Raw genomic sequence first — 144,179 nt, forward strand, 5'->3', positions numbered from 1 at the left:
TAGAGGAATGTGTTCTTGAAACAATCTGGACTGAATATGATTGAACCTCACTAAGGCTTCTATATAAACTTTAGATTCTGGTCATTGGTTATGGAGACCTATTCATCTTGCAGATGCCCAATGTGTTTATTAAAATTACCATCTACCAACCTGTAGTGGTCTGCCTCTTTATTTGGTCTCTGCTTGCCTTATGTGTATGGGGGCCAGTTTTGAATTTCACTCTGGGAACTCTGTAGGTTGTGAACCAACATTTACTGAGATTTCTCCTCTCTTGATATTTCTCTGAGATTTCTCATTTCCCTTGATATCTATTGTTCCCCTTAGGTCATTTAACATATTTACAAAATCAAGTTTAAAGTCTTTGTATGCTAATTTTCACATCTGATTCATTTGCTTTTTGTCTTAATTATGGGCCACATTCTTTTGGGGGTTTTTTTGCATGTCTGAAAATTTGTGTTGTATATTAGATACTGTGTTTCATTGTAGAAATGCTGGAATCTATTATTTTTCTCCAGAAAATGTTGGGGTTTTTTCTGGAAGGAAGTTAAATTACTGGATGATTATTTAGAATCTATGGAGGGTTAGTGTTATGCTTTGCAAGGGTGGGTGGGTAGAAAATCCCTGAGGTTTACCAAATTCCCTAATTTAAAAGGACTCAAACTCCAACCTCTGTCTTCTCTGCTTCGAGAAGCATCTAAAATTTCTATCCATTTGCCATCCTTTCAGCTCTTACTTTCTAATGGATTTCTTGGCATCTCCCCCATGCATACATGGTTCAGAAGTCAGCCAAGGACTTGAAGAGAGTTCATCTTCATATGTTTAGTCTCCCTTTCCATAAACTCCTCCTTTGCAGGAGGTTCCTCTAAATTTTCAGTCACTCTGGCATTCTCAAACTCCATCCTCTCATTTGTCAAACCAGCAGAATTCTGGCTTTCAGTTTAGGTATAGATATTCTATATCATGCAGGTGGCATGTGACTTGTGTTTTTAAAAAATTATATAAATGTGGATTTCACCCAGTGTGTATGACTGTCCTCTTTTAAGGATTAAATTCTAAGTTCTGCCTGCTTCTGGCCATTTTTCAATACCTTCTAATCATATATACACAAATACATGTGTGCACACATGTGTGTGTATTATAATTCCTATCTTGGAAGACTCAGTCCAGTTTTCTGCAGTTACTGGGATTGGAATTCCATCCTTGGCATTCATTTTCAAGTCATCACTCTGAATTACAGCAACAGCCTCTAGTTCCCAAGGGCCTTTAACTCTTCTTTGACTCACAATTTTGCTCTGTTAAAATATATTCTCCCTGCAGCAGCCAGTTATTTTATTAGAAGCCCAGTATTAATCATGCCACTCTCCTTAACATCTTTGTATGGCTTCTCAATACACCCAGAATCAATCCAGAATTCTAAGTATCGTCTTTAATAACTTACACAGCTGCCCTCTGTCCACCATTTCTACTCCAACTTACCTGCTCTATTTGTCCATTGGGTTCTGGTAACACCCCAAATGTTTAAGCTTACTAAACAATAACCCTGCTCAAGAATTGCAGATATCCTGGGATGCCCTGGTGGCTCAGTGGGTTAAAGCCTCTGCCTTCAGCTCAGGTCATGATTTCAGGGTCCTGGGATCGAGCCCCACACCGGCTCTCTGCTCAGCAGGGAGCCTGCTTCCTCCTCTCTCTCTGCTTGCCTCTCTGCCTACTTGTGATCTCTGTCTGTCAAATAAATAAATAAAATCTTTAAAAAAAAAAGAATTTTAGATATGCTGTGTCCACGGCTAAACCAGTCTTTTCTACTCCCTATATCGGTCACCTGACTTACCTTCAGGTTGTCATCTAAATATCACTTCCACAAAGATGGTAGGGCTGATTCCACAGATTGTATTAGTCAAGTACTACATTATAAATGGTGAAACCCTAATACCCTTCTACTTCTGGGCTTAGAGAAAACTGGCAATCCAGTTTCAATAATCTATAAGTCGAAAGCAGGCGACTGGGGGGATTTCTTTCTTGGGGTGACCATCCCTAGAGGAAAGCCGGAACAGATCCCTTTATGACTAGTGTTCTGCAGTAAAACTGCCTGGCTGGATTATGCTATAGAGAAACCCACGAGTCAATATTCCAGTCTGTGTACATGCAGAGAAGGCTTCCTCTCACCTACTTGTGTCTCACTCTGAAATGTGAGCAGACAGTTAGGGACCACCAGACTGTTGAGGGAAGGGCCCAGGATGAAAGACAGAGGACAGCAACACATCCTGCAAAAAGAAACTTTCAGAAAACAGAAATTTTAGATTAAAAAGCAAAACAAACAAACAAACAAAAAACCTTTTTAAAAGTCTATCATTAATGCCCTCATAGAACTAAGCTTTGCTCCTGTAAAAGGACAAAACAGGAAATTTTAACTGAGGCACCAAGATATGATGAGCACTAGATATTAAAATTAGTTAAGAGACAACATCCAGTAAAACTTAAACATTTCGAAGTGATGTGGTGGAAATTTAGACAACTCTAAATCTCATGCAGAGAGTATAAATGGGTTAGCTGTAGAAATGGAGAAAGGATTTAGGAGAAAGGTTTTTGTGGGGAGAGCTCCTGGGATGCTGTGAGCCAAGGTGGGGTGCACAGGGTCTTCAGAAGGAGCACTCAGAGAACTCGATGTGTGCCCCAGAGTTAGGAGGGCCATGTGGACTGGTGACTGCCTCCTGCCCAGGAACTCTGAAGGGCAAGAGCACACTGGCAGGTCGCTTTGGTGGTAGCAAGGAGAGGTGCTCCTTCCTGCTTTGGGGTTAGCATGCATAAAGATGCATTCCTGCATTCTGTGGGCAGATGTGGCCACATATTAGAGAGAACAAGCTGGGAGGTATCTTGGATCCTTTTCCAAAACTGTCACCTACCTGGAAAAACAGGCCTCAGCAAAGAAGTTAGAGATGGACCGCTAGACTCCTGGGGGCTGATTGCTCTATTCAAGAGGGTGACTACTCAAATCTGGTATATTAGTCTAAGCCAAGAGAGAACCACACCGAGGAGTTTGGTTTCCAAAGAATTCTATAAATATATTCCACATCTACCAAAATAAAGTCATCATAGGACAGAAACAATAGTATAATGATTGCCCAAATGCATAGAGAAAACAGCCAAGGTGTTGATGGAATTAATGTTGACATGGTTCTTACCTTTCTTCCCTTTCATAAAAGTTTCTCCAAAGGATGATTCAAGTTCTCTGTGTTACTTTATCAGAAAAGATGGGAGACTAAACATTTACCTAGCACTAACGATATTCTAGGCACTTTCTGGGAACTTCATCTTAACTCATTTGATTTTTTCCAACAACCCTATTATATAGGTAACATTATTACTGTCCTTTTACATATGGATTTGAAGCCTAGAAAAGGTTAAGGATTACTAAAATCATGTAACCACTAAGTGGTATAGCCAGGGCATCAGTGCCTCAGTCTGGTTCCAGAGTCTGTGCTTTTAATCAGTATATTTTATGGTTAGTTCACTCGTTCCAGATGGAAAGATTATTTCCTGGCACACATCCTTGATTATAACACATACTAATAATATTCTGACATGTTTTCTCTTTCATTTAAAACCACGTTGTAAGGGAATAGGTGTCTATTGTTTACAGCTGTCTTGCTATTCATGATCTTTCTTCAGAAATAGAAGCAAAAAGAATCTACACTACTCCAAGTCTATTGCTGTCATGGGATTAGTCTCTGGGGTCCAACTACTTCACACTGAAACAAGGCAATAAGTAGCTTGTTACTTTGATCAAAAATTTCTTAGTTGAGACAATATTTACGTTATTGCATCATAACTTAGAGTTAAGTTTGAAAGAGTCTATGTTTTAGACATGCAAGTTACATTAAAAATAAGCCTGGCTTAAGAAGCTAATAAAAGAAAATCAATTTTCTCCCTGGAGAACACTATTTTTTGAATATAGTTTGTTTTCAGTCTAAGTAGTTGCCAATATTCTCAACTATATTCTCACAATTTAGGTCATTCAACACAAAGCTAACAGACCTCAGGAAAAAAGTGAAACATTTTCCATCCCAGTTGTTTCTAAAAGGCAAGACTGTTAACATCATAACTGAGATTTTTCAGGTCTCTCAGGATATGGCACACGTCTGGGTAATGGGAAAGGTCTAGATTTCCTGATCACCGTAACTAATTTTCATTTATTCACTTATTCAACAAATATTTATTGTGCTGTTACTGTGTGGTGGGCATAGACACTAGCAATCCAAAACTGAATAAGATAAATATGGTCTCTGCCCTCATGGGGTCTGCAATTGAGTGGATTTCTCAGGATTATCTACATCTACCTATCCCATGTACCATTTGTAAATGGGAAAAAAAGTAGACAATCAGGTGACCTCTGGATGAGGACTTAAGGGGATTTCCTCTAAAAAAAAAAAAAAGGCATTAGGGGCTTATGGTGCAAAGTTTAAACACTGAGATATTTATTTTACTTTCTCTTTGGACTCTTATTTTTTTTATAGCACTATTTTTTGTAAGCTGTCTCCTTTACATTCATAAATAAAAAAACTTACTTCCTTTAACCACATTTTCAGTGAGCATGTTTCTGTTCATTTTCAGTTACTCCACATAGGGTGCCTCCTTTTCCCAAAGCAGAAACAGAAGCAGGGAGTAGATGGGCTGAAGCAGTGTGCTGTCAAGGTAGTAGCATGTAACAACTGGGTGGTTTGGAAACAGCAACTACCTTGAGCTTCCTAGGCTAAGTCAAAATAGGCTCATGTCTATGAGATACTTGGTGAGAAGTTTCTTGGCCCTGATCTCATTTTAGTCAGGCCTAAAATAGACCTCATCCTAATTCTCATTGCCTTCCCCAACAGTACAATGTTAAAATAACAAAAGGAAAATATTGGCAACTTATGAAATCTTTAGTAGCAAAATGGAATGTAGCAACTAAGTTAAATAGGGTTCTATATTACCTAATGCTCTTCATAAACTCCCCCTGAGGGGTACTCAGCGGTTAGCAGCCTCCAGAGGAGATGCACTTGCCAAGGAACTGGGTGAGATGCCAAGGGCACTGGCATCAGACCAACTCTTGACTTCCTTCAACGATGGGCACTTCCCAGGCCTTACTCTCTCACCAGACCAATGTTGGGGATGCCCTTTCTTCTCAGGCTCTGAATTTCACAATTCTTAAAATTATGTCTTACCTTGTTTACTTTTCCACCTTATTTTACCTTTTATTGTTTCAGATCCCCTTCATTTCTCCTCGTTTTTCTCTTGTTTCAGGATGTCCTGGACCAATGTATTTTTTTTTTCCATGTGGAACCTGCTGGGAGTAAAATCAACAAGGATCTCTCATCTATACTTAATTTTCCTCACAGCAGGTGCTGTGATACAGCAGCAATTCTAGACAGAAATGTGGTAAGGCTTTTGTTGCTGCTGCCTTGCTAGTTACCAGAAAATCAATAAATGATTAGAGCACCTAACAGAGTGAATAATTCCAGGAGCATTAAAATGATGATGGAGGAAATCACTTAAAATTCATACATGTACTGGTTCTTTGGCTGTCAAGAGTCCAAATTAACATGCATAGTAACCAACCAGTTTCTTAATATACTGTTTAAAAGAGTTTTAAGGTTGATTTTTTTGTTCCATGCTTTGCAAAGAGGAAAACAATTTAGAATTTGTGGCCCTCAATATAATCGGATAAAAATAAAGAAATTCAGTAAGAGTTCATTTGTCCAGTATTTGTTCAGGTAAATAAATTTTTTGGATAGCTAATGTTTACTCTTTGTAACATAAAAACTTTAAAATTTATAATCACTTCAACTTCAACAAAAGCTTTCAAAATTCCTATGCACAATTCCTTCCTTCTTGAAATCTGAATATTAAATAGAATTTCCTATTTTTCTTGATGCAAGAATCGTAGTTACTCATTTGCCCCTGCTCTAAATATGCCTTTCGTTGTAACTGGTTTTTATAGCTTCCATCTTCCCACGCCTGGCAGAAAATGCCACAACCTCACAAAATGAATACAGCTCAAATTTTCAAGTCCACATTTAGGCACTCAACACTGATCATCAGTCCTTCTCTTGTTAATCTTCCTGGCCTCCCTACAAAATCTTAAACTGTTACTCATGACCTTGAGCTTTCAATTCCACTACTCATTCTCACCTCCTTCGGTCTTCCTATTACATTGAGGAAACTGAACCCCTCACCAGTCATGATCTTGTTCCTGTTTAATTCATATTTCAACCTCAGCTTCCCTTCTTCAAGGGATGAATGGCCCTCTTCCTTCAACCTCTGTTCTCTATTCTTCTGGTGTGTTTGGGATTTCTGTCAACTATTTGCCCTGATTCTTTCCATCTAAATTTGGTTTTGATATTGTCTTAGAAGCATACTTTAAGTCTGTTCCATCTTAATGAAGAATGAAACAAAGCAAAACAAAAACTCCCACGAATGCTGTACCAAATTTCAAATTCTATTGTTGTTCACACCATTTCTCACTCATGATGGCTTGTTTCTTAGATGTTTTATAATTCTGAATTTTGAGCTCTGGTAGTCTAAAGCTATGGAAATAATAATAGGATTGGAGTTAAATGTGGACTTTTCTGGACAGCGATTGTATTTGTTTCTGCCAGATACCCATGACCACATTATTCTAATTCCTAGGATTGGGATTATATAAATCTGAATAACAATTCCACAAGAGGTCAGTGTTGTGTTTAGGAATTCTTAAGAAATTCTTTCTTTTTGCCCTAGCCAGAACCAGACCCAAGGATGAACAAGCGACCTTGTCATGTATCTTTGCTGATGGGAATATTTTCTTTTCTAGCTTAACTTTTTACTGAGAAAATATTCCTTTGAGGGAACTATTGGAATCATTTTGCGTAGGTACAAGGTTATTGAGCCATGAGAATACAAGCCTCTTTGCATCAGAAAATACCTTCATGCAGCCACAAATCGTGTTGTCTTACCACATCAGATTCCTCCTTTTTCTTTATTTATGGACAATGAGGAATTCCCTTATAAATTTTAAAAAGTTTTTGAATTATGTCCAGCACATTTTGTAGTAGGAGATCGAGCCCTCCATAGTGCTAGGAGCAAAAATTCTCAGGTTTCTCAACAGTAAGATTGAAGTCCTGTCTATCAAGATAATGTCAGACTGAATCATTGTGATTATAGGGAGCTCCAAAATACAAAGTTTTCTAGATCTACAAAACAAAACGTTTATAATTTATCTTGTTAGAAAAAAGAATCAGTCCAAATTTCCTCACTTTATATTAACCAAACAGATAAAAACAAAAATTGACCTTGCAACCAACTATGGGAATTATATTTAACACGATTTCTATTTCAAAGAGATGAGGGAAATTTAACCTTAAACATTTAGGCAAACTGCCTAAGGTCACACAACTATTAAGAAATAAATCTAGGGGTATCTGGGTGGCTCAGTCGGTTAGGCATCTGACTCTTGGTTTTGGAACAGTTTGTGATCTCTTGGGTTGTGAGAAGGAGCACCAGGCCAGGCTCCACACTCAGCAGGGAATCTGCTTGAGATTCTCTCCCTCTGCTCCTCCCCCACTCATATGCGTGTTCTCTCTCCCTTTCTCTCTAAAATAAATAATTAAATATTTTTTTAAAAAAAGAAAGAAATCTAGGATGCAAACACAGAACTCTCTTTTTTAAAAGCCCACAATAAACAACAGATTATATCCTCCAAAACTTCTAACAGTGTAGTTATTGAGCAGCCACTATAAAATAACTATATTCGAATAAAAATAAAAGATAAAAGTCATTTATGCATCACAAGCCTCATAAACAACATTCTGTAGCCTGCCTGTGTATGTGTAGGTCTGAGTGGTCATAAGTGACAGGGCAAATCACAGGAACCTCCATCCATGTAATACTGAGACAGAGGCTAGACACCCAGTTGAAGTTGCAAAGGAAAGAATTGAAAGATAAGAGAGAAGCCAGAAAACTCTTTAATGTGCTAGAATTGTACACTATGGTAACTAACCATCAGAGTAAGAGTGAAATAAAAGATATTTGCATTCATTCATTCACACATTTTTTTTCCCAAGGATTATTATTGGGCACTTATATTTATCTAGACCTAGTGACATGGTATTAATGAAAATAAAGTTTTTGCTCTCATAGTTCTGAGTTCAGAAGTCTGAAATGAAGTGCATGGGATAAGAATAAGGATGTCAGCAGGTCTGGTTCCTTCTGGGGCCTCCAGGGGGAATTCTATGCCTTGCCCTTCAGGCTTTCAGAGGCTGCTGGCATGGCTTCATTCCACTCAGCCCTCTCTCACTGCTCTTGCAATCCTTTTATAAGGACGCCTGTGATTACATCAGGCCCACCCAGATAATCAAGGATAATCTTCCCATCTCAATAGCATTAACTTAATTACAACTGCCAAGTTCCTTTGTCATGTAAGGTAATGCCAGTTCTGAGGACTAAGATGTGCACATTCTTAAGGGGGACATTATCCATCCTACTATAATATACATGCATTTCTATTGGATTTTACCTTGGAGTACAATTATTAATGTATAAAATATTCATTATGTTCAGCATTAGTACAAAAGCCAATCAGTCTACTAATCAGTCTACTAATCAGTCTACTAATCAGTCTAAATTGTTGTATCTACCTATACTTCCACCAGCTGTGTTTCACATACACACCAATACTTGGTACCATCGGTCTTAGTTTTAGCTATTCTAGTGGATGTATATTGTTTTATCATTACCTTAGTTTTCATTTCATGTCATTAGCAATCTCCTAATAACTAATGAGGTAGAGCAGATTAACCCATTTCAAATGTTTAATTGTAATTTAAATACTCTCTTTTGTAAAGTACTTATTAAATCTTTTGCTCGTTTTCCTGTTGGGTTGTAGTATTTTTCTTACTGATTTGTAGAAGTCCTTTATATTTCTTGCATACAAATTCTGTGTCAGATGTATGTGTTGAAACTATTTTCTACCACCCTGTGTCTTCAATATCTATTGTTATCCTTGATGAAAGTTTTTGATTTTAATGTACTTCAATTTGTTATGGTTTTCCTTTTAGTTAGTATTTTGGGGGAATGTATAAGGAATTTTTTCCTACTCCAAAGATGAAAAAAATGTTTCTTTATGGTTTCTCTTACAAACCAACATTTTCAAAATATTTCCCTAGCTGCTTTGTGGGCAGTAGTCTTAAACTGTATCAATTATATCAATTAGGAGATTGTTAATATAGACTCTTAGTCTCAGAATTCGCCTGGATTTGCTTTTTAGATTTTGCTGAATTTCTTGCTACCATTTTCACATGATAGACATTAAAATGCAGGAAGTAGCAATACAAAAATGGTATTCTTCCCAGATTTATCAGCTCCTTCAAATGAGAGCTTTCCCCAAAGCTTCACCCAGAGACAACTGTAACACCTCCTCAACCACTTCACTTGCAAGAAAGGTAAGGAATTGTCATTTTTTAGTTCACTACTATGTCACTTCAGTATAATAGGGTACAATTTTTAACAGAAGAGGAGAGAATGGATCATTGGGAGGTACTTAGCAATATTTACTGAGAGGATAAGAGTAGAAGCAGGATGATCAGGTAGCAACTGTTCCCATCACCCACTTGAAGAGGACTAGAATGATGGTGGGGGGTGTTGTAAAAGTGGTCAGATTCTGCAACCATTTTGAAGATCAAATTGGATTTACTGATGGACAAATAAAGACTATGATAGTTTCACTACTGATGGCTATTTTCTGAGAGTATTTCTAATGGATCTATCTCATAATGAAGGGATTTGAACCAAGAAAGAAGGAGTAGAAGGAAGATGAAACTCAGGGGGGGGGGGAATGTTATGTCTTTGACTAATTTGGAGAATAAGATAATGGAATAAACTTTAAAAATTACATAGGTGGAAAAAATTAAAGTTTTCTAAGATCCTTCTATTATTCAAGAGGGGAGCAGATAAAGGCTATTAGAGAAGAGGAGGGAGAAAATTACATGGCCAGGGATAAAGAAGAGAGGAAAGTGTCTTTCAGAAAGACAAACTATTAGGTACAAATATTCAGAGCTCTACAGGAATCCTGCAGATTTTGAGAGGGACAACAATGTGGCATGTGGCTGGATCCCAGCCTTCATTAAGGGTGTGGAGGAAAATTCGGATATAGCTGGAGCAGCAAATTGGGGATAGAACGTATAGGGTTATTTCAGGAAATTTTTAGGAGTCTGTACTTCATTGTTTTGACCAATGCAGAGCCATTAAGTATTTTTAAAAGCATGTATGGCATGAACCATGCTTTTAAAAATAAATATGTTATAGAAATGTAAACTGAAATTGGCAAAACCAGTAAGTGACTACTGTAATAATCTAATATATAATGTGACAATATCTCACCTCAAGGCACTATGCTATATGAATGTGTGAGTATAAAAATGAATGACATTGACCTTAAAGCCAGGAAACTCATAAGACAGGTTGCTGGTGTTTGAAAAGAGAATTGAAACAGGTGAAGCATGTCAGAGTTTAGAGGCAAAGAATCTTTGGCGTTCGAGAAGTGCTAGAAGATGTCCCTGGTGGTTGGTTTTTTATACCTTTTAACCACTCCCTAACATGTGCGGGCACACATGAACAGACACACGCACATATATACAGTGTCCCTTTCCATTGTCCGGCTGTGTGCTATTGAGCAAATGCCATGAGGAAGAAAAACCACTTTGGGTTTAGAACATGATTTCATGCTGTATGCTTAGAGAATTTCATATTTGTTGTTTAAGAAAGCAACACATCAAATTTCTGAAACCTAGCTAAACAAATAATTAGTAATACTTTAAGGACTTCATGGGGTGCTTGGGTGGCTCAGTGAGTTAAAGCCTCTGCCTTCGGCTCAGGTCACGATCCCAGAGTCCTGGGATCGAGCCCCGCATCGGGCTCTCTGCTCAGCAGGGAGCTTGCTTCTTCCCTCTCTCTCAGGCTGCCTCTCTGCCTGCTTGTGATCTCTCTCTCTCTCTCTGTCAAATAAATAAATAAATAAAATATTTTAAAAAATACTTTAAGGACTTCTAAACACATTTCTTTTTTGATGTTGTTGTTTTTAAGATTGTATTTATTTCTTTGAGAGAGAGAGTGATCACGAGGAGGCAGAGGGGCAGGTGGAAAGGGAGAAGCAGGCATGATTCCATGAACCTGGGGTCATGACCTGAGCTGTAGGTAGACGTTTAACTGACTGAGATACCCAGGCGCCCCAACATATTGCTTTCTCTACCAAATTACTCAAAAGAAAGCCATCGTAGACAGAAGTGAAATGTGTGAAGCCTCCACATCATAGAAGTGAAATGTGTGGCTTTTCATAGTGTAGCTATAGGGTTGAATTTCAATTCTGTCTCTAGTGTTGGAATCGAGGTCTCAAGTAAAACTAGGTACCGAGTCTTCTTTCTTTCATATCGCTATCAATTCTAGTGCATATCATTTGCTTGAAAGATGAATGTTTCATATTGCAAAGAACACAGATGTGCCTTTCTTTCTCAGCCATAATGATGAACAACTCCAGTAAGCAACTATTTTGTGAATTGGTTTTTATGGGATGCCAACTCATACTGCAAAACTAATTCATCCTTCTGCTAACAACAAACATTCACCCAAATTTCCCCCACCCACCTGACAGAATAAGTATGATAACACATACAAGATTTTAGATAAACAATGTATTTATCAAGTTCTGAAGCAGTATTCAATCATAGCAATTTTATAGATTTTCATGAGGAAAATCCATTAGACTTTGCTATATTACAGTATATCACAATCTAGAACATTGTACTGTTATAGAATTTCAAAGAAGCAATCTTGTTATGAATGTGGTTTGACCTCAGGAAAAGCTACTGGAAATTTCTAAATTTACTTAGGAGTTGGGTATTTCATTACTGACCCTTTGTTTACTGTCTGATTTCTTAAAAATTTATAACGAATACTTCATGAAGTAATATAAGAGGTTTTGCTCTTTGTTGGTAAAAGGTTGGCATAATTTTTTTAAAATCTCAATCTTTCTATTATATTTGGACTTCAGTCTGAACCTCTGGGGTCTCTACCAAATAAAAAAAATCAGATAAATTTGTGAGGCATTAGTACTTGCAAAATGAATAGTCTTAATTATGTCGACTACTTCACCCTTCCAAGATAATTAGTGTATAAACAACCCTACTTTTGTACTTCATGTCTAAAAGGAAGAAATTTCCCTTGTGATATCCAATCTTAGCCCATCTTTATTGGTTTTCTATGACTGCTATAAGAAATGACCACAAACTTGGTGGCTTCAAATACCAGAAATACATTCTCTCCTTTCCTCATCCTGCTTCCGGTGGCTACAGGCTTTCTTCAGCTCAAGGCTACATCACATTCCCTTCTCCCTTTCTGTGTGCCTCACCCTTAAAAGGACACACATGATTATGGTAAGGGCCTACTCAAGTAATCCAAGATAAACTTGTCCTCTTAAGAAACCTAACATTATCACATATTTTGTCATATAAAGTAATATTCATAGGTGCTCTTGGTGGCTCAATTGGTTAAGACTGACTCTTGTTTTTGGCTCAGGTCATGATCTCAGAGTCATGGTCTGATCCCTAAGCTCAGTGGGGAGGCTGCTTGAGATTCTCTCCCTCTGCCCCTCCCCACACAGGTGGGCACACACTCTCTCTCTTTCTTTTAAATGAATAAATAAATCTTTTAAAAAAATAAAATAAAGTGGGGCGCCTGGGTGGCTCAGTGGGTTAAGCCTCTGCCTTCGGCTCAGGTCATGATCCCAGAGTCCTGGGATCGAGCCCCGCATCGGGCTCTCTGCTCACCAGGGAGCCTGCTTCCCCCCTCTCTCTCTCTGCCTGCCTCTCTGCCTACTTGTGATCTCTCTCTGTCAAATAAATAAATAAAAATCTTAAAAAATAAAAATAAAAAAATAAAGTAATATTCATCAATTCCAGGAAATGGACCTGGATATCTTTTGGTGCTATTTTTCAAAAGACCACACACCAACTATCTGTGATTTTATCTCATACTTTTCTGCATGTCTGGAATTTTCTCCCCTTGATTCCCACCCTTCTGCTGCCTCCTCCCTTTCTCTCATCTTTGATTATTTCCTCTTTAATAGTTGCTTTCCCTCGTCATATATCCATGTTGTGTTAGTTTACTAGGGCTGCTATAACAAAATACCACAGATTGGGTGGATTAAAAAACAGAAATTTATTTTTCCACAATTCCAGAAGCCAGAAATCTGAGATCAAGGTGGGGGCAGGCTTGGTTTCTGAGGCCTCTCTCCTTGGCTTGTAGATGGTTGTCTTCTCTCTCTCTCCTCACATGATTTTCCCTCTGTACATTTCTGTGTCCAAATTTCCTTCTTTAGGAGGACTCCAGTCATATTGGATTAAGGCCCACCCTAATGACCTCATTGTACCCTGATTACATCCTTAAAGACCCTATCTCCAAAAACAGTCACATTCTGAGGTGCTGGTTTTAGGACTTCCACATATAAATTTGGAGAAAACATAATTCACTCCATGACACAGATCATTCTTTCCGATTCTGGAAAAAAACAAGAACAGAAAACCCTCCATCTAAAGAAATACTCCCTCAAAGTATCAATTGTATCAAATATTTACTTCCCATCAAATAATCTGTATTTCTCCACATTTCTTGGCCCTCTTGCTATAAGGTGTAACCTTGGGACTAATTTTGGGGAAGCTGTACCACAGCTCTAATGGACCAATAGAGGCTTATACTATGAAATATGGACATAAAAAATAAAAGTAATTTCATTTTAGGGTCACCGTCTTCTAAGACCTACAACAAATGAATGATAATGCTAGTTTCACAGAAAGCATTGTCTGTGATACTCTCAGCTCCATTTTGTTCTCATGTCCTCGGCTTTCATCGATGGAGGCTATAATAAATAGCTTCACAAAATCCACTGTGATGTTTACTGTAGGAAAACTATTTACTGTAGCACATCTCCAAAAACCTTTGCTTCCCCTGAGGGTCTCTCTTCAATTTTGGCCAATGATAATCCTGTAATTGACATATTTGCTTTTGTTTTGCTTAAAAGCTGTATTTCGGGTGCAAGTCATACAACTAAAATGTAAGCTCACATGAAGGTAACAACCAATGAAGGTCATTCATGCATCCCCTATGCCCAGTATAGGTGTTTAATAAGTATGTATTAAATAAATGAATGAGCCAACTTTATAGAGCTATATGGCCTTACCTGCAGTATTTTTCCCCAGATCTTGACTTTCTATGTTTACTTGTATGTGGGGTGGGGGAGTAATACTTTCTCTAAATTATTAATGTAAGTATTGTAAAAGTTATGAAAATCTCTTTAATAAACATTTTGTTGAATGGATTATCTCAGTTGATTATGATTGTTTCCACAGATCTGATACTTTTAAATGATGAAATGCCAAGAATAGCCCTAGCAAGAGACTTCACATATTCATTCTACCTCAGGTCAGCAGTCATCACAGAAGGGGTTGAAGCATCAGTTCTGAAAGGGTCAGTCGGGGACAACTGGTGTCCCTACAATCTTTCAGGGGGTCTCTGAGGTGAAAACTATTTTCAAAATGATATTAGGTCATTATTTGTCTTTTTCACACTTATTTTTTCCTGAGTATATAGTGGAGTTTTCCAGAGACTACATGATATGGGGTATCATAACAAATTAAGAAGCTTCTATTAAGCTTCAGAATGAAGGACACCATCTGAATATACCCAAACACCAAACATTTATAGTCATGTAACCAAAGTTTAAAGTTGTCCTGATTTCCAGAAGTTCTGACTCTGACCTTAAACAAAATGTATGCTTTCTTCATATCAGCATGACTTTATAGCTTCCTAGCCAGTCAAGGAAGCAGATAGGCAAACAAATCAGTATATAGAGTGCTACTACCCTAAAAGGAATGTGAGTTTCTTGTAACAGTCACAACAGAAAACAATACACTCCCTCGTTCATGCTTTAGAAACTGAGCTGTAACCACTGAAAGCCATACTTACACCACTTTTAGTTTTGAAGTCTCCCTGCTTATGAATAGTTTGTTTCTTCTCAATAAAATACTCATATCAAATAAAGTTCTCTGAATTTTCTTTTAATAAGCCAAATGTTAAAAAGATTTGAAAAAACATAAAACAATGCCACTCCTCTCACTAAATTTTTTGTTCTACAGATCAATTTAAAAAAAAAATAATATTTATGTTGTCATATTACTATAGTCATTTTCAATAACTAGTTTAGTTCTGCTTTAAGTTTGACACAGGAAATATTAATAGTTATAACCCATATACAAAAGCTTTTTGAGAGATCCTCAGACTATTTAAGACAACAAAAGTTTCCTGAGACTGAACAGTGAGAACAACTAGAGAAAGAATGAACTCTGTCTTTTAAGAAGCTCCTTCCTCTCTGCTGTGGTAAAACAAAACTAAAAGCAAATGTGTCCCCTTTCACTACTTTGCATCCTTAGTCCCAGGAAACACCTATGATATCACAATAAGCACCACTGTGAGATACAAAAAACTGCTCAGTAGAATAAGAGGAACCTGAGTGACAGCCACACAATTTATAGATTTTCAGATAGAACTCCAAAGTATGTTTTCTCTTTTTGTTTCCATCCAACATTTACTCTAAGTCCAAACCAGAATTATCTTTTCGCCTGTCTCCTGAGAAATTGGGATCTATATCTGATTCTCCTGGTGCAACTCCCCACTCAGAGAGGTATCGACAAAATCCATGGGTGATCTTTATATTTCTGATGCCACTGCCCAGAGGTCTTTTTACATTAGGATATTTCTCAGAGGTACGGCCTTGCTCTAGAATGGGGAATATATTTCATAGCAAGTGCCAAGTCTGATATATTGTTAGCAGTTGGCTGGAATATTGTTTGAGAAAGATTCTCGGGCATTTCCAGGCTTAGCAAGACAAATGCCATAATTGATTAGTGGTCTACTGTGGGTACTAAAAGGAAGAGTGTGAGCTTATGTGCTGTGTATTTGCTGACCAAATGAAGTCAATTGGAATTGCTATGTTCAAACAGATGTAAGCAAGATATTAAGTGTTTAATCCATGTAAAAATTACATGGGAATGTAGTTACTATGATGAATAACAGTTATCAGCAGCGATAATATCTCTCATAGACAAACTCAACCTGCTTAAAATATGAACACAGATTTTAAGATTCAAAGAAACAAATTAACTTGAGAGAAAATAAGAATTACCTTAAAGATTTGTAGTAATCATAGACTGTGCATCTATATATCTGAAGACATTTTTACCTCGCACATGAACTAAGATAAATGCCAACGACCCTTGATTTTTGGCACTTTTAGGAGCTTGACCAGAACTTACTTTCAGAGACAATCTCCTCAGAATGGAATTTAAAAAGGTGACTATTAGGGATGCCAGCTGTGGCTCTTAACAACTTCCAGATGTTGTCACTGCTGCTGCTATAATGTGGGATCTGTTACAAGTCCTCAATTTCTTTGTAACATACCGTCTTGGTGTAATTAATGATTAATACAAGGAGGAAGAGGAAGAAGAGGAGGAGAAAATCAAGAGAGAAGGAACAAGAGATAAAGAAGAAAGACACCCGACAGAGAAAGACAAATCCTCTGTGATCTCACTTAAATGTGGAATCTAAAATAAAACAAACCCATAGATATAGAGATCAGATAGATCAGATAGATAGAGATTAGATAGTCGGTTGCCAGGGTGAGGTGTGGGAGGTGGGCGAAGTAGGTGAAAGTGGTCAAACGTACGAAGAAGAAGAAGAAGAAGAAGAAGAAGAAGAAGAAGAAGAAGAAGAAGAAGAAGAAGAAGAAGAAGAAGAAGAAGAAGAAGAAGAAGAAGAAGAAGAAAGACACTCTAGTCATTCCCGGAGATTTGAGCCAGTGTGACTTTTTCCTTGTTCGGCAGGAAACCCAGATACTATACATTTGTTTAGAATGTGTCCCTATGACTATTAACTCTATGTACCATTCTAGACAACACTGCCTTAGCGGTGACCCAAACTGCCCATATATTCCTTTACATCCCATTTGGTTGATAAAATAGAAGAATTTCAGTTCCTTTGAGAGCAACGCCCAAGCACTGACAAGAACACTAACTTGTTCCTTTGCGCGTTTGCCTTTGTCATTTTGCCTGGCAGTTATATTATGCAAAAATGCACACAGGAAAGCAAGTGATGCCTGGAGCTAATAAGTCTGACTCTAAATACAGCATTGTGAAGAAATTTGTTGGGGGTGGGTACAAATCCACAAAAGACTAATATAGAATTTGTTCCCTTGGAAACAAATGAATACTTCATGTTTTGGGAATAAATATACATATTTGCAGAAGAATTTTCACAAAATATGGCTCTAAAATGAAATGACAATAGAGTCACAACAGTAGTGAGGAGTAAGGGGGGCATAAATACATAGTTAATTTTATACTTTATATAAAGTATTCACATGCATTTGACTCCATAGTTCAGGCTATAAAGATTATGTTCCAATGATAAAATGATGTGGACCAGAAGGAACACCTGTTATTGCTTTACTGATAAAGATGAAAGGTCACAATGAGCAGAAATTTGCTCTCTCACTCCCCCCAAACAGAACCTATAAATATAAAAAAAACAAAATTTAAACCTCATTTTGGAATGAGGAGAAAAAGAAAAACATAGAAAGGCAAAAGATATTCTAAAATAAGTTAGCAAATAGATGGCTTTTTGTAGGATTTTGATAAAGAAAACAGTGATTATGATAAAACAGCATGAGTTCTTTAAGTCTTGAAAAATTTGCTCCCTCTAAGACTGATAATTCTGAATTCTGGAATTCCATAAAAGTTTTATTTTTTAGTCCATAAAAGCTGTCATTCCATGACTTTCCCCATAGACAAAAGTAGAAATATGATATTTAAGACAATCACACTAAAAGATACATGTTTTTTGTTTTTGTTTTTGTTTTTTTTATTTGACAGAGAGAGATCACAAGTAGACGGAGAGGCAGGCAGAGAGAGAGAGAGAGGGAAGCAGGCTTCTTGCTGAGCAGAGAGCCCGATGTGGGACTCGATCCCAGGACCCTGAGATCATGACCTGAGCCGAAGGCAGCGGCTTAACCAACTGAGCCACCCAGGCGCCCCTAAAAGATACATGTTAACTCTACTTTATAAAATAAATGAATCAGACTTTTAGATGTCCCTAAAGTCCCCTCTAGCTCTAAAATTTTTTGAATCTAGGATCCTAACATACCAGTGACATCAGTTTATCACAATATATATCCTTATTTCTCGCTTAATCAATTTTATTATTAACTTAAATAAAAGCTTAATTATATTTTTAAAAATATATAAATGACAAGTGATGTCAGAAAGAACAAAGTTGAATGATATTTAATTTTTGAAATAATCTCAATTGGTTAGAACAGTTTGTTCTTCTTGGTATTCTCAAGGCATACCACAAAGCCTGGCAGATAGTCATCCTCAAATACTATTTGTTGAAATAATGGACAAAGGAATGAATGTATCTATCCATCAATCAATGCTAACAAGGTGAAATTAAGTTTTTTAGGTACAGAGTTGACTAGACCTAGTTTGATAGCAATTTAGATGAAGATCAGTCCGATATAGTGCATTACCAGCTCCATTTAAGCCAAGAGTCCAATTAATAGAAATATAAAATCTAGGGAAATTAATCTCACTGTTATCTGCTCTAGTCAGACTACGTACAAAATACTACATTCCTCTGGGCATCACTTTCTGAAGGTGATATTGGCAAACTACAGTTCCATAAGAGAGGGTGGCCAGGATATCTAGAGGTCTGGAACTTGAGTCAGGAGACATAATCAAAGGATCTGAGATGCTTAACTTGAAGAACAGAAACAGGAGGGACATGTTGAATATCTGGAGGGTTGTCATGAGAAAGATATATTAGTCACTCTGTGGACCCAAGGAAAGAATGTGGAAGCTACAAAGAAAGAGATCTTGCTTTAGTATAAGGAAGGAATTTCAAACTGCTAGATCTGTCCCAAAATGGATTAACATACTTTGCAAAAAAGGGAATACTTCATCACTTTAAATGGTCAAGCAAAAAGTACATGATCTGCCAGGGCCTTGCAGAGAAACTATTACTGTGGGTGGATATTAGCATGAGTGATCTGAAGAGCCTTTCCTGCCCTATAATGCTGCTATTCTTTGATTCCTGAGTGATTGCTGCCTACTTCTTCAACATTTTCATAATCTCTCTCTTCACTGACTTATCTTCCATTCATGCAACATCTGATCAGGTCTCTTTGCTCTTGCTCCAGTTATTTTGCTCATGAGGTATCCTACATTTGCTCATGAGGTATCCTACATTTGCTCATGAGGTATCCTACAATCTGACTTCCATTGCTATCATAGCAGGAAAAAAATCCCCTCTTAAAAATCATAACCTCTTTGCTCTACTAGCTAATGGGCTTGCATCTATTTTCATTATTTTTGACTCTGTAGAGGTATTAACTCTTCCATCCCCTATACCTTCTTGTTTCCTTTATTGCTAGTTCTTCAGTTTCATCTTTTTTCTGACCTTTTTGCTTTTCTTCCACCCATAAATCATAGTGGTTTCCTAAGGCATTAATGCTTTTTATGTATAAGATTTTAGTGCCCTTTTTGATGGTAGTATTAACGTAATTGTTAAGTCCCTGACTACAATAAGATAATATCAGTGACATAATTAACACAATGTCTTTGTAATTTCTCTGCAATGACTTGTTTGACAATATACACTTTGCAGTTGTTTCGGTTTATTTTTCTAGTTGGGGTAGAGAAAGCACTTCAAATTTTATTATATACTAGTAAATGGGGGGAAATGCTTCAAATTTTATTAAAAGAAAAGTTTATCTTGGAGGAACTTTATAGTATCACATCTTATATTATCAAAGAAACCATCAATCCACATTATGTTAGAATGTTTTATTAGTCTTCGAATTTAAAATGAATCTGAGGACAGTGTCACAATCATGGACCTACTGTAGCTGAAAAGACCACGAGTCCCTCCCACATAATACATGTCAAAATTTTACTTACGTTTGTAGACACAAGCTGTTAGAAAGGTTTTTGTTTGTTTGTTTGTTTGTTTGTTTGTTTTTAGAGAACTGAAGCTCTGTTTTCTTTTATTTTTTTTAAGATTTTTATTTATTTATTTGACAGACAGAGATCACAAGTAGGCAGAGAGGCAGGCAGAGAGAGAAGGAGGGGAAGCAGGCTCCTTGCTGAGTAGAGAGCCTGATGCGGGGCTCGATTCCAGGACCCTGAAATCATGACCTGAGCCGAAGGCAGAAGCTTAACCCACTGAGCCACCCAGGTGCCCCTGAAGCTCTATTTTCTAAATCTACATGAAGTTTGTTCTTGAAAGGAATCTCTCATTTCTTATTCAGCAGCCACTTGTACCGTTTACCATTACCCTATTCATACATTAGATCACTTAAAGCTCCTCTACTCTGTACCACAATGTTAGCCAACTTGGAAATGGTCCCCACTCAAATTCTTATTCCCCCTTCAAATAACTGGTACTGCTGCAGTTAAGGTATATATGGCTGCCAAGTTCAGATCGTTGTTTTGAGTCTTAGGATCTCAGAGTAAACAAACATGTGCATTTATCAAAGTTCGAAGTCAGAGTTGTCCCACAGAACTTCCAGTGAAGTTCTGGTGAAGTTCAGTGACAGTATAGAAAATGGTTTTCTATACTGTTCCGTAAGATAACTATGAGCCACATATGACTATTACACATTTGAAAGGTAGCTATTGTGACTGAGTAACTAGCTTTTAAATTTTATTTAATATTTTAAACACTATTTTTGAGGGCAATTTTAGGTTCATAGAAAAATTAAAAGGAAGGTATAGAGATTTCCCATATAATCTCCATACCCACACATGTATAGCCTTTCCATTATCAAAATCCCCCACCAGAGAGGAACATTTCTTACAACTTATGAACTTACATTAAGATATCATAATCACTCAAAGTTCATTGTTTACATCACAACTCATTCTTGGTGTCCTACATCCTACTGGTGTGAACACACATATAGTAACACATGTCCATCATTATAATACCATACAGAGTATTTTCCCTGCCCTAAAAATCCTCAGTGCTCTGCCTGTTCATTCCTCCACCCTCCCCAACCCCTGGCAAGCACTGGTCTTTCTACTGTCTCCATAATTTTGCTTTTTCCGTAACGTCATACAGGTGGAATCATACAGTATGTAGCCTTTTCAGATTGGCTTCTTTCACTTAGTTGCCTGCATTTAAGGTTCCTCCACGTCTTTTCAGGACTTGATAGCTCATTTCATTTTTGTGCCAATATTACTTTGTCTGGATATATCACAGTTCATTTATCCATTCACCTACTGAAGGAAATCTTAGCTGCTTCCAAGTTTTGGCAATTATGAATAAAGATGCCTTCAATATCTGTGTGTAGGTTTTTGCATAGACATAAGTTTTCAACTCATTTGGGTAAATACTAGAGGTGTGCAATTGCTGGATTATATAGTAAGAGTATTTTTAGTTTTGTAAGAAAGCACCAAACTGTCTTTCAAAGTGGCTGTACCATTTTGCATTCCCACCTGCCACAAATGAGAGTTCCTACTGCTTCACGTCCTCATCAGCATTTGCATTGTCAGTATTCTGGATTTTGGTCAATCTGATAGCTGTGTGATGGTATCTTATTTGTTTGCATTTCTTTGATGACATGATGCAGAACATCTCTTTATATGTTGTTTTGCTATCTGTATACCTTTTTTTGGTGAGGTGTCTCTTAAGGTCTTTGGCCCATTTTTAAATTGGGTTCCTTGCTTTCTTACTGTTGAGTTTTAGGACTTCATACCTTTTGATAACAGTCTTTTATCAGATATATCTTTTGCAACTATTTCCTCCCAGTTATCTTATCTTCTATTCTCTTTACTTTGACTTTTGAAGAGCAGTTTTTAATTTTAATCAAGTCCAGCTTATCCATTCTTGCTTTCATGTGTTGTACCTCTGGTATTGTATCTAAACAGTCATTGATATACCCAAAGTCATCTAAATTTTCTCTAGTTATCTTCTAGGGGCTTTATCATTGCGTTTTACATTTAGATCTGTGATCCAAATTTAGTTTTTATGAAGGCTGTAACTTGTGCATCTAGATTCCTTTGTGTGTCTGTGGATGTCCAATTATTCTAGCAACATTTGTTGAAAAAAGTATATTTTCTCCATTGTATTGCCTTTTTTCCTTTGTCAAAGATCAGTTGACTATATTTATGTGGGTCTAGTTCTGGTCCCTCTATTTTGTTTCATTGATGTATTTTCCTGTTCTTTCACCAATACCACATTATCTTGATTAGGTTATCTTCATAGTAAGTCTTAAAGTCGGGTACTGCCAGTCCTCCAACTTTTTGCTCTCCTTCAACATTGTATTGGCTATTCTGATTATTATTTATATAAACTTTACAATAAGTCTGTTGATATCCACCAATTAATTTGGGGGGGATTTTGATTGGGATTGCATTGAATCATAGATCAGAGGAAAACTAACATTTTGACAATATGAGATTCCCCCCCCTTGGTTTTCCTATCCATGAACATGGAATACCTTCCCATTTATTTAGTTCTTCTTTGATTTCACTCATCAAAGTTTGTAGTTTTTCTCATATAGATCTTGTAGCTATTTTGCTAAATTTATGCCTAAGTATTTCATTTTGGTGGTGCTAATGTAGTCTACATTGTGTTTTCAATTTCAAATTCTACTTGTTCATTGTTGGTATCATTTTATTTAATTTTAATTAAAATTTAAATAGCTTCATCTTGCTAGTGGCTAGCATTTTAGTCTAGTCTCTAGAAAATATAATCATAAATTATTCCTTTTTTAGAAATTATTGCCTCCTAAGAATAAATGTAAATGAGGTTGCCTGAGTGAGTCAGTTGGTTAATTGTCTGCCTTCAGCTTAGATCATGAACCTGGAGTCCTGGGACTGAGCCCCATATCAGGCTCCCTGATCATCAGAGAGTCTACTTCTCCCTCTTCCTCTGCCCCTCCCCCCACTCCAGCTCTCTCTTGCTCACTCTCTCAGATAAATAAAATCTTTTTTTTTCAGATAAATAAAATCTTTTAAAAAAGAGAATAAATGTTATTATTAAACCAAAGTAAAATGCTGCACCAAAACATTTACACTGGTTTGTTTATTAAATATATATGAAATATATCAGGCACTATGTACCAGTTGTCATACTAATGCTATGGAACATTGAGGAGTTCAAACTATTTAGAAATGTAGTAAGTAAAAATGAAATGCAGTTTTGCTTGCTATTATAGATACCCGAATAAAGAATTGTGGAGACACTGCATACAAAATAACTGTACAAATTTAAAAAGGTTTCATTAAAGAATTTTATTTTAAAAAAGAATTTTATTTAATTTCATTAAAGAGATTTATTTTATTTAATCTGGAACATCATGGAAAAATAAGTTACAAAATAAATGGGAGTATGGTGCAGTGAGGAATAGAACAGGCATTCCAGAACGATATGGAGTCCTGAAAGGGTTTGGTGTGTCTAGGCCAGTACTTCACATGTGGTGTGATGCTGCCAAAAAGTAGAATCCAGGCTCATGGAGACTTATATGGTAAGGAAGAAGTTTGAATGCCAAGTGGTCACATGATACACTATATCTCCCTACTGCATTATAGTGTATACTGAGTATGTTTTTTAAAAATTTGCTTTATTAGTTTTACAGGTTGTTTATGGCAAAATCATGTCTGCCTTACCAACCAAGGTATTCCATGGTATCTGATAGAGAATCAGTAAGTCTTTGTTATATGAAAGAATGTTTCTGGTTGTTCTGAAGCTTGATACTCTTTGGAACCACACCACTCACTCTCTTCCAAGTTACCTTCTTGACATCTGCTGTTCCACCTTTTGGTTGGCAATCACATGGCCAGATGGTGTGGCTATTTGGCGGCAGTACTTAGTAACAGGTTTCGTGACTGTGTTCTCTGCATTTTAAATAAAGATGGGAACTCTACTGGACAAGTACCTTTGTGGCATTGGATATGAGTCACCCCGAATAAGATACTGAGATTGGAAAAAAACTGTAACAATCCCCCTTCACCAACTCTATAGGGCATGCAGTTAAAAGGAATGACAATTTTTTTCTTTTAAAGTGAAGACTTTGGTATAAAAGTAAAAGGAGACAAGAAATTTACTCCAGATTAAATAACTTTTACTGGTATCTATGCAGGGGAAAGCAAAATAAACATGTCCTTTGCCTTCTCATTTCATCCATAACTGTATATACGTATCATCGTATGTTTCTATTTCTTCATTGCTTGATGGAGCCAACCTTCCCCAGAGAAGAAATAGGAAAAAGTAACATTCTAAATCCAGAATGAGATTAAAGCAATTCCCAGCCTTTATGGTACCCGAATTAGTCACCTTTGTGCAAAAAAAAAAAAAAAATTGCGTACCTACCTTCAGTAAAAAGCTAAAACCTGTAGCTACACAACACGGAGAACGCCCCGCCCGTGCGAGGTGGGCGGGGCTGCGGCTCTTCCGGCACGCCCCTGCCTGCGCGGACCGCGCGCGCTCGGTATCTGCGTCGGGGGAGGAGCCTCTTGTCCCTCCGCGCGGCCTATTCCGCTTCGGCTCCCGCTACCTTTAGGCTGACGTGTCGGCAGTTCTTCGGCGGCTCGGCGAGTGGGGCTGTGATGGCGGACGCCTGGGAAGAGATCAGGCGGTTGGCGGCTGACTTCCAGCGGGCGCAGTTCGCCGAGGCCACACAGAGGTGCCGACCCTCCCTCTCCGTTGCGGAGTCCACAATAGCCCCTGGCAGCCACGCCGAGATCTGAGGCCGGGGATCCCTGGCTCTGGACCCCGCACCTTCCCACCCTGTGTCACCATTTCTGCCTTCTCCTATCTCCCATAGCCTGGATTGCAGTTCCAAGTATACTCGGCGGTGAAGCCCGAAAGCTTCTACGCCCCGAACCCCCGAGCCATGCCCAAGCCAGGAGCTGGCGCGCCCCGCCCTCTCGATGGCCGAGGCTGGTGACTTCTAGCTGTTTTAAGAGTGTCCCTCTGAGCCTTATTTACCCGTCAAGTCCCTATGGCATCATGGCCTATTGTACATTACCTGACCTAGAATAAGCCGGAGAGGAGAGGCTAAGGCCAAAATACAGTACTTATCGAATGTTATGTTGACTCTTTTGAAACATTTTGCCTTTTTGTGCGTCAGAAGAGTTGTGCTAGGCCAGACCCATGGTCCCATCTGTCATTTTTAAGGACTCCTTGGACACTGGCATTTCTTGCAAACCCACTAACCTTGGGGGGATGTGTTCTGGGCACCCTAACTCTGCTTTTTATGTTACAGAACACATACACAGTGTTAACAGAATGCTATCTATCTGTGGCCTGTCTCTCACCTTTGATGTTTTTGTGCCTTCTGGGGCTTGAAGACCTTAAATCCTTTAATACGGTATTTTGTAGCACTGAGAGCAAACTAGGGCAGATACTTAAGTGCTTGGATAACAGTTGCCATCATGGTTTTCCTAGGCCATATCCTGCCTACGGACCAATAATAGTAGAGAAACAATCACACAGTTAATTTAAAAGAAAATTCTGGTTTGGTTTTTTTTATTGACCTTAAACTGTAAATTGAAGTTAAAAGAGCAGGATTTTTTCCTATCTAAATTATATGTCCTCACTTTTCTATTCAGATTTGAAGAGTAGAAGCAGGTCCAGAGGAGGGAGCAAACTTGAAATTCTGTGATAGAATGGTTTGTACCAATTAGGTACATGATTTAAGTTTATGTAAACCTGCTTGCTCCCAAGAATTGTTGTTGTTGTTTTTTTTTAACTTACTGAATCAGTATGGTTATTACTAATAAGAGATACAGATTTTGTAATATAGACCTAGTGACTATTCATCCAAACTTTTTTTTTTAAAAAGCCCGTTTTCGGGGCGCCTGGGTGGCTCAGTGGGTTGAAAAGCCCGTTTTCATGCATTGTTAAGCACAAATGTTTCGAGTGTATTTTAAAACTTCTTGTGTCTCTCAGGTTGTCAGAGCGGAACTGCATTGAGATTGTGAATAAATTGATTGCTCAAAAACAGCTAGAAGTAGTTCACACACTTGATGGGAAGGAATATATTACACCAGCTCAAATTAGTAAAGAAATGAGAGACGAGCTACATGTCCGAGGTGGTAAGTAATTCCTTATTTTTCTCCTCTGGTTATTTGGAAGGGAAAAAACAACTTAAAACATAGATAATAAATTATTTGGAGGGTATAGGACCACCCAATTATATTATTATTATTATAATATTATTTTTAGGAGTTATATTTCCTATAGGTGCATTAATCAACTGTTTCTATTCACAGTTCATGAGTTTATTGCATGACTCAAGGGAGGTTACTTAGCTATCTATTATCAGGTGGTAATTATGAAAGGAGAACAGAGATTTTAAAGGATTATAGATTGTTGAAACATGGGACTACCACACTCTTTAAAAACTTACCTTTATGTATTTGTAAATTAGCAAGCAGTATGGTGTAGTATGGTGCTATACCTATTGTAGGAAACACTATTACAAGCATATGAAGTTTTTGTCTTTTTAAAATCTGAACAAACTACTGAGCTAATTTGAATACTATTTGATTAAAATGGAAGCAACTATGAAAACAACTCTTCAGTAGATGTTATCAGATATACCCTTGGTGCTGATTCATCTTCCAGCATAATACTAATAAAATATTAGCTATAATTTGGAATACTTAACAGATTTTCTTTTGCCAATAGGTGGAAATGTACTCATTCCAAAAATTTTTTAAAAGTTCCTCTGGGGCGCCTGGGTGGCTCAGTGGGTTAGGCCGCTGCCTTCGGCTCAGGTCGTGGTCTCAGGGTCCTGGGATCGAGTCCCGCATCGGGCTCTCTGCAAAGCTGGGAGCCTGCTTCCCTCTCTCTCTCTCTCTCTCTCTCTCTGCCTGCCTACTTGTGATCTCTCTCTGTCAAATAAATAAAAATCTTTAAAAAAAAAAAAAGTTCCTCTGAATTTAGTTGTATCCCTTTGGTCATGAGATAAATTGTGATAGGAGGTAAATCTTAAGTCTGTAGGTCTGGCTAACTTGTGTATCAGTTGATGTTTGTTACTGGCCTGATGTGACAGATAAAACTTCAAAAATAAATTATTGCCTGTGCCTTCAGCCATAAATAATTATTCAGCTAATGGTTTATATTTGAAAACATTAATTATTGTGGCTTTATGTCCTTTGTAGAAGGAGGACTTCGACTGCCCATAATGTAAATCTGTCGACATTTACAGTTTTTGGCTTGCATGTACTTACATGTAAATATGACATTAATAGATGTCTTTTCTTTAAAGGTCGAGTGAACATTGTTGATCTGCAACAGGTAAATTTTAAATTTATAAAATTTTTTCCTCTCTCAAGTTTTTGATAGTGTGACTTAAATATTCATTAATACTGGTATCGTATTTGTATAATGTTTGTGAAGAAATAGTTTTAGAGTCCTCAGTAATAAATTTAATCAATTTAATAAGCTCTAATATATTAAATGATTTAATAAATTCTTCTTTCTGGGACGCCTGGGTGGCTCAGTGGGTTAAAGCCTCTGCTTTCGGCTCAGGTCATGATCCTAGGGTCCTGGGATCGAGCCCCACATCAGGCTCTCTGCTCTGCTGAGAGCCTGCTTCCTCCTCTCTCTCCCTGCCTGCCTCTCTTGTCTACTTGTGATCTCTGTCGGTCAAATAAATAAATAAAGTCCTTAGAAAAATAAATAAATAAAAAATAAATTCTTCTTTCTCAGTCACTTGCTTATTCTTTACCAGATAAACTCATAGTTGTCATTTTATGTAGTCACAAAGTTAATGCAATTTGGAGAGGAAAATAATTTTCATGTTCACATGCTTTTAGTATATGAAAGGAGTAGAAAAATATTTTTAAAAGTAGAAGATATTTCTAGAAAATATAAGTGTGCATGTCATTAGCAAGGTACACTATATACAAGAGGCTGGAAAATCTTGTGTAAGTGGTGCCTGTTGTATGAAAATATAGCTTCTTTTTTTTTTTTTTTTAAGATTTTATTTATTTATTTGACAGAGAGAGATCACAAGCAGGCAGAGAGGCAGGTAGAGAGAGGGGAGGAAGCAGGCTCCCTGCTGAGCAGAGAGCCCGATGTGGGGCTCGATCCCAGGACCCTGAGATCATGACCTGAGCTGAAGGCAGTGGCTTAACCCACTGAGCCACCCAGGCACCCATGAAAATATAGCTTCTTAATGCAAACTTTACTAGCAAGTAAAAATGTGTTGTTCAGAAATGAAAGTTAGTAAGCAATAAGCTTCTAATTTTTTATTTGAATGAGACTTTTTCACAATATTTCAAATTAATTTGAAATTCATCTAAGAGAAAGTTTTTAAGAAGATAGTTCTAATAGTAACTGTATTTATAGTTCTAATATGTAATATTATAGTTCTAATATGTAACAAACTCAAGAAACAATATGAACTTATCACTAATAGAATTTTATTTATTTTCCAGGTAATTAATGTGGATCTGACTCATATTGAAAGTAGAATTGGTGACATTGTAAAATCAGAAAAACATGTTCAGTTAGTGTTGGGACAACTGATAGATGAGTAAGTACAGTATTTAAGAGCACTTTTTTGTATTTCTTTATTTTTTTTCATGTTTACAGTTAGAACAGTTTAGTGTTTAAATTTAAAAATTATTTAGTGTTTAAATTTAGAACAGTTGTGACCAGTTTGGCATTTTGTTTAGAACTCTCATAGTGCTGATTTTCATTATTAGGGTCATTGTACTTAATAAATGCTTGATTGTATGGAGTACTTGGAAATAATAAAAAGTTGGATTTTTTTTCCTGTTATCTTAAAGCAGCACAAAACATAACTTTTATGATCTTTCCTATACGATCTTAATCCTGAAAGCAAAACATTCTTCCAAAAATATTAATGAAAAATGACTGAAGGAATTTACATTGTATTTACATTGTTTAAAAAAAAAATGCCAGCACTTATCATTTGATTGACCTTACATATTTACATGGATAAGAAAAAAATAATCTTGAGAATATGAGTCACGAATCAAGTTTACCTAAACATACCCTATTCACTATTTTGTTGGCATATTTTATTGCACAGAAATTAGACATAAAAGAGGAAAATCATTACTTTTTGTTTTGTTTTGTTTTGTTTTTTTAACTATTAGGAACTATTTGGATCGGTTAGCAGAAGAGGTAAATGATAAATTACAAGAAAGTGGTCAGGTCACCATATCAGAGCTGTGTAAAACCTATGATCTTCCTGGAAACTTTCTGACACAGGTATTTTTTCTTAATAATATAATATCTTTTCAGATAAATAAAGAATTTTAATTGGAAGAAAAAAACGAGATTTTTGTATCATTACTTGATTTTTTGCAAGTATTTGACTGTTGCTGTTGTAGCAGTTTATTTGGGGGATATTTCTGAACATTTATGGCTCTGATGAGATCATTTAGAAATGATTATTTCTTTGTTCTTAAAGCGTTTGGTATTTTAGAATTACAGACATTTATTTTGTACAATGGAAAGTGCATGGGCTTTGGAGTTAAACAGACTTTGATTTGAATTCGTTTATGCCACTGTTTAGTTATTTAGTGTTTATTATTTCAACTCTTTGGTGCTTCAATTTACATATCTTTGAAATGAGAATAATTAGCTTTTTCATAGACTTAGTAAGGTTATACACATGGTGTATCTAGTGAGATGTCTGGAACAATGGAGGTACTCAATAAATGATGATTTTGTTTTGTATTTACTGGAATAAATAAGAGAAAAGCCAAATCTCTTCTTAGGTATATATCACTTCAAGAAAATTCACCTTACAAAATTATACAAACCATAATTGCATGAGACTAATTTATAATACAAACAGATTTACTCACCCATTTTTTGAAAGAATGATTTCCTATTATGGCATCTAAAATACCACTTGAATACAGACCTATTTTATATAGCATTTCAAGAGCCTAAGTTTTATTTTAAGTGAGCAAATATATTTTAATAACAGAATGTCAAAAATTTATTTTTAAAACACGTTTTAGGAGTATCAGAACAGACCCAAATGATTTCTTAGGAAACTGCACTGTTGACACATTCTGGAAATGTGTATGTGTTCTTAATATTTTTCAGTTCTAGTTTTTCTATCACAGGCAGTATTCTAAAAGCTCATTAAGAAATTGTTGAAATGCATTTTTCTATATCAGAAAAGTAAAAGCTACTCTCCTGAGTAGTGCTAACTCATCTTGGGATGTGAAATATGTCCAGACTTATTTCAGATGTACCTGACCCCAGCCCTAGTCCTAGAAATATTCTCGGGATTACCAGGGAATCATGTTATCTGCTAGTATAGATCTCTGGGCACAGATAAACTTGTTAATATTTGCATCAGAGAAGAGAACTTTTTAGGTCTTAATGTTTGCATAGGTTTCAGAATCTTGGAATTAAATTTATTTTACTCAGTGTTCAAAGCTCCAGATAGGGTCTTCTTGAAGACCCATGTATATATGTTGGCTGCCTTTATGTTTCAGGCTGCCTATATCTAGAAAATTGTTTAAGCAGTCACTTTTATTTTACATTAGAAATAGCCCTTCTTGGGACACCTGGGTGGCCCAGTGGGTTAAGCCGCTGCCTTCAGCTCAGGTCATGATCCCAGGGTCCTGGGATAGAGTTCTGCAATGGGATCCTTGCTTGGCAGGGAGCCTGCTTCTCCCTCTCTGCCTCTGCCTGCTTGTACGCTCGCATGCTCGCTCTCTGTTCTCCGATAAATAAATTTTTAAAAAATCTTTAAAAAAGGGGCGCCTGGGTGGCTCAGTGGGTTAAGCCTCTGCTTTCAGCTCAGGTCATGATCTCAGGGTCCTGGGGTGGAGCCCCACATCAGGCTCTCTGCTCAGCAGGGAGCCTGCTTCCCCCTCTCTGCCTGCCTCTCTGCCTACTTGTGCTCTCTATCAAATGAATAAATAAAAATCTTTAAAAAATAAAATAAAAAAATAAAAAATATCTTAAAAAAAAATAGCCCTTCTTAGCAAGTAGCAAAGCCTTTTAAGATACTAGCTATTTGACTCACTGAATTCTCGATTTTGCCCTGACATAAAGTTTCCTAGATCCTAAATCTTCATTTTAGCTTATAGAGCCTCTGAATTTGTGTTTGTTGAAATTTTCAATCGTATGGGTAATACAACATCAACTAGCCGCATGACTTTATTATAAAGACTATACAATTATATATGTATAATTTTGTTCTTTCAAATTAATAAAAATTTGCATCTTTACCCCCAGGCACTAACTCAGCGACTAGGTAGAATTATTAATGGACACATTGATCTTGATAACAGAGGAGTAATATTTACTGAAGCTTTCGTAGCTCGACATAAAGCACGCATCCGTGGACTTTTCAGTGCCATTACCCGGTAAGCCTATTTCATTTTTTTTAAGCCTGTTTTAAAATAGGTATATTTTTACATATCTTTGACCACGGTTTGCTTTTTTTTTTTCCCCTATGAGCTTTTTCTGTTTTCTTTCTTTTTTTTTGCTTTTTAATTAAAATCTCATTCAGGACCCTAATTTTTTAGACATACAGAAGGATTGGTTCCTTCTGTGAAACGGGAGTGGGAATTCCAGAGCCCTAGAATGTAGCCAGACTCTATCCAACCCACATCTCCTTCCACTCCCCATGTTAATCAACCTCATAACCCCAGATGTGGGTCTACAGAACAACTAGAGGGGTATATGAAGTCATCCTGGGATCATGGAAGGAGCATGCTGTTTAAAGTCAGAAGTCCTCAGGCCCTAGCTCTATCATATAGTAACCATGTGAGCTGCAGCAGATAAGTCAGTTACCTAACTCCTTTGAACCTCAGAGGGGACTAGATGATTTCAGACTAAATGCCATCCTACAGTTCTAATGAATAACAATGTTCATTTCAAAATCACTTGAACTTTTCTAAAATAAGAATTTCTGAAAATGGGGGTGCCTGGGCAGCTTAGTTGGTTAAGCGTCTGCCTTCAGCTCAGATCATGATCCCCAAATCCCAGCATCAAGCCCCACTTTGGGTACCCTGCTCAGCAGGGGTCTGCTTCTCCCTCTGCCCTTTACCCCACTCATGCCCTCTCTCTCGCTCTTGCTCTCTCTCAAATAAATAAAATCTTCAAAAAAAAAAAAAAAAGGAATTTCTGAAATATGTGGACCCTGAGTGACTCTCCAATATGGAGGACATTCTCAATTATGTCCGCTCTCTTGTGTCATTAACTATCTCAGTGGCTTTTGGTCCAAATTTCTCCCATTTTAAAACAATCAAACCTCTCTCAACCCCATATTCCACTCTGTCTGCCACCTTGTTTGTCCCTTTCCTTAAAAGTAAACCATCTCAAGAGTTGATGTCTTCTTACCTCGCCCATCTGGCTTTTACCAGGTTACAAAGTAATGACGTCAATATCATGAACTTTAATGGATACTTTCTGACATTGTTTTCCTTGACTTAGCAGCATTTGACTTCAGTTAAGTCTTCTTAAAATGGTCCTCTCCTGTTTGTTTTTGTTTTTGTTTTTAACATAACATTTTACTGCTTTCTTCTTACCTCCTTTGGTTGTACCTTATAAGTCACCTTTTCTGGGTATTTCTCCTTTCCTAGCCTTTAAAGTTTTGTTTCAGGCCATCTTTTATTCTTAGTGTGGCACTGTCTTCCTAGGTGACTTTACCTTGCTTTTAAATTTCAGACTCATATTACCCACACAGATCTCTACTGACATGTTTTATAAGTCCCTCTAATTCAGCATATTTAAACATATTTAAAATAACTCATTATCCCTGAGCCCCACCCTACCTCACCTGAATTTATTCTTCCACTTGTGTTTCCATTTTAGTAGTAAATGTTATTAATCCAGTTGGTTTTGCCACAGTCCTGGGAGTCATCCTTTACACCATTCTTTGTTTCACTTCCCCCTTTTCCAGAACAGAAAGGCTTTTGAATTCTGTGTTCTAAAGATTTATGTAATCTTTACTTATGTGACATGACCATTCCTCCTACTTCAGTCCATATTTTAGCTGGACTATTGTAGTAGCTTTCTAACCAGTCTCACTTCCTCTACTCTTACTACCTTCTGGGACATTGTTCTTTTGTCCTTCAGCAAATCAAAAGCATTTATTGAGCACCCAATATATGCAAGGCACTGATACAAAAGACTAGGTTAGAGAAGAAAGTTTGCAAGTTAGTGCAACCATTTTCTTTTTTCCTTTTTTTTTTTTTTTAAATCATCTCACAATTACAGGAAAATTGCAAGAGAACCTTTTTTTTTCTGTCCATTTGAGAGGAAGTTCCTTCCTAACATAGTATCCCATCACCACAGATACATTAGTCTGTGTCCTACAGACAGGGGCATTGTCCTATATAACCACATAACTATAATACAAACATCAGAATATTGACATTGATATATTCCTGCCATCTCTAGTTCTCAGAGCTCATTCACATTTTACCAGTTTTCCAATAATGTCCTCTACTGTAAAAGGACCCAGTTCAGAATCATATATTGCATTTAATTGTCATGTCTCCTTAGGCACCTTCAGTCTGGAACACTTAAACATGGTCTTTTTTTTTACTTTCATAACCTTTACACTTTTGTTAATACCATAGGCCAGTTATTTTATAAAATGCTCAATTTTGCTTGTCTGCTATTTTTTTCATGCTGATGTTCAGGTTATGCATTTTTTTAATTTATTTATTTTTTATTCTTTATAAACATATAATATATTTTTTCCCCAGGAGTACAGGTCTGTGAATCGCCAGGTTTACACACTTCACAGCACTCACCATTGCACATACCCTCCCCAATATCCATAACCCCACCCCCCTCTCCCAACCCCCCCTCCCCGCATCAACCCTCAGTTTGTTTTGTGAGATTAAGAGTCACTTATGGTTTGTCTCCCTCCCAATTCCATCTTGTTTCATTTACTCTTCTCCTACCCCCTTAACCCCCCATGTTGCATCTCCTCTCCCTCATATCAGGGAGATCATATGATAGTTGTCTTTCTCCGATTGACTTATTTCGCTAAGCATGATACCCTCCAGTTCCATCCACGTCGTCGCAAATGGCAAGATTTCATTTCTTTTGATGGCTGCATAGTATTCCATTGTGTATATATACCACATCTTCTTTATCCATTCGTCTGTAGATGGACATCTAGGTTCTTTCCATAGTTTGGCTATTGTAGACATTGCTGCTATAAACATTCAGGTGCACGTGCCCCTTTGGATCACTACGTTTGTATCTTTAGGGTAAATACCCAGTAGTGCAATTGCTGGGTCGTAGGGTAGTTCTATTTTCAACATTTTGAGGAACCTCCATGCTGTTTTCCAGAGTGGTTGCACCAGCTTGCATTCCCACCAACAGTGTAGGAGGGTTCCCCTTTCTCTGCATCCTCGCCAGCATCTGTTATTTCCTGACTTGTTAATTTTAGCCATTCTGACTGGTGTGAGGTGATATCTCATTGTGGTTTTGATTTGTATTTCCCTGATGCCAAGTGATGTGGAGCACTTTTTCATGTGTCTGTTGGCCATCTGGATGTCTTCTTTGCAGAAATGTCTGTTCATGTCTTCTGCCCATTTCTTGATTGGATTATTTGTTCTTTGGGTGTTGGGTTTGCTAAGTTCTTTATAGATTTTGGACACTAGCCCTTTATGTGATATGTCGTTTGCAAATATCTTCTCCCATTCTGTCAGTTGTCTTTTGGTTTTTTTAACTGTTTCCTTTGCTGTGTAAAAGCTTTTGATCTTGATAAAATCCCAATAGTTCATTTTTGCCCTTGCTTCCCTTGCCTTTGGTGATGTTCCTAGGAAGATGTTGCTGCGGCTGAGGTCGAAGAGGTTGCTGCCTGTGTTCTCCTCAAGGATTTCGATGGATTCTTTTCTCACATTGAGGTCCTTCATCCATTTTGAGTCTATTTTCGTGTGTGGTGTAAGGAAATGATCCAATTTCATTTTTCTGCACGTGGCTGTCCACTTTTCCCAACACCATTTATTGAAGAGGCTGTCTTTTTTTCATTGGACATTCTTTCCTGCTTTGTCGAAGATTAGTTGACCATAGAGTTGAGGGTCTATTTCTGGGCTCTCTATTCTGTTCCATTGATCTGTGTGTCTGTTTTTGTGCCAGTACCATGCTGTCTTGATGATGACAGCTTTGTAATAGAGCTTGAAGTCCGGAATTTTGATGCCAGCAACTTTGGCTTTCTTTTTCAATATTCCTTTGGCTACTCGAGGTCTTTTCTGGTTCCATATAAGTTTTAGGATTATTTTCTCCATTTCTTTGAAAAAGATGGATGGTATTTTGATAGGAATTGCATTAAATGTGTAGATTGCTGTAGGTAGCTAGACATTTTCACAATATTTATTCTTCCAATCCAGGAGCATGGAACATTTTTCCATTTCTTTGTGTCTTCCTCAATTTATTTCATGAGTACTTTATACTTTTCTGAGTACAGATTCTTAGCCTCTTTAGTTAGGTTTATTCCTAGGTATCTTATAGTTTTGGGTGCAATTGTAAATGGGATTGACTCCTTAATTCAGGTTATGCATCTTTGACAGGGATGTAACCAAAGTAATTCTGTGTTCTTGTTATTGAATCCTAGCAGGGAGTAGACAGTTTAGATTTTTCTAGTTACTGATGGTATGCAGTATAACTTCTTAGTAAGGAGATATCTATTAGACTTGCCATAAAGCTACTTGTTTTTCCTTTATAATTAAGTATTTGTGGGGAGGGCAGTTTGAGATTTTATAAGTTATGCTGGTTTTTTTTTTAATCAAACTTTCAGTTTATTCATTTGTTTAAATCAGTATGGACTCATGGCTCCCTATTTTATCCATTGGATTAAAATCTATTACCATTATTTAGATACTTTTAAATTGGTTCTGATTTAGCTATTGGCCCACCCTTCATGCTGACTTCTGTGTCCTTTTAATATTACCCCATCATTCTTGGAACACATCTCTTCTTTCTGGTTAAAACAAGAAGTTGTAAGCTCAGCTCATAATTTTATTGCCCCAAACCTAGAATCAGCCATTTCCTTAAGGAACTCTGCCTGGTTCTTCTTAGTTGAGTATACTATTTAGAAACCAAGATCTGGACGCTTAAATTGCTTATTGCTATTTGGTTGTCGCCTCTTCCAAGCCCCCTCAGCAGAAAAGTTAGGGGATACACAGACACATTAGTATACACCCCTCTATTTACCTATATTTTTGTATTTTTTATCGAAAACCATGAGTTCACACTGATAATTCCAGTTCCCTTCCAAGCACCCAGTTTTGTCCTAGTTTTCTCCTTTTCCATATTTGCAGCTCCCTTCTCTGGCCCTGAGAAACCTACTTCCCATTATCCTTAATATACACTTGGCCCTTGAACAACAGAGAGGTTAGGGTCACCAACCCCCACACTGCAGTTGAAAATCTGGGAATAACTTTTGACTCCCCCAAAACTTAACTACTAACAGCCTCCTGTTTACCAGAAGTCTTACCAGTGACAAATAGTTGAATAATGCATCTTTTGTATATTATATGAATTATATACCTTATTCTTACAATAAAGTAAGCTAGAGAAAAGGAAATAATAAGAATATAAGAAAGATGGGGCACCTGGGTGGCTCAGTCAGTTAAACGTCTGCTGGGGTCATGATCCTGGGGTCTTGGGGTCTAGTCCCATGTCATGGGGCTCCCTCCTCAGCAGGGAGTCTGCTTCTCCCTTTCCCTCTGCCCATCCCCCCCACTCGTGCTCACTCACTCTGTCTCTCAAATAAATAAATAAAATCTTACAAAAAAAAAAAAAAACAAGAATGTCATAAGAAAAAGAAAATACATTTTCAGTGCTGTACTATATGTGTATTTTAAAAATCTACATATAGGGACGCCTGAATAGCACTGTTGGTTTTAAGCATCTGAACTCTTGGTTTCTGCTCAGGTCATGATCTCAGGGTCATGAGATCGAGCCCGGCACCAGGCTCCATGCTCAGTCAGGTTGGACTTTCTTTCCCTCTGCCCCTCTCATGTACTCTCTTACTTTCTGTCTTTCTCTCAAATGAATAAATAAATCTTAAAAAAAAAAAAAAATCTACATATAAAGTAGACCCATGCAGTTCAAATCCACATTTTTCAAGGGTCAGCTAAATTTCCTTATTTGAGTGATTCCCCTCTATGTAACTGATACCCCATTGCTGCTGCAGCTGTCATTCCGTGTGGACACCCTCCTTTGTCCACATAAGCTCCGACAGCCTGTGCCCTCCTGACACAAGAAACTGGTATCAGTAGTTGTTTCTGGAGTACCGGGTAGCTGAGTGATGAGAATATAGGGGGATTCAGTTTTGTACCTTTTTTGTACTGTGTGTGTTTATTACTTGATCAAAAAATAAGAACAAAATATAATTTCCTATTGACAGATTTTTTTTTCTTTGACTAATTATTGTGGTGAGCATAGTTACCATCAGGTTTGGCAAATAATATTTTTTCTGACTCACAGTAGCCTTGAAGAGGTATTATTAAAGCATGGGGGCGAAACAAATTCTGAGCCTCAAAAGATTTTGCTAGGCTGTGTGGCTTCCAGATAGTTTCATTTAATGTACCATATCATCATATTTGTCTCTTAAATATAAGGAGCCCCCAACCCCCTCCACTTTTCTGGTCTAACTTTAGAGAAATCACCTTCATCTCTGGTTTTAAAAGGGTTTATATCATTGTTATAGGTAGCCAGAAAGAAGAACAGGAAATACTTAAAACAGGGACATATATAGGTATACTAAACTACACTGTATTCCAAATTGAAATAAAAATTCAACAGCCAAGTTTTATTGTACAAAAAAAGCTAGAAATTTTGTGCAATTCAATTACATGTTTACTGAAAATCCACAATAAGTTATACACGCAGAAATTTTAAGATAAAGTCCTTCAAGGAGCCCTCCACATTTTTGTAGGGATGTGTTCAGATAGAAGGGAACAGAAAACAAAACACAAAACATGAGAAGGTTGTAATAATTATAATATAAGCAGAGAACAAACTTCAAGCACCTAAATAGACCTGATTGGTTTGGGGGCTCTAGATAATTTAGCTGAAACAGTAGGATAAATTAACTTAGTAAAAAATAAATAATCTGCATGAAAATTTGGTAAAAATAATAATTTAGCCAAAATGCCCAAGCATAGGGGTTTTAAATATCAATTCATATTCAGACAAATGTTTCTGCCCTCCCAAGTTTGTTAGAGAGAAAATTCATAACATCTTCAGTAATCAATTGAGTACTTGGAATAACTTAAAAATCTCTTAGTTATATGCATAAAAATAAAAACATAGACTATAAACCTAAACCAGAAAACAAGCATAACTGGCTTAAAATGAATAGGGGAAAAAAAAAATAGTCATAAAAAGAAAGTCTGTGTTGTTTTCTTTATAATTTCCCTTATTTAAAAAAAAAAAAAAAAGGTAATTAGGGCACCTGCGTGGCTCAGTGGTTTAAAGCCTCTGCCTTCAGCTCAGGTCATGATCTCAGGGTCCTGGGATCGAGCCCCACATCGGGCTCTCTGTTCAACAGGGAGTCTGTTTCCTCCTCCCTCTCTACCTGCCTCTCTGCCTACTTGTGATCTCTGTCAAATAAATAAATAAAATCTTTAAAAAAAAAAAAAGATAATTATTATAAAAGAAAAGCATTCGCAGGGATCTACCCCCCAAAATGAAGAAATATGTCCACACAAAGGCACGAAAAAACAATGTTTGTAGCAGCATTATTCATAATAGCCCCAAACTGGAAACAATCCAAATGTCCATCATCCAATGGATGAATAAACAAAATATGGTATCTCCATACAGGAAATGCTATTCAGCAATAAAAAGGAGTGAATACTGATTTAGGCTTCATCATGCATGAACCTCAAAATGATGCTAAGTGAAAAAAGCCAGACATAAGAGACCATATATTGATTCCATTTCTATCAAATTTCTAGAAGGGCAAGTATGTAGAGGCAGAAAGCAGATCAGTGGTTCTCTAGGACTAGGGGTAGAGCAAGAATTAACTATAAACATCTGTGCAGGAATTATTTGGGTGATGGAAATATTCTAGACTTGAGAGCTATAGTGATGATTCCTCAACTTCATAAATTTATTAAGATGCTTGAATTGTATGTAAATTATGCCTCATTAAAGCTGGAGTTTTTGTTTTGTTTTGTTTTGTTTTTTTAAAGCAGTCATTACAGAAAATAGTGATAAACAAAAAGGAGCATTTTAAGTGGCTCCCTTCCAGTCATCCACCTGATCTGGGAGAATTTCATTCCAGATTCCTTTCAGTACATATATAATTTCACTTTTCTTCAAAAACAGAATCAGATAACATTCACCTGGCTATTCCTAGGTGGAGAAAGAGCCTCCCAGAGAGAAAGACTGGAATAAAGAAAAACATAAAATAAAAGCTGATCAGATATCACTAAATCTGAGGTGGGAATTTGGTGAGAAAGTAAATTGATCCTGGATTGTGAATACAAATCAATTCCCCTGGAATTTCAGTAGTGTAATTCTGATTAATGTTGTAAAATCTGGTGTTATTTTTGCCTTCATTTTTCTTTTAAATTAATTGGTGTTTTTCATAAAAACTAGTTATCCTAGTTATTTTTATAATTCATAAATATGTGTAACTCTAGAATGACTAAGGTCTTTTTCTTTCTTTCCATAAAGGCCTACAGCATTAAATTCTCTCATTTCAAAATATGGATTTCAAGAGCAGCTGCTTTACTGTGAGTTTGCTTTAAATTATATGTCACTTAATTAACTGCTAAATAGACTATTAAAGTGAAACATAACTAATTTTTCACGTTTTGACTTATTTTAACCTTCAAACTTACATAACTAAAATATTTCTCATTGAAAACCTTCTCTATATCAATTTTCATGTATGTATATGTTATATCCACCAAACATTTAGTGTTGGCTACCCCAAAGGAATAGAATGAAAAACAAACTCTGTGTGTGTGTGTGTGTGTGTGTGTGTGTGTGTGTGTGTAAAATACTGCTATGCATATATATTTATAGAAAGATATTTAAAATTGTAGGATTAAGAATAATTTTCACTTTGTTTCTTACAGATTCTTGCTACATTTTCTAACATGAAAGTAAATAGTGTTTGTCTAAAAAAATTTTACAGAGGTGCTAGGCTGGCTCAGTCAGTGGAGCATGCGACTCTTGATTTCAGGGTCATGAGTTCAAGCCCCACATTGGGCATAGAGCTTACTTAATTAATAAGTAAGTAAATAAAATATTTTAAGAAATAAAAACATTTTACAAAGAAGATACCAGTAAAAATATGTTCTTAGCATTTAAACAACATTGTAATATCTCCAGAATAGTCTTGATTCATTACCTATATTATGTGTGTGTTTGTGAAGCTGTTACCAGGTTTTGAGGGTTTTTTTAAACCTCTTGGTGGAAATAAAAAACAATGACTTAATCTTTTGGCTCAGATATCTGTGCAAATAGAAGAATTAAAATGAAGGATAGAAAAGAAATTCATGTTTAAAACCAGAAGTTAGTTTTAATTCTCTATATTTTTCAGAATGTGGAGTTAAATTTTTTGTTTAATAAATTTAAAAATAAAAATGTGGCATATGGGGCGTCTTGATGGCTCAGTGGGTTAAAGCCTCTGCCTTCAGCTTAGGTCATGATCCCAAGGTCATGGGATCAAGCCCTGAATCAGGCTCTCTGCTTAGCAAGGAGTCTGTTTCCCTTCTTCTCTCTGCCTGCCTTTCTGCCTGCTTGTGATCTCTGTCTGTCAAATAAATAAATAAAATCTTTAGAAAAAAAAAATGTGACATATATTGGAATTACGAATTGGCAATTGGTGGGATTTCATGTAGTTTTTCAAGTAATAATTGATAACTTGATAACTTTTAATTTAGCACGGATTTGTGCTGTACAGTCATGAAATTTATTTGTTGCAATCTGTTGAAAAATCTAGACTTTTCTAATGTATCCTAATTTACTCAGCACCAAAATCGTGTAACTCATATAAGCTAATTTTTATTTCTGGTAAAGGCTGATTTTCATGAACATTTCTTTGCCAGTCATGTATTGACTGTGCTTTTTAATTTGCTTAGAAATAACTCCTTCCTATCTGCTTTTGTCTTTTTCTCAGGGTATTTTGGTAATGAAATGAAATGAAACAATGAAATGTTTGAATGTTTATGTTTAGTTAAATGTTATGGTTTAGTTAAATGAATGTTTAGTTGAATGTTATGGTTTAAATAAAAAAGCGTGTATTTTATGTTAATGGCAGTATTATCCAGGTCTCAGACTGGCATTAGCCTTTTGACGATGATGAGGGTGATTAATGATGATGATGTGTGGTGGTGGTGATATTTAGTTAAAATTTACTGCGTGCTTATCATACGCCAGCTACTATTCCAAGCACTTTACTTGAATATGACAATTCTTGGAGACACTTGCTATTATCTCTGTTTCATGGCTGAGAAAATGGAAGCATAAGTAAAATGACTTGCCCAGTTTTTGTCAGGGAGTAGGTGACAGAGTTGAGATTTGTACTTAAAGGGTGTCCAAATCTAGATCCATCCTCTTAACCTAAGCATTATACTTCTCTTACATGTGTTGCAATTTAAACCGTAGAAATGTAATGACATAAAAAGAAAAAAGTAGAAATATAATAACAAAAATTTTCATGGCTTGGGGTGTCTGGGTGGCTCAGTAGTTGACCATCTGCCTCTGGCTTGGGTCATGATCCCACGGTCCTGGGATCGAGCTTCACATTGGGCTCCCTGCTTGGTGGGAAGCCTGCTTCTCCCTCTCCCTCTGCTTGTGTTCCCTCTCTCACTGAGTCTCTCTCTGTCAAATTAATTAATTAATTAATTAAATCTTTTTTAAAAATTTAAAAATTTTTTTTTCATGGCTTTATTTCACACAGTTGATTCTAATGTGATCCAGGTGTCTTAAATGTTCTAAATATGAGAAAAATGAATTTGGAAACACTTAGTGATTGCATATTATCTATTCTCAAAGTGTTCAGTCATCCACTTTCAAACATATAAATAATGGCATTTTTCCCCCCAAATTGCTCTTAACTAAAAAATTCAATGTTAGGGGCTCCTGGGTGGCTCAGTGGGTTAAGCCTCTGCCTTCCGCTCAGCTCATGATCTCAGGGTCCTGGGATCGAGCCCCGCATCGGGCTCTCTGCTCAGCAGGGAACCTGCTTCCCCTCCCTCTCTCTCTGCCTGCCTCTTTGCCTACTTGTGATCTCTGTCTGTCAAATAAATAAATAAAATCTTTGAAAAAAAATTCAATGTTAATATTAACCAGTTTGAGTTACAAGTTCAGTACTTTTAGCTAATTGCCAGAATTTCCCAAATTTGCGACCTGAATATTCTCATAAATGGCAGGAAAGTTTTGTCTAAAATATAAAGTCTTCATTTATGCAATTAAATTTTAAAATTGCTTTTTTAAAGGAGAATAACTAAATTGTGAAATAGTATTTTACTCTCTGACATTTATACCTGCTCTGATTTATTTGTATTTGGTTTTGTTTTAAGCTGTGCTTGAGGAACTTGTTAATAGTGGACGTTTACGAGGCACTGTGGTTGGTGGGAGACAGGATAAGGCGGTGTTTGTCCCTGACATTTACTCCAGAACACAAAGTACTTGGGTGGATTCCTTTCTCAGACAGAATGGCTATCTAGGTAACTATTTCTTCTTGTCTTTGAAACTAAAATTTCTTTCTTATATTGCACACGTTCTTAGAAAGTACTTTATTAGTCCTGGGAGTACACACATGCTCTGCTATTGACAAAAGATTATAATGGTTCTCTGTGAATGTAAAAGTAGCCGAATTGCAGATTTTTGTTGGTTTTGGAACTGAGTTTAATTTCATAGTTACTGACCAGTTGTAATATGGGAAGGCCAAAACTGGTATTGATTGTTACCAGTGTTCCAGTGATGTGATATATTACAATTTCAAGTATATTTTAAGTCACAGAAAATAATCTTATTTATTATATCTTATATTTTATGAAGTTGCCCAATTATTCAGATACATAATCTTAGAAATACTTTATTGGCTATCAGCTTTACAGTGTGCATTTTTATTAGTCACTCACTTCTTCACAAACGCTGAAGCTATTCTCCTTTTTCTGAGGTTCTGTCATTTGGGTAAAGTAGATTGACTGAACTTAATCATTAAAACAATTAGCATATGTATATTACATATAATATTCATATACATTATGTATGTACATGTAGCTCACTTAGTTTGATCAGTTTCATAACCCAAGTCAAATCATGTAAGAAATCAGTTGCTTTCTCAGTAATAAACGTGTAAGATACTAATGGTTCAAACAATTTAAATCTATACTAGAATACTGGGTTTCACTTAATGTTTTCTTCACTTTCTGTTATGTACCTTTCAGTTTCTTCAACCATGGACTTGGATTAGAACTTTGTTATAATCAGTTTTCTTAAATAGATTATTTGGGGGCAGAGAGTACAATAGATACCTCCAGTAACCTTAATGGCTGTAAATTTAAGTCTTTTTGTTTTTTGTTTTTTTTTTACTTTTGTTTATATGCTAAGTCTAGTTTAAATTAAACTAGGGAATTACTTTGTCTTAAGTTGTCTGATACCTTTAGTTAACTGTAATAAGCAAAATAAATTCTACTTTTTGTTTCTGTAAATTATTACATTCTCCTTCACCCCCATTTCTACTTTTTTGATCTGTAGTTCTCATGTTTCCCTTTGACCCCTCAATTGGAGAGGGTGTGACATAGCTGGGATTGAGGAATTATTTGAACTAATTTTTCTACAGCTATGTTTAGTAATAAAAATTTGGAAGTGCATTCACAAAGAATAGATATTGGTAGAACTTATTTTTTCTAGGATTTCTAAAAGATGGGAATGATTGACAATTTTGTTCTAATGGATTCTATTCCATTTCTATTTGTGATGTATTTCTAGAATTTGATGCTTTGTCCAGACTTGGAATCCCAGATGCTGTGAGCTACATAAAGAAAAGATATAAGACAACACAACTCTTGTTTTTGAAAGCAGCTTGTGTTGGTCAAGGTCTTGTGGATCAGGTGGAAGCATCAGTAGAGGAAGCCATCAGCTCTGGAACATGGGTTGATATTGAGGTATGTTTTATCTTCTTCTTGTTAATTTTTCTTTAAACCAATGGTAACTGATACTCACTAGTATGTGGTCATTTTAATAGTTAGGATACATAAAGATAGTCTTGGCTTTGTAGCCAAATTCTAGCAGACATTGTTATGGCAAAAACAATCTTAATTATGCTTAAAGACTTTTAGCTTTTGAGGTAGAATGACCTTTTAGATATGGATAGTCAACATCCAGAATTCCGTAAATCTCAAAACAAGTAAGCAAACAATATAATACTCCTAACAGTCTTGCCATTGATACTGATGTGATTTCTCAAAATCTTATCTAAGTATTTACAATCTTATCCAAGTTTATTGGCATTAGCCACTGTATAGTATTTGTGTATCCTTTATCCATTCATTAATCTCTGCTCATGTACTACCATGACCTGCTTTAGCCCTGTTAGTGTTTTTACTTCAATGTTCAGTACTGACCTGTCTTTATTATGCCAAAGAGAAAAGTACAGGTGAAGAGAAAGAAACAAGAGGCCATCCCATTATTACTAGGCAGGGCCCAGATTGTCTTTATAAAGTAAAAAATTACTTTTTGGATACGCAAGTTTCCAGAGGTTCCAGATTTTGGTGTTCCATTCATTCATTTAACAAATTTTAAGTACCGTCTGTGTGCAAGGAACCATTTTACTTGCTAGGAATGTGGTGCCCACACAAGTTTCCTAGGTGGAGATAGTTAATGAAAACAGTAATTTCAGATAGTCCAAGGAGCTAAGAAATCTGTTTTGTAGGTAAAGTTGTCAGGACTTGATGATGGATTGTTTATGGGTTTATGAGAGGAACTGAGTATGACATATAGGTTTGGGGCCTGATAACTGCATGGAGAACAGTACCATTAATTGAGATGGGGGAACAATGGAGAAAGGTGGATGGGAACTAGGTGTTGGTGGGTAGGCGGCTGCAATCAGTGTCGTTCTGGACATGTGGAATTTGAGATGCCTGTTAGGCACAAGAGCAGAGATGTTAGGGAGACAGAGGGCATATGACTCCAGAACTCAGAATGATAATGAAAGCAGAAATACAGTTTGGGAGGTTATCAGCATAGAGATGGTTCTGAAGGCGATTAGACTTAATGAAATCACCTAGGGAGGGCATATATGTAACAAATGGTTTATCTGTATGTTATTATAATTATACTTGTTTTCACTTTGTTTCTGCTTCTAGCCTCTGTTACCCAGTTCTTTATCAGTTGAAGATGCCGCCATGTTGCTTCAGCAGGTGATGAGAGCATTCAGCAAGCAGGCTTCAGCTGTAGTTTTTAGTGACACTGTTGTAGTCAGTGAAAAATTCATAAATAACTGCACAGAACTCTTCAGTGAACTGATGCACCAGAAAGCTGAAAAGGTAAGCCAGATTTCCTTTCTCCTACTAATCTTAATAGGATTTTCACATTAGAATCATCTGACATTTTTTGAAAAATGGAGTAAGCAGCATACACCCGAAAGTGAACACTGTGTTTCATGCATCACTTCCTTTTAATGCATCGTTCCTTTTTATTTCTTCTGGATTTGTTTTTCCTCTTCTTCACTCCCATCAGGACATACAAGTTAGAACTTAGGGAGCTGATTATATAATTTTATATTTTTATAAAATTTATAAATTTATAATTATGATTATTACATTTATAATTTTATAACATATAATAATTTTATAAATTGAAATCCTATAAATGAAATTATACATTTCACAGTTAAGTTTCCTAAGGGTATTGGTCCAACATTGAAATCCACAAAAATTATATCTGTGGATTATATGTACAAGTATACAGTATAGCTATCAATCACTATACTATTTATTTGCTAAATCAGGTAGAGCCTTATTAATTTTACCTATTTGGGATGCACAAATGGAATAACTTACTGAGGAAAGAAATTGTTGATACTATCAAAAATTGATTAGTTCCTGAGAGCAAGTGCTATCATAATTTCTAGAAGCAGGGGTCCGGTCAGGTCTGCTTTAATGACTGTTCAATTCATGTTTCTAGTTAGCAGCCCCATCTACTTATAAAGCCTGCTCACGATAGGCAGAACAAGCCTATTTATCTTACACTGTTAATAAGTCCATGAGAGCTTATTAAGTATGTAAATAATTTGTATTCATCTCTATTCCTTTTAAACTCTTTAATAGTTTAAAAAAGAGAGATAATTTTCTGTCTTGCCTACAAAGCAGCAGAGTAAAAGTACATAAGATTGTTACCAATACACCTGAGTTCCATTCTCACCTTGTTTACTGTTCGACTTTGGACAAGTAGACCTCCAGTTTCCACATCTTCAAAGGAAGGATGATGATGCCTCTTTTCTCCTTTCTAAAGATAAATTTAAATAAAGAAGAGATGTATACCAAAAGTGTAGCACATATTATCTCCCAAGTCACTAAATGGCTACATTATTTTTATTTGCACTAAGATAAAAACGTGGTCATCAGTTTTCATTCTTTGTGCTCCTCCTTCCAACTACAAAAATAACTTTTTGAGGGGAAAAAAAAAAAAGGTGATTCTGCTGTTTGAACTGTCAACATTCTAAACCTTTTTCTTTAGGAAACCAAAAGGGAAACACCCATTTTTAACATGAAAATGTACTTTTGTCATTGCAGATTTAGAACCCTGTCCCATGCTGAAAAAAAAGTTTCTGAACATGGAAATAGGTCATTAGTCTTAACATAAATTTTTAAAAAGCAGAGATCAGGAATGAGTCTGGAGGAAAAAACAAATTATATGATTAAGTGTACAACTCATCCTACATGCTCGTTCTGTTAGGTTGGAGGATAGAGATTTTGTAATATCAGGTACCCAAGTGGCACTGGACTTGGGAGCCTCAAAGAGAAAAAGAGCAAGGTCACCCAGTAAGCAGTGGTAAAGAAGCCAAATCAGCTGAAAGAGGATTGCGTTTGCTGTATGATCAGTTTTTCAGGGACCAGATAGGATTTTTTATTTTTTGATCACAGATTCAAAAAGTCAAGAACAGCAAGGGAGGAGACTGATCTTTGGCAAGGAGAAAGAGTCTCAGAGTGGCAACTGTTGGACCAGGCTCTATAGTTCTTCTTAGCAATGAGATCAAACAAGAATAATTAGGATGAATAATAATAATTGAGTATGTAACTAACTATTTTATGTTTTCTGTAATGCCATATATTTTTGCTTACCAAGAAAAGCATGTTTTATTTCAGGAAATGAAAAATAATCCTGTTCATTTAATCACTGAAGAAGACCTGAAACAGGTCTCCATTTTAGAAAGTATTAATACAAGTAAAAAGGATAAAAAAGATGAACGAAGGAGAAAAGCAACAGGTAATAAGTTATTATTAACCGAGAAGATTCAAAGATGAGTTTCATTTATTTATTGCAGTGAACTCTACATTTATTATACCCTTTTATTTGGTTGATTTATTTTTAATTGCTAATATTAGCCAAATCATTTGCTAATGAATTAAGTTTTGATTATGATAATGGAAATATTAGTGATTACTTATTCTTTTTAATTTTTTGTGAGAACTAAGTTAATTTCATGACCCGGCCCATGTCCCATTGTTTGCCCCCTCACTGTCTATGTTCCGGACCAGTAGCCTTTCCCCCCCCCCCCAAATTTGGCAAGTTTGTGGTTACCTGAAAGCCTTTTCAGTAGCTACTCCCTCTACCTGAATGTTCTCTCTCAAACTTCAGGTAACAGATTTCTTGTCATTCAGAGCTCAACTTTAAATGTCAGTTCCTCATAGAGGCCTCCCTCACCACCTGGAATTGTAGACACAATCATTCTCCATATGTTATCTTCCAGTCTTTTTGTATTGCTTTTATCACTGTCTTGTGTTTTATTGTTGGGAAACCTTGTACATCTTGTTTATTGTTTCCTGGTTCCTAGTTCTTAGAGCACCTGTTGGTGTATTTTAGGTGTTCTATAAATATTTATTAAATTATTGAATTTCCCAAGGACATCTCATTTCTTTCCTTTCTTTTCTTTTTTTTTTTTTTTTTTCTTTTTGGTAATTAAGAGTCACTGGAAATTATTTGAGGTAGCACTGGTATACTAATAACTTGCATTTGGAAATTAATTTGTTTTCCATACTTTCTATAGTAGGAACAGTTTTATTAGTGCTCTATCAGGGTTAAAGAAACTAGATATTCAACATGTTTCATTAATACAGCTGTACTGGATATGTGTTATAAAAACTTCATTTTTTTTTAGATTTTATTTATTTGTTTGACAGAGAGAGAGATCACAAGTAGGCAGAGAGGCAGGCAGAGAGAGAAGAGGAAGCAGGCTCCCTGCTGAGCAGAGAGCCTGATGCGGGGCTCGATCCCAGGACCCCGAGATTATGATCTGAGCTGAAGGCAGAGGCTTAACCCACTGAGCCACCCAAGCACCCCCAAAACTTCATTTTTATTTGTTGTGGAAATTCACTCCTATATCTCTGAGATTGCTTCTTTCCTCTTCAAACACATTTTTCTACAAAATCTTTCGATTTTGATACTTTGAAATTTCTATTTTTCTGGGAAGACTACTCCAATAAATCATAGTACTGTTCACAGCCACACATATTTTATCATATGATTTGAAGATATCTTATAAATTCACCTTAATCAGTTGGTTGCACTTATGTCAGAATAGCTAGTCTGTTTTATTTCCTTCTAAAAGTTCAGAGTCATCTGGTCATCATCTCAATTATAGTACTATCATATTGTAATAGTTAGTATAGTATAGTGCATGGAATAATGTCAAATATAAATGTCTTCCCTATAAGAAATTTATTGCCATAGGTCTGCTTTTGAAAACTGTGTTTTTCTATCATAAAAGCAAGGGAAAATAAATTAATAGAACTTAAAATTATAGGACGTGATAAAATTTAAAGGAATTGTACTTAAAATTTAGAAAAAGATCTGTATTATATGTCATTTTACTTTATTGAAAAATGAGTCTTTTATGACGAAGTGTATTATTATTTTTCATGTTTCAATCCCATTTCTAGATAAGTATTCTATTTTGTTAAATAGATACTTTAAATGTAAATATGTAATAGCAGAGAAATACCTCAATAACATTACTTTTATATACAGTGTTTTAGTTTGTCTCATAATGTGTATTTTTTTAGTCTTTAGCCAATAGGTGATTGATAACTATATTTCTCTACTCATCTAATTTAATATTTGTGGTAAGCGTTTATTGAGCACCTTTTAATGTGTCAAGCATTGCTTTAACCCCAAGGATACAAATATTAGTGAGACATGCTCCCTGCTCTCAAAAATTCATTATCTCATAGGGTGGTGGGAGACTAGGGATGTTTCCTGTAAACAAGAATAATAATCTTTCAACCAGAAAGACAAAACTGAGGGTAATTAAACTTGTGAAGTACTGTAATGGGATATTAATGAAGCTGTAGTAACAAAGATGGCAAATGAGGGCACATTTCTTTTGGGGAAGGGAGAAGAACCAGTAAAGGAATGGGTTTGGCCAAGGAAAAGTCAGACAAAACTATAGAAAAAAGTATCTTTAGAGAAGGAAGAAGAGACTGGAAGAGATTGCCTTTAGAGCTGGTAAGCTATCTAAGTGAGTTGCTCAAATTCAAGAGATTTCACATTTTATTAATTTTTTATTGACCAAATTATAAAACTTCCATTATAATTAAAAAAAAACCTCCCACCTTAAATAGCAGCTAAAAGTTTAATTATTTGGCTTTTATTGTTCTGCTGTAAAGTTAAATATGACAACGTAGTGTCATCGTTTTCTACTAACTAATACCGTTTTCCACCAGAGGGCAGTGGAAGTGTGAGAGGAGGTGGTGGCAGCAATGCCAGAGAGTACAAAATCAAAAAAGTCAAGAAGAAAGGAAGGAAAGAAGAGGATAGTGATGATGAGTCATCTCACACTGGTATGTAGCTTTATTTTACTCCTCTTTTGTATGTGTGTGATTTTGTAAACAATTTTCTTAAGATGTATATTATTAGATGTATATACTAATGCAAGAAGACCTTGCTTTGCCCAGTGAGTGGACACGAATTTCAGATACCACAGCTTAGTTGCTGACCCCAGCCCCCCAACAGCACGGTTCATATTTTAGTTACCAGGGTGTATTAACAGTGAGTAATTGCATAAAGTACAGATATAGCTGCTGGCTCCTCAGTCCATTGATCAGCACATAAATAATACATGTGCATCATGGGCTATGACAGTCACATCACTTATTTCAAAGTCTGATCACTGTGCGTCTCTTCTTCACTTTATGCACAGACAACAAACCATGTAGTTATGTTGCCTCCCTGTCTCCCAGTGATGAATCCATATGACATTTTGCAAAATGGATAATCAAAAGGGAATTGGCCAACAAAGATGAAAATGCAGCCAAAGAATGAAAAGTGATAACACTAGAAATAAAATATGAATCATGAATAAATGGTGTTCAAGAAGAACTAGCTGACTCTGGGAATGTTGGGATTGCCACTGTTCAGGAAACTAGGTATGCAGCCACAGGAGCTCAGCAAAGGCACACTTACTGATGTAAATGGAGGAAGTGGTTGTGACAGAAAGAATGAAAATGTCTTAGAGGATGTGAAGTTGGCAGAAAACTTCATATTAAAGGAATTCTCAGAGATGTTTCACAACATTGAAAGGGGAAAGGATAAAATGCTGTGAGCTGATCCAGAGTTAAGAAAGGAGTATGACATCTTCCCAAGGCATAGAAAAGATGCTTGCTCTGTATTGTAAGTTATAGCCTTAGAAGAAGGCAAGCTCTGTTCAGACTATTTTTGATAAGTTTTTCACGAAGAAATAAAATACTTGTTGCCCAGTGTTTCTGATAAGCAAAATACAGTATACTAAATTATAAGTATTGGTTTTCTTTTTCATTTCCCTCTACATTTATAACCACCAGTAAGAACTCTTAATGTTTTCAGACATTTTTTTTTTAATTTTTTTATTTTTTTCAGCATAACAGTATTCATTATTTTTGCACCACACCCAGTGCTCCATGCAATCCGTGCCCTCTACAATACCCACCACCTGGTGCCCCCAACCTCCCACCCCCCACCCCTTCAAAATTCTCAGATCGTTTTTCAGAGTCCATAGTCTCTCATGGTTCACCTCCCCTTCCAATTTCCCTCAACTCCCTTCTCCTCTCCATCTCCCCTTGTCCTCCATGCTATTTGTTATGCTCCACAAATAAGTGAAACCATATGATAATTGACTCTCTCTGCTTGACTTATTTCACTCAGCATAATCTCTTCCAGTCCCGTCCATGTTGCTACAAAACTTGGGGATTCATCCTTTCTTTCTTTCTTTTTTTTTTTTTTTTTTTTTTACAGCTTTATAAACATATATTTTTATCCCCAGGGGTACAGGTCTGCGAATCGCCAGGTTTACACACTTCACAGCACTCACCATAGCACATACCCTCCCCAATATCCATAACCCCACCCCCTCTCCCAACCCCCTCCCCCCATCAACCCTCAGTTTGTTTTGTGAGATTAAGAGTCACTTATGGTTTGTCTCCCTCCCAATCCCATCTTGTTTCATTTACTCTTCTCCTACCCCCTCGACCCCCCATGTTGCATCTCCTCTCCCTCATATCAGGGAGATCATATGATAGTTGTCTTTCTCCGATTGACTTATTTCGCTAAGCATGATACCCTCTAGTTCCATCCACGTAGTTGCAAATGGCAAGATTTCATTTCTTTTGATGGCTGCATAGTATTCCATTGTGTATATATACCACATCTTCTTTATCCATTCGTCTGTAGATGGACATCTAGGTTCTTTCCATAGTTTGGCTATTGTAGACATTGCTGCTATAAACATTCGGGTGCATGTGCCCCTTCGGATCACTATGTTTGTATCTTTAGGGTAAATACCCAGCAGTGCAATTGCAGGGTCATAGGGTAGTTCTATTTTCAACATTTTGAGGAACCTCCATGCTGTTTTCCAGAGTGGTTGCACCAGCTTGCATTCCCACCAACAGTGTAGGAGGGTTCCCCTTTCTCCGCATCCTCGCCAGCATCTGTCATTTCCTGACTTGTTAATTTTAGCCATTCTGACTGGTGTGAGGTGATATCTCATGGTGGTTTTGATTTGTATTTCCCTGATGCCGAGTGATATGGAGCACTTTTTCATGTGTCTGTTGGCCATCTGGATGTCTTCTTTGCAGAAATGTCTGTTCATGTCTTCTGCCCATTTCTTGATTGGATTATTTGTTCTTTGGGTGTTGACTTTGCTAAGTTCTTTATAGATTTTGGACACTAGCCCTTTATCTGATATGTCATTTGCAAATATCTTCTCCCATTCTGTCAGTTGTCTTTTGGTTTTGTTAACTGTTTCCTTTGCTATGCAAAAGCTTTTGATCTTGATAAAAACCCAAAAGTTCATTTTTGCCCTTGCTTCCCTTGCCTTTGGTGATGTTCCTAGGAAGATGTTGCTGCGGCTGAGGTCGAAGAGGTTGCTGCCTGTGTTCTCCTCGAGGATTTTGATGGATTCCTTTCTCACATTGAGATCCTTCATCCATTTTGAGTCTATTTTCGTGTGTGGTGTAAGGAAATGATCCAATTTCATTTTTCTGCATGTGGCTGTCCAATTTTCCCAACACCATTTATTGAAGAGGCTGTCTTTTTTCCAGTGGACATTCTTTCCTGCTTTGTCGAAGATGAGTTGACCATAGAGTTGAGGGTCCATTTCTGGGCTCTCTATTCTGTTCCATTGATCTATATGTCTGTTTTTGTGCCAGTACCATGCTGTCTTGATGATGACAGCTTTGTAATAGAGCTTGAAGTCCGGAATTGTGATGCCACCAACTTTGGCTTTCTTTTTCAATATTCCTTTGGCTATTCGAGGTCTTTTCTGGTTCCATATAAATTGTAGGATTATTTGTTCCATTTCTTTGAAAAAAATGGATGGTACTTTGATAGGAATTGCATTAAATGTGTAGATTGCTTTAGGTAGCATAGACATTTTCACAATATTTATTCTTCCAATCCAGGAGCATGGAACATTTTTCCATTTCTTTGTGTCTTCCTCAATTTCTTTCATGAGTACTTTATAGTTTTCTGGGTATAGATTCTTAGTCTCTTTGGTTAGGTTTATTCCTAGGTATCTTATAGTTTTGGGCGCAATTGTAAATGGGATGGACTCCTTAATTTCTCTTTCTTCTGTCTTGTTGTTGGTGTAGAGAAATGCAACTGATTTCTGTGCATTGATTTTATATCCTGACACTTTACTGAATTCCTGTACAAGTTCTAGCAGTTTTGGAGTGGAGTCTTTTGGGTTTTCCACATATAGTAGACATTTTTTAAAAATACCCATACAATCATAAGTTTTCCCATTGTTTGATGAGAAGACCTTGCACAGTTTTAGCTTACACAGTCATTTTTATGCTTTCCCACTGCCCTACAAAACAAATTACAATATTTTATTAAAAAAATGGATTTCTGCATATTCAAGTAGGAAACATTGATTTTATGCTAATTGGTTGATTGCTTCTAACAGGAGAATTAAGTATATCCATCTTCCTTTTTGGAGACTCGTTAGCGTTTGGCACAGTTAAGTTAGCAAGGGATATGTTAGTTTTTCTAAGTAAAATTATGATTCTTTTATGTTTGTTTTTTAAATAAATTTACTTAACAAAACCAAAAAAAGAAAAAAACTTGAAGTGATGATAATTTGAAATTTCTTATTTTACCTCTTCTACAGAGCTCGTTATGTATGGGCTAGCGCTGGAAGGTATAGGTATCAGGTGACATGGCTTCAGCAATTAATGTGCTACTACTCATGATAGCATCATTGCTTAAGAGCTATCTTTAAAATACTCTAAGATAGGTAAAAATAGCTACTGTTCTCAACATGTATAAAACAATATTAATTAAAACTTTCTTCATACTAGTCCTGTTTTATTTTAAATAGTATTAAGACTGTCCTCTGTGGGTTTTAATTTTTCATTGATAAATGAATTTTTCTATTCCTCAGATGTACAAGGGGTGGGAGAAAAGGGGCATTTCATAAAATACTTCTCTAATATCTGTAGCCGTAAGTAATTGTTAAATGAGGCATGTGATACTCCTTTTATGCACAAATTATGGAGAGGGGATATAAAGGTAGTAAAACCATTCTACCTAAAAAGATATAATTTCAGTGCCTTTGAAAGGGGGTTGTGTTATAATCTCTGAAATGGAGGATATAATTAGGTTCTCAGCTAAAATACAGCATCAATTCAGTGTGAAAGATTACTAGATGGAAATATAATTTAATAACTTGTAAAATGCATGCAGGAAACAAACAGAGAAAGCAGAAACTATGTGATGTGAAAGATCAGGAATGGAGGATAGCAGATCTCAAAAAGAAAGGATAGTGGATCTGTTCTAGCATGTCCATCTGTTCTAAAGCTGTGATGGCAACTTACTTAGATCTTGACACATAGCGAAGAGTGATTTTTGAGCTAGTTTTTATTTTATTTATTTTACTATTTTTTATTTCTATGTCTAAGTTTTTACAATAACTAAATTTAGCTGGAAATAATCACTTTTATATTTTTACAATATTAATAATAGAAATATTGTTAGCTTTCTTTGCAACCCATGCTTATCTAAGTTGGTGAGAAGGCATGACAATTCCACACTTAACAATTATTTCCATTATAGTAGCTGCATACAAATTTTCCCTGGCATAGAATTATTTTTTTTTTAAGATTGTATATATTTATTTGACAGACAGAGATCACAAGTAGGCAGAGAGGTAAGCAGAGAGAGAGGAAGGGAAGCAGGCTCCCTGCTAAGCAGAGAGCCTGATGCGGGGCTGGATCCCAGAACCCTGGGATCATGACCTGAGCTGAAGGCAGAGGCTTTAACCCACTGAGCCACCCAGGCGTGGTGTACAAAAATACAAAGAATTATTTTTGTAAGAAGAAAAATAAATGAGTGTAAAACTATGATATTTCTTCATCTTTGCCTTTCCCAAAGGACAATTTTTAGCTTAATTCTATTGGAGTTGAGTTCATATGATTATAAAGACTTTTCCTGAAGATCTTCTACAAATTGTAAGGATGATTTGAGTTTTAGTAACTATTCATTTTTATAAAGAAGGAAATTCTGCTCGGTATACATTGTTCAACAAAGAGAAATTATCTTTTTCTTAAAAGATTTTTTTTCCATCCAGTTGATTGTTTTGATTTGCCACGATTTGCATCATCCGAGTTAGATCGGGGAAAATCATCTTTATTATTTTTTGATTGACATTAAAACAGTCATTAAATAAAGTTAGGGGAAAAAAATTTTTAAAGTTAGAAAATTATTACTCATAAGAAATGCCACTGTTTTTAAAATTGTTTTCATTGGGTACTGCTGTCACTGGCAATGTAGGAGTCTTTATGGTAGGCAGTGAATGAATTACCATCTTAGTAAATATATTAATGAACCTTGTTTGCTTTTAGGTTGCTTTATGTTTTGTTCTTTTTCCTATTGCGCATTTCTACTATAGGAAAGAAGAAGCCAGAGATCACTTTTATGTTCCAGGATGAAATTGAAGATGTTTTGAGAAAACACATACAAGATGCCCCTGAGGAATTTATTTCTGAACTTGCTGAGTACTTAATAAAGTAAGTATAAAAACATATTTTTTTCTGTTTTATGATAGAAATTCAATGAGTTATTAAATAAAATTTTGACTCAACATCATGGAAAATATAGATTTTAGGTCTTTACTTTTCAAAGCTTAGAATTTAATCCAGCCACCAAATTCCAGATTTTTGTTTGCCTATAGGGGCTGTTCAGTTTAACAAACATGTAAGTGCTTTGGATGAGGCAGTGTGGAAAATAAAAGGCAAGAGTGTAGAGGCATCCTCGGTCATTGATGTTTCCGTCCTAGTTGGGAGAAAAACACCACCAGTCACTGGCTGCTCTCTGACATAGCATGAAAAGTAACAACTAAAAGAAAAGACCTTTATCTATCTAGACTTGACAGAGAGTACACAGTACACTTTTAGGAAGAAATAAAGTAACAAACTGTGTTCAGAGAACAAATTTAGACAGCACTAGCTTAAAATTGAGCCAAGCTAAATTTATTTTTATACAGAAGTAAAAGAAATTGTGTCTAACTTGACCATTACTAGCTAACATGATTTTCCCTTCAAGTTAGTTCCAGTGTATAAGCATTGATAAATGCAATCCAGGAGCCCAGTGCCTCTAACTTTGAATTTAGAAATACAGCTTTTGTAATTTTTTTTTTCTTTTCACTGAATATTTTTGATGCATGAATACAGTACATAATCATATTTTTCGTATGTAAAAAGATAGTTACTACTAACCATTTGCCATTACTTAAAATAATCTATTCTGAAGTTGTTGAGCATAAAAAGTTTTTTTAAAAAGTTTTGAATATATTATCTCTTAGAATTTTAGAAATTGAGAATTTATTATTCCTGTGTGTGGGGAGCAGATTTATGTCCTATTCTCCAAATTAACTTTTAAAAACTACTTTGGACTGAATTTGAGTTAAAGCTTTTGTTACTGCTATTCTTGCTGTCTTTAGTGCAATAATTTTGAGTATTTTAAAACTGAGAAAAATAATGCATTTAAGTTATTTAAGTCAGGATTAGAGGACAAATTCTTGTGAATTATACTCCAAATTAATCTTATTTGTTTAGAAAATCTAGAGGTATTTTCTTAAGACTTATTTCCATAGAAGCAAAATTTCTTATATGCATAAACCCAGTACGTTTTAATAAATAAATATATTTATCTTGTGCACAGACCTCTTAATAAAACTTATCTTGAGGTGGTACGTTCAGTGTTCATGTCTTCAACTTCTTCTGCCTCTGGAACTGGTAGAAAGCGTACCATCAAGGACTTGCAAGAAGAGGTTTCAAACCTATACAATAATATTCGGCTATTTGAAAAAGGGTTGAAGTTCTTTACAGGTATACTTAATATTGTTGTTTCATTGATTTTCATAATTGTTCCTGGACATTCATTTTAATAAAGCACCTTCATTTTCCAGATGATACACAAGCTGCTCTTACAAAGCACTTGCTGAAGACAGTATGTACTGATATCACTAACCTCATTTTCAACTTCTTGGCTTCGGATTTAATGATGGCAGTAGACGATCCTGCAGCCATTACAAGTGAAGTATGATAGTGATTTTCTTGTATTCTTGATGCATTATGTTTTGAAATAAAAGTATATTTTATTTTCTCACATAAGAAATAGTCTAAAGGAAAGTAAAATAAAGGAAAGGGTTTTTGAGAAAAAAAATCAGGTTTTTATTTTAAATTGGTGATATAACCAGTCTGTTGAAAATAATGCTAATTACTTTGGAATCAACACTTATTTTTTTCCTACTTTTTGTTATGTCACATCCATTTTTCTGGCTGAGTTGCCGATCCCTTGACTGTTTTCTGGCCAGATTCCATAATTTCTCAGTCATTTCTGAGAAGTGACACCATCTCATTTCAATATTTAGATGAACTGCAGTTTTTTGTTAAAATGCTAATCTCAAACTAAAGTCAAAGTTCATTTCTTCCTCTCTCAAAATATAAGGTAGTGCTATGGCTCCCAGTTGCTTAGAGAAGGTAGGGTGTGATCTGTCCCTATGACTCCTCCTCCTCCTCTTCTCTATCTCTATAGATCCACTTAAAGTTGGAGATTTAAGAAAAATGAAGGAGGCAAAAGTGTTTCATAGGAGTGACTGCATATCATTGGTTATCATCTAGGTCCAATTCTGTGGCCTTATGTATCTCTTGCCCCACAAGGTGGTGTAGGTTGTTTTGAGGCTGTTTTTTAGCATGTGACTCCCTCTTTAGCAAGGACCTTCCCCTAAACCTTCAAACAGAGACACATTTATTTCTCCGTCCTACCCCAGCACAGTACTGTACCCCTTCCCCTTCAGCCTGAGCAGTGACTCTCCAACTGCCTGGACAATTCCATATATCCTGCCTCTGTGCCAACCTCTGCTGTGGGAAACACATGGGGTCCTGTCCCATGCCCTTCGGGGGCTACAGAAGAACTGGTGTGGCATGTGACAGGGAATCAGTAGGTTTCCCTCATCTTCCAAGATTCACTGTAACTTTCAGTCAACCCATTCCCCTAGGCCTCCACCAGAAATTTCACACTTCATAGGGCCATCAGACTCTGGTCAAGAATGCCATCATATTTCACAAGATACATTTATGTGGAGAGGGATGCTGAAAAGATTCCTCCCACCATAGAGTGTAACAGCCAGTCAGCCCTGGAGCAAGTTCTCTAGTTTATAGGCATTCTGGAACTTGGGAGTGGGAACCCCCTCATCTGGCATTAGGGAAGAATATTCTTCCCACTCCAATGGAAAATGGAGGGAGTAGCCTCTTAACCCCAAATTCTCTTTTCCCCAAAAGATGAGTGCTTTTCTCTCTCTCCCTCCCCTCCCCATCTTTCTCTTCCACTTCTGGGCCAAAAGGGAGGAGTAGGGCTATACCTAGCTTGATTGGCTGACTGGCTTTTGGCTAGCTCTCCAATTTTAGAATGTTTTTGTCCCTAGTTTGAAAGCTGAAGTTCACAAACAAGGATAAATTCCATTCCGCATTCTATTATAGTAATTCTATTATAGTAATAAATAAATATGCTTTGTTTTCTTTTGTTTGATCTTCTATCTACTGCATGTCAAAGTCACAATCCCAAGAGAACTTTTTTCCCTTTATAGGTAAGGAAAAAAATTTTAAGTAAATTATCAGAAGAAACCAAAGTAGCTCTCACAAAACTCCATAGCTCTCTGAATGAAAAGGTAAGTAAAGTTTGATTCTGTTTAGATAATGGGACTAGAATTTGTGATCTTTGAGTAGATTTTTATCAGAATAAATATAAACTCAATCTCTTCTAGAGGTAAAGGGGGAGAACAGGCTGGGAACATTTTATCCTAAATCATAATTTCAAGTTCAATAACAAAATGACCTTTTAAAAAATTGTATTTAGGATGTAAAATTACAAAACCATTAAGTGACTATATTTCTTTAGGCAACCTGTTAATAAAAGTAAATCACTGTATTAAATACCTGTTTCAGAGCATAGAAGACTTTCTTTCTTGTCTGGATTCTGCAGCAGAAGCTTGCGATATTATGGTGAAAAGGGGAGACAAAAAAAGGGAAAGGTAACATTGAATTAATCTGTATTATTAGTAAATTCTTAGATGTGTGATATTTCATATCCGAAGTTGGAATTTGACTCTCTGAATCTTGCACAAAGAATGCTTGTATCCAAACGACTGCATACCGTCGAGCATATCCAATACATAAGTGGCCCTCTCTGACCAGTATCAATAAGGTAGCAAGGCTCCCTAATCCCAAGCCTGGGAACTTTATACCAGCTTTGAGACCTTCTTTACAGGAAATCTTACCTATATCAGTGCACTTCTGTTTGATCCCCAGCAACTCGAAATAGAAAGTACACTTTAAGGATCCCAGCTATATCGTTTTCTCTGTCATGTTCTAGTATATTAGTTTATCCACAGCATTTTGGGTTACGTGTCTATATTTCATATTTTAAATGTCCCTGAAGATGTTTATGGAGCTAGATAATTAAACTAGAGAAGACTAAAAATGAATACAGAAGGGAACTAAAATTGGTGAGAGCTTGTTAAAACATGAGAATGTGTTTTTGTGATTTTATTTTTGTTTAGGCAGATACTGTTCCAGCATCGACAAGCACTGGCTGAACAGCTAAAAGTCACAGAAGACCCTGCTCTTATTCTGCACCTCACAGCAGTCCTTCTGTTTCAGTTCTCAACCCACAGCATGCTCCATGCACCTGGGAGATGTGTCCCACAGATCATTGCTTTTCTTAATAGTAAAATTCCAGAGGTATTACATTTTCCACACACTTGAAACTTTTAAAGCTTTTAGATTCTGAATATTTTGAATGGATAGGTATTAATCATCATGAACAATAAGACACAAAACATATGAATATAACTTCCTGTTCTAAGAATGTGAACAGTGAATCAGAAGATTGATTTTTAAAAACTCAGCATAGCTCAAGATTCTATAAGATCTATGGTAAAAAGAAGTCTTCCATTTCAGCTTATGCAAATTTAACCTGTTCTTCAAGGACCAGTTCCAAAAGTCTTAACCTGCACAAATTCTTCTGAGAAATTTCTCAGCTAAAAGGAATCTGGCTTCTTTGAACTTCCATATCACTTTGACTTAATCTCTAGTTAATAGAATTTAGCTGAGTCAGTTTGCATTAAAATGATGCGTATTCATGTTTGATCACCCCTAACCTGTCAACTCCTTGCCAGGAGTTTGACAAGTTTGAGCTTTCTACTTACATAGCCAGTGATTTGTAAAGATGAAGACCTTCACGGTGTATTGGTTGAACAAATCCGGTTTGTTCCATAGAAAATTAAATCATGTTTGTTAATCTTCTCTTTTCTCTTTTCGCAGGATCAGCATACTCTTTTGGTAAAGTATCAAGGTTTAGTTGTAAAGCATTTAGTTAGTCAAAATAAGAAGACTGGACAGGGAGATGATCCCTTGAGTGATGAATTAGACAAAGAACAAGAAGATATCACCAACACTACTCGCAAAGAGCTTCAGGAACTTTCTTCATCCATTAAAGACCTTGTTCTCAAGTCCAGGAAATCATCTGTGACAGAAGAGTAATGATCTTGATTTACTTTTGTCATATAGTAAACATTTTTCCCGAAGTTTAAAGTGAGTGGTTACCAAAAAATATTCACTTCACAACCCTTGATTCCCCCTATAACCGCCCCCCCAACACACACAATTCAGTTTAAAGAGGAGTGTCGTCGTATTCAGTGTAAATCTTAGAAAAACGTGAAATTTTTGTAAATTGGGTTCAACCATGGAGGACTTCTTTTTCACATAATTCTAAAAATTACCATTTCAGGTTTATTTTATTTTCAGATGCCGAATGAAGAATACATTTTCTGAAATCTTCCATCTAGAAAAGGACTCTTGCATTGTGTTGTTAGATTTCAAGTGACATTCTTACATTTATATATATATTAGGCAGCACCTTAAAATGCGGTCTTTTTTTTTTTTAAGGAAAAGAAAACCCTTTGGTGTCAGAATAAAAATCATGGATTTTTAAATTAATAAAGAGTGCTTCAAACCTAAAATATAGAAATTTACAAAAACTTTTTTTTATTACTAGGCCCTTGCTCTTACTTCTGGCAGATAGAGGGCCTCCCATATCCCCCCACAAGAGTGACCTTGGTTGGAGATATCTTTAAAGGTGCAGAATATCAGAGGGGCCCATGCACTGCTGTGGTCTATTCTAATACAAGATGCTAACAAGTGAGAGAAAAAAGTTGCTTCTTAAGAGGTATAAGCCACATTTCAACATTGGAATAACAAAATGCAGTACAAATATTTTTCTTTAACCCAGTTTGCATTTCTAAATGTCTTTTTTTTTTTTTTTATAACCGTAGTCACTCTGGCATCTAATTCTTTGTTATGGGAGAATCCAGAAGTGCACTGAAGTTATTAGAACTTTATTTTTTTCCAAAAATGAAAATCCTTATAAGAAAATAGGTATTCTTATTTTCTAAAGATTATTAGTAGTTAAAAGTAACAAATAGTTTCTTGGAGTAATAATTTCAAGCAAGTGAGATTTAAGCAACAATTTATTTTATATCAAAAAAATTTATTTTGAATAGAATAGTAAGTTAAATCTCAAGTATCAAGAAAGTACTATTTTACGTAATTCCTAATATGGTATATGTTTTGAAATTCTGAATACAAATATCAGTCTACTTCTAATTCCAAAGTATTAATACTTAGTGAAAGAAATTGATATAATTGCTAACTAAAAGCATTATTATTAAAGTTGATAGAAATGTAACATAAATTTAAAAATGTTTTTCCATTGGTAATTTTCTATTAATGTATTTTCATATGGGCAAAGGAAGAAAAATGACAAATCCTCTGTGACCACAAATTTCAGTTAGTTTTGTTTATTCAGTTTTCAAAATATTGAACACCCATTCCAATGTTTTATTCAGTCTTAAAGAACCTTCTCAATTATGTCTCAGCAGATACCAAAGTAATCCACATTTGTGTCAAACTAGATCATAGACAGTGAAGCAAATAAAATCATTCTGACTTTATTAATTTGTAGGAATAAAAATAGGAGAGACAACCAAGCAAATAAAAAGAAAACCATTCTGTCCTGTTCACATTCATTTTTTTTTTCATTCATCAAAATGGTTCATATTTTTCCACAGTAAATAAGAGTTTTTATTGTTTTCAAAAAAAATCTAGCTGATTTTGTATGTAAAATTCTAATTTCAATAAAATAAAAATTCTTAAATGGTTATCTACTATGATCTTGGTAGGCAGATTTAAGGATGTTATTAAAAATAAAGTTTTCTGTTTCTATTAAATTTTGTGGTACTTTGAAGCTTTCATTATCTTAATTACTAGAATGCATTGTGTGTGTGTTATATGTAGTGTATTTACATTTTAAAATTCTGATACTGAACATATTTCAAAGTTTTTATTAAATTTTTCTTATGCAAAAATAGTTCCATAGTCCTCAATATCTCATTCCTTGAATGTTTACCATTCATGAACCATTTCACCTTAGTAAATCATTTTCAGTTAGCTGAATTTCAGCAAATGTGCAGCTGTACTCTCATATCTGCTACTTCCTACTGTTGCAGATACAATAGAGATACTTGAATAACGTGTTCATGTTTCTGTCTCCAGACCACGTGTTTCTGAAGAGTCAAGGGAAACCCACTTCTGGTCATCAGAAGAATTCAATGAACAGTGGCATATCTTATCAAAATCAGTGAATTTTCAGAAAAGACATTAATACTGGATTAGATTAATAAGTGTAGAAGTTGCTTAAACTGAATATAGAACCATCTTGAACTCTTTAGAGAATATATTTTAGACCATAAAGCACCAAGGATGAGGTCAAAGTGAAACCATGGTAGTACAGCATATAGATTGAAAAGGAGCAGTTCATTCCTTCCCCAGAAATGTTACTCAACCCAGGGCCAAATGGGACTTTATTTCTATCAAGGACTAGCATGTGAGTTGGGTAGAGGGTGGGGTCAATGGAAGGTTTGCTTTCTTTGATTAATACCAATGAAGCCTTTACCCCAGTGTATATGGGAGATGAAAGAAACATGTAGATAAACTCCTCTGGGATGTATATTTTCCACAGAAATCTGGGACCACTATGAAAGTGGCCATTAAAATGGCCTAAGGATTCACACAAGTTGTTCTACCTTGAAGACCACACTAAATAAATAGATAGAACCCAAGAGAGACTCCAAACCATCGAAAAAAGAAACCTTGACTTTCAGGCTTCCAGAAATACAGTGTTTATTTCATTTACATCACCAAACAAGAGGGAATAATTACTTTGGACATGTGTTAAATTTTTATAAGTTCCCAGTGTTGTGTTTTATTTGTTTTACCAGCCTTGCCTCTATTTGTACCTCTATTTCCCTTCAGTGATTTGCAATAAGACTTAACCTTGATGTGTGTTTAAAGAGCAGGAAGGAAGGGATTATGTTGTGTGATAGAAGAAAGGGGAGACATGGGGAATTTAAATCATTGGCGCAGCAATATCCTGGATGCAGGTATGACTGCCAAGTACTAGAAGTACCAATGTACATCTTAAAAATACACCTTGTTTTCAAGGAGATGGCAAGAAACAACTGTAGTTCAATATAGCATTTTGAGAGAAATAATCAGAGGGTCATGTGGGGGAAGAAATGAAAGTCAAATGTCTTTGACAACGGGTGGGAACTAAACAGACTAAAGATCACCTCCTGAACTGAGTCCTGAAAGAAAAGGAGGACTAGCCTTGGGAAAATGGGGGAAGGGAAAGCAGCCAGGCGTTTCTGGGACAGAAGAGATCTGGAAGTACTAAAACATGAACTAACATGAAATAGACATTTCGGGAACCCTAAGTATGAGAAATATGAAAAATGGTCTGGGGAAGTAGGGTAAGATGAAGCTAAAGAGACCAGAAAGAGATCCTGAAATTCCTTATATGTACACTAAGGGAGAAAGTTTAGCCATTTTCATGAAAATAAGGGGAACCTTTTCGAGATTAAGCAGGAAAGTAAGGTAATTAGATCTGTCTTTTAGAAAGACCACCCATTCTGAAAGGCAGTTTGACAACTTAGCAAAATCCTTTAAAATACAGTATTTGTGAAATCAGTGTCTCTCCTATCTGAAAAGTAAAATGGGGACTTAGTATGTAGGAGTCTTTTTCCCAGCCTGTAGTCAAAAAGGAGCATGGACAACCTGTCTTACACAGAAATGAGGTGGTCTTCTTGGCTCTGAAATATTCTTCTTATTCAGATGACAGTCCACCAAAACAAAACCAAGCAATCAAACAAAAACACCCTTCTCTGACTAGTCAAGCTAAGACAAAGTTCCCAAAGGTTTTCTCTTATAATTCTTGTCATTCAGTGTGAAGAAGAAAAAGTGCTTGGTCAAATTGCTTTCCTACTGAGCTTGTCTACTCACCTAAAATGTACCTGTACCTTAACTCTCTCACGTAGACTTATAGATTGCTTGGAGGCAGGACACATAGTGAGTATAGAATACATAGTGGTTTAAATAGTATCTAATGAACGCAAATGAACTTAAAATGAGTGTTCTGTATTTTTCTCCTTCCCCATTTCTTACTGAAATCTAAGTCCTTGTGATTCATACATTATAAACGCTCGGGGTAAGTTTTGGTGTTGAAGAAAACAAATCAGACAGAAGTGCACTATTCCACAATATATTTCATGTGTTTCATTATTTTGCAGCCTTAATTCATAACCACTTTAAAATGTTTGATTTGGGGACGCCTGGGTGGCTCAGTTGGTTAAGCAGCTGCCTTCAGCTCAGGTCATGATCCCAGCGTCCTGGGATCGAGTCCCACATCGGGCCCCTTGCTCGGCGGGGAGCCTGGTTCTCCCTCTGCCTGCCATTCTGTCTGCCTGTGCTCGCTCGCTCTCCTCTCTCTCTGACAAATAAATAAAATCTTAAAAAAAAAATGTTTGATTTGGAAGATCATTCACAGTATATTAAGTAGAAAAGGATGCAGAACTATATATATAATGTGGCCTTGGTTTTCTAATTAAATATACTGTATAAACATTAGCATAAGTACATTTACATAAACATTTCCTTGTATAGTTCTATGCATGCATACAAAATGTTCTAAAGAGATTTGGGTTGTGACTCTCTTAGATTGCAAGTCATTTTAAACTTTATTTGTTTCAAATCTTAATCCAGTTTTCTGCAAGAAGCATGTATTTTATAATTTGATAAACCAATAAATTTAAAATATTGTTTTACAGTAATATAGAGAAATGACAGGAGGGGATACCAACCATTTCAAGACTGATACAGTAATCCAAGGGAGAAAAGTGAGCACCAGAATGCAGGGATGATGAAAAACTTGAGGGGGAGATTTAACAAAGTAGAACCAGCAGAAGTTGGGGTTGGGGATAAATAATGGGGCTGGGGCAGAATAAGGGAGGACGGTCTAAGATGACAGCTTGGACGATTGTGTCATGCCCTGAGGAGGAACTCCAGTAGACTAGCAGGTTTGGAGTGGGGAGAAGATGAGATGATGTATTAGGGACTTTTCAGTTTGAGGTGCATGAGGGCCTGTAGACAAAGACAGCCAACAGCCAACAGGAGACAGGTCTGGAACCTTAGATAACAATGAGAATACAGGTTTGGGAGTCATGTAATCGCTAATGGTTTCCACCAGGAGTGCCATGGAGAGTGTGCAGAGAAGCCTGCTGACCTGAGGAGGAAGCTCTAGGGAAGGGTGAGATGAATAAAGAGGAGGAGGCTAAAGAACAAGGAGGAAATCAGGAGCACGTAACTTAGGGAAACCGAGGGCAAATTTCAAAAAGAAATAGGGCCAAAGATGAGAAATTTCAGGTAAGGTTAAAGACCGCACCCTTTAAAGTGCTCCTTAAGACATTTTTTCGAACTTAATGAAGCTTTTATGGTGGAGTGGTTCAAGGGGAGGACTTCATGCAACTGTCTGAGGAGGAACCAGAAGGATCAGAAGTTTTGTTTTTTGTTTTTTAAAGATTTTATTTATTTGACAGACAGAGATCACAAGTAGGCAGAGAAGCAGGCAGAGAGAGAGGAGGAAGCAGGGTCCCCGCTGAGCAGAAAGCCCAATGCAGGGCTCGATCCCAGGACCCTGAGATCACGACCTGAGCCAAAGGCAGAGGCTTTAACCCACTGAGCCACCCAGAGGCCCCAGGATCAGTAGTTATATCAGTGAATGTAGATCACCCTCTCCGGAAGCATAGGAGTAAACAAAGGATGATGGCCCCATAATTAGGTGGGAACATATGCAATTTTATATCTCCAAGACTCCACTTCCTCGCCTTGAAAAGGATAAAAATAATTCCTGGCTAGCAGTAGTATCACGAGGGTTAAAATCTATCACTAGTTGAATGTATTCGTGTTCTCTCACTGAATCGATTTGTTGTCGCTGCTTGCCATGTTTTTTTTTTCATGTTTTCATTTTCATATCTTAATCATCGAATTCAAGTGAATAGCAATGCACACACTTGACTGGCTTTGCATTTCCCTAACTCAAGTTTTTTTATTGTATCTACCTGAGTTCGATCTCAGAAAATATTAGTGTGTAATTCTGTTAGCGCTTAGAACAAGAACAGTTTTTGTCTGGGAATAAATGGGGTGAAAGCAGAACACTTCTCCTCTCACCCCACCTTATAAAACGAAGAAACAGCCTCAAGCAGAGAGTCTAGGAACAACCTTATTTGCTTTATGGATCAAACTGACCACGGAAAATTCCTGTCCTGGATTAATTCAATATTCAAACATTTCTTTAGATTCAACTCTCAAAATCTCTATCCCCCTTTTTTTTTCTAAAGATTTATTTATTGGTCAGAGAGAGAAGGGGGTGGAGAGAGAGTGCACACGCACACAAGCAGGGGGAGCAGCAGGCAGAGGGAGAAGCAGGCTCCCCGCTGAGCAAGGATACCGATGCTGGGCTTGATCCTGAGGTCCTGGGGTCATGACCTGAGGTCACAACCTGAGCCAAAGTCAGAAGCTTAACCGAGTGAGCCACCCAGGGATCCCAATCCACTTTTCCTCATTTTTTAATCAAAGATTTCAAAAGACCAGACAAGTCTCTGTTTAAATGAAGTCACACAGCCTTGCCGTGACGTAACAATTGTTGCCAGCTCACGGGGCAATAGGCAAAAGCAGGGAATGGCGAGTCCACAGTGAGGTTCAGGAAGCAGGTAACGACCTGCAGTTATTCTAGTCAAATCCAAGGCTCTAAGTTCTCAAATTTCCTAAGAACGCAGTGATAGAGGCTATACCCCAAGGTTTATCTCTCAAGCAACAAAAAATTCTGCAGGTAAGAACATGAAGCCTCATCTCTTTCCAGATAGTTCAACAGAAAAGCTCTGTAATGCAACCATTTCTAACCTAAAAGATAGGTTCAGAGAGTCATCAGAAAACAAGACAAAACAAAATTTTAAAAAATATATATTAATCAAGGAAAAAGAAAGTACATCATCATTTTGGAAATTTTTAAAAAGTTAAATATGCCCTTAATTTAGCCTAAGCAGTGGAAATTTCTTGCGTATGTATGTGAGTTGTCTGTATATGCACTTGTATTTTAAACTTTTGGGGGCTTATCCAGATATTCCAAGTACTAATTTTGGCAGGATTTCCCTTTAAGGATATCCTGCAGAGAATTTGTTCCTCACAATTTGACGTAAAAATTGACAGGGAGTGCTTTTTCAGCCCAGTAGGAGTCAGCTATGTGCACATCACAAGACTTGGAGGAAACCAACTCACTCTCCTATTTCCTTCTACAAAGCTGAAAAAGCTGCAGTTGGGAGGGACCCTCAGATAGCTCTGGTGGTCCACTCTGTTCCTTTTGGAGTTGACATTTCAAAGTGTTGGAAGACAAAAATCATCATCATATATTCCCCTTTCATACCCTTTAAATCACAGGAAAAGGCAGCCTCGAGAAAAAGTAAGTTTTGTTTTCTTTTCCGTAATATTTCCTTTGTAGTTTTTTTATGTGGTATTTCGGCTTTAGTTTGTTTTTTTTTGTTGTTGTTGTTGTTTTTGTTGTTGTTGTTTTAAGTATGAGAGATTCTTATAAACTTTCTAGTGACTGCTTATGAGAAAATTCTTACTTGGCAAGTAAGTGCGTATCTTGAAGTTTCTTAGAAACTCTTCAAAAGCCACTTGAGCCAACAGTTGTCAAATTTTATAAGATGAGCTTTTCAGATGTCTCATTTCAATAATATGCATGCGGAGGTTACACAGTGGTCAGAGAACTCTTCCGAGTTGTCGCCTCTGTTCTGAAAGTGGTCTTTATACATGGGGGTATGTGTAGCTTTGTTGCCGTGAAAAGGAGGTGGCAGGATTCTGGGGATTTACTTGGCTTAACTTACTTGAATGTCTAACTTTATTACTGTGGTTATTTTATGGCTGGGTTTATATATCCACAGCACAATTCAAAGTCATTTACAGATTTTAAATATTAGTGAGATTCCTTCAATTTTCAAGAAAAATCTGCCTACTTTCCAGATGCAGGCTTAAACACCATTCCTAATGTGAGGTTTTCGGAGATTGAACTGAAATGTCTGTGTGTCTGGCCCACACAAATATATAATCTAGTACTGGAATCGAAAGCATTGCTTCCTGAAGCAAACGGTTACTGCAGCAAAAGCATGCATCCCACATGTGTTTATGTTTTTTACCAGTATATAGTCAGACTCCCTTCAGAGTCTGTCAGCCATTTGAAAAACCAAATGCAACCCCTCAGCTGTCAGTCTGGGTTTCAGAAAGGTGGAAACTAAAAAGAATCATTAATAAAATGTGTAATCCTGATAAATAAAATGTAAGAAAATCCTCAAGTCACTTTAGCTGTCATTTCACATCCATAATATCGTCGTGTATAAATTCTAGCGTTTTCATTAGCGAAGGCTATAGATGAATATTTAACACAAACACTGCAAAAATGTTTCATACACGGTATTTCTTACCACATTTGTTATGATATATACCTGAAGCCATACTCCGAATCGTTTGATGGGGAAGGTAAACACCCATGTCTATTTTCCACACTTGCTCTATTTATTTCCACACGTTATCATTAGTTGCCAGTTCTCAGTCTGTTCTACCTAACCAAGAGGGGCACATTTGCATCTTAATATCACATCACTTCACTGACAAGTTTACCTCTTATTTTTAATATACTTGCCAACAACATTTTGAATAAAGGTGGATTAATTTGCGTTCCTTAGGCAAGCCTAGTAACTTTCTACTGTAATATTGAAAATAAAGGTTCATCTAGAACACGCTGGAAAAGCTCTGATTTGTTTTTTATGTTTTCAATCTAGGAAACATGATTTCTTTAGAAATGAAAACCAAATCCTTGGGTTCGCATGGGGAGTTCTGAGTCAGATATCAGTTCAACAAACTTGTATTTCTGTCCTCTCGTAATTGTCTTTTTCCTCTGTGATTGTCATAATTTTTCTTGGTTACCTTTTGATGCCCTTGAAATGATCAGCTTGGGCATTTATTTGTCTCCACAAATTACAGGTGTCCTTAAGAATCTGACAGAATCAGGGGTGCCTGGGTGGCTCAGTGGGTTGAGCCTCTGCCTTCGGCTCCGGTCATGATCTCAGGGTCCTGGGATCGAGCCCCACATCGGGCTCTCTGCTCAGCGGGGAACCTGCTTCCCCTCCTCTCTCTGCCTGCCTCTCTGCCTACTTGGGATCTCTCTCCCTCTGTCAAAAACAAATAAATAAAATCTTAAAAAAAAATAATCTGACAGAATCAATGTACTCTCTTCTAAAAACAAACAAAAAAGGCCTATTGCAAATAGATTTTTTCAGTGACATTTCTGGGGTTCAGAGACCCCTGAAATCTGTCCTTGAGTATTTTTGGAGGTCCTGATTATGAACTACTATTTTCTGTGAAGCCAGAAACTTCAGTTTTAGGCATACCTTGGCGCCCGTGGGTTCACCAAAATCTTCAGAAGTCTTAGGATAGAAGAACACCTGAACTGTCTCTTTAAACTGTCCTCACCTGAAGGCAGGTAAGGCTAAGGCAAGGATTTCAGTTTAAGGGTTTATTTTTAAAGCAGGTGCTTAGTTAATTCATGGCCATACTTGTCCTGAACAGTGGGTCATGGAAATAAAAGCGGAGTATTCAAGTAACAGAACAGTTCCTTTTGTGGACAACAAGACTTAGGATGGAAGGGGAATAGGATTAACCCACTGAGGACCCCAGAATGTGGAATAGATGACTGTAGAGATGTCCTCCTCTTTCTCTGACCATCCTCCTAAATCTCCATACCTACCTATCGGTACACTGGAACCTAAAAGGGAAGAGCCAAACCAGTGCCTTAACGGGGCATACCTTACCCTTCAGGGCTCACCGTCTTCAACCTTCCCTTCTTTATTGGCTCCCTCCATCAGCACTTAAACATGCTCAAATTATCCGTCTTAAAATGCCTCTCCTTCATGAATGAGCTCTTACACTTCCCCTCTCCCTCAGCTTCATAGATCAAGCTCCAGAAAATTTGTCTACACTCATTAATCTCTACTTCCTGAGTCTCACTTCTCAATCTATTGAAGTCTGGCTTTCGTCCTCACCAGTTTTCCCCAGTTCTCATGAAGGTTATCAATCACTAGCGAATTGTTAAATCCAGCAGACATTTCTCATTATTTCGTCAGTGTCTCAAATCAATTTCACCCTCTTCTCCACTTTCCGCACCTTGAGACACTCTTCACCCAGTGCTTCTATGATACCAAACTCAAGGTTTTCTCCCACTAAGACCACTCTTCTTGGTCTGTTTTGCAGGTTCCCCTTCTTCTCCCTGTATGCTAGACTCCCTTTTCTCTTCCTGGGCAATTTCACTGCTTCAGTTATCATCCGTTCCATAGGCGAATCCAAAAATCTAGATCTGAGATATCTTTTCTGAGCTATAGACCTATGTGTTCAACTGTCTGCTGAAAACAGAACTGAGTAGAGCAGGCTTGAGGCCTGGTGAGTAAAATCGGGAAGGAGGGAGGGACATCAAGAACAATGAGGACTTTCTCTAAGACCCCTTCCAATATGCCCAAGTAATTTATATGGTTTCCCTGTCATTTATATGGTTTCCAATACTCTCTTTAGTCCTGGCTAAACAACTCTACTTGGATACCCCAAAGACTCAAATCTCATGATTTAATCTAAAAGTAAATTCATCATTTCCCTCTCCTGCTCCCCGCCCTGCTTCCTTAAAGTATACTCTTGCATGGTAAATGATACCATGATGAAACCGGTTGCCCAAGCCAGAAATTTGGGGGAACTCCTCCCTCCCTCAATTCATGTATCTTTGGAGACCCAAAGAATCTCCAAGTTCATTTATTCACCTATGCCTCTCCTCTGACACTGCCACCACACTATTTGAAGCTGCCATCTTCTTTTACTCGGTGAACCGCAGCCCTTTCACTGGTCTCCCTGCCTCCAGAATTGTCCTCTTCTACTACATTCTCCATACTGAAGCCAGAACAACTGACCTAAAACAATTGCTCTAAAAACACATTTAATCCTGCCAACCTCTCTCTTCACACTTTTCCCTAATACTCCACTGACCTTAAGATAATGTCCAGATTCCTTCTCAAGGTTAAAGAGAAACAATAGAGTCTAGGGGATGACAGCAGATCTCTTCAAACATTAAGGTGCTCGGGTAGGACCTGGTCCTTGTTAAAATGCAGATTCTGGTTCTGTAGGTCTGGATCGATGCCTCAGGCATTTTTACATGTCTAACAAGATTTCCAGGTGAAGCTAATGATACTCGTTGAAGGACCATGCTTCTCCTGCTAGATTGGCTGGAGCTCAAGTCTTAGGTGTGTCACTCACTTGGTCGAAGAACTTGAAGAAGTCACTTAGCCCCTGTGTGTCTCCTTTGCCTTGTATATAAAATGGAGATAATGATGGTATACCTTTTTCTTAGGTTTGTTATGAGGAATAAACATGTTATATTAAAATTATTTGCTGCAGTGCCTAGCACAGAGTAAGTGTTAAGTGCTACTTACTATCATTAGTCAAGACCTTCAATAACTTAGCCTCTCCATTCTTCTCCAAACCAGTTTTTACTATGGCACTGATGTGTGTGCACACGCGCACACACACGCACACTACTGCTCACTCATACCGAATGACCTTTAGATAATTAAGAATAGAGCAAATGACTCTTTTCTGTCAAGTTCCCATAAGCACTTTTTGGTAGAGCCCTCTGCACACAGCTCTAACTCAACTCAATCACCCTCATCTTAATTTAGATCTCAGCTCAGATGATTTATCTTCCAGGAAGTACTTACAGACCATCCTCCATCCGAGTCCACACTTCATACCACTTTTGAGTATGCTCACATCACCAGTGTGCCCTCTGGTCTCAGATTATCTCATTTGTTTATCTGTATCTCCTATAAGACTATCTATCCCATTAGAGTAAAGGACTGCGGCAATTACTACTGACTTTCTAGCATCTCACACTCTTTTGCAGGTTGCAGGGATCAGTAAAGAATGAGTGCATTTTTTTTTAAAGATTTTACTTATTTATTTGACAGAGATCACAAGTAAGCAGAGAGGCAGGCAGAGAGGGAGGGGGAAGCAGGCTCCCGGCTAAGCAGAGAGCCTGATGCAGGGCTCGATCCCAGGACCCTGAGATCATGACCTGAGCTGAAGGCAGTGGCTTAACCCACTGAGCCACCCAGGCACCCCAAGAATGAGTGCATTTTATAGACGCATTTCCAAAGACCTCTAAATGAGAAATGGAGATCGGGAACAGAGAGCTTTAAGATCTGGTTTGAGAAAAGGGAAATATCGGATGTAACCCTCCAAATGCTGCTCTGGGTCGGACTGTTAACACAATGGAAAGGACAAAAAAAGTTTCAAATTCATCCATTCGTCTGTTGATGGACATCTAGGTTCTTTCCAGAGGGAGAGGAGATGCAACATGGGGGGTTAAGGGGGTAGGAGAAGAGTAAATGAAACAAGATGGAATTGGGAGGGAGACAAACCATAAGTGACTCTTAATCTCACAAAACAAACTGAGGGTTGATGCGGGGAGGGGGGTTGAGAAGGGGGTGGGATTATGGACACTGGGGAGGGTATGTGCTATGGTGAGTGCTGTGAAGTGTGTAAACCTGGTGATTCACAGACCTGTACCCCTGGGGATAAAAATATATTATATGTTTATAAAAAATAAAATTAATAAAAAAAAAAGTTTCAAATTCATAAAATAAATAAACAAGGCTAGTAAGTCAATGAAATGGTGATAGTATGATACAAAGAAGACAGTCGAGACTTTGAAGTCTGGTCCATGTTGAGTCCCCTGTGAACTCAGGCAGATGAGTTTGCTTCCCTGCCTTAATGATGGAATACAAACACCTATTTTGTAGAATTTTGTATTAGAGCAAAGTAATTTTTAATTTTTATTTCTTCTCAAATTCTTCTGTTACAATTCTGTTGCTACTAGCAAAGATTTGAGATATTCCTTTGCTTGTTTATTCTGCCAGAGCAGTATTCACCAAATGGATTCCGGTTTTATTTTTCAGTAGATCGCTTAGATGTATCAGATTCTCCCCTCATGTTATTTAACAATACACTTTCTGAGGTTATTTGCGATTTAATCACAACTATAGCACTGAAGATGGTGCAGAACAGGCTTCTGGGATTCCTGTCTCCCAGCTTGCTCCTGTTCTCTTTAATGATTCCTTTTCCTTATAGCTGTTCATAAGACAATTTAATTAACATGGTCATTTATCTCCTAGCATGTTTAAAAAATATATAAATCATTTTTTTTTACAGAGCCAAAAAGTCATACATAAAGGTAATTCATTCATTCATATATTCACTCATTCATTCATCAAGCAGACCAAGCCAGCATAGCACCTACAGAGAAACGGGTCAACCGTTCAGTTTTCTATAGAGCGTGAATCTCTGCGTTATGATGATGACCATTACCTGAGTCTCCTTTGAACAAAGAATGGTCTAGCATACATTTTGACCAAACGCCTCTCAGTATAGAACTCACAATGCTTCAGTTTTGTGGAAAATTGTGTCTTAACATTAAGACCAACACTTCTTTAGCAGATTCGTGGATATAATTTGCATGGGGGGAAAAATAAAGCATCTAACACCTAGCTGTCATGCTACCTAAATGAAGTAAGACAATTTTTAAAAATGATTTCTGGTCCTATAATTACATTCACTCTATTAATCTGTTCTCTTGAACACTTTTAGAGTTATACTATCACAGAAGATTCTAATCTTTGAAAGTTTTTTTCTTATTAAACAACTGTACTCTTAACTTTGTTCAATATTTTATTTTTCTTATTACCAAAGGATACATTGTACAATTTCTATAGAGTACTGGCCAGTAAAAATGTTTTTAAAAATCTATAACTTCAATCAAGAGGCCTAGCATTTGAGTGTATTTTTTTCTAAGCTTGTTTTCTACTCTTTAATGGTACTTATGTGGTTGAGATCACACTATTTATTCACTTCATACTCTTTTTCTTACTTAAAGCAATATCAGAACCATTTTGCCACATCATTAAATATTTTTCCAAACACCATATTAGTGACTTCTAGTATTATTTTAAAGTCATTTGGTAAATAATTTCATATTCTTTTAAGCAGCCTGTAAAAGTCCTTTTCAAATCCTAAACTTAGACACAATTTAGCAGTTAACAAAATAGAACTAAAAACACAAAATATACTTTGAAACTTTACATCAGGGATCAGTAAACATTCTTTGTAAAGAGCCAGACAATAAATATAGAGATTACTTAAAATAAAAATAAAATCTTAAAAAAAAAAGTAGCCACAGACTGTATGTAAATGGAAGTGTCGTCATGTTCCAATAAAACTTTATTTATGGGCACAAATTTAAATTTCCTATCATTTCACATGTCAAAACATTGTATTCCTCTTTTGGATTTATGTTTTTTTTTTTCTTCACTTAAAAATGTAAAACCTATGTTTAGGTCAAAGGCCATACAGACACAAGCAGTGGCTAGATTTTGGTCCTTGGGCTTAAGAAGGCAACTGCTAATCTAGAGCCTAGTTCCAAAAACTTTGGTTTCACCAGGTTTGAGAAGCTTCTGTGAGAACATGCATAGATAAATGTTCTTAAGAGGAGATAAATAGCTTTCATTAGATGCTAAACAAATTCTTAAACTAAAATGTTTAAAAATCATGTTTCAGATAATATACATGAAAACACTTTGTGAATCATAAGTCATTTTTTTAAAGACTTTATTCATTTATTTGAGAGAGAGAGAGCATGTAGAAGTGGGGGGGTTCAGAGGGACAGGGAGAAGCAGGCATCTCAACCATAAATCATTTATTAAAACACATATTGGTATTTCACTTATGATGTTATTCAATTAAACCCCAAATGACCTGAAAAAATTGATTAATAGAAATAAATGTATGCCATTGCCAAAATTGCACCTAGGAAACTGATACTTGAAATCCAAAAACCTTATAAACTAGAACCTAAAGAGAAAATAGTTAAGTCACATTCCCAAACACACTAAAAGTAAGAATTAACAGTTATTCTGATCAAGGTAATTAGAATATTTATTGTTTTGTTTATTTTTTGGCTGAGCCAAGAGCTTAAAAATAATGCTAATCATTCCTTCATTTTGTTTTTAAGTTTTAAACTACAAAGTTAGCATAACCAGAAAAATCCCAATTTTCAATATCCTTAATAAAAGCTGTCTATGGATTCCTGTCTCTCTCTCCTCCCTTTTCCCCACATACACATATACGTAGTTCACAAAGAAACTGAAGAATAAAACCACCTTTATTGCAACATATGTGTGGATTTGAAAGTGCCACTTAATCATGTATCTCTACTTTTCAAGTTTTAAGACAACTGAGAAGTAGATACAAGTGTCATATGTGAATCAACTTATTATTAATTTTATTGTTACTAAAGCTGAATTGGAAAAGGTTTTCTTCCAAAGACTGCCCCTCCCAGGCCAGGGCAGGAAGAGCCCATGGGCTCCCACAGTGACAGTGGCCTTCCTGGGGCAGAGCTGAGGGGCTGCCTTGGGCTGTGTCTAGGGAGGAGAGCAGAGTGGAAGCCTGTGCACTGGCTATTTCTATCAGAGTGATGGGAGAGAGTGAGTTACCCTCACTCACAAAGGAGAGGCCCCCTTTGCCCAGGTACTTATCAGTTAAGTCACTCCTCAAGTGTAACAGAATCAGAGAGCCCAGAGATCTGGCGGGGTGGGGTGGGGACATTTTATCCACCTAATTTCAAAAGAAAAAGTCCTTTTTCTGAGGACTTTGAAACCTGAGGAAATGAGAGCTCTCTTATGATTTTTTTCCCTTTCATGATTTTTAATTCAAAGAAGCATTCCTGGCTTCTTATAAGTTTAAGTCATCAAGGTGATTTGCGGAAATGCTGAGTCAGAGATTTTTAGTTAAAAATGTATGTCAAAGACCTCCTTTTACAAAGTATGGTCTTCAGTTGAAAGAGCAAAACAGTAGGCTAAATATATTCGTGGCAATGTATAGCTGAGTTTTTAAAGCTCTGACATGTAAAAATATTTAGTTTCTGAATGACTCTTTTCTTATCCAACTATGGTCGAAATCCTGCCCTGCAGCTGTCATCTTTCAAGCGGCTGTCATAGTGCTCCCTGGCTTGTCGCCCACACCCATCGGCATGCTCCCACATCACCTCCACAGCCCTGTGGACTCCTTACTGCCTAGGAACCTTCCTCCACCTTTTCCTAGAGACTAGCCTTTCTCAACCTTCATGATGCAGCTCTAGAAGAAGCTTTTCTTGAAGTTTTCTAGAAATTTCCTGAAATTTCCAAAGCACACCATGTGTTTGTTCAAGTATTTCTGCATGTCATCTCTCCTTTCTGTCCTCATTCCTTCCATCTGCAATATTTACTGAGTACTCAGCACATGGTGGTGTGGTGGTGTGATGCCAGACACCAGGAGTCTAGTGGGAACAGAGCATCTGTCCCACCTGAAGTTTACTGTTGAGTACGAAAAATGATGAACTGGAACTAAGGCCAACTGTATGTAAGAGTACCGAGAGCCAAGAGTCAGATTCCTCATCCGGTGGAAGGTCAGAGTAAAGAAATTTTCTGTGAGTCTCTCTCCCACGCCAGGATGGAAGCTTTTCACAGGAAGACCTGTTTACCTTCACTGCCAAGCACCGTGGATGGCCCAAGCTGGCACTCCAGAGCTCTTTGTGAAACCCACAGACCTAAAGTACACTGTGTTCAGAGAGCTGTTGGATATTGTTGGGTTTAAAACTGAAAAAAACTTAAAAAACTGTTTAAAACTGTTTAAAACTGAAAAACTGTTTAAAAGTGAAAAAACTGTTAAAAGTGTTGGATATTGTTGGGTTTAAAAGTGAAAATGGAAGATCTGGAATGCTATGCTAATGAGCTTGGATTATGAAGGTCACAGATGCATGATTCAAACACAAGTCATCCAAAGACTCTGGGTTGGCCTCTATTTATAAAATGGGAGGAAAGTGGCTCTTTGGCTCTAAACCTTTAAGATTCTGTGGCCAGACAACTGACTTCTTTCTTCCTGAATTCATTCAACACATATTTGAGCCAAGCTCTGTGTTAGATGCCAGGGACACAGCCCTGAACCAGGCAGGAAATTCTCTGCCCCTGTGTGTGTGACACATTGACATGCCTTAACAATTCACACACTGAGTGAGGCTTTGGGTGAAAATGAAAATAATACTAAATCATAACCAATATTTGTCAGCTAATACTATGAACATTTGGTTTCCAAGGGAATGATAACAGATTTTCCCATTTACTTTCTCTCCAAAATTAGCACGAGCCACCTGAGATCAACACATCATGTAGGTGTAAGCCACAGTTGCCCAGTGAGGCAGTGAGCATTTTGACTGTGGTCATTTCCCTTTGATAGATGCCGAACACCAACTTTATCTAAACCTCTAAGACTGGGAACAGATAAAAATTAAATTAAAGCTGGTTTTAGGGGTTCCTGGGAGGCTCAGTGGGTTAAGCCTCTGCCTTTGGCTCAGGTCATGATCTCAGGGTCCTGGGATGGAGCCCCACATCAGGCTCTCTGCTCAGCAGGGAGCCTGCTTCCTCCTCCCCTTCTGCCTGCCTGCCTGCCTGCTTGTGATCTCTCTCTCTCTCTGTCAAATAAATAAAATAAAATAAAAAAATCTTTTAAAAAAAGCTGGTTTTAAATATCACCATACAACCACTCAAATGGTCACCCCCTCTATCACCAACAAATTTTAAACTGTCGAGAGGGTAATTTGAAATTATTGATTAGTGTTATCACCAAAGAATAGGATATAATTCTGCCTTGTGTCTTTTCAAATCACATTCTTGTAGGAAGATTATTTTGCTTCAGGCAAAAATACTGGAAAAATTAGTTAACCTCAACTTCCACCACCCGCCCCCCATTCTCAACCCAAACACCTCCACACATGCCACACATGACACACAGCACACATACCCACGCACAAATATACAAACCACACATACACACACATCACTACCTCGTTTTGTTTTGTTTTGTTTTTTTAGATGAGGATCCAGAAAATAAAACCAAATGTGGTTTTGGATTTTTCGTCCCAACTCCAGAGTAAATCAGTAATAGCTATAATGAACCAAAACCCAACAGAAATTGAATTGCCTTGAATGTTGGAGGGGACATGTACTTGCTTTTGAGGATAATTGGTTTGTTTTCTACAGCTAATGGCAGCTCAGCTTGAGCTACAGAATGAACCTCTCTGGTTACACATGGGAGGTTGTCACCTGTCAGTAATTCAAACCTCGAGTGCCAGATACAAGTAAGGAGAGATTTTATTTTTTTTCACCTTTGGAAAAAAATCACAGCAGTAACCAAGGCCGTCACTCCATACAATCTTTTATATACATGAAATGGCTTCCATTACCAGCCAGAAATCTGAACTCCGGTGGAAGCTTTTCCAGGAACCACTTTGTCAGCTTTAAAAAACAATGTGCTGGCCTGAACTTCAGTTTTTCTCACTTAATAGATGAGAGGAACAAACTAGGGAATTTCAAGAACCCCTCCCAGCTCCTAGATTTAGTGGTTCTGTCAAAATGGGACTGGATCAGAAGCATGCTTTTACAGGGAAGGCCAAATATCAAAATGACTGGGGCACTAAGAGGCTTTATCTCTAAATACCTTATTGTACCCAAAGGGGATTCCTTTTCCTGAGTTTCCCAAAATTCTCTTCTGGGATCACCCTCCTCCCTTCTTTCTCTCCCTCCTCCCCCTCCTAGATCTAATGGTCAAGTGTTTGTTTGTTTGTTTCTTTGTTTTGAGTAAACTATTATAGCAAAGACTGGTTGTGAAACTAATTTATTGGGGGGTGGAAGTTAATACTTTCTTTTTCCTTGAGAAAACAAGGTCACATAGAGCAGAGCTGAGAAACAAATTGTGAAAAATTACCAAAATGGTGGTAAATGTAAGATTCTTTAAGTGGGTCTTTAAACTGTCAATCAATTTTGGCCGAACATAAAGAAAATTCTTCATATTGATTTAACAACCTGGTCCTGTATAGGTCACTCATTACAAAGTAGTAATCTAGTCTAAAAAGAAACTTGTTAAGATTCATGCAAATGACAGATGTAATAAAATAGTTGGTGATATTTTAAAAAACTCATTTTGATTAGCAATATGGGTATTTTCTATTAAGTGCCTACGAAATATTATTTGTAAGATATATTCCATTTTTCCTAATTTTTCTGGAAAGTAACTATGAGTATTACCTTTTGAATTTAGTTTCCATATCCATAAAGTGAGTTGAAACTAATCTATCTCTTCTAGGCCTTATATTCTATGATTAGGAACAAGAGAGTAAGGTGAAAATATATTTAGTCTTTTGATTTGTGTTAAGATTTTATTTAATTTTTAAAATAGACACATGCCTTTGGAACAAATTTCAAAAGGTACAGGGGCTATATAGACAGTGAAAAGTAAATTTCACTATACTGTGAAAAGTACATCTTTCCTGTATTCATCACACTGTGTCTTGTGGTTTCTCCAAGAATGACTCCAAGTTTATTTGTTTTTTTTGTGTGTGTGTTTTGAGACAGAGAGATGGGGCATGGAGGGGAAGAGAGCCAGGGGGAGAAAGAAAATCCTAAGCAAGCTCCATGCCCAGACCTGAGCCTGGCCACACAGGCTCAGTCCCATAACCCTGAGATCATGACCTGAGCTGAAATCTGAAGTCAAAAGTCAGATGCTTAAATGACGGAGTCACCCTGGTACCCTGACTCTAAGTATTTTTTAAGTGAAATGTTAGTTGCTAAGAAGCCAAGATTGGCTTTGATCAATATCACATATTACAACTCTACTAGGATAACAAATTGTAAATATTCTTAAAATTTTGTCATTTTCCACCTATAATTATTCTCATTCCTATATGCTTTCCTTTTCAGCAATGTTTATACTTGCATATACTTGCATGATTGTTTTTAAGATATATTGATATGTATTCTCTCATTTGCTCTAAAGCACCATTTATGGACATCATTTACAATATTCCACTTTGCACGGCAAAATATAAATGCCATTTTTTTTTACCATATATGTATCCTAGCATTGTCAAAATACCAAAAATTAGAATGTTAATAATTGAATGGTTTTATAAAATGTTACTGTTATCTGTCCCCCAAAATCAACTGAAAGTTAAGAATTTGGTGATGGGGTACCTGGCTGGCTCAGTCAGTTAAGCGTCTGCCTTTGGCTCAGGTCATGATCCCAGGACCCTGGGATCAAGCTCTGAGTCAGGCTTTCCGGTCAGCAGGGAGTCTGCTTCTCCCTGTCCGTCTCTCTTTCTTGCTCTCTCTCTCAAATAAATAATCTTTTTTCAAAATTTAATTAATTAATTTGGTGATAGTTTAGAAATGTCATGCATATGACAAGGGATGCATATGTCTTAACACCAGGCCTTAGTAACAGGCTGCTGGGCTTCACAGAAGTGCTTGGGACTCTGTCCTCCCCAGGTCTGTAAAGGACCAGGCAGAGTTCTCTCATCCAAGGTCCAGCACACCCCTCCCAGCCATGGGCTCTGTAGGAGTCAAAAAGCTGCAGATACCACTAATTTTGAACACAGAACAAAAAGATCCAAAGAGACAGCAAATACCTACTCCATGCCTACAATCATCTGCAAAACTGCTGGTGGAACATGCAAAGAGATAGGACCCTTGTTATCCTTTGATTTGGCCTCTTAGTTCCAAGGAAAAAAGAGAGTATCTGGAGCCTCCCCTCCAGAAATCAAGGAAAACGTACTTGATGAGCACTTCTAGTTGCTGGGGAATCATGTTATCACATGATGCCCCCTCCATCAGAAGATTCTAAGACTGGAGGTGTTACAGCTTATTTTCCTGATCTTGAGCCATCATCACTTTCAATAACATAGAAATTTAACAATTACCATCAGTTTTATCCAAGACATTCTGAAAGATCACCCACCAAGTATGGGGCATCACTAGGCTTCAAATGGAGTGCAGAAATGAGTAAGACACAGTGGCTGCCCTCAGTGAATTTATATTATGGTTATAAGAAATACAACAAACCTCCAGAGCATCTATCATACAAGGTAGAATATAAACAATATCTAAGAAAATAAAAAGGGCATTCATCAAACATTCAAAATACAATTTATAAATGTGCCTTTATATACCTTAAAATTCAGAAATGTCTGCAGCTGTAAGCCCAAGGTGAAATAGAACTTGTTGACAGGCTGCCTTTGTTTCAGAAGGTTCAAAAAGGAACTCTTCTTTCGGCATTGTGTTTTATGAATTTGAAGATCATAAACCAACAGAAGCTATAATGCACATTATTGCCAGGATATATGAAAGCCAATATATTGTATGGTTAGACTTGGCTTATTCTCAGGAAAGAATTATGTGATTATCATGAAATCTTATTCATTGCTCTTAGTTGAATGGCTACAAGTTCTTCCTAACTAATTTGTTTAAATGGAGTTATCATTTAGGTAAGTCATGGATTTAAAAAACTACTTTATTGGATAAAGAATACATCTATCATTTTATATTGCCCACCTTCCAAATAAAGAACACCTTTACTTTTCTTGGATAATTTCTAATACTGTTTTATCAGAATAGAGATGGTTTATTTCTTATATTTAAAAACATATTTGTTTAAAATAAAATAATAGGAAGTATTTTTTTTTGTTTGGTTCTCCTATATTATAAGGAGTATGTAACTTTTAGTTTTTCAAGATTTGATAAGGTTCAGATGAACCGACTGTTCTGTGAAGATTGGCACACTTGGCACAGTGCCTGGATCCGTGGTTATTAACAGGTTATTAACCTAACCTGCTTACATTGAACATCCTCTTAAGATGAATTAATTGAGTGAGGATTGAGTTTCTCATCACTAATTATGGAGGGAAATTAGAGTTTATTTTAAAACACCAGGGAAAATAAAATAGCCATCTTGGCTTTACAGTGATTAACTCACAATCTTTTTCTAACCCATGATACTGAACTCAAAAATGGAAAGAAAAAGAGGTACAAAAGACATTGTATTTTCTCTCTGATGAAGTATATCCCCCAGACCATAGCATATTTTTCATGTGATCTCTTGCGCTCAAACAGCTGGCCCTGTGGGGGTGACTCAGCTGATGAGTGTGTGTTACAGACATGGCTGAGATTCCAGATTCAGTCCTTCCTCAGAAGCCTTCGTTTTTACAATGGCAGATTCTGCTGCTTGCTAAAGAAGCTTGTGGTTGTCATTAGATGCAAGGGGAGGCAGATAAAAACAGGATTAAATAAAGGAATCAAGGGTGCTCCCTACTCACTGTTAGAAAACAGCTCCTAAAAAAAAAAAAAAAGAAAAAGAAAAAGAAAAAAAAAAAAAAGAAAAAGAAAACAGCTCCTAGTGTTTACATAGATAGTAATTAATGAGTATGACGAAGTTGTTCTTCAAATGAAAGGAAGACCAACATAACAAAACAAACTGATAAAATTACTACCCTTGAGGATACAATTACTACTCCAAAGAGTATTCGTTGAATTTTCCAAAAAAGCATAGAGAGGAGGCAAGGGAAATACTTTCTAATATTTATATTAGATGTGCAGTGTCTTCATAGACTCCATCTGTAGGAAATGGGGTTAATTTGGGGGCTTCATACACAAGAAGCATTCAGTCCCTGCCCTACCATGTGCTGACCTATGCTAAATACTTTTAGATAAAATGTCTCTTTTAGTGCTGTCCCTATGTTTACCAAACCCAGCACTTAATCAGAACCTCAAGACTTTGAAGAGACCCTAAGTCAACCTAGGAACAGATCTGCTTTTTCAATACACATTTTACAGAAATAACAGTAATTTTGCAGGAAGTGGAAGAGAAAACTCAGCTCAAACCTACTGAAATGCTCCTGGTTCCTTTGTGCTCAAAATACAGAAGCAAACTAACAATGAATTTAAAAACAGAAAATTGGGATCTGAATAGACAGAGATTTAGATAATCCAGTTTCATCTTAAAAGGACTGTTTTTCTTTAGTCTTGACAATTTTCTTACACCCCAGTGAGGAAAAAAGAAATCAAGGATGGTATTAAACCTACATATTTTATGACTTATTTTTAAAGAATATAATGTTTGATAAAATATAGTTATATATTACGATGATCTATTTACCACTATTTCAGTAATAACTGCTATAACTAGATGATTCTGAATGTAATCCCTCCAAGAAAATCATCAAAGCATTTTTTATTTCCTTTGTTAGTATCCATAGAACAAATGAACCAGATGGAAGGCTCTGGTCAGCTGTTTTGTTTCATGGGAGAGTAGTTCATCAGCTCTCAGGAGAATTTGTATTTGACCTTTCCACACAAGACATTCAGCTTCCAACAAACTGGTTTTGCAAATATGTCCCTAGAGACTAATATCAAACATTCCACCACAATCCTATGAAGCTAGTTTTAGGTTATTTTTGATTGATGGCCTGAAGTTATGGCTTTAGTTATTTTTAAAAATTGTTGAGTTTTTTAAAAGTAGTGTTTGGCGGGGGTGGGGGGGAGAAATAGCTTCCTTCTTCAAAATGGGAACTAGTTATAATTACACATTTTCCATCAAGTCAAGTATACCTACAGCTGATTTACCCATAACTTTTCCATTCTTACATCTCAGCTGATACTTGGGTGGGATCATGAGCAGCTATTACTGTTCTCATTTATAGTTAAGGAACATAAGGACCTGGAAGGTTAAATGGTTTCCGCAACAGTGGATAAGTAATATGCCAGTGCTTAAGCAAATGGTGCAACCATCCACAGCTTCTGATTTCTAACCTAGTTCTTCTGAATATGTTCTGTCTTGGGTTACAAGCAAAAGCATCTAAGGAAGTACATGCAGGTATGCTCAACTCAACCCTCAGAACCAGGAGAAGAGAGGAAAACCTAAAAGTAGAACTTCTTTATGAATTATCTTAACTCCTTCATATTTTTAAAAATATGTGCATTTTAATTGCTTCTGCTGTAAAACATATACTTGCCCCATCTGGCCTAGTTTACACAGACTTTGGAAGATTTACTTTTTAATATATCTCATTTAACTTCCCTAAACTTTGTCAAATTGAGTGACTACTCAATCAAACAGCTAACATCAGAGATCTCAGAAGACAAAGACCTTGTGATCTGGGTAAAGACATGGTTTGTCTCAAAATGCTATGTGCACAGAACTGAAAAGCCTGGTGTAACTATCAACAGACAACTGAAGTATCTGATTCAACAGCTCAAAAACTGCTGATAAGGGCACCTGGGTGCCTCAGTCAGTTAAGTGGCCAACTCTTGATTTCAGCTCAGGTCATGATCTCAGGGTCCTGGGATGGAGCTGCATGTCAGGCTCCACCTTCAGCTGGGAGTCTGCTTCAGGATTCTCTCACTCTCTCCCTCTTCCTCTGCCCCTCCCCTTGCACACGCTCTCTTGCTTATAAATAAATAAATAAATAAATAAATAAATAAATAAATAAATCTTTTTTGAAAACTGCTAATAGAAGTGTATTAGTCCTCCTAGTTTAGAGAAAATCTCTTTAATAATATCAGCAGATAAACCACCTACTTCAGCTATTTCTTTGATATCTTCCTCGGCTGGTAGTGGAGGAGCCCTCCAGCTGTCTTCTTTGGCTGCCCTCACAGAGAAAGTGAAAGAACATTCCTTGCCACAGACGGGCCCTTGGGGCTTTGCCTTCTGTTCCCTCACCTTCATTTTCCATCCTTTGACATATTTGCCACAGAGGTAACAGATACAAATGAGTTCACTACTCAAGTGGACAGACACTTAGCCTACTAATTCTTAGCTCTTTTCTACTTGAGGCTTTATGCTTTATTCTGTTGATAGAAATCCTCTTTAGATACGTGTTTCCATCAGTACTTGTCTTGGACTCCAAGCCCTCAGAGACCAGGACGTTTTCCAGGCATTTGTTTTTTCAGTCATAAATCATGTTCTGAGGTGCTGCTCAGACCTGAGATACACAAATGAAATAAGCAACATCCTTACTCTTTGAGGAGCTCACGAGTGAGAGAGAGACATATGGGACAAAAATACTGTCACAAAATGTGGCAAAAAGAAAGCAGACATATGTATGAACTAATGAGAGCAACAACTCTTTCCTGAGGGATATAAGAAAGCTACAGAGAGTAGGATTTTTAACTGGACCTTGATGGTTGAGGAGAAACATCAAGCAGACAAGGTCAGTGTGACAGGGAGGACGGCATTAGATACAGAAGAAAAGCCCTGGGTAGATGCTCAACAGCATAAATGGATGTAATGTATTAGAAGACCTGAGAGTCACTGGCAGGAGCTGAAGCATAGATGAGATGAGGGTGTGCTGGGCAGTGCTGGGTCTGGAGAGGGCTGGAGAGAGGGGGAAAAGTAGCAAGGTAGTAAAGGGTCTTTATGCTAAGTAATGGAGTTTAGACTTCATTTTATAATAAAACATGAGTCACTGGGGTTTTTTTCCCCAGAGGGGAGATGATCAGAGGAGACTGAGAAAGATTCTTCCTGAGCATGTGGAGAATGTTCTAGAACTCCCGAGGGGAAATTGAGCTTATCATTAGAGAACAAAAGTCATGTAGTAGAAATGTGCTTGGTTCCACTCAATAGAAGACAAAATCTTTAATAATCTCTCAGGTCAATGTAAACCACTATGACCCATCAGAGATAAGAGAAGGGCCTAAACAAAGATTGAAAGGATGCTTCCGAAGTGGGATCTATAGGCTGTGGTACCCAATAAACATAGGTAGGGGGTGTGGGCAGGGAGGGAGGAGAGGAGAATGGTAGAAACTGTTGCCTCAGGAGTGTAGGCGATTATCTAACAAGGCACTGTAGATGGTTTCTATAACCACAGAGCATAGGGAAATCTATTTTGCTCAATGAGGTTTCCAAAATGCTCCTGACTGGCCATCAGAGCAACAATTCAAGTTAAAATCCAAGATGGGAGGGGTGCCTGGGTAGCTCAGTGGGTAAAAGCCTGTGCCTTCGGCTATGGTCATGATCCCAGGGTCCTGGGATCGAGCCCCGCATCGGGGGCTCTGCTCAGCGGGGAGCCTGCTTCCCTTCCCCTCTCTCTGCCTGCCTCTCTGCCTACCTGTGATCTCTGCCTGTCAAATAAAGAAATAAAATCTTTAATAATAATAATAATAATAAAATCCAAAATGGGAAAATCACAAATAAATTCAGTTAAGTATAGTCTGAATTAAGATTCTTTTTTTTTTAAGATTTTATTTATTGATTTGACAGAGAGAGATCACAAGTAGACAGAGAGGCAGGCAGAGAGAGAGAGAGAGGGAAGCAGGCTCCCCGCTGAGCAGAGAGCCTGATGCGGGACTCGATCCCAGGACCCTGAGATCACGACCTGAGCCGAAGGCAGCGGCTTAACCCACTGAGCCACCCAGGCGCCCTGAATTAAGATTCTTCATCCTGTTTCTGTTTCCACTGAAGTTTGGTAGATCAATCACGAATCTCAAAGACTTCATCATTTTGTACTAACACTTCCCGAGGGGATTTGACTCTTCCCTACACCATTTAGATTTAGTTCCTCCCCGAGTTCTTCCCTAAAGAAAAGCAGAAACAAATCTACGTTACTGAGTCAAAGAAAGCCTGAATGGGCAGTTGAAATAGTCATACCACACTCTCCTAGGACCATGGATGTATTCATACAGACTGAGCAAAGCTGCTTGGAATAACCCGATGGAAATTAAGCCAGAAATCCCTGTGAACGTTGAATTGAAGAGCAGTATGCTTTTATATATGTGAAAAAGTGGTAGTTATGGCATTATTTGCATCTATTTAGCCAAAGTTACAGATCATGTATCAGAGACAGAAGTAATCTTAAATACCATTTACTGTATATCCTCTATTTTCAGGATTACAATCAATGTGATGATTTTATACATTTTCACCCGCTTCCATAGGGAACAAAAAGCTGTTACCAAAACAAAGTGAGTTATAATCGATGTTTAGAATTTTAAAATATGGTAATTCAACCACCTCAATAAACAAAATTCCTCAAAAATACACCCAAAATAGAGATGTTACTGGAAGCCAGAAGACTCAAATTATATCTTTGTACATTTCAACTCCACCGTAAGATGGAAAAGCCCTCACTTTTGAAACTTGTTTTTTTTTTTTTAAGATTTTATTTATTTATTTGACAGAGAGAGATCACAAGTATACAGAGAGGCAGGCAGAGAGAGAGAGGGAAGCAGGCTTCTTGCTGAGCAGAGAGCCTGATGCGGGACTCGATCCAGGACCTGAGATCATGACCTGAGCTGAAGGCAGCGGCTCAACCCACTGAGCCACCCAGGCGCCCTCACTTTTGAAACTTGTAATCCATGACAGGAGAGTCATAAGATACATACAGAATTGTCCTTGATTTGTGCAATGTTCATGCACAAAGCTCATGCATATTGTAACCATGTTCTTGCTTGCACACTTCCACAGTACTGAGAAATACAGAATGTGTGAGAGACAACTGCTCCCCTTTTTTGCATCTAAAAAGGTCCCCCTTGGGGTGCCTGCATGGCTTTGTTGGTTAAGCATCTGCTTTTGGCTCAGATCATGATCTCAGGGTCCTAGGATTGAGCCCATTTTGGGTTCCCTGCTCAGCGAGGAAACTGCTTCTCCCTCTCCCTCTGCCCCTCCCTTCATGGGTGCACAATTTCTCTCTCTCTTTCTCAAATAAATAAATAAAATCTTTAAAAAATAAAAAGTAAAATAAAATGGTCCCTCTCAGGTCCCTTTTGATTCAGTCAACAAGCATCCCAGATCTTCCCTGTTTAGACAATTTCCATGACCACCATCAGCAGGCAAAGCCTTTCTCTAGATATTACTACGTCCTTATGGATTATTTCTCTTTTGATAAACATAAGAAAGGATTGTTTAATACATACTACTCTTATTTATCATCAACGCATTTTTTGAAATCTCTAAAAAAAATAAAGTATTTCACATTTAGGAAAGAATATTTCTAATATATATGCAAAGTACAATAGCAACTTAGTCTAAGAAATCAAACATTTCCTATAGATCTGTGTAGATTTTTTGTAGTTTCAGGTTTTTATTTAAATTGCAGTTAGTTGGGGTGCCTGGGTGGCTCAGTGGGTTAAAGCCTCTGCCCTCGGCTCAGGTCATGATCCCAGGGTCCTGGGATCGAGCCCCGCATCGGGCTCTCTGCTCAGCAGGGAACCTGCTTCCTCCTCTCTCTCTCTGCCTGTCTCGCTGCCTACCTGTGATCTCTATCTGTCAAATAAATAAATAAAAATCTTTAAATTGCAGTTAGTTGACAGATAGTAATATTGTTTCAGGAGTAGAATATAGTGATTCATCACTTACATACAATACCCAGTGCTCAATCACAAGTGCCCTCCTTAATCCCCATCATCCATTTAATCCATTCTCCATCCATATTCCCTGAGCAACCCTGTTTGTTCTCTACAATTAAGAGTGTGTTTCATAGTTTGCCTCTCTTTTTGTCCCCCTATGTTCACCTGTTTCATTTCTTAAATTCCACATATGAGTGAAATCATATGATGTTTGTCTTTCTCTGACTTATTTTGCTTAGCATAATATACTCTATCTAACTCCATCCATGTCATTGCAAAAGGCAAGATTTCATTCTTTCTGATGGCTGAGTACTATCCCATTGTGTATATATATACCACAAACTCTCTATCCATTCATCAGTCAGTGGGCATTTGTGCTCTTTCCATAATTTGGCTATTGTTGATAGTTTTGTTATAAACATTGGGCTGCATGTATCCTTTGGAATCAGTGTTTTGGTATCCTTTGGGTAAATACCTAGATCCTATATATTTGAAACCCTTTTTGCAACTTCTCAATACCCTAATTCCAGAAGTTAATCTTAAATTGCATTCTGATTTTTGTATATATCACCATCATGCTTCTTAAAATAGCTTGAATAATACATATTTATTATGTTTAATGACATGTTAACTAACATATTAACATGCATTTTTAATATGTTAACCTATTTATTATCATTCCTAATAATCGGTTTGGGCTGTTCTTGAACTTTATAAAAGTGTATTTACTTTTTGCAACCTACTTGCTTCACTCAATATTGTAAAGTTCATCTATGAGGATGCATTACCTGCAATTAATTTTTTATACTTCATTTTCTGTTTGTTATAAGAATTAGATTTTTGTGTATAGACCTTTTATCCAGCAACTCCATTAACCCACTTACAAATTATAATTGTTTATTAAAGAATCATTTGGATTTTCTTCACATAAAATCAGTCAGCAGCAAATAATGACAGTTTACTTGTTCCCTTTCAATTCTGATATTTTTCTTTTTCTCATCATAGTGCACTGGCCAGGACCTCTCACATAAAACTGAATAGAAGTGATGATCACAGACATTTTTTGTTTTTCTGTTTCTGATTTAAGAGTAAAAGCTATCAGCATTCACCATTAAATATGCTTGCTATTTTTCAAATTACATTAAAGAAATTCCTTTTGGGGCGCCTAGGTGGCTCAGTGGGTTAAGCCGCTGCCTTCGGCTCAGGTCATGATCTCGGGGTCCTGGGATCGAGTCCCGCATCGGGCTCTCTGCTCAGCAGGGAGCCTGCTTTGCTTCCCTTCCTCTCTCTCTGCCTGCCTCTCTGCCTACTTGTGATCTCTCTCTGTCAAATAAATAAATAAAATCTTTAAAAAAAAAAAAAGAAAGAAATTCCTTTTATTCTTAGTTTACTAAGTTTTTGATTATGAATTGAAGTCAAATCATCAAAGGCCTTTAATGCATCTACTAAGATAATTACATGGCTTTCTCTTTTACTGGTTAAATGTGGTGAAATATAGTGATTCTCTTTTCAATTTTAAACCAAAATTGCATTCCTGGGAGAAACGCAATCTATCATGATATGATTAACATTTTCACATATCACTAGGGTCAGTTAGTTATTATTTGAGGAAAGATTGTGTATACTGCAAAATTTATTGTTTATTATAAGCATAATTGGCCTATAAGTTTTTTTCATTCATGGTTTCAGGTTTTGGTATCAGAGTTTTAATGGGCTCACAACATGCTTCCTGTTCATAATATTTGGCATACCTTATTAGGCATGGTGCTATTTCTTAAGGCTTGGTAAAATTCACTGGTGAAGCCATTTGGGCTTGCATTTTACTGTGATCCTAGGCTTTGAATAACAAATTCAGTTTCTCTGATAGTTACCAACTAGTTATAATTTTATATTGTTGTATCAGTTTTAATATTTTATTTATCTTAGAAGTTTCCCATTTTATCCAAATTTTCTAATTATTTAACCAAAGTTCTTCCACAGAGTCCATGTTTATTTACATATACCTCCATATTTACAATTGTTTTTTACTGCTTTCTTCATCTCTGAGCTTCAATCTAAGATCAATCAATGCTTCTTTTGCCTGAGAAGTGGTTTTTGGTATTTATTTTAATTTGGGTGTGCTCTGGATATATTCAGTTTCTGATTGTCTGAAAAATGTCTTTTGTCCACCTTCATTATCAAAAACCATTTTATCTGAGGATAAAATAGGTTAGCTTCTAATTTCTTTCAGCAACTTTTACCTTATCTTCCCATTTCTAGCTTCCATATTTTTCTATTGGGAAGTAGGTAACTTCTTAATTTATTGTTACAATGCACATAATATTTTAACCCTATATTTTAGATGTTATGTGCCCTTGGTTTTTAGTGGGTTTGCCCTGAGATGCCTCAGTGTGTGTGTTTTTAGCCTGGTGGAGGTTCATAGTTTTTGCTTTGTTTTGTTTTATAAATTTGTAGCATGATGTAATCTGTCAGTTTTGGAAGACTGGCCATTATTTCTTCAATAAGAATTCTCCTGAGGTTCCTAGGTGGTTCATTCAGTTAAGTGTCCCATTCTTGATTTTAGCTCAGGTCATGATCTCAAGGTCCTGGGATTGAGCCCTTTGTCGGGCTCTGCTCTGGGTGTGGAGCCTGCCTGGGATTCTCTCTCTCTCTCTCCCTCTGCCCTCCCCCCACCTCTCTCTCTACTTCTCTCAAAAAAAAAAAAAAAAAGAGGAAGAAGAAGAAAAAAAAAAAGAAAAGAATTCTCCTTCATGTTCCCCATAAAACATGTAAAACACACTTTTTTTTACATGGGAAGAACAATAATATTTGTTGACCAAATGGAATATTCAAAAATAGAATCCAAATTGATTTGCCTGTTTGTGGTATGTTCATCTTCCAACCCTTTCTATCATTATCTTTAAATTAATTTTCATGAGTATCAGTTCAAAAAATTTCAGTCATCTATTTTCAGTCATCAGTGGTTATTTTCTTTTCTATAGAAAAAATATGTTCAACTCCAATTTGTCTTCCAATATTTGCCTTCTCCTGCCCTGTAAGCCACTTTGAATAAACTACTTGTCACTTCCCATACCTGCCTCATATATCTGAGTATGAATGTCTGCCCTAATTCTGTTGCTCTATCTTAAGTGCCCTTCCCCACATCTCCAGGGAAAGAGAAGTTTGCACAGGCTAAGACCCCAGGCGTCAGCTTCTGACCAGTAGATTTGAATTCTAGATCCAACATTTTTACCAGTCAGGTGCGCTTGGCCTCACTAAGCTTTGGTTTCTTCATTAAGGGGATACTCCTGGGGATAATAATAATAGAGCATTAAGTGAGGGGTAAAGGAGATAATCCATACAAAACGGTTAATACAGCCCTTGGGACTCAGGTAACATGAATATTTGATATCATTGGTCATATTTGTATTATAAAATACCAAGGATAGGAGTGACCAATCTTTGCCCACCTCTACATCCATTCTGCTCTGTAATCCAGAGATCAGAGACGTGCTGCGGCTGCCCCTGATACCATTACAACTGTTTCTCACAGCCAAAACTCCAGTCACTAAACCCTGGACAACCTGAATCCCAAGCATTTCAAAATAGTAGAAGCCACTCACATAGCTCTGACACAGTCTGCCAGCATCAACAGTAGCAGGAACACATCCTCCATTTCCCTCCCAGCATCCAGTTTACACACATGGTTTGAGTTAGCAGAGCCAAATTTGCCTCCTGAACACCAGCTGAAGAGGGGCCAGGAAATATTTTTAGCTTCCTGACCTCTTGAGCGGGGAGGGTAAAGCCAAAGTTGAGAGAGCTAACCTATAATATCTACTGCATGATTCATTCAAACTCCACCTTCTCCAACTTGTTCCTGGATTTTTCCTAACTAAAAGTCATCATTCTTCCGTCTCCTCTAAATTGGTGGTGTTCACCACCATTGGACAAACCTCATTGGACATTAAAGCACCTTGGACCTGAAAAAAGCACTTATTCTTCTTCGCATCCAGAAGTTCTGATTTAATTGGTTCGGGGTAGGGGTGCACTATGGAAATTTTTAAGCCCCCAGGTGCACTCTGTGTTTAGAACCACTGCTCTAAATTCTTACAATCTTCCATTTCTCCTCATCACTTCCTAACTTCTGTTTAGTTATTTATAAAATGTCCTTACCTTTCCTACTAGATGATAAGTTCTCTGAGGATAGGATTTGAATCTACTCTCTTTTATGTCCTTCACAACTTCTGGTGGATTACTTTGCAAATAAAAAAAAAAAAACTTTAATGTTGATTGACTACATGAATAAATGATGTATAATGCCTTGCAAACAAAAGCATATTAAAGATACCACACATCAAGTCCCTGCCTCCCTCCTGCTTGACATTGTCTCAAGTACATTTCTTGTGAATCTATTAATTCTGCTCAGCATAGTAAAAATATAAATGGATATATTGCTCACATATTGCTCACAGCATTAGTCTTCTAATCAATAATTCACCATAAAATATAACTTGACACAAAATTATTCTTGGTTTGAAAAAATAACATCTAAGCAATGGCATTTTAAGTTTTTGGAAACTACTGCCAATAAACTCACATCCTTTTAAGTAGAAATCTGAAATAAAGGAGGGAACACTGGTCATGACACTGCATTTCTGAGCTACTTATTTATTTTTAGATATATCAGTTCTTTGCTATATCAGTGCTATGTCAGTGCTTTATCTCTAAATCTATCTTTTAAAACCCCAGTATGCAAAGATAAAAATTCTGTACTTAAACTATTGTATAATTACAGAATGACTTTGAAAAAAGTTTGACTAGAATATATCTAGTTGAAATATATAATCCCTTTGAAAGAAGTTTGACAAGAACGTCTACTTGATATTGATACTAGCATTTCTGAATTTATACCTAAAAAAAATTAAATGCTATCCAACTGGGTTACATTGTTAATATTAAGATTTCTTATCATGCATTATTATAGATCTGTTTTTTAAATCTTTGAAAGAAAGATTTACAATATTTGAAAGGGAAATTTTTCCCAGTATCTTTGCCAAATTAACCCTCAGATGGGGGCTCCTGAGACAAAAATCACATGGTCCTCATCCCCTTTCTTACAACTTTGAGTGTTAGGAAATGATTAAGAGCAAGCCATTTGATCTGCTCTCCCAGCTACGAAGTTATTCCCCAAGTATTTGAAAATACTAATGTTAGGGATAAAGAAGAGGAAAAAGGACAGAATGATGTTGAGAAAAGAATAGGTTAGGTAAAAAGTGACTTGATTAGAGAAATACAATTTTTCTCTTGCCTGCCCCCACCCCATTTAGAGCTGCTTGTATTAAAAGCTCAAATAGATTTAGTTTAAAAAATTTTTAGTTTTTTAAATTTAAACTATTTTTTAAATTTAAACTAAAAATTTTTTAGTTTTGAGCTTTTTAAAGCTCAAAAAGCTTTAGTTTCAAAGTCTTGAAAATCTGTTCCCAAGACTCACCATTTCCCAACTTCAGAAGAGATCCCGTGCCATTCTCCCATTTGTCTTTTCTACTTCCTTTTTTGCCCAAATCAAGAACGTTCCTCCCTCCCTCCTTCTCTTCCTTCCTGAGTTCCAACAACTTAACATTTTTTTTTTCAACTTAACATTCTTAAAATTTCCCCAGGAAGATTTCCTGATGCTATAGCTCCTCACCCTCTTCTCTATTAGCTCCTTAAGACCTCCATGGTTCCAGTAGAATATGTATCACTTATATGGTTATATCACCTCTTTGGACATTGTTCACATACCTACAGGTAAATAAGAGACTTCATGAAAATGAGGCTGAATTACTTAGTGTATTTTCCCCAACCAAGAATAAGAAAATGAACATTTAGTTTGTTCTCTTACCTCAAATTATGTCCACTACGACCAAGATAAGAGTTATACTAAGAGAATCCAGACTTCTGGAGGGCAGGGAATTCAAATATTACAGAGTAGATATTCAACACATGTTGACTCTCTCACTGTATACTGCAAAATCACAAGGTTTTGAGATGTTGAAATGACTGTTCTCACCCTACCCAACTCTCTGATACTGCTTTAAGGGGAAAAAAAAAAAAGACAAAATAAGAAATAACTTTCTTCTTTAGGGGTGTCTGAGTGGCTCAGTGGGTTAAGCCTCTGCCTTTGGCTCAGAGGTCATGATCTTAGGGTCCTGGGATCAAGCCCTATGTCTGGCTCTCTGCTCAGCAGGGAGCCTGCTTCCCCACCGACCCCGCCAGCTGCTCTGCCTAGTTGTGATCTCTCTCTCTCTGTCAAATAAATAAAATCTTAGCCAAAAAAGGAAATAAAACTTTCTCCTTAAAAAAATAATAAAATATGGTCCATTTTGTTAAGAATTTTCTAGGGAGCAAGACCTATTATGCGGTTAGGATGGCGATACTTATTTAGATAAATATTTATATTTATTGATATATATTCTGAATCTATATGTATATATTTATAAAATAAATGAGATATAGGTATTGCAGTGTTGTGTTTAAAATGCTGAAACACTACCAGTTTTGTAATCCCTTCAGTTGCGTCTTCATTTTATCAGATACTAAAAGCCTCACAAAATGGAAGTAGACTGGGAGTTCCCTTGCTCCACGATGCTATTATATACATCTAATGCCAAATAAATACTAATAATGAAAATGGCATTTTCCATACAAAGTGATGAAAGTTAAAGGTATATATACCTTATTTCACTATTAAGAGATAAACACATGATCACTGTAAATGTGAATAAAACTCGCATTTCAAAATCTTTCAAGGGCATCAAATCTGTTTTCCTCCTGTTTCTAAGTCCTCAGTAACTCTTTGAGTGTGTTTGTATTCACTTGGAAAGGACATTTCTGTGGAATTAATCAAATAGGGAATTCAATGTTCCTTGCAGATAATTTTGGCATGTTCCATTGGGAACTTTCTAGTATGAACTTTCATCTTCCCTGGGAAAAAAAAACCCACATGTTCTAAATCCTGTCTTTTCTTTGTTAGTGAAGAACAATATAGCAAAGCCGCTACGTACAGAATTAATGACAATATATATTCAGCAAGACAGTCTTCTGAATACCTCATCATTAAATAAAAGAAGGCAAAAATGTATGGGAATACAATTTGAATGTACTAAATAAAAACTGGCATTAAAAATGCTGTAAAAACTAACTGAACATAATAAAAAATTTTTCAAAAAATGTTGTAAAAAGCATCACAATAATTAATGGATTTTCTGATTTTGCTAAAATTAAAAAAAAAAATTTCCAAGGTAGAGAATTAGGACATATTCATAGCTCCTAATATATCCCAGTAAATCCAGAGATAACAAATCTCATTTTCCAAGAAAATCAGTGATAGTGCTTTTGATGACAATGAAAAACTCATGTTCGATGCCTAATTAAACCTTTTGAAAGCCATATGTTCTGTTCTTTACTGGTTTCTTATCCTTGTCTTTGCTTTATGTTTCATAACCATTTCTCATTCAGCAAATGCCCCTGCAATTCACCATTCTATATACATCTTAGTTTTAGTTTAGTCCTAAAACCTAAAGAAGGTTTGAGTTCTTTCCTACCACTGATGGTTTCCACTGTGCTTCTACGTCTGGGCAATTGCTCAACGGTAACCAGAAGACCAAGCGCTTGGACTAAGTCTTACCTGCTTAGGAGTTGTATTTGGCCAGTTTAGTGTGGGCCATCCCAAAGGAGATGCCCAGGAGGCGAGCATAGCTTCAGCTATGGATCTCGGAGTCAACAGCATATTTGGGGAGGTTCAAGCCACAAGGAAGGAGGATGTCCCAACAGAGTATGTAGTACAGGCAAATCTAAGGACTAATGGGCAGAACTCTTCTTAAGGGCCCAATAATAATTTGAGAAATAAAAGAATGGCCTAGAAAATGACAATGTGCTTGATTAGTAACTTCTATTTCAGATGGTTGTGATTTCCAAGGCACTCTACCTCCAGAACTCTCCAGCAAGTTAGTAAGTGATGACAGTTAGTGAAAGACCTATCAACAGTTCATATTTATATCCTTGAGGTGAAACTGTCCTCTTTCAACACATATCACATTTTCATTGAAGTTCACATTAGTGAATGATGAATACAAGATGTTTTGCATAATCTGGTTGCTGGCTTACTGCATTTTGTTAACAAAACACACAGGAACTGCCAAAATGGGAGAGGAGCTTTTCCTAAATCACTCCAAACGTCACCATGACTAGAGCATATTTTCCTAAATTGGTAGTTTTAGGGGGTTTTTTGTCTGTTTTGCTTAAGATATAAATTCATTCAAGTGTTTGAATCTTATTACGGCTTGATAATTTCTCTTATAAAAAATTTTCTTTCGTGTACCTGAATCATTTTCTTATTCACAGGACTGATCCAAAATGACAACTGCTCAATTTGATTGCCAATACTGCACAGCATCACTTCTTGGGAAGAAGTATGTACTAAAGAATGACAATCCATATTGTGTTTCATGTTACGATCGTATCTTTTCTAACTATTGTGAGGAGTGCAAAGAACCAATCGAATCAGGTTCCAAGGTAGGTCTTCAATTCACAGAATGACTGCATGCGAACAATCAGACCAATGCTTGGGAATGTCTCGTTTCCTTCAGTATTGACTGTTAATACTGTATTGCTCCACTACTGGATATAAGCACCTTCAAAGTTACCATCATGACCAGGTATGGTGTCTAGCACTATGAAACACAATATACATTTTAATCCTCACAGTGGTCTTAGAAGATAGTTAAAGATGCCATAAAGATTAAGGAGATTATGTTACACAGCGAAAATGCTAATTTATTTCTGGAATAACAAGAGTATAAATGGATAAATACATAAATCATTGCAAGTGTAGAGATTCAAAAATCTGTATTTTCTGACTTCGAATCAGGCTCATCTCCCCTAAATCCACTGTGCCTTCATAGAGCCCATTCCTCCCACAATGCACATTGCTGTTTTTTTCTTTTTCTTTTTCTTTTTTGTCTTTGTGTTGTGGTGTTGAGATTTTGTTTAATCTCAAACAATAATAGGATATTACAACCTAAAAATAAAAATCATTCCATGATTTCCATGATCCTACAGTTTACAAAAGGAAGGAAGAGGAAATCTGAAGAAAAAAGAGTTTATTTTCCATCTGTTTTCAGTGACCAACTAAGAAAGCCCCAGGCTCTAGCTCTTAATTGCCCCAGAGAGCCTCCTCTCCATGGGTAATAGTATCAATGACAACTTTCCCTCAAGCCACCAGCACAAACTACTGACACCAGAGTCCCAGGAGTGTTCATTTTTGTCTTATCAAATGACCTGTTTTGTCACTAGCACATTTAATTAACTCATATTTACTGCCTCGAAGGATCTTTGTTACAAAGGCCGACACTGGCATGAAGCATGCTTCAACTGTGCCAAATGCAATCACTCTTTGGTGGAAAAGCCTTTTGCTGCCAAGGATGAGCGCCTGCTGTGCTCAGAGTGCTATTCTAACGAGTGCTCCTGCAAGTGCTTCCACTGCAAGAAGACCATCATGCCTGGTAAGATCCCAAGGGAGCTTCAGTCTCCCTTGAATTACACCCAAGCACAGGAAGAGCAGAGTAGCTAAGAAAGCCCTCCTTTGGAGAAAGACATCTATCTTGCTATCTCTTAATTTCATTTTGTACATTTTTAGATATTAAAGGATTATTCTTTCTGGGTAATTATGCTGTGTGGGTAAATTACAGTGTTCGATGTATTTTCATGAAGTTAATTCACAGAGACATTTTCAACCACAATCTGGGCCGTAGAATAAAGATAAAATCTAAACCAATAACACTAAGGCTGCATTGAACACCCTGTCTTCGGCATAAACAATGGCATCGGGAAGCATAATTCATCATAGGAGAATGGGGCCAACCATCATTTTGTAGCAGGACAAAAAAATGGTTTGAGGGTCCCTCATCTTTATTCCTTCTAGGCAAGTCAAGGATTCATGTACATCATTATACCTCTAGGAAGCACCTTCTCTGTTTTGATTCTCTTCTAAATCCCCAGGGACAGCAGCATAAAACACAATTCTTTCTCATTTTATTATGAATTCAAAGAGTTTCTAGAAGACCATAACTGTACAACATCAATCTCAAGAGTTTGTGCCTCAGGCATCCCTAATATTTCCAGATTGATAATTATGGCCCAGTCTGTCTAAACCCCATGCAGCCTTTCAGAATCTCCACCAGTTATACTTTTAAATCTCAAAATTGTAGCTTACACAGCACAAGAGAGTCAGTAAAAGAGCAACTCATCCTCATCGTGGCTGAACTCTACCTTCTTTTTCTCAGGTAAGTGTTTTAGAAGCCAACAAAACACTGTTTTTCTGTGAGGATAATTAGGCTTATCATCTGAACGTTACAATATACAGTTTGAGTAATTTGACATACCTTTACTTAAAATAAATAAAATGATGTTTCATTTATACTAACAGGTTCTTATTTGGGGTGGCACAGGTTCCCGCAAAATGGAATTTAAGGGAAACTACTGGCATGAAACCTGCTTTGTGTGTGAGCATTGCCGACAGCCAATAGGAACTAAACCCTTGATTTCCAAAGAGAGTGGCAATTATTGTGTGCCATGTTTTGAGAAGGAGTTTGCTCATTACTGCAGCTTTTGTAAGAAGGTAATTATCTAAAGAGGATGAAGCTTGTGGAACCTTCTAGACCATTGCTTTTTAAACTCACTAGATATTTGGAATGCACCAATACCATCATGTTCTGTCTTTTTTTTTAAGATTTTATTTATTTATTTGACAGAGAGAGATATCACAAGTAGGCCGAGAGGCAGGCAGAGAGAGAGAGAAGAGGAAGCAGGCTCCTACCGAGCAGAGAGCCCGATGTGGGGCTCGATCCCAGGGCCCTGGGATCATGACCCGAGCCGAAGGCAGAGGCTTTAACCCACTGAGCCACCCAGGCACCCCATGTTCTGTCTTTACACGTTCACATTAGTTTTGAATTCCATTATGGCCAGACGCACACTGCCCGTCATGATGAAGACAGCCACCTACTTTCATCATCATAAAATTCTACCCAGAACATGAATGTAAGGTTCCAAAAGCTCAAGATAATCCAGTTCCATTCACTGCTACCTCAAAAGAATCATATATTCTGGCAAAGGACATACATCTCTCATAGAATACAAGACATTTTTTAGAAAGTAGTTTTGGATCCATTTCATTTCAGAGAAATACGATTTTTCTCACAGAGTCACTAAAGGAACCAGTTTAAATGGGATGTTTAACTTCTCACATTATGTCCCAGCAACACAAATGTCTTCTTGGCTTGAAGCTTCAATATTTCTAAAGAGTAGATAAGTAGACTCAAGAGAGTGACAAGATCATTAGGGAAATTAATTAGACAGAAAGACAGAAAGAGGACAAGGGCAGCAAGTGGTTTGCTTCTAGTTCCAGACTGTTCTGACTTGGACACCCATTCAAACCATATCTTCCAATAAGAAAAGAGTCATGCTTTCAAGTAAACTTCATCCAACCTCTTTTAGCCTTTAAGCATTAATGTGAAAAGTCACTCATCTCTATCACCTTGATAAAATCTGTCTGTATTTCATAAAATATATATTGATGTACTTGAAGAAATCCTTGACCCATAAGGCATCATCAAGTTTTTTGTTTGTTTGTTTGTTTGTTTGTTTTATTTTTTTTTATTTTATTTTATATAAACATATAATATAATATATTTTTATCACCAGGGGTACAGGTCTGTGAATCGCCAGGTTTACACACTTCACAGCACTCACCATAGCACATACCCTCCCCAATGTCCATAATCCCACCCCCCCTCCCAACCCCCCCTTCCCCCATCAACCCTCAGTTTGTTTTGTGAGATTAAGAGTCACTTATGGTTTGTCTCCCTCCCAATCCCATCTTGTTTCATTTACTCTTCTCCTACCCCCTTAACCCCCCATGTTGCATCTCCTCTCCCTCATATCAGGGAGATCATATGATAGTTGTCTTTCTCTGATTGACTTATTTCGCTAAGCATGATACCCTCTAGTTCCATCCACGTCATCGCAAATGGCAAGATTTCATTTCTTTTGATGGCTGCATAGTATTCCATTGTGTATATATACCACATCTTCTTTATCCATTCATCTGCGATGGACATCTAGGTTCTTTCCATAGTTTGGCTATTGTAGACATTGCTGCTATAAACATTTGGGTGCACGTGCCCCTTCGGATCACTACGTTGGTATCTTTAGGGTAAATACCCAGCAGTGCAATTGCTGGGTCATAAGGTAGTTCTATTTTCAACATTTTGAGGAACCTCCATGCTGTTTTCCAGAGTGGTTGCACCAGCTTGCATTCCCACCAACAGTGTAGGAGGGTTCCCCTTTCTCTGCATCCTCGCCAGCATCTGTCATTTCCTGACTTGTTAATTTTAGCCATTCTGACTGGTGTGAGGTGATATCTCATTGTGGTTTTGATTTGTATTTCCCTGATGCCAAGTGATGTGGAGCACTTTTTCATGTGTCTGTTGGCCATCTGGATGTCTTCTTTGCAGAAATGTCTATTCATGTCTTCTGCCCATTTCTTGATTGGATTATTTGTTCTTTGGGTGTTGGGTTTGCTAAGTTCTTTATAGATTTTGGACACTAGCCCTTTATCTGATATGTCATTTGCAAATATCTTCTCCCATTCTGTCAGTTGTCTTTTGGTTTTGTTAACTGTTTCCTTGGCTGTGCAAAAGCTTTTGATCTTGATAAAATCCCTAGTTCATTTTTGCCCTTGCTTCCCTTGCCTTTGGCGATGTTCCTAGGAAGATGTTGCTGCGGCTGAGGTCGAAGAGGTTCCTGCCTGTGTTCTCCTCAAGGATTTTGATGGATTCCTTTCTCACATTGAGATCCTTCATCCATTTTGAATCTATTTTCGTGTGTGGTGTAAGGAAATGATCCAATTTCATTTTTCTGCATGTGGCTGTCCACTTTTCCCAACACCATTTGTTGAAGAGGCTGTCTTTTTTCCATTGGACATTCTTTCCTGCTTTGTCGAAGATGAGTTGACCATAGAGTTGAGGGTCTATTTCTGGGCTCTCTATTCTGTTCCATTGATCTATGTGTCTGTTTTTGTGCCAGTACCATGCTGTCTTGATGATGACAGCTTTGTAATAGAGCTTGAAGTCCGGAATTGTGATGCCACCAACTTTGGCTTTCTTTTTCAATATTGCTTTGGCTATTCGAGGTCTTTTCTGGTTCCATATAAATTGTAGGATTATTTGTTCCATTTCTTTGAAAAAAATGGATGGTACTTTGATAGGAATTGCATTAAATGTGTATATTGCTTTAGGTAGCATAGACATTTTCACAATATTTATTCTTCCAATCCAGGAGCATGGAACATTTTTCCATTTCTTTGTGTCTTCCTCAATTTCTTTCATGAGTACTTTATAGTTTTCTGAGTACAGATTCTTTGCCTCTTTGGTTAGGTTTATTCCTAGGTATCTTACAGTTTTGGGTGCAATTGTAAATGGAATTGACTCCTTAATTTCTCTTTCTTCTGTCTTGTTGTTGGTGTAGAGAAATGCAACTGATTTCTGTGCACTGATTTTATATCCTGACACTTGACTGAATTCCTGTACAGGTTCTAGCAGTTTTGGAGTGGAGTCTTTTGGGTTTTCCACATATAGTATCATATCATTTGCGAAGAGTGATAGTTTGACTTCCTCTTTGCCGATTTGGATGCCTTTAATTTCCTTTTGTTGTCTGATTGCTGAGGCTAGGACTTCTAGTACTATGTTGAATAGCAGTGGTGATAACGGACATCCCTGCCGTGTTCCTGACCTTAGCGGAAAAGCTTTCAGTTTTTCTCCATTGAGAATGATATTTGCGGTGGGTTTTTCATAGATGGCTTTGATAATATTGAGGTATGTGCCCTCTATCCCTACACTTTGAAGAGTTTTGATCAGGAAGGGATGCTGTACTTTGTCAAATGCTTTTTCAGCATCTATGGAGAGTATCATATGGTTTTTGTTCTTTCTTTTATTGATGTGTTGTATCACATTGATTGATTTGTGGAGGTTGAACCAACCTTGAAGCCCTGGAATAAATCCCACTTGGTCGTGGTAAATAATCCTTTTAATGTACTGTTGAATCCTATTGGCTAGTATTTTGGCAAGAATTTTTGCATCTGTGTTCATCAAGGATATTGGTCTGTAGTTCTCTTTTTTGTTGGGATCCTTGTCTGGTTTTGGGAGCAAGGTGATGCTGGCCTCATAAAATGAGTTTGGAAGTTTTCCTTCCATTTCTATTTTTTGGAACAGTTTCAGGAGAATAGGAATTAGTTCTTCTTTAAATGTTTGGTAGAATTCCCCCGGGAAGCCGTCTGGCCCTGGGCTTTTGTTTGTTTGGAGATTTTTGATGACTGTTTCAATCTCCTTACTGGTTATGGGTCTGTTCAGGCCTTCTATTTCTTCCTGGTTCAGTTGTGGTAGTTTATATGTCTCTAGGGATGCATCCATTTCTTCCAGATTGTCAAATTTGTTGGTGTAGAGTTGCTCATAGTATGTTCTTATAATTGTCTGTATTTCTTTGGTGTTCGTTGTGATCTCTCCTCTTTCATTCATGATTTTATTTATTTGGGTCCTCTCTCTTTTCTTTTTGATAAGTCTGGCCATGGGTTTATCGATCTTATTAATTCTTTCAAAGAACCAGCTCCTAGTTTTGTTGATTTGTTCTATTGTTTTTTTGGTTTCTATTTCATTGATTTCTGCTCTGATCTTTAGGATTTCTCTTCTCCTGCTGGGTTTAGGGTTTCTTTCTTGTTCTTTCTCCAGCTCCTTTAGGTATAGGGTTAGGTTGTGTACCTGAGACCTTTCTTGTTTCTTGAGAAAGGCTTGTACCGCTATATATTTTCCTCTCAGGACTGCCTTTGTTGTGTCCCACAGATTCTGAACCGTTGTGTTTTCATTATCATTTGTTTCCATAAATTTTTTCAATTCTTCTTTAATATCCTGGTTGACCCATTCATTCTTTAGAAGGATGCTGTTTAGTCTCCATGTATTTGGGTTCTTTCCAAATTTCCTCTTGTTATTGAGTTCTAGCTTTAGAGCATTGTGGTCTGATAATATGCAGGGAATGATCCCAATCTTTTGATACCGGTTGAGACTTGATTTAGGACCAAGAATGTGATCTATTCTGGAGAATGTTCCATGTGCACTAGAGAAGAATGTGTATTCTGTTGCTTTGGGATGAAATGTTCTGAATATATCTGTGATGTCCATCTGGTCCAGTGTGTCATTTAAGGCCTTGATTTCCTTGTTGATCTTTTGCTTGGATGATCTGTCCATTTCAGTGAGGGGAGTGTTAAAATCCCCTACTATTATTGTATTCTTGTCGATGTGTTTCTTTGATTTTGTTATTAATTGGTTTATATAGTTGGCTGCTCCCACGTTAGGGGTATAGATATTTAAAATTGTTAGATCTTCTTGTTGGACAGTTCCTTTGAGTATGATATAGTGTCCTTCCTCATCTCTTAGTATAGTCTTTGGCTTAAAATCTAATTGATCTGATATAAGGATAAGGCATCATCAAGTTTAAAATAACATGATGAATTGTGATGGGAAAGCAGTGGTATCTAAACATTTTTGATCTATGGGCTGCTTTGGCAGATCTCAAGACCATTTGTATAATTGCATCTAGACAGCTAGAAGCCTCACTACCACTTTCTATGGGAGCGCCTGTGCACAGTAAGTTTCTACATGTATTTAAAACACAAGGACTGCATTTGCAGAGAAAACAATAAACTCCTACATCATAACCATTAGAATACACTATAATTATGGCTGAAATTACAATTGATAGTAACATGATAGAAAACCATCTTATACCCAGAAATTTCCATTACTCCATCAGAAACACTGACTTAGACAATGACTTTATAGGCAACCCTCAGATCCTATGACCCTGAAATATATGTAGCTCAGACGATTTATCAGAGCTGATGACCTGCATTTTATTTATTTTATTATATTATTTTTTGAGAGAGAGAGAGCACACACAAGGGAGGTAGGTAGATGCAGAGGGAAAAGGAGAGAGAATCTTAAGCAGTCTCCAGCTGGGTATGGAGTGCCTCATGGGGTTCCATCCCACAACCCTGAGATCATGATCTCAGCTGAAATCAAGAGTTGGATGCTCAACCAACTGAGTCACCCAGGCACCCTGAAGACATGCATTTATTTATTCATTCATTCATTCATTTATTTATATTTTTTAAAGATTTTATTTATTTGACAAAGAGAGACACAGTGAGAGAGGGAACACAAGCAGGGGGAGTGGAAGAGGGAGAAGCAGGCTTCCTGCTGAGCAAGGAGCCCGATGTGGGGCTCAATCCCAGGACCCTGGGATCATAACCTGAGCCAAAGGCGGCTGCTTAACAGCTGAGCCACCCAGGAGCCCCTGAAGACATCCATTTTAGAAACAGGTGCTGGAGGGTGCCTGGGTGGCTCAGTGGATTAAGCCTCTGCCTTCAGACAGGTCATAATCTCAGCCCGCATTGGGCTCTCTGCTCGACAGGGAGCCTGCTTCTCCCTCTCTCTCTGCCTGCCTCTCTGTCTAGTTGTGATCTCTCTGTCAAATAAATAAATAAAATCTTTAGAAACAGATGCTGGGAGCAAATAGATTTATCTCACTGTTTTGTAGGACAACTAAGTGGACCATGTTCACATTATGTTTCTTAAAGACTTCAGTTAAAATATGAATAAGACTTGTGGAAATTATCTTAAAATCATTTATTGGGCATACAATATAAAGTTTCTTTCAATGCTATAAAAATTCAAGAGGGGGAATTTCTCTAGTACATCCATGCTAAGCACTGTTTGAGGCCAAAGCACTGGCATTTCCCAAGTTATAGGAGCCTGTCCTATATTTAGAATATGATCTGAAGTCACCAAAACTTTGTGAAATATTTATACTGGGTAGTAGATAGACCACGACATGCCAGATTATTTTCTATTTAATTTTTAAAACCACAAGTCTTTTAAGGAAAGCTGGATATAAATGTTTCTGATCAAGAAAAACAATGTTTCAACTCAAACCAAAGACCAGATAAAACAAACAAAAATGGGCAAAAAATACTGGACAACCAGCCCCTTAGAACTGATTTCATAGATTTTATTTTGTGAAACTAAAACTTATTTTCTGGAGTGCCTGGGTAGCTCAGTTAGTTAAGGGTCTGACTCTTGATTTTGGCTCAGGTCATGATATCAGGGTCCTGGGGTCAAGCTCCACATCGGGCTCCTTGCTGGGCATTGAGACTGTTTGGAATTCTCTCTTCCTCCCTCTGCCCCCACCGCCCCTACTCTCTCTCTCCCTCCCTCTCTCTAAAAAAAATAAAATAAAATAAAATAAAATAAAATAAAATAGAAATAGATTAATAAATAGATAAAACTTATTTTCTACCAAAAACAAGTAACCTCAAACCACAGGTGCTTTGAATCCAAACTCCTCGAGGTTCAAATAGAGTATTCTCTGATTCATCAGCTCTGGCTACTAAGCACAAAACCAGTACTGCCTCCACTTTGCCAGAGAAGAAACTTGTTCCAAATCCCAGGACCAACCAGTGGCAAACATCATGCCTGGATATTCAGCTTCATCTTAGCGGGCTTGCCTCTTCAAAAGGAACATCATCACAAGCAAACTATTTTAATGTTCCAGAGTTTCTTCTCTCTAATTAAACAGTATTTGGTGTATATATATCAAGTTTTCTTTTGCTGTGAATATATTTTTCAAGCTTGGAATCTTTAAAGCATTGTCTGCTAATAATTTGACCCAACAAATCAAAGGCATCTTGAATTCTGCTGTGCCTGCAATGAGGCATTTGAAATCAATAGGGGGTATTTTAAATTGCTTTAGTTCACACACACCATTATGTTTCCCATTACTTATTTAGACTAGTATACATTTTTTTCAAGTAGGAAAAGTAACTTTTCTATCAAATATCTTTAATTTTTAAGATATTTGTTATAGATTCAAAAATATCTTTAGAATCGTCTTTTCAAAAGCCTGTATCATAGACAACATTTTTTTTAATTTTTCATCAATAAGATGGCTTAGAAGAGTCTCCACATTTTCTATATCCAGTTAATTTGAATACAGAGATTGCAGGACTTGCCTCAGGGAGCAAATGAACACATTCTAGATTCCAGAGCTACTCTAAGAGCTCAACAGCCATGGGTTCTAAAGACACTATGGCTTAAAAATTGCTACCCAAGAACAGTTGTTCAATATTTACCCATCTGATTCTAATAAAGATGTCTCCACCTTCTAAAAATTATAACCCATGGATTAAACTGCTTTGGTATATGGGGCCAGTATACCAAATATATATGTATATTTGGTATACTGGGTGGATCAGTGGGTTAAGTCTCTGCCTTTGGCTCAGGTCATGGTCCCAGTGTTCTGGGATCAAGCCCCCCATCAGGCTCTCCACTCGGCAGGGAGCCTGCTTCCCCCTCCCCCACTGCGCCTGCCTCTCTGTCTACTTGTGATCTCTGTCTGTCAAATAAGTAAATAAAATCATTAAAAATAAATAAATAAATAAATAAACAAACAAACTGGTTTGGTGTATATATATGTGTGTATATATATATACATATATATATATATAAAATTCCTCCATTATATATTTACGGAGGAATAAGTATGTCTGACAAAACCCTCGCACATCACATATTAAGGTTCAACATACAAGCTGTGCTCATTACATAGAGTTCTAAAGCTGAAAACCCACACAGTTGGCACAGCACTCCATCTGTGCTAGATACAACACCAGAATTGTTGTCCAAATGTTTTTTCCCTTGGCGTTTGTTCACTCATTTGACAAGGACTTATCAACTGTTCAAGAATGAAAAGTAACCTTGGTCAGTATTGTTTTACTGGCTAAGCACACTGGCTCAGGAGTCAAACTGTGTAGGTTTGCATGCTAGTTCTGTGAGACCTGGCGAGTGACCTGACCACTCTAACACTCAGTAGTTTCTCATCTCTTAAAGGCAGAAAGATAATAGTCTTGCTGTATTGTTGTGTTAAGAACAAAAGAAGAGGTCATCCCTTAGCACAGGGCTGAGGACTCAAAGCTCACTTCAGAAATATTAGTCATGATTAGTGGATGATGGTGCTTAACAATGCCATTCAGGGTTGTTACTGCTGGATTAAAGCTTTCAGGGAAAAGTCACTTTTTTCAGCATCCTTAAAAGTCAGACATGGAAATAAGAACCTGGTGCAGAAAATATCTTAGTTCTGATGGCAGATCTTTGAAGCCCAACAAAAAAAGAGAACAATGAGAAAAGGAATCAAGGCTCTACTTCTTTTTCATTTTCCTGAGTCCATGATGGCCCTGCTTCTTTTCTATTCCACTGTAGGAGAAAAATTAGGATATTTCTAGCCGGTTCTATTTAATCCCTATAGCCTTTTGCTTCTCATATTGATTCAAAAAAATCACAGGGAAAGGACATCCTGACACAAGGTGATAGAGCAGCCCAAAGTACCACTTGTGGACACAGAAGAGATCATACAAATCGTACTAGCTCCCATGGTCACTGCCTTTTTGTGATCCTTTGGCAGGTGATAACATCAGGTGGGATAACGTTTCATGACCAGCCATGGCATAAAGAGTGTTTTCTGTGCAGTGGCTGTAGGAAAGAGCTCTGTGAAGAAGAGTTTATGTCCAGAGATGATTATCCATTCTGTCTGGACTGCTACAATCATCTTTATGCCAAAAAGTGTGCAGCCTGCACCAAGTCCATTACTGGTAAGTTCTTCAGTTTAAAGGGGTCCTACGATGGCTATATGGATGCTATATAGTTAATTTGGGAAAGGTGAGTAGAAAAATGATAATCTTTTTTCATTTTATTTTATTTTATATCTTTTCAGTGTTCCAAAATTCATTGTTTATGCACCACACCCAGTGTTCTATGCGATACGTGCCCTCCATAATACCCACCACCAGGTTCACCCAACCCCCCAAACCCCTCCCCTCCAAAACCCTCAGTTTGTTTCTCAGAGTCTACAGTCTTTCGTGGTTCGTCTCCCCCTCCAATTTCCCCCAACTCACTTGTCCTCTCCATCTTCCCATGTCATCCATGTTATTCCTTATGCTCCACAAGTAAGTGAAACCATATGATATTTAATTCTCTCTGCTTGATTTATTTCACTCAGCATAATCTCTTCCAGTCCCGTCCATGTTGATACAAAAGTTGGGTCTTCATCCTTTCTGATGGAGGCATAATACTCCATAGTATATATGGACCATATCTTCTTTATCCATTTTTCCATTGAAGGGCATCTTGTTTCTTTCCACAATTTGGCAACTGTGGCCATTGCTATTATGAACATTGGGGCTCAGGTGGCTCTTCTTTTCACTACATCTGTATCTTTGGGGTAAATACCCAGTAGTGCAATTGCAGGGTCATAGAGTAGCTCTACTTTTAATTTTTTGAGGAATTTCCACACTGCTTTCCAAAGTGGCTAAACCAACTTGCATTCCCACCAACAGTGTAAGAGGGTTCCCCTTTCTCCACATCCTCCCCAATACTTGTTGTTTACTGTCTTGTTAATTTCAGCCATTCTAACTGGTGTAAGGTCATATCTCAATATGATTTTTATTTGAATCTCCCTGATAGCTAATGATGATGAACATTTTTCCATGTGTCTGTTAGCCATTTGAACAGAAGTGTCTGTTCATATCTTCTGCCCCTGATTATCTGTTTTGTGTGTGTTGAGTTTGAGAGTTTTTTATAGATCTTGGATATCAGCCCTTTGTCTGTAGTGTTATTTGCAAATATCTTCTCCCATTCCATGGGTTGCCTCTTTGTTTTGTTGACTGTTTCCTTTGCTGTGCAGAAACTTTTGATCTTGATGAAGTTCCAAAAGTTCATTTTTGCTTTTGTTTTCTTTGCCTTTGGAGACATATCTTGAAAGAAGTTGCTGTGGCTGATGTCAAAGAGGTTACTGCCCATGTTCTCCTCTAGGATTTTGATAGACTCCCGCCTCATGTTGAGGTTTTTTATCCATTTTGAGTTTATCTTTGTGTATGGTGTAAGAGAATGATTGAGTTTCATTCTTCTACACATAGCTGTCCAAATTTCCCAGCACCATTTATTGAAGAGACTATCTTTTTTCCACTGTATATTTTTTCCCGTTTTGTCAAAGATTATTTGACCATAGAGTTGAGGGTCCATATCTGGGCTCTCTACTCTGTTCCACTCGCCTATGTGTCTGTTTTTGTGCCAGTACCATGCTGTCTTGGTGATCACAGCTTTGTAGTAAAGCTTGAAATCAGGCAACGTGATGCCCCCGGTTTTGTTTTTCTTTTTCAACATTTCCTTAGCAATTCGGGGTCTCTTCTGGCTCCATACAAATTTTAAGATTGTTTGTTCTAGCACTTTGAAAAATGCTGGTGGAAATTTTATTGGGATGGGATTGAAAGTATAGATTGTTCTAGACAGTCTAGACATTTTAACATTGTTTATTCTTCTGTTCCATGAGCATGGAATGGTCTTCCATCTCTTTGTGTCTTCTAAGATACACATGCAGGGGTACCCACACATAAATACAAATATTACACAGACCCCCTCAAAGCAAGCGGAGAGCATAATTAAGGCACCCATGTTCTGTAGAGGGTAATTAATACTAAACCTAATGGTAATGACTAAAGTAAAGTAATCATTCAGGAACAGGATGAGCTGAGAGGTCAGAGAAGAACTTCACAAGGAGCCTGACATTTAACGATTTGAGTGGGAGAAAGGGATACTTACTTATAAAGAAAAATCCTGCTTAATTCCAAATAAGGGCAAAGATCCCTGAAATAGAAAAGGTTTTAATTAAATGCAAAGTATTGTACAAAAATCTAAAGCTGTAATAATTAGGGTGGCATAGGTCAGGAATTAATTAAACTTCATTTTAAGATGCTTCTAACAAGTGTATCATTCTCTTTTCTTTCTATCCACTTGCAATATATTTTAATTATGAATAGATGAAATAAAACAGGATAGCATTGTGCTGGATGAACAAAATACATGTGATATGATTTAAAAATATCACAAATGATAAACTGATTCATGTTTAAAAGATTTTCAAGGTAAAATGATGCATTTTATTTTCCTTGGAGAAACCTCCAAAATGCTAATCCTATAGTTAAAAAAAAAAAAAAAAAAAGTAAAAAAAAAAAAAAAAAGAAGAAGAAGAAGAATTTGGCATGACCTGAGAACCATAGCAGCTACACTTTTAGGCAGAACTGTACTTCTATTCCCCATTCCTGGGATTCTTAGATCATACTCCATTTCTTTTAGTTCAGTTTATATAACATAGAATTAAAGATTATTTTATGCTTTTCCTCCTCCTCCATCTACAAATATATCACAAAATAAAAGTTGAATCTTCTTATATCTCCAAAGAAAGAAGAGTTTCACTACAAACCCAGCTTGGCAGGTTTTCACTGACTTGCAAGAGGGAGAGAGAGAGTTACCCTGACAAAGTCCCATTTTTCTGCACAGGGCACTGTTTTTTAGCATCCCACCCTGTCCAGGGCTACAGCTGGCTGGCAGGTTTGTTTTGTTTGGCCTGCACATGTTTGGAAACAAGTGCAAAACCTATCTCTGTAGCAAAAAGTACATGAAGAGCCTGCCTGGGGTGAGCAGACTGCCCTCGCATACCCCAGCTGGGTCTCTGTCACAGGCTCAGTGGCTGCCCCAGTGCTCTGTTCCCCACAACTCTTCTCCATCCCTCTGCTCTGTTACATTCCCAGCCCTTGCGCTGGATTCTGTTAGCAATCCCAGACTATCGAGCTCCAAACTTGTGCTCTTCACCACTCCACTCCCCTGCCTCTATACTTCTCACATGTCCTACAGTCAGGGGAATAAGCCACTGTCACTCACTACCAGTTTGGTTAGAAAATGGGACTTCCAGAAATGCATCAGTACTGGGAGCTCATAAATCTCCTTGGGAGAATCTGCAATTACAGCCCAATGCATGCAGTTGATTTATTCTAGGACACTTTTCTTAACTAGCCAGAAAAAGGAGGGGGGGACTTCCATGAGGAAATGAGAAAATTAAACAAATCAAATGAGTTTAAAAACTTCCTGGGTACTCAAATGGCTAATACTGACCTGCAAAGAGCCTGTGTGAGCCCTGAGTTTGAGGAGTTTCAATTCTGATCCATCACAGATTTATGTAGCTAAGGGACTTTTTTCTGTTGGGTTGTTTCCTGTTAATCACTGAGCCCAGGTCTTTGAGGTTCAGAGAGAAAAAACACATTGTCCTGCATGTAATATAAGGATGCCTTAAGAATCACAGATTTGACCCAAAAGTAATCCAAATATGGGACTATGTAGTTAATTCAGAATAATCAGCTTTTTTATAATTATCATAATCTTCTTTTGGCTCTGATGAGAGACACCTGAGACTATAATGTCTGCAAAAACTTCCAACTCACTTCACTATTTTTTTATCTGAATATATATATATATATATATATATATATATATATATGCTTTGTAGTAGTGTTTCTTTAAAATTGAGCTCTTTGAATTAATGTTCCTCAGGGAATTCTTATGCTGCCATATATTTATCTTTTGAAAGTTGCACATTCATGCCAATAATATGTCAATCTAAGAAACTATGTTAGGGTGTTTTCAAAATACTTTTTTATATTAACTAAATCTATCTATGAGTCTCAGGTGTGATTTTTTTTTTAATCTGGTCGAATAAATTTGATTCATTTGAACAAATTCAAGGTGGAACTAATTATTTTCTCTTCTAAGATAGGATCAACCTTTCAAATTTTCTGGGATAAGTGAAGCAGCTTGATGTAGTGGGAGTAAAAGAACTTGGCCTTGCCTATGCCCCCTGACTACTGTGTGACCATGGGTAAAGAACTCACCAGCATGGAGCTCCTCATTTCCTTACTTGCAAATGCGGAGTTGAATAGGATCACATCTTCACTTTCTGCCATTTCTATTTATTTTGAGTAAAAGGAGTTTCAGATGTTATTTCTTCAGAAAAGAATGCTAGTGTTCCTGGTTACGGTCTTTACAAAAGATAAATTCAGACTGAATTTGGGGAAGTTAAGAGCACAGGTTCTGAAGCCAGATGGCCTAGGATTGAATCCCAGATCTGCTACATACCAAACGGCTGATTTGGGCAAGTGGTTGAACCTCTCTGTTCATAAATTTTTGTCTGCAAAGCAGAGTTGATGATAATATCTACTCATGAAGGTAAGATGAGAGCTATGTGATGCAGATATGTAAAGGGCTTAGGATAGTGATGGACTCATTTTCAAGTGCTGAACAAATGCTAGCTTTTATTCTATTGAATTTTCAGTAATAAATGAAGTCGAATAATACAAGGGCCAGAGATGGGTTTCCTGGGGGACTTTCCTACTACAATGACCCTCACGACCTAATGGAGGAAATTTATTCAAAACTGAAACAATTTTTATAAGCATCTGACATGTTGAGTCTGCCTCTCTTAAATTCCAGCTACCAGATGCTTCTATTTCTCTCTTCTTCATAAAATTCTGGAGGAATTGTTTTTATATTTACCACTTATATGGGCTTACTAATAAAATCAAGAAAAACTCATGAGCATCAAAATGCAAGATATGTAATAATCAGTTTTATGAACAGCGATGATTCATGCATATATAGAACATGATTCTTGCAGTCAGCTTATTAATGTTTTGAATAACACTCAGGGAATTAATTGGCTCATTATTGATTTACTCTTATTAGCAAGTAATGATGATAGCATATAAATAAGCAAGCTATAAATTTAATCAAAGAAGGTAAAGAAATTTGATGTGCATTTACTTATAAACAATAAATTTCATGTAAAGACATCAAATAACATTTATAGTATGGAAATAAGTGTTCATTACCATATTTAAGTAGTATTATTATATTATATATCCATATTTATATATGTATTTTATAAATTTATATATTATGTATTATATATAAATTTATATATTATAAATTTATAAATTACCATATATTTATATTATATTTTATATATATATATATATCCATATTTAAGGAGAGTTTATTTGAAATAGGATGCTTATTCGCATTTTTTTGAAATAGAATGCTTATTCCCCAAATGGAATATTTGGAAATTAACTGTGAATCAACCCACGAACTATGTTAGCCACACTTTGTGAGTAATGAGCAAATCACAGGAGGTTTGTAACACTATGATCACTTGGAAAAAATCTTGGCAAATAAATAAAGACCCAAGGCATCCCAAACCATTCCCAACCGCTACACCTTTTCTCCCTTTCTACTCCTCAAAGGCAGTCCCTTAAACTGTAGTCTGGATCCATATTAGGGATATGGAAAGAGATTGTCACTGAAGACTCAAATTCTATTCCCTTTCTTGGAAATGTTACAGTTCAGGCGAAGCCCAGGTAGAAGTTATAGAGGCTGACAAGGTGTCTCTTAGAGACAAATTACTGGATAGCATGGCTTCAGTGGCCTGAGTGATCAGACTCACAGATCTTTATTGCAAGCTTGGGCTGATGTTGTCTCTGGGCAAGGCAATCAAGTCATCATGTTAGGCTAGTTACATGATGGTCTGGATGAAATCTTCTACTGGGGACTTTTGGAAATCATGTCCCAAGCCACAGTATGACCATGGAAATTTATCTTGAGTAAAACTAAACATAGAAATAGAGGGAAGAAAACTCAAAGTCATTAAAACATCAGATACCAGGCTAGGAAGTATACATTTATTTTATTGTACCTTAATTTTGCTTTAAGAAAACAGGGCCATGAAGAGAGAAAAAAAGATGGTCACACCCAGGTATCTCTTACTTTGAAATCTGTCCCCACTCTCTTAGGTGATCTTTATGTGTTTCCCAAAATACCTGCTTTGTACATTCAGATTCTATCTACTTTTTTAGATTATGGAAAAAATTGGGACTCAGGCTGGACCTCATCAGGAAATTGCCTAGGGTGACATTCCCAGATGGACACAGGGGCATGGAAGGTCGCATACTTGCCTCTATGCGGTCTTCTTGCTCGTTGCTGTTTTCTACAGTTCCTAGGAGACTACCGGATGGAATCCTTAATCTATTCATTGGAAGAATATTTTTTCCCCCAATTCCTTTACAGGTCTCAGAGGTGCCAAGTTTATCTGCTTTCAAGACCGCCAGTGGCACAGTGAATGCTTTAACTGTGGAAAGTGCTCGGTCTCCTTGGTGGGGGAAGGCTTCCTGACCCAGAACAAGGAAATCTTCTGCCGCAAATGTGGCTCTGGATTGGACACTGACATCTAGAGGGAGACAGCAATTCTTCACCTGAAATCCACCTTGCTTTTGTTCTCACTAAATCCAGACCTTGCTTGAAGTAGTATTTCTGACTTATGTTTCAGCACATTTTACAGAGTTTATAGCAGGAGGATTTTTACACACATACACACTGACTGAACTGTATCATAAGAGCTCAGAAAAAGCAGTCGAACAGGAATGAACATATCCTAACTCACAAAGGCATCTCTCCTTGCAAAATACTGCACTCTGCTGTTAAAAACATAGGAAAATATCTCCTTATTGCAATCAAACATAAGACCTATACCTAGAAGTATGGATGTTATTACCAAAGACTAATGTTTTCAAAACTGCAGAGTAAAAAAGGAAATTAAGAGATTAAATTGACAGGCACATGTGAAGCTAATGTTTGCATTCCTAGCTAGCTAGTTATATATAAAGTGATAGACTGGCTATTGTTGGTAGAAGAACAAAACTGATCAGAAAAACTGATCAGTAATCATCCTATTTGAGAATTCTGCCCCTTTATCATTCTTTTATTCACACATACTGACTTTGGAGCTGCAAAACAAAACTGCAATTTGCCCTCCTCTATGCTGCTTCCAGAGCTAGTTGGTTCCACGTTTAACAAATGGAAATGAGAATTTGGACACTGTGGCTCTCATACTCTGCATGGTTATGAAGGGGTCCTCTCTACCTAGGTTAAAGGCCTAGGTTTCAACACATGTTGCACCAAATGCATTTTCAAAGCCCACATGATTTTTCTAAATACTTAACAGATTCCATGAAAGAGAAGTCTATTCTCTCAAATGAGCTAACTGGGGTAATCATTGTCCCCAAAGGCAAACCTTTAAAGTAAATAGATCATTAAGTCATCACTTGTGGAAATGAGTTTTAGGAAAGGGATTGAGTGATGGAACATGACTTTCATCCAGATATCTACAGGCATAATAGAATGCATAATTACCTCTGAGCTTCATGCATTTTGCCTTCTAAAATTACACAGATGATTAATGAGAAGACATGAAAGTGGGTTTTGACAGAATTTAGTAATAATAAGAAGTGAGAAAAAATAATTCACTGCTGATAATTCTGGACCTGCAAAGCAATACCATAGACCAATATGGGCTGTAGATGAGCCCTCCCCACTGTTGCACCACACCTGTGCCACCCACCTCACCCCATGCCAACCATGTCCCAAGAGTTCCAATCTCCCGCATGGCCCACAGGTGCACTCCCAACCCTGAGCAACCATTCTACAAATAAGTCAGTGTTTATCGGTCACAAGAGAAGAAACAGCCTCCATGAAAAGTTTATCACCATATGCGTGTCTTTCTGCCAGACATCAACTAATGATCACCCTACCTAGCTGCAATATTTTCCACATTATGAGGGACAAATGGAAAGCAAACTCTTTTCTCCATGGTCAATTACTGTCTTTGTTATAGTGTCACTTAGCTGGAGTAGAGGGAGGTCAGAAGAAAGCCACGCGGACGTAACATTTTTATAAGTGTCTACTTTCAGATTACTGCCTAGCACTAAAGGTTCTGATTGAAACCTAATTATATGATGTAGCTGATTACAGTGATTAAAATAGTATCACAGGAGATGCAATTAAAATTGTTATGGAAACACAATTTTTGAAATAGTTCAAAATGCAAGGACTTTGGAGATGCTAACAATTTAGAGTTGCTAATAAAAGGTCAGGCTACAAAGGCTGTTTGAAAGATATAACTGTCTTTTTTTTGTCTATGTGTAGTAACAACACCAAGATAACTTTTCACATTCACAGTGTAAGACGTAGGTAAAACCGTCAATATTTTTCCTGCATTGTTTGCACGTATAGAACTAAACACTCCAATTGTTCTATGATCCAGAACATAATAGTGCATTATATATTTAGAAAACCAAGCCCTTTTAAAAGGTCTGGATAAATATATGATATGTAACATTGTCTCAGTTAACCAGCTATAGAAAAACATGCAAAATGTGATGTTTTCTAAGTTAAACAGTGAGTAATGTTTAAGCATTTCGCTTTGTGTATGGGCAAGTATGCACATGGTCAGGTTTGCATTCTATCTGTACAATTAAAATTCACAGAATCATTTCTGAGATAGAGATTCTTTTCTCATTTCTGAGATATTCTTTTCTCCTTTGATACATATACTTAAGTATATATATTTTCACATATAAATAATTCCATATTTAGAATTTAGCTTCATTATCAGATATGTATTGTACCATGCACAGAGTTGGAGTTCAAACCGCTGTGGTTCTGGGGTGGTGGGAGATCAGGGTATGGAAATGTGAGATTGCCAGATACAGAGATCTTCCCTAGAGCTGAAAAACAGTGCCACTGTGGACATAATATACATATGCAAAACTATGAAGAAAGAAGACCTCATTAGTCTGCCATACACACAAAGATATAAGTAAAACTCCTATATTGTATACTGTAATTGATTTCGGGTCAGTAAAGAGAAAAGCTCTCTGACCTATCCAGAGATGGAATAGACTACCTCAGCAAGCAGTGGGCACCCAGTGATTCAAGGAGTGACATCTGCACGGGCAGGAAAGCAGTTAGAAGCCAATCCTGTGTGCTAATAACAACCAGATGGCTTGGAAGTACCAGAGAGACTGTGCCAAAGAGCAAGAAGAAATGAGAGAGCTAAAAAGAGAAAAGGTCAGATGAAGACAGAATATTAATTCTGAGGATAAAAGCTTTATATTGATATAACAGAGACTAGAAAATGACTAACTGCTCTTAAAGAGAGGAGAAAAGCATTATGCTTGTGTTTGAGGAACATTATGCTAATGATTCTGTATGGCCTAGAACTGAAGGGGGCAGGATTTCAAAGGCTAAGTCTCTCAATGCAGTAACACATTTGGTGAGTGGCTACAGAAAAGAAAGAAGGAGCAATGGGTAATGCAAACCAAGAGCTATCGATGAGAATACAAGTCAATGAATCAAAATATTTTATGTTAGCATGTTAGGATTAAATATGACAAAGAAAAACAAAGAAAAGAATTTCTGTTTCCATAATAATAGGTAGGGTACACAAGGTTTCAACTTTCACTTAACAAGATCATAAACATGTTATATTGGAACAGTCCAGGTTCATTGGTTAAGTGAAGTATGACAGAGTACCATCATGGATTCAAAATGTACACAGTCACTATAACTTTAAAAGGAACATTAAGGGGCGCCTGGGTGGCTCAGCGGGTTAAAGCCTCTGCCTTCAGCTCGGGTCATGATCCCAGGGTCCTGAGATCGAGTCCCACATCGGGCTCTCTGCTCAGCGGGGAGCCTGCTTCCTCCTCTCTCTCTGCCTTCCTCTCTGCCTACTTGTGATCTCTGTCTGTCAAATAAATAAATAAAATCTTTAAAAAAATAAAAAAATAAAAATAAAAGGAACATTAAGAAAAGAAAGAACATTAAGTTATACATTGGAATGAAAGATTGGCCAAACATTGTGAAAATGCATAACGCTGTCACAAATGGTGTTGGTTAAAAATTGTTGCAAAATATAGAACCACAAATAAAAAAAACCTAATAACATACCTCTGATATTAGTGACACCAGTTTTGAATTTAAGAAAAAGGTATTTTTTAATCTACTTGGTATATTGATAATCATATTTTAAATAAGAAAATGATTGTTAGACTATGTTTCAGATATATTTAAGTGAGCACATAAATTATTCTCAAATAATTTAGATAGATATTTACTATTGTAATAATATAGTTTTTACCTATTTTACAAATTGTCATTTTCAGAAGTATCTTACGCTGAATAAATTTGCATAGTACTCATTCCTCAATTGTTTTTAGAGATTTATTTTTTACATTAACTGTGTCAATATGGAATAGCTTTGTCATGTTTCTACTTCTAGTACATAAGGTAGCATGATGACTTTTACCTTCTTGTCCCATCCATTTTTACAACACCCAAATTAACTACATGTTCAGATACCATTTCAGAGTATTAATATAAAAACAGCATAACTGAATTCTATCTGACCCAAATAACACATCTGTGATCTTTCCTACAGTGATCAAATTTTTTATATATTCTAAGCTAGGAATTATTTTATTTCTAATTATCATTTCTGTGATCCTAAAAATATCTTATCAGAAAAGGCCTATTTTAATTTGATTACTTTGTTTAACTTAGATAACTGTAGCTAATTTCTTATTATTTCTACATTGGAGGAATTGCTGGAATTCTTAGTGATTTTAAAGCTCATGGGTACACAAAGGGTATAAAAATACTGATTTGAAGGGTATAAAAAAAGGCACCCAATGTTTATAGCAACATTGTCTACAATACCTAAATTATGGAAAGAGGCCAAGTGTCCATCACCTGATGAATGCATAAAGAGGTGTGCTATGCAAAACAAACTGAGAGTTGATGGGGGGAGAAGGGTTGGGAGGGGGGGTGGGGTTATGGACATTGGGGAGGGTATGTGCTATGGTGAGTGCTGTGAAGTGTGTAAACCTGGCGATTCACAGACCTGTACCCCTGGGGATAAAAATATATTATATGTTTATAAAAAATAAAATTTAAAAAAAGAGGTGTGGTATGTGTGTGTATATATATATAATGAAATATTATTTGACCATAAAGAATGAAATTTTACCATTTGCAAAGACACAGATGGAGCTAGAGAGTATTATGCTAAGTGTAATAAGTCAGTCAAAGAAAAATACCATATGATTTCACTCATTCATGGAATTTAAGAAACAAAACAAATGAACATGGTGGGGGTGGGGGGAAGAGAGGCAAACCAAGAAACAAACTCTTAACTATGAAGAACAAACTAAGGGTTACTGGAGAGAAGGTGGGCAGGGGGCTGGGTTAAATAGGTGATGGGAATTAAGGAGGGCATTTGTGATGAGCGCTGGGTATTGTATGTAAGTGATAAATCGCTGAATCCTACACATGAAACAAATATTACATTGTATGCTAACTAACTGGAATTTAAATCAAAATTTGGGAAAGAAAAAAAAATAAAGCTCTTGGGTACAGAAAACAGATTGGTTGTTGCCAGAAATGGGAAGTGAGGGAGGGTAAAATTGGTGAATGGGGTCAAAAGGTACAAACTTCCAGTTACAAAATAAGTTATGGGGATGTCATGTACAACATGGTGACTATGGTTAATAATACTGTACTGCATATTTGAACACTGAGAGTAGATCTTAAAAGTCTCATCACAAGAAAAAAATTGTAACTAGTATGATGACTTAGGGTGATCATTTTGCAATATATATAAATTCTGAATCATTAGGTTACACACCTGAAGCTAATATAAGGTTATATGTCAATTATACCTCAAAATAAAGGGATTTTAAACTCTTATTTATTTTATCTAAAGAGAACTTTGTGTCTGTAACCCAAGCCTTTAAGAAACTAGCTAAATCACACTATAAGCATTAGTTAGGTTCTCTTCAGAGTTATGTTATAGATTATGAGTTCATTTAATGTCCAGGTGTATCCCACAGAGAAACATTTGGAAAAACATCTCTTATCAAAAATTTCTAACTCATTTTTGAAAATCACATGGCTTTGAAATATAATGAAATTTGAATGGGTAACTCAAAAAACTTTATGGCTTGGAACAGAGTTTCTTCAACAAAAGAGTCAGAATGTCACTAGAAGTTATAATTGCTAAGATAGTACTTTTATCCTGAACCTCTCCTCCAAGAAGTGTCAGATCTTTAGATCTCTATTACTCAACCAGAAACATTTTAAGAGTCAGCTGGGGGTAACTGTAAAGAACTGTTAAGGTCCAGGGGCACGTGGGTGGCTCAGTGGGTTAAAGCCTCTGCTTTCGGCTCAGGTCATGATCCCAGGGTCCTGGGATTGAGCCCCACATTGGGCCCTCTGCTCAGCAGGGAGCCTGCTCCCTCCTCTCTCTGTGCCTGGCTCTCTGCCTATTTGTGAGCTCTGTCAAGTAAATAAATAAAATCTTTAAAAAAACAAAACAAAACAACAAAAAAACTATAAAGGTCCTTTAAAGAGGACCCCTTTTTAGGGACAGGTAAAGATCTATCAAAACTTGGGAAAATATATCAGAAAATAGATTTGACCTTACCACTTTTCAGAAATTATTGTATCTGGATTTTTTTTTTAATTTTTTATTTTTTCAGCATAACAATATTCATTATTTTTGCACCACACCCAGTGCTCCATGCAATCCGTGCCCTCTACAATACCCACCACCTGGTGCCCCCAACCTCCTACCCCCCACCCCTTCAAAATTCTCAGATCGATTTTCAGAGTCCATAGTCTCTCATGGTTTACCTCCCCTTCCAATTTCCCTCAACTCCCCTCTCCTCTCCATTTCCCCTTGTCCTCCATGCCATTTGTTATGCTCCACAAATAAGTGAAACCATATGATAATTGACTCTCTCTGCTTGACTTATTTCACTCAGCATAATCTCTTCCAGTCCCGTCCATGTTGCTACAAAACTTGGGTATTCATCCTTTCCTTTTTCTTTTTTTTTTTTTTTTTTTTTTTTTTACAGCTTTATAAACATATATTTTTATCCCCAGGGGTACAGGTCTGCGAATCGCCAGGTTTACACACTTCACAACACTCACCATAGCACATACCCTCCCCAATATCCATAACCCCACCCCCTCTCCCAACCCCCTCCCCCCATCAACCCTCAGTTTGTTTTGTGAGATTAAGAGTCACTTATGGTTTGTCTCCCTCCCAATCCCATCTTGTTTCATTTACTCTTCTCCTACCCCCTTAACCCCCCATGTTGCATCTCCTCTCCCTCATATCAGGGAGATCATATGATAGTTGTCTTTCTCCGATTGACTTATTTCGCTAAGCATGATACCCTCTAGTTCCATCCACGTCGTCGCAAATGGCAAGATTTCATTTCTTTTGATGGCTGCATAGTATTCCATTGTGTATATATACCACATCTTCTTTATCCATTCGTCTGTTGATGGACATCTAGGTTCTTTCCATAGTTTGGCTATTGTAGACATTGCTGCTATAAACATTCGGGTGCACGTGCCCCTTCCGATCACTACGTTGGTATCTTTAGGGTAAATACCCAGCAGTGCAATTGCAGGGTCATAGGGTAGTTCTATTTTCAACATTTTGAGGAACCTCCATGCTGTTTTCCAGAGTGGTTGCACCAGCTTGCATTCCCACCAACAGTGTAGGAGGGTTCCCCTTTCTCCGCATCCTCGCCAGCATCTGTCATTTCCTGACTTGTTCATTTGAGCCATTCTGACTGGTGTGAGGTGATATCTCATGGTGGTTTTGATTTGTATTTCCCTGATGCCGAGTGATATGGAGCACTTTTTCATGTGTCTGTTGGCCATCTGGATGTCTTCTTTGCAGAAATGTCTGTTCATGTCTTCTGCCCATTTCTTGATTGGATTCTTTGTTCTTTGGGTGTTGAGTTTGCTAAGTTCTTTATAGATTTTGGACACTAGCCCTTTATCTGATATGTCATTTGCAAATATCTTCTCCCATTCTGTCAGTTGTCTTTTGGTTTTGTTAACTGTTTCCTTTGCTGTGCAAAAGCTTTTGATCTTGATAAAAACCCAAAAGTTCATTTTTGCCCTTGCTTCCCTTGCCTTTGGTGATGTTCCTAGGAAGATGTTGCTGCGGCTGAGGTCGAAGAGGTTGCTGCCTGTGTTCTCCTCGAGGATTTTGATGGATTCCTTTCTCACATTGAGATCCTTCATCCATTTTGAGTCTATTTTCGTGTGTGGTGTAAGGAAATGATCCAATTTCATTTTTCTGCATGTGGCTGTCCACTTTTCCCAACACCATTTGTTGAAGAGGCTGTCTTTTTTCCATTGGACATTCTTTCCTGCTTTGTCGAAGATTAGTTGACCATAGAGTTGAGGGTCCATTTCTGGGCTCTCTATTCTGTTCCATTGATCTATGTGTCTGTTTTTGTGCCAGTACCATGCTGTCTTGATGATGACAGCTTTGTAATAGAGCTTGAAGTCCGGAATTGTGATGCCACCAACTTTGGCTTTCTTTTTCAATATTCCTTTGGCCATTCGAGGTCTTTTCTGGTTCCATATAAATTTTAGGATTATTTGTTCCATTTCTTTGAAAAAAATGGATGGTACTTTGATAGGAATTGCATTAAATGTGTAGATTGCTTTAGGTAGCATAGACATTTTCACAATATTTATTCTTCCAATCCAGGAGCATGGAACATTTTTCCATTTCTTTGTGTCTTCCTCAATTTCTTTCATGAGTACTTTATAGTTTTCTGAGTATAGATTCTTAGTCTCTTTGGTTAGGTTTATTCCTAGGTATCTTATAGTTTTGGGTGCAATTTTAAATGGGATGGACTCTTTAATTTCTCTTTCTTCTGTCTTTTTGTTGGTGTAGAGAAATGCAACTGATTTCTGTGCATTGATTTTATATCCTGACACTTTACTGAATTCCTGTACAAGTTCTAGCAGTTTTGGAGTGGAGTCTTTTGGGTTTTCCACATATAGTATCATATCATTTGCGAAGAGTGATAGTTTGACTTCTTCTTTGCCGATTTGGATGCCTTTAATTTCCTTTTGTTGTCTGATTGCTGAGGCTAGGACTTCTAGTACTATGTTGAATAGCAGTGGTGATAACGGACATCCCTGCCGTGTTCCTGACCTTAGTGGAAAAGCTTTCAGTTTTTCTCCATTGAGAATGATATTTGCGGTGGGTTTTTCATAGATGGCTTTGATAATATTGAGGTATGTGCCCTCTATCCCTACACTTTGAAGAGTTTTGATCAGGAAGGGATGCTGTACTTTGTCAAATGCTTTTTCAGCATCTATGGAGAGTATCATATGGTTCTTGTTCTTTCTCTTTTATTAATGCATTGTATCACATTGATTGATTTGCGGATGTTGAACCAACCTTGAAGCCCTGGAATAAATCCCACTTGGTCGTGGTGAATAATCCTTTTAATGTACTGTTGAATCCTATTGGCTAGTATTTTGGCGAGAATTTTTGCATCTGTGTTCATCAAGGATATTGGTCTGTAGTTCTCTTTTTTATTGGGATCCTTGTCTGGTTTTGGGAGCAAGGTGATGCTGGCCTCATAAAATGAGTTTGGAAGTTTTCCTTCTATTTCTATTTTTTTGAACAGTTTCAGGAGAATAGGAATTAGTTTTTCTTTAAATATTTGGTAGAATTCCCCCGGGAAGCCATCTGGCCCTGGGCTTTTGTTTGTTTGGAGATTTTTGATGACTGTTTCAATCTCCTTACTGCTTATGGGTCTGTTCAGGCCTTCTATTTCTTCCTGGTTCAGTTGTGGTAGTTTATATGTCTCTAGGAATGCATCCATTTCTTCCAGATTGTCAAATTTGTTGGCGTAGAGTTGCTCATAGTATGTTCTTATAATTGTCTGTATTTCTTTGGTGTTCGTTGTGATCTCTCCTCTTTCATTCATGATTTTATTGATTTGGGTCCTTTCTCTTTTCTTTTTGATAAGTCTGGCCATGGGTTTATCAATCTTATTAATTCTTTCAAAGAACCAGCTCCTAGTTTCGTTGATTTGTTCTATTGTTTTTTTGGTTTCTATTTCATTGATTTCTGCTCTAATCTTTATGATTTCTCTTCTCCTGCTGGGTTTAGGGTTTCTTTCTTGTTCTTTCTCCAGCTCCTTTAGGTGTAGGGTTAGGTTGTGTACCTGAGACCTTTCTTGTTACTTGAGAAAGGCTTGTACCGCTATATATTTTCCTCTCAGGACTGCCTTTGTTGTGTCCCACAGATTCTGAACCGTTGTGTTTTCATTATCATTTGTTTCCATAAATTTTTTCAATTCTTCTTTAATATCCTGGTTGACCCATTCATTCTTTAGAAGGATGCTGTTTAGTCTCCATGTATTTGGGTTCTTTCCAAATTTCCTCTTGTTATTGAGTTCTAGCTTTAGAGCATTGTGGTCTGAAAATATGCAGGGAATGATCCCAATCTTTTGATACCGGTTGAGACTTGATTTAGGACCAAGAATGTGATCTATTCTGGAGAATGTTCCATGTGCACTAGAGAAGAATGTGTATTCTGTTGCTTTGGGATGAAATGTTCTGAATATATCTGTGATGTCTATCTGGTCCAGTGTGTCATTTAAGGCCTTGATTTCCTTGTTGATCTTTTGCTTGGATGATCTGTCCATTTCAGTGAGGGGAGTGTTAAAATCCCCTACTATTATTGTATTCTTGTCGATGTGTTTCTTTGATTTTGTTATTAATTGGTTTATATAGTTGGCTGCTCCCACGTTAGGGGCATAGATATTTAAAATTGTTAGATCTTCTTGTTGGACAGTTCCTTTGAGTATGATATAGTGTCCTTCCTCATCTCTTATTATAGTCTTTGGCTTCAAATCTAATTGATCTGATATAAGGATTGCCACTCCTGCTTTCTTCTGATGTCCATTAGCATGGTAAATTCTTTTCCACCCCCTCACTTTAAACCTGGAGGTGTCTTCGGGTTTAAGATGAGTTTCTTGTAGGCAACATATAGATGGGTTTTGTTTTTTGATCCATTCTGATACTCTGTGTCTTTTGATTGGGGCATTTAGCCCATTAACATTCAGGGTAAGTATTGAGAGATATGAATTTAGTGCCATTGTATTGCCTGTAAGGTGACTGTTATTGTATATTGTCTCTGTTTCTTTCTGATCTACTACTTTGAGGGTCTCTCTTTGCTTAAAGGACCCCTTTCAATATTTCCCGTAGAGCTGGTTTGGTATTTGCAAATTCTTTCAGTTTTTGTTTGTCTTGGAAGCTTTTAATCTCTCCTTCTATTTTCAATGATAGCCTAGCTGGATATAGTATTCTTGGCTGCATGTTTTTCTCATTTAGTACTCTGAATATATCATGCCAGCTTTTTCTGGCCTGCCAGGTCTCTGTGGATAAGTCTGCTGCCAATCTAATATTTTTACCATTGTATGTTACAGACTTCTTTTCCCGGGCTGCCTTCAGGATCTTTTCTTTGTCACTAAGACTTGTAAATTTTACTATTAGGTGATGGGGTGTGGACCTATTCTTATTGATTTTGAGGGGGGTTCTCTGAACCTCCTGAATTTTGATGCTTGTTCCCTTTGCCATATTGGGGAAATTCTCTCCAATAATTCTCTCCAATATACCTTCTGCTCCCCTCTCTGTTTCCTCTTCTTCTGCAATCCCAATTATTCTAATGTTGTTTCGTCTTATGGTGTCACTTATCTCTCGAATTCTCCCCTCGTGGTCCAGTAGCTGTTTGTCCCTCTTTTGCTCAGCTTCTTTATTCTCTGTCATTTGGTCTTCTATATCGCTAATTCTTTCTTCTGCCTCATTTATCCTTTCAGTGAGAGCCTCCATTTTTGATTGCACCTCATTAATAGCTTTTTTTATTTCAACTTGGTTAGATTTTAGTTCTTTTATTTCTCCAGAAAGGGCTTTTATATCTCCCGAGAGGGTTGCTTTAATATCTTCCATGCCTTTTTCAAGCCCGGCTAGAACCTTGAGAATCGTCATTCTGAACTCTATATCTGACATATTACCAATGTCTGTATTGATTAGGTCCCTAGCCTTTGGTACTGCCTCTTGTTCTTTTTTTTGTTGTGAATTTTTCCGCCTTGTCATTTTGTCCAGATAAGAGTTTATGAAGGAGCAAGTAAAATACTAAAAGGGTGGCAACAACCCCAGGAAAATATGCTTTAGCCAAATCAGAAGAGATCCCGAATTGTGAGGGGGGAGAAAGGGGATAAAAAGGGGTTCAGAAAGAAAGAAAAAAAAAAGAAAAAAAAAAGAAACTATTAAAAAAAAGAAAGCCGATAAAGAAAAAATATAAAAAGAGGAAAAAATATATATATATTAGATAAACTATTTAAAAAACGTTAAAAAATGAAAACGGTAAAAGTTAAAAAAAATTTAGCAGAAGAAGAGAAAAAGAAAAAAAAATTGAAAAAGAGAAAAAAAATTAAATTAACTGCAAGGCTAAAAAATCATGGGGAGAAAGCCATGAGTTCCGTGCTTTGCTTTCTTCTCCTCTGGAATTCCGCCGCTCTCCTTGGTAGGTGAACTTGGTCCTGGCTGGGTTTCCCGTTGATCTTCTGGGGGAGGGGCCTGTTGTAGTGATTCTCAAGCGTCTTTGCCCCAGGCGGAGTTGCACCGCCCTTACCCGGGGCCGCGCTGAGTAATCCGCTCGGGTTTGCTGGGTTTGCTTTCGGGAGCTTTTGTTCCCTGAGCGCTTTCCGTAGAGTTCCGGAGGACGGGAATGAAGATGGCTGCCTCCCGGTCTCCGGCCCGGAGGAGCCGAGAGCCCGGGGCCCCACTCCTCAGTGCGCCCTCAGAGAACAGCGCCCAATGACTCCCGCCACCCTGGCCTCCGGCCGCGCTCCGAGCTGACCGAGCCTGCGACCGGTTCAAGGTAACCCTGAGCTGAGAGTCACTCCTCGGCTCTGTCTCTGTAGCCGGCTTCCCCGTTCTAATACCGGTAAGCTCTGCGACACTCAGACACCCCCGATCCTTCTGCGACCCTGCGGGAGCTGAGGCCACGCTGACCCCGCCTGGGCTTCACCCCAGTTAAGCCTCTGGAGCGATGTCCCTCAGCGGAACAGACTTTTAAAAGTCCTGATTTTGCTCCGTTGCTCCGCCACTTGCCGGGAGCTGGCCCCTCCCCTCGCGGTCTATCTTCCCATCGCTTTGGATTCACTTTTCCGCCAGTCCTACCTTGCAGAAAGTGGTTGATTTTCTGTTTCTGGAATTGCTGTTCTTCTTCTCTTCAATCTCCCGTTGGATTTGTAGGTGTTTGCAATCTTTAGATAAGCTATTTAGCTGATCTCCCGCTACCCGAAGTAGTCTCAGCCTGCTACTTCTCCGCCATCTTGACTCCTCTGTATCTGGATTTTTTATGCCAACATAACAAATGGACACCAAGGAGCAAGGATACCAAGCATCTTCACTTAATCCACTCAGAGAAATTAGAAATGAGTCCATTCACTGAGATATCTGTATAGCTTCCCAGATGGCACTAAATATGCATCATCTGGAGAAAATTAGAGAAGTTCTTTTCCAGAATTCTGACCATTCTGAATTTTCCTGAATGATCAGCTTTAGGACCAGCTACCTCGTTGAATGTGAAGGTGGGAAAGAGATTTCACAAACTGGGACCCAGAAAGGAGGGAAAAGCAGCAACAGATCCATGCTCAAGTTTGAGTCTATATAAAAGAAATAGTAGGATATGTGTGTATTGGAATGACTGGATTGTATATCTCTGTGGTTGAAAAGGAAACAGCTCACTGTGATAAAATTATGACCCATGTCACAGAGGAGCAGAGAGTATTTGGGTCAAATATTTTCCCACGAATGGTAATAACTTTAGGAGTGGATGTCCATAAAGGGTTCTCTAAACAAGAAACAGTAATGAGCTCAACAGACATCCATTCAATGACTCAAACAGTGACATTAAATGCTATTCTCATCACACGCAAAAACAAAAATCAAGTTTGATATTTATGGAAATCCACACGCTGAATCCCAAAGGCTTATTCTTTCTTTATACAAATGACAGCCTATCTCTGGTTTGTCTCTACAGCATCCCGTATGGATCCATTTATATAAGAACCCCAATCCAAGCCCTCAAACAGGAAATGAATGAGGAAGTATAGATACAGGGCAAATGGAGAAAAAAGACTGGTGTAAAAATTGACATTCCTGAAATAAAACCAAATTAATTAAATTTTTAAATTTTTTCCCTGTATAATAAAAAATTTCCAAAACCACAAGGCATCCAGAGTAAAAAAACTAAATGGACTAGAAAAAACTACAATAAAATTTTGTACTTGAGAACTACAATATGATATCTGCCTCCTCCCAGCAAGGGAGAGTACTCTTTCAGATGCCACCAATGGTTATGCAGTTACCAAAGTCGGTACTCTTCAGTGTTCTCTGCTGTTGTGAGGTATTTGTGATTGTAGGCCTCTCCTTGCTCTTTCAAAATCCAATTGTAATAATCACTTCACTATATATATGTATGACAAATGACCATGATGTAAATCTTAAATATGTACAATTTTTATTTTAAAAAATAAAATAATTTCAAAAACTTAAAAAAAAAAAACACAAATGCTCGGAGGCAGTCCTGTTAGTAGATACTTATAGCAGTCTTAAAAACAGATTCTCTAAAATAGTAATGATATTAAATATTTTCCTTACATTTATGAGATATTTTTCATGCTCAATACACTTGTCATATTACTTTCATACATTGCTGGGGAGAGAAAAATACTTCTCAGAACAATTTGGCAATGCATATAAAAGAGTCTTTAAATTGTTTTCATCAGCTTCGAGCAAGATAGTCTAATACGTGAGAACTTATACTGGGGAGGTCACTGAAGAGCCACACAAATATTTTTACGCTAGAATGTTTATTGCAGTGCTGTTAAAATAGCCCCTGACAAGAAACCAACCTAAAGGTCCAAATAAAAAGGAACTTCTATATATGTGTATATTTATGTATAATTATATATATTTAATTATATATATTATGTGGAGATATATATATGTATATATATATATAAAACAAAAGCAAAAAATTATGATACCTAACTGCAATGAAATACTTTTAAAATAGCCATTAAGACATAACTTTAAAGGGTGCCTTTGTGGCTCTCTTGGTTATGCCTCTGACTCTTGATTTCGGCTCAGGTCATGATCATGAGATCAAGCCCCTCACCAGGCTCCACAGGCAGAGGGGAGTCTGCTGGAGATTCTCTCTCCCTCTCCCTTCATTACACTCTAAATAAATAAATAAGTAAATAAAATTCTTTTTTTAAAAAGGCTTAAGACTACCTAATGACATGGAAATATGTTCATGATGGAAGGTTAAGTGAAAACAGAATGTTGTAAAATAACATGTATGATATGATCCAATGTTGCTATTTACATGTGAAGAAAAGTCTGCAAAGAAGTACAATAAAATTTTAACATTAGCAACAACAAAAAAATTTCTTCTAATGGTATCCATGATACCAGTCTCCTCTACGTCCCCTAAAACTTTATACATGATTCATCTATTTTTTTAAGATTTATTTTGTTTTATTTTAGATTTTTAATATAATGTTTCAGTAGGATTTTTTAAGAATTCTATAAAATAAAAATAAAGTGATCATCTATTCCTTACAAACAGATATTTCTAAATATCCTCTCCTCAAGGTTCTTGCTCTACATTTTCTATGTGAATGAGCTTCTCTAGTTACATGATTTCAACTGCCTTTTCTGCATAGCTGCGTCCCAAACTTACATCCTCTGCCTCAAGTTCTGAGGTACAGTCTCAGATTTTTCGCAGCCTTCTGGACAAATGCAACTCAGTGTTGTGCAAACAGTTCCCTGCAACTCTATTACCTTTCCTGCAAACTCCACTTATCTTCCTATGTCCTGCATCTTTTTAACACATTATCCAAAGAGAGCCTTTATAATTTATGATTTGGACATATGAAGAGACGCTCAACACCATTAGTCATTAGGAAAAACACAAATTAAAACCACGAGATACCACTTCACACAGACTAGGATGACTATGATACATAAGACAGTAACAAGCACCATTGAGATGTAAAGAAACAGGAAGCCTCATACACGGCTGGCAAGTATGTAAAATGGTGCAGCCACTTGGGAAAATATTTTGGCAGCTTTTCAAAAAGTTAAATATAAAGCTACCATAAAACCCAGCAATTCTACTTCTAGGTATCTATCCAAGAGATGTGGAAACATATGTTCACACAAATGTTCACAGCATCATTATTCATAATAGCCGAAAAGTGGAACAACTCAAGTACTCAAATGATGAGCAGATCAGCAAAACATAGACGAGGCATTGACTGGAATATTATTCCATTATCAAAAGGAATGAAGTTCGGGTACGTGGATGAACTTTGAAAACATGATGCTAAATCAAAGAAGCCAGACAAAAAAGGCCACAGATTGTACAATTCTAACTATATATAATACCCAGAAAAGCCACAGCTATAGACAGAGAGTATATGGGAGTGAGAATGGGAATTAATTCTAAGTGGGAATGAGAGACCTTTATTGTGGAGGACGAACATATTCTAAAACTCATTTATGGTGGTGGTTGCACCACTTCGTAAAATTAGTAAAAATCACTCTATTACATATTAAAATGAGTGAATTGTATGATATGTAAAGTATATCAACAAAGCTGTTTTTTCTATCTCTCTTGACTCTTCCCTTCCTCAATGCCTTACTTCTGAATCCTACAAGAAAATTTATAACTTTTTAATTTTCCCTTGCAAGCTTTTGTTTTTCCAAAATACGATTCCTACTAATTTTTCTGTGCCTAGGAGTCTCCTCCTCTCACCTGCCTGTCAAAATTTTAATCCTCTAAACCCAGATCAAAGTTACCTCTGATGTAAAATCTTTACTAACATGGATTAGAAAAATGAGATCATTTGGGCAGCTGGGTGGCTCAGTGCATTAAAGCCTCCGCCTTCAGCTCAGGTCATGATTCGAGGATTCTGGGATCAAGCCCCGCAGGGCTCCCTGCTCAGCGGGAAGCCTGCTTCTCCCTCTCCACTCCCCTTGCTTGTCTTCCCTCTTTCGTTGTCTCTCTCTTTGTCAAATAAATAAATAAAATCTTAAAAAAAGAAAAAGAAAAATGTAATCACTATTCTTCAACTTTTACAATTCTGTGAGAACTTTGAACAACTTGATTTAAATTATAAGTTAGGGATGGGAGGCAATCTAATTAAAAGAAGATGGTCCTTGGAGCCAGAAAAACTGTGTACAGAGCTCGGCTCTGCCATTTCCTCGGTGTGTGATAATAGTTACTGTACTGTCTGGACCTTGGTTTTCCCATTTTTAATTGGGGACCTATAATATGAACTTAAAAAAACTGCAATTAATATTAAGGGAAAAATACACAAACTGCTTCACGTCTACTGGCAACATATTTAACTCGGTAATATTTATTAAATATCAGTTACCTTCACCTACCTTCCAATCCCACAACCCACCCCTGGATCGTGCATTTATTCATCTTTCATAAACCCAGTGCTTAGCAAAATGTCTGGCACGTGACGGACAACCAACACTTTCTGAACTAAATTCTAGTTGTGAAAATAGTGTTCTTTCTATAATAGTATTCTCCTTATGTTGATTGTCACTCACCATGACTGAATATGTAAATCCCTTTCCCTACTCGCCTTAATCATGTTCTAGGGAGTGGCCCATTAAGAAGCAGCTGGATTGAAAATCAGCAACTGCAATTTCAGGCATCCGCCTGGAATTTCTCAAGTTGATGTCACCGTTTCCTCTGTCTATAGACGACCCGTCTGTAGAGTGTGCCTCTCAGCCAGCACTCCCGTGGGTGTCCTGAGACACTTACTTTCCAGGTGTTCTGGAGGAGAACTGGCTGTTTCTGAAGCTTTCCTCGAGGACCTCGAAAGTCAATTTTGCCTACCCCACATAGCTTTACATAAAACCAGACCATCCAAGCCTGCTGACTCTGGAGTCCATCTGTCCAACAAGTTTTGTATCATGTACTCACAGTTAGAAATGTAATTGCACTTACTTTGCTTAAACAACCAAATGCATTCTCTGTGTCTCTCAAAAGTGCAGAAGATTCTACTTTAACCTATTACTGAGTATGTGTAGCTCTGGGCACCTCCAGCTCTCTCATCACAGGCATGGGCTGCCCCAGCCCTCCCAGGGTCTAGCCTTGCTCTCGTTCCTCCTTATTAAGCTTCCCCTTTGCTTGACAGTTTCACCTCTCCTGTTTCGGTGTTTTCTTTCTCTTAATGTGCATTAATTCCCTCCAGACTTAGATTGCAACTATTCACAGAGTTATTTTGGGTGGAATTCCAGAAAATAAACATCTAGGCCCTCTTTGGATCTGTTACCGGCCGCTCCTTAAGCAGTGCGTACGCTTCTGCTGCCTGATGCTTCTATATTCAGAAACATTTTTGTGCATAGCTCCTAAGGGTGGGATAATAGAGGTCAGCAGTCAGCAAATATTCAGAGATGGGCTCTGAGATTTGGGGAAATAAAACACTCAGGGGATTGAAACCGTAGTCAAATTCTCATTCTTGGGTTTCTCATGAAATCTCTCTTTATCCCTGCATCAGAAGTAAGTTTCCAGAAACTGAAATGAAGTCTTTCCCAGTGGGTGAGCAGAATAATATAAAAATAAACAACGATTTTGATTCCCAAATTTTAAAAAAAAATCCTATGATTTGTGGTTCATTTTCTAATGTGGGGTCATTGTTGAAAAATTCTCAGCTAATTATCTTTTTTTTTTTTTTTTTTTGGTCAATCTCAAGGTGGGAGCAAATTCCCTTTCAAATTCCTCTCTGATACCAAATGCAAGCAGGTGTAGATGACTCTGTGTTGCTTCCTTACTCCCCTCATTACAGACTCCGGGGAAGAGGGTCAAGACACCCCCAGGAATGTGGGAAATGTTGTCTTTGTTTTCCACAACACTCTGAAAAATGCCATGTTCAATTATTCCCCTCATACACTGAGCTTTAAAGAGATAAACTGACTGCCACAACTTGTCACAATATAGGCGGCCCCAACTCTAAAAGCTACACTGTCAGCAATGCAAACGAGACCCTGGACATACCATGTCTCATCTCTCTGCAGTGAACCTAGAATCATCACTTCACATCATTCTCCGGATGCCCGTTCCCTGTGGATGCCAGTCTCCCACTTGTTGGATCTCCTTCTCCTTTGTCCTTTTCACTTCCAGTGGTGCAAGGCTTCACCACATCTCACCTGGACTTGCCTCCTATGAAAATATGTTTCCATGGCTCCATGCCTCATTCTCTTGTCTACCCCTCATACTTTCTCCACCAGAGAAAGTAATGCCTGATCATGGTTCCATCTTGCTTAACAGGCTTCTTGGCTCTCCATTAGACCCCCTCCCAAATCCTCTCTCCTAAGGTTTCTCTCCCAGTATTTCTTCCACCCTGGAATACAAATCTTTGTATATTCTATTCACCAGCATGTAGGTACCATCTAGAACAGAGCCTGGCAGAGTAGGTGCTCAAATAAGAATGAAGAAATCTTGCGGTTTAGTCAAATCTTATTACTCATGGCTCCCAAAATAAATAAATTCTAGATTTTTTCCAACTTGATTCCTTTACTTAAAATAGTCTCCTATCTAGAGAGTTTTCCCTACCATCTCCACTTACATGATTTAATTTCCATTAAAACTTACCTATTATTTACGTTACAGCTCATAAGTTGACGTCTCCCACTGGAAACATCCTTCTTCTCCTCCATACTTTGTTTATGATAACTTGGGCCTCACACTCATTATATTTGCTTTGAATTATAGTTAATTTGCCCCTATTGGTTTATGAGAACATTGACTCAAGAATGGGGCAATGTCTTCTTCGGCTTTGTATCCCCCATAATGCTGAATATAAAATAAGCCTAAAGAAAGGCTTGTTGATTATTTAAATTGAACTGAGTCTGGGTATAAGCCAATTCTGAACTTCCTCCTCTTAAGGAGTAATTACTGGCACACCTGTAAACAAATAACAATGGTAAAAAATAGTAATGACATTGAACATTAAGTGCTTTGCATGGACTTAATCCCTCCAGCAGCCCTATGAGGCAGGTAGGATCATGACCAGATGGAAACAGGGGAACAGACAGATTAAGCTCTCCAAATTCCCAGAGTTAGCACAAGGGAGATCTCCAACTTTAAATTTGGACTTAAAGCCCATGCTTTTAACCTTGGATACCACTGCCTCCTCCAACATTGGAGAAAGGAGAATTTTTTTTAAAAGAGCCAAATATAGACACATTTGTCTATGCCATAGGGCTATAAGTATTCAACCATTTAGAAATTGAGCATGGAGTAGCCCCTCCCCCACCTTATCTGTGAAGGATACAAGCAAGAATCCCAGTGGATGCCTGAGACCAGAGATAACACAGAACCCTATATATACTATGCTTTTTCCTATACAAACATATGTATAATAAAGTTTAAGTTATAAATTAGGCCCTGTAAGGCACGTGCACCTGAATGCTTATAGCAGCAATATCCACAACAGCCAAACTATGGAAAGAACCTAGATGTCCATCAACAGATGAATGGATAAAGAAGATGTGGTGTATATATATACAATGGAATACTATGCAGCCATCAAAAGAAATGAAATCTTGCCATTTGTGACTATGTGGATGGAACTAGAGGGTATTATGCTGAGCAAAATAAGTCAATCAAAGAAAGATAATTATCATATGATCTCCCTGATATGAGGAAGTTGAGAGGCAACGTGGGGGATTTGGGGGGTAGGAAAGGAAGAAATGAAACAAGATGGGATCGGGAGGGATACAAACCATAAGAGACTCTTAACCTCACAAAACAAACTGAAGGTTGCTGAGGGGAGTAGGGGAGGGAGAGGGTAGTTGGGTTAGGGACATTAGGGAAGGTATGTGCTATGGTGAGTGCTGTGAAGTGTGTAAACCTGGCAATTCACAGACCTGTACCCCTGGGGCTAGTAATACCTTATATGTTAGTTAAAAAAAAAAAAATGTTAGGGGAAAAAAATTAAGCCCTGTAAGAGGTTAACAACAATAAGTAATAACACAATTGAACAATTGTGACAATAAACTGTAATAAAACTGATGGGGATGTGGTCCCTCTCTCAAAATATCTTACTGCCTTGAGTGCACCTTTCTTCTCCTGATGAAGTGAAATGATAAAAAGCCCACAGACTGAGATGAAGCAAGGTGAATGACATAGCATTAGTCTCCTATTGACCTTCTGATAGGTCAGAAGAGGATCATCAGATCACAGCTGATCCCCAGGACACTGAAACTACAGCAAGCAAAACTGAATAAGGGGGACTACTCTACTTGGGTTTCTATTTTATTGAGTGGCCACAATTTTTTTTTTTTGCAACATTAAGAGAAATCATAAGACACAATGAATCTTTTTACATTAAAAAACCAACAGATCAGGGCGCCTGGGTGGCTCAGTGGGTTAAGCCGCTGCCTTCTGCTCAGGTCATGATCTCAGGGTCCTGGGATCGAGTCCCGCATCGGGCTCTCTGCTCAGCGGAGAGCCTGCTTCCTCCTCTCTCTCTCTCTCTCTGCCTGCCTCTCTGCCTACTTGTGATCTCTCTCTGTGAAATAAATAAATAAAATCTTTAAAAAAAAAAAAAAACCAACAGATCAATAAAAATGTGAGAATAGATCCGAAGCACAATTTGTGGAAAACTGTTTGTTTTGTTAACATAAAAACATTCCCTTCCAGAAGCAGGAGGCCTGGAAATCATAGTTTTGTGATAATGTTGAATTTTAAAATAAAGACATGGTTTATTCTTTGAATTATCCACTAGATGGCAGAAAATTGTTACTGTCCAAAGCAACTTTGCTGGATTAATCCCAGCTCCTCACTTTCAGATTTATGCAAGTGCTTTCCCCTGTACTCCTAGCCATGCTGGCCTTTTCAAATATGGCATTTTCTTTAAAAAGATTTTATTTATTTATTTGACACAGAGAGAGACCACAAGCAGGTGTGAGTGCCAGGGAGAGGGAGAAGCAGGCTCCCGCAGAGCAAGAAGCACTATGTGGGTCTCGATCCCAGGACTCTGGGATCATGACCTGAGCCGAAGGCAGATGCTTAACCAACTGAGCCAGTCAGGCACCCCAAATATGGCATTTTAAAGAAAACAGCTATTTTTAAGCTGGGAAAAATCAGATGCTTTCACAGTAATAAATATTAGGTATGAGCATGCTAATTATATGTTTGTGTTGCTCTGCTTTAACATAGTACTAACAGATGCACAGACATTTGGGAGAAGGGCTGGGATCCCACATAGAATGTTCCATCCACATGTCAAATATTAAAGTTAGGCAGAAAAGCCTCTAGGAGGATGGTTTTCTGTAATTCTCAGGCCACAGCCCTCATTCCTGTTGCACAGTAGAATCGCATAAGGGTCCTACCCCAGACTCCAAACATCTGGCCATCAGTATTTTTTAAAGTCTCTTCATATTAAATAAGAGGGTAAGACTAGACATTCTAATTTTTTTTCCAGCATCAAATTCTAGAATTGGTGTCTAACGACATACTCCATGAGTGCAAGAGCTAATTCTGTTCTAGATCCTTCATGAATATTAACTTAGTCAATCCACAAAATTACGCGACAGAGCTGGGGGAAAGTGAGACACAGAAAAGTTTCACAATTTGCCCAAGGCCACACAGGCAGAAGGAAAGATGAGATGCCACCACGCAGTCTGGTTCCAGAGTCTGAGCATATAGCATGTCATAATTCCCTCAAAAATAGTTGATTACTGAATAAACTATATCCATCTCTATTTTTCTATCCTAAAATTGTAAAATTGTACCTGCACTAACTGTTATGGTTCCTACATTGTTATTTAGGTCATAACTGCTGACCTGTTTGGAAAATTAGCATACTATATCTGGGAACTATGGCAAAAGACAACTCTAAAAAAAAAAAAAAAAAAAAAAGAAGGGGCACCTGGTTGGCTCAGTGGGGTAAAGCCTCTGCCTTCGGCTCAGGTCATGATCCCAGGATCCTGGGATCAAGCCCCGCATCAGGCTCTCTGTTCAGCGGGGAACCTGCTTCCTCCTCTCTGTCTGCCTGCCTCTCTGCCTACTTGTGATTTCTGTCTGTCAAATAAATAAATAAAATCTTTAAAAAAGAAAAAAAAAAAAAAAACAGTGTATTTGGGAGTGTTGTTTTTCTGGATGAGATTGTAACTGAACTCAGTAATCTCTGGTATTTTGCAAAATAAGAGCATTTGAAATGCACTTATTGGGGCGCCTGGGTGGCTCAGTGGGGTAAAGCCTCTGCCTTCGGCTCAGGTCATGATCCCAGGGTCCTGGGATGGAGCCCCGCATCAGGCTCTCTGCTCAGCGGGGAGCCTGCTTCCCCCTCTCTCTCTGCCTGCCTCTCTGCCTACTTGTGATCTCTATCTGTCAAATAAATAAATAAAATCTTTTAAAAAAATGCACTTATTGGAATTTTCAAGAAAATTCTAATTAAGTATATTGTAGGGGATTGACCCCAGAGCTCATAAGAACTGACTTCTGTCAGCCTCTATCTTCTTTTTTTAAAACCTCACTTTTGTTTGTCTGGCATTGAACATGTAGGTTTCTTGACCCAGCCAGGAGACCTTCCTTAGAAGCACATGGGGGTATGGAAAAGATTCTTCCCCACTTGGCTGATCAAGCTGAATTCCCTGGAGCTTCGCTTCAGAAAGTCATTAACACTTTTTGTCAACACTGCTTGCTAAATGAAGACCTAGGGGACAGAGGGAAGTAGTAAGTATGATGTACAGTTGCTATGAACTTTTGGATGATGTGTCTCTGAGAAGAATAATGATGTTCACAAGAACTAAATGACCCTAAGTGACCATGATGTGGTATTATTTTTTTTTCTTATGATGGAAAAAAAAAATAAGTAAAAGTAGAATGAGTGAGGCAATGAACACTCATGTACCCCATCACCCAAAGTCAACAATTATTAACTCCCTGCCAATCTCTTGTCTGTACCTCTACCTCTTCCCTTCACCTCACATACAGATTATTTTGAAGCAAATCCCAGACATGACATTATTTTATCTGTAAGAATTTTAGAATGACTCTCAAAAAGAACAGAGCTCTTTTTAAGGGAACATAATCATTTCTATGGTATTTAATAATTACATTTTTATTAACCATTTTATTTGGATCCCATTCATTATTGGATGTCCTAGTCCTGAGGAGTGTAGGTTAGCATTGAGGAATCGAATTTTTATTTTCAGAAAGTGTTTTGTCAGATAAACTTTAACCAGGAAGAATATAAAAGTCCTCAGTACTGCACCAAAGTTTACCTTGTTTTCCCCTACCACTTTGTTTAAACTTGAGACTATGTTTGAGTCTTGTTAAATAGTTGTAATCTCCTTAGTAACCATTTCCTTTGAGGAAAAAGAAATGTTTCTTCTGGTTAGACATTAGCAGCAAATGGTGGGTTAGATCTTGGACACAGTGATTTAACAAACCCGAGAAGTCTACTGTACGTCCCCCAAACTGGGTTGGGTGATCATTTTTAAGCTGAGGGGAGACTTTCATTGCAACTGGACAGTGCAATGGAGGGGAGCTGACTTTGGAGGAAGGACTCTCAACAAGGAAATGACCTTGACAACAGCTCTTTGGGCTTAGACTTTCTCACCTGGAAGACACAGGACTAACAAGGAGGCTGTCACCCCAGGCAGAGATTTCTTGTCTTAGTTAGTTAATCTGTGAAGTCTCTGAGGTGTGGGCCTCAGCAAGGAGTATTTCTCCCATGCTGTGTGCAAATTCCCTGAGATCAATGAAAGGCTTTTTCTAAACCATTGTCCCAGTCAGCGCTGGCAGCCACCCAGCATTTATCTGGGAGAGCCAGGCATCAATTCTGGCCTCACGAAGTGAAGGGGTGCAGAAAGGAAAGGCGATGATTTATAACTGAAGACTATCTTTGGGGTTCCCAAAGGGCCATAATGGCCAATTTTAGAGTTGGAATTGGACTTGGCACTTTGTTATGGCTCTGGTCCCTGAGTGTACTTTCAGTGGCAGAAAGCCAAACACGAGGAGAAGTGAGATATAGCAGGCTACATGAAAGTGATATTTCTATCAGCCTAAAATTAACTGAAAATTATGCACTGACATAATTCAGCACAGAGAACCATCCTGTCTTAAACAGGTGCACAAGATGTATCTGATACTTTCTTTCAAAGACCTATTTCAAATTTATCAATCTATCATTGAACTGATTCATGCTCAACTCTCTTCCCTCCTCTTTTTCTCTAGGAGTCTGGTTTTCTCAATCTTTGTTCTAGCACTGTCCTTTCCTTTCCAAGTACACTATCTATAACCAGTTTAGCTATTCTAATCATCCTGAGTCACGACTTCAAGATATACTTCACATCACCAACTTTCCCCTTTTGTCAAATAGCCAGTCCTCTTCCTCATTCTCTGTCTGCACAACATCCTGACACATCTAGCAAAATCAGGCAATGAAAGCATTTCTCTCTCTCTCTCTTTTTATTAACCAAGGTAACTCCACTACCAGTGATCCCTGGTAAGAGTCAAAACCATGTCTTTCCCCTCAAACCCTTTGTTCTTTTCTTCCACACTCAATTGTTTTACAAAATGGTTTTCATTTTTTCTATAAAGAATGCATTCCTTTCACAATGACCCAGGCACTGATGGTAACTTGGGCCCTTCACATACAGACTACTGTAACCTGGTCAGTGTATTACCCATTTCTCACCTCTCTCCCCATGAAATCTGCTGGAGATGTGTTACATGTAGTTCATCGAGGCATCATCTCTGTTCTCCTAAAGTTTGTGCAATAATTCCTCAGCCGGATAAGCAAAGCAGCAAAGAACATATATTTTGATGTCAGAAACAGCTGCATTTAAATCTTTGTTCCATCCCTTACTAGCTCGGTGGCACTGGGAAAGTTGTTTACCTCACTTAGCTTTATTTTCTTCACCTGTAAAATGGCGGTAATAATTATAACACTTTCTTCATAGCACTGTTACAAGGATTAAGTTAACTAATATATAAAGTACTAACATGGTGCCTGACATGGAATTGTTTAACACATGTGGCCTTTGGGCATAGAAAGTAAATTGAGAAATGAATAGAAACCCAAAGACTAAACTGTAGAATGTGCCATTTCTCCTTGTTCCTCACTCCCCCTCCACCTAACACATACACATACACACATACACACACACAGTAACAAGAGACAAAGTTGAGTCAAATGTTCGTGAGGATGCAGAGAAAGGGGAACCCTCCTACACTATTGGTGGGAATGCAAGCTGGTGCAGCCACTCTGGAAAACAGCACGGAGATTCCTCAAAAAGTTAAAAATAGAGCTACCCTACAAAACAGCAATTGCATTACCAGATATCTACCCAAAGATAAAAATGTAGTGATCCAAAGGGGTACCTGCACCCCAATGTTTATAGCAGCAATGTCCACAATAGCTAAACTTTGGAAAAAGCCCAGATGTCCATCAACTGATGAATGGATAAAGAAAATGTGTCATATACGTGTGTGTGTGTGTATATATATATATATATTAAATGTTACCATTTGCAACAATGTATATGGAACTAGAAGGTATTATGCTGAGTGAAATAAGTCAATCAGAGAAAGATAATTATCACATGATTTTACACATATGTGAATTTCAGAAACAAAACAGAGGATCATAGGGGAAGGGAGGGAAAAATAAAATAAGATGAAATCAGAAAGGGAGACAAACCATAGGAGACTCTTAACTCTAGGAAACAAACTGAGGGTTGCTAAAGGGAAGGGAGGTGAGGGGATGGGGCAACTGGGTAATGGACATTAAGGAGGGCACGTGATGCAATGAGCACTGGGTGTTACATGCAACTGATGAATCACTGAACTCTACCTCTGAAATGAATAATCCATTACATGCTAATTAATTGAATTTTTAAAAAAGATTATTTAAAAAAAGAAAACTGCACAGAAAACTTCAGGTCTGTATCAAAAGAATACATATGTATATATGCCTATCAGAGTTTATCATCTAAAATACATACAAATTGGAAAGTTAAAAGAGTATAAATGAAAAGTCTCCTTTCTATTCTTGTCCCCATTTCCCCTGCATTCCTCCCTCCACTGGTGACCAGATTTCTAAGCTTCTTAGTGGGTCTTTCTAGCATATCATTATTCATTTACAACAAAATAATTATAGATTATTTCTCACAATTTTTACATATAAAGTAACATTTCAGATATATTATTTTGTACACTGACTTTTTAAAATTATACTTGTTTAGATAATTATAGATTTTCATGCAAGTAGAAGAAATAATGCAAAGTGATCCCATGTATCCTTTACCCAGTTTCCCCACATGGTAACATCTTGCAAAACTATATCACAATCAGGATACCAAGACTGATACAGTATGGATACAGAACAGTTCTGTCAGGGGCGTCTGGGTGGTTCAGTTGGTTAAGCGCCTGCCTTCGGCTCAGGTCATGATCCCAGGGTTCTGGGACTGAGTCCTGCATTGGGCTTTCGGCTCTGTGGGAAGCCTGTTTCTCCCTCTCCCACTCCCTCTGCTGGTGTTCCCTTTCTCACTGTGTCTCTCTCTGTCAAATAAATCTTAAAAGAAAAAAGAACAGTTCTGTCACCACAAAGATCCTTTATATTGCCCTTTGCATAGCCACTTCCTACTAACTTCCTATCAATTCCCTCTTTCACTTCTATCCTGTCAACCACAAATCTGTTCATCGTATCTATAATTGCGTCATTTCAAGAAGATTATATAAATGAAACCATGTAATATGTAACCTACTTGTTTTTTTCACAAAACACAATTCTCTAAAGATTCTTTCAGGTTGTTGCATATGTCAATAGCTCATTCTTTTTTTTTTTTTTTTAAGTACCATTTCATAGTAGAGATATACCGCAGTCTCAAGCATTCACTCATTAAGAAAATTCTAACTTTTGTCTATTATAAATGAAACCAATATAAGCATTCATGTATAGGCTGTTGTGTGAATATAAGTTTGTATTTCTCTGGAATAAATTCCTAGGAGTAAAAATCATGGAGCACAAGGTAATTGCATGTTTAGTTTAATGAGAGAGTATCAAACTATTTTCCAGAGTGGCTGTAGTATTTAACATTCCCCCCAGCAACAAATAAGTGATGCATTTTCTCCACATCCTCACCAGCATTTGGTGTTATTACTAGTTTTTATTTTAGTTATTTTGAAAGGTGTGCAATAAGATCTCATCATGGCTTTAATTTGCATTTTCCTGCTGGCTAATGACATTGAACATATTTTTGATGTATTTATTTGCCATCTGTATATCCTCTTCAGTAAAATGTTTCAGGTTTTGCCTGTTTTATAGTTGGATTTTCTTTACTGTTGAGTGTTAAGAGTTCTTCATATATTTTACTTACAAGTCCTCTGTTAGTATATAGTTTGCCAATATTTTCTCCCAATCAAGGTTTATCTTTTCATCCTCTAACAATGTCATTCACAAATTTAATTTATTTCTTTTTTTTTAAGATTTTATTTATTAATTTGACAGAGATCACAAGTAGGCAGAGAGGCAGGCAGAGAGAGGACAGAAAGCAGGCTTCCTGCTGAGCAGAGAGCCCGATGCGGGGCTTGATTCCAGGACCCTGGGATCATGACCTGAGCCGAAGGCAGAGGCTTTAACCCACTGAGCCACCCAGGCACCCCTTTAATTTATTTCTTAAGTCTAATTTATCCCCAGCATGGATGAACGTTTGGGCTCCCTACTTAGTGAACATTGTGTGACACAATCCTGACCAAAGGGGAGTAGGAACAGTGGGATGGAAATCTCCTCCCCCTATTCAGGCTTTGCTTTTATGCCTGGTACCTGAGCACAGGTTTCGAAAAACCTGTGCTCAGGTTTTTCTGTGGGACTTAGCTGGTATAGTTACTCTGCAAGTTTTTTCATCTGCTAGCCTTTCCATTTCCCAGTCTTTTGGTTGGAGAGAGCAAGCTTTTGTGGAGGCATTTTTGTCTTCTCCCATTGACATTTCCAAGTTGCCAGCTTTTTCAGCAATAACTCTGGATACAATGAGGCACCAGGAAAACCCAAATCACTCACCACCATGGGTTCTTGGTCCTGAGATTCCCACCTGATCAATCGTGTCTTCTCTCCATCTTTCAGTCTTTTCATCATTTTGCTTCTTTGTTTACACATATATAAATATCCAGAATTTTTATTTGTACTTAAGAGTAAGGAATAGGGAAAATTATATCCACTCTA

At 37.3% G+C, this 144,179-nt stretch overlaps 2 protein-coding genes across 9 annotated transcripts; both read left to right on the plus strand.

Annotated features, from left to right (window-relative positions):
• Nucleotides 1–24,619: 24,619 nt before the first annotated feature.
• Nucleotides 24,620–62,719, plus strand: UFL1 (UFM1 specific ligase 1). The gene is made up of 19 exons (XM_047734316.1): nt 24,620–24,796; nt 26,065–26,210; nt 27,389–27,417; nt 28,563–28,660; nt 29,250–29,364; nt 31,360–31,490; nt 39,781–39,839; nt 42,639–42,785; nt 44,056–44,231; nt 45,432–45,611; nt 47,433–47,553; nt 50,010–50,126; nt 55,709–55,826; nt 56,980–57,146; nt 57,227–57,357; nt 58,907–58,987; nt 59,265–59,350; nt 59,879–60,059; nt 60,642–62,719. The coding sequence occupies exons 1-19, from the start codon at nt 24,720–24,722 to the stop codon at nt 60,858–60,860; spliced, it is 2,379 nt and encodes a 792-aa protein (XP_047590272.1). The 5' UTR covers nt 24,620–24,719; the 3' UTR covers nt 60,861–62,719.
• Nucleotides 62,720–67,441: 4,722 nt separating this feature from the next.
• FHL5 (four and a half LIM domains 5) lies at nt 67,442–118,598 on the plus strand. Of its 8 annotated transcripts, XM_047734853.1 has the most exons (9): nt 67,442–67,599; nt 68,205–68,226; nt 78,087–78,114; nt 78,986–79,048; nt 97,475–97,648; nt 98,463–98,637; nt 99,583–99,752; nt 108,698–108,884; nt 115,243–118,598. In XM_047734853.1, the coding sequence occupies exons 5-9, from the start codon at nt 97,490–97,492 to the stop codon at nt 115,404–115,406; spliced, it is 855 nt and encodes a 284-aa protein (XP_047590809.1). In that variant the 5' UTR covers nt 67,442–67,599; nt 68,205–68,226; nt 78,087–78,114; nt 78,986–79,048; nt 97,475–97,489; the 3' UTR covers nt 115,407–118,598. The 8 variants fall into 8 exon arrangements, with proteins under 8 accessions (XP_047590809.1, XP_047590808.1, XP_047590805.1 ...); XM_047734852.1 differs by lacking the exon at nt 68,205–68,226 and having other exon boundaries at nt 78,986–79,083; nt 97,478–97,648; XM_047734849.1 differs by lacking the exon at nt 68,205–68,226.
• The last annotated feature ends 25,581 nt before the right edge of the window (nt 118,599–144,179 follow it).

This window comes from Lutra lutra, chromosome 6 (assembly GCF_902655055.1).
Source record: "Lutra lutra chromosome 6, mLutLut1.2, whole genome shotgun sequence".
Classification (NCBI taxonomy): Eukaryota; Metazoa; Chordata; class Mammalia; order Carnivora; family Mustelidae; genus Lutra; species Lutra lutra.

Excerpts from the sequence above, each read along its gene's own strand:
- UFL1 (XM_047734316.1), top strand. The coding sequence starts at position 24,720 with ATGGCGGACGCCTGGGAAGAGATCAGGCGGTTGGCGGCTGACTTCCAG. Across the intron at positions 45,612-47,432 it reads TGCACCAGAAAGCTGAAAAG|GAAATGAAAAATAATCCTGT; the intron begins GTAAGCCAGATT and ends GTTTTATTTCAG. Across the intron at positions 50,127-55,708 it reads TGATGAGTCATCTCACACTG|GAAAGAAGAAGCCAGAGATC; the intron begins GTATGTAGCTTT and ends TTTCTACTATAG.
- FHL5 (XM_047734850.1), top strand. The coding sequence starts at position 97,490 with ATGACAACTGCTCAATTTGATTGCCAATACTGCACAGCATCACTTCTT. Across the intron at positions 97,649-98,462 it reads CAATCGAATCAGGTTCCAAG|GATCTTTGTTACAAAGGCCG; the intron begins GTAGGTCTTCAA and ends ACTGCCTCGAAG. Across the intron at positions 98,638-99,582 it reads CAAGAAGACCATCATGCCTG|GTTCCCGCAAAATGGAATTT; the intron begins GTAAGATCCCAA and ends GGGGTGGCACAG.